This window comes from Canis lupus, chromosome 28, assembly GCF_003254725.2.
Source record: "Canis lupus dingo isolate Sandy chromosome 28, ASM325472v2, whole genome shotgun sequence".
Classification (NCBI taxonomy): Eukaryota; Metazoa; Chordata; class Mammalia; order Carnivora; family Canidae; genus Canis; species Canis lupus.
The window spans coordinates 38,901,791-39,043,358 of NC_064270.1; the positions used below are offsets into that span (position 1 = coordinate 38,901,791).

Sequence of the window (141,568 nt, forward strand, 5' to 3'; positions counted from 1 at the left end):
AAATGCAGTCTTTTTTTTTTAAGATTTTATTTATTTATTCATGAGAGAGACACACACACACACACAGAGAGATAGAGAGAGAGGCAGAGACACAGGCAGAGGGAGAAGCAGGCTCCATGCAGGGAGCTGATGTGGGACTCGATCCTGGGTCTCCAGGATCAGGCCCTGGACTGAAGGCGGCGCTAAACCGCTGAGCCACCTGGGCTGCCCTAAATGCAGTCTTTATAATGATCCAAGAAAACTTCATTGAATAAAAAAACAAAAACAAAAACAAAAACAAAACAAAAAACTTCATTGAGGCAAAAAAAAAAAAAAATTAACCCACTGAATTTCAACTTTCAAAATAATACCTCTACGTGGAGACCTTTGTGATCTAAGCCAATTCCCTAAATTATATCCTGACATTGCAAATGTGCTCTTCAGGGATAACCAGCAACAAATAATTATTTAATATTTAAAGACTTTATGACCAGTGCAAATTAGAGATTTATATGATGCTATATAGTGTATATGCCCTAACCCATCCCATAATGTAAGTGCAGGCACTTGCTACATACAGAAGACAAGCATTTCATGGTCTGTCGTTTTGCATTTTCTTCTCAGGTGCTGTAAATAAATAAAAATAGTAATAAACCACAACTGTGCCTCCTAAAATCAATAATAACTTGCTGTTTGAATGGAAGTATTAATTGTATCTCATCTCAACTTGTCTCTGCTTCTAATCACTTGGTGATGTTTGTCAAGGGCCAGACACCTCTGTACTTTCTGTGCTATGCTATGTTCAACAATAGATTGAAATTTTAGCATGATGTTTTATATTTCATCCTAAATTTTTTTTATTTGCAAGTGTGCGAGCTCACATTGGTTATGTCTGATAATCCATTTTTGGCATGTATTTTCATATAAATTATAGGATGTTTTGGCCTCTCGGCTCTCACGACATAGTGAGGAGAACCCCTGCATGTGGAAATATGACTTTGTGTGGGTTGGAAGTAATAAGGGTTATAAATGACTCACTAGGTATAGAAAATAAAGGAGAAGACTTATCGAGGAGAAGTAAAGAAGCTTGCTCTCTTTATGCACCGCGAAAGAAGGCACCACGAGAGATATATTACTGTCCCCTTCTTGTTATTTCTAAGGAGGTTTTTATTAACCCCTTTTTATCAATCAAAATAAATTGATTGCCAGTGAATGCAATATTTCCTGACTATATACAATTTGAAATTACAAAACAAAAGCAGAGGCATGGAAGCTCATATACTACATCTTCTGGTAAATAAGAGACAGACACCCCCCCCCCAAAAAAAATAAAGATTGCTAAATAGCGTTAAAGGTTTGTACAGCCATCCCTTTGAACATTCCCTTTAAGGACATCATTAGGCCTCGGGATTCTTTTGGAATTCAGCTTCATCCTGCCACGTTAGTGACCAGGTATTCTAGAACAGTGTCATTTCATATTTATGCCCCATCATAAAAGGACCTATTTCTGTAGGGTAAATATGGTTATGGCCAATAATAACTCGGTCCTGTGTAGCAATGATGATTTAAGGGGTGAGAAAACTGGGCGGCCAGAAACCCACTGTGCATCCTGACAAGGGGTCCAGTCACTGCTTGTTGTGATTCAGGGACAAAAAAAAAAAAAAAAAATTGTGTGGAAAACTAGAAAATTGGGATTTCTTCCAAATGGTAGAAAGCATCTCTCCCGGTCTGCACCAGTCCCGAGAGAAGGCCGGAGAGTCGGGGACAATAGGAATGAAACACAGTAGGATAGAGGGTGGGGCTGCCAGGGCTCCCCCCACGGAGGGGCCGAGGATGCCAGCTAGCTCTGTGCCTCTTCCATCTCAGCCCTTAGGGCGGCTGTGGCTCAGCACCCGGCAGAGCTGTCCTTGGAGTCTGCAGAACCGGCCAGATGTGACCTAGCGCCACCATCTCCCTCAGACCTATGGCATGAAGGGCTACTCTTTCTGGGGCCCCACACCTCTTCTTCTTCTCGTGGGAAGGAGACTTTCCCTTCTACCTCTTGTTACACATTTTGTAGTTCAACACAATCGAGCTGAGAAAAGGATGCATGTCTTGGTTGGAAAGTCGAAAGGGGATGTTGGCATTGAAATTTTTAAATGAGATATTTCCTCGAATTAAAATAAAGCATATTTCATATGGATGAGTGAATAATAGATACTAACTTCACTGTAGGCTAATGACGGAGTTACCACCAAAGTTTGCTTTACTCTGATGGAAGGACACACCCCTGGAGCTATAAACTTAGCTGCTCCATCATGAAATACTGACCTGCTTATGTTGTACACATACCGCAGGGCAACAGGGCCCAAGCATCGTGTGAAAATTAGAGGTTTGCTTTTCTTTCCTTTCCTTTTTGCTTGTTTGGTTCTGGAAGAAGAGATTTCAAGTCGGCGGTGATTTCACAGAGAACTGTCCCAGCCATTGAAATCTGACCTGGGCAAGCCAGTTTGGAGACCGTCCAAACTGGGACTCCATTCTAGATTTGAAGCAAATCCAGATTTGTTCTCAGCACCCAGCATCATGTCATTATTTTGCCACCCCCCTGAAGCTGCCCCTGAACTTCCTGGAGAGCAGCTGCTGACAGCAGGTGCGGAGAATCCCGAGTCGGCTGAGTACAGGTGCCTTGAACATCATGCATTTTTGCTCTGCCCGGCCCACTGGACTCTAGTGGGGGGCGTTGTGCTGGGCTAACATTCACACAGCCACTCTGGAAAAGGTTCAAGAATACACATTTCAGATGACTAGAAGCAGAATCCTGGTGTCCCTTTGCCCTGCACCTGGGGATGGGAGGGAATGTCATTGTTCTCTTTCACAGAATAGAGAGAAGGTACAGGAAGCCCTCGTGGTTGTGGCAGATTTTCGAGGAATTTCGGCAAGGGTAAAGACTATTGTGGTCATTGATTTAACCAAAATCAAGCCAATCAGCTTTCCAGGTTGGAATGGCATCTGCTGTGTGTTGAGAAGCAATGAGTCACGGTGAGTTGCGTGTCGCGGAGCTGCGTCTTTAAGGAACGCGTGTGTGTTCCCACAGTCTGCCAGACTGCTGTGCCCTGAGTTCCTTCCACGGGTAGGAAGGGCCAACTCTGCTCACAGTGCCCACAGGACACTCCAGACGTTTGCTCTGTGTGGTGACATCCCTGTGCCAGAGCAGACTGCCAGAGAAGGCCAAGGTCGGCGGGACAGAGAGGCCTGTGTGTTCCACTGAGACAACGCTGGTGGGGAGCCGGTTCTGGAAGGGTGCTTGTCGAGAGGTGAGCTGTCGGAGCCACACAGCCCGTAGGAGCTTGCCTGGCCCAGACTTCTTAGCTTTCTTAAGAATGACTTCTGATTGCCAAGCCATTTTGTTTGTGACACCATATCAAGTTCATCTGTGTCCTTAGTTTTTCAAAATCGAAGCAAGAATCATAAATAGGAGCAGAGAGTTAACAGCAGATGGATGTAAAGGATGCATACACGGACGCACGTGGGTGCGCACGATACGGTTTCCATGTAGAAGGCTGACCCCGGACAATAGGCAGCTGCATAGAAACCTACAGGGTGACTACGAACACTCACTGTCAACCGAGGGTCCCGGACTCTGCACCTGGGGTGATCACAGCAGCACCTGGACCTTCAGGTAAACAAACACGCATGTGGCAGTGTGCGTGCAAGTGACAACGTCGTCCCCACCACCAGCTACCCTCTCCCCCCAGCCTATACTGGCGTGTCCACCCACTACCCTACAGACTTGGTAAACGCTTCAGGATGTCAAGTATGTAGCCCATCAAACTGAGAAGGGCAGCAGAAGCTGCTAAAAGTTGGCAGGTCAGGGAAAAAGCACGTGTTTGGTGGGTGAGCAGAGGGTCTACAGATACAGAATCAGTTTGTGTGAATCCTGAATTGTGGCCTCTCGACGTCGCATAAAGAAACCACTCAACAAAGGATGCTCCTTGCCCTGGCTGAGGAGGCCGCTGATGCCACCTACAGCCTGCGAACTAGCTCTGCAGCCGATCCGCCACCCTGCCGGGTCCTCCGTCCCGGTGGAAGAGAGGAGATTAGAATTTATGCTGGGATGGAGAATGGGCAGTCAACTCTCAGGATGAATTTTTTTTTCCTGATAAAATGTAAGTAATTAAACCTGAGTTTAAAAATTATCCGACTGAAGTGTTTTTGGAGATTTCAGTAATTGGATTACGATTTGTGAGCTACATTTCTCATAAATACGTGAGAGCACCTTATAAGATATGCCTGTGTCTTTTTTTTCTTTTTCGTGTGTAGCAAGCCCAAAACGTTCAACCCAATTCTAGATTAGGTTAGTGGGTACATGCTTATCCACATAGTTGTATCTTAGGAGAAACCAGATTGCTGTGGAACCATCAGATAACACACACTTCTAAAAAGAAATGGAATGTATTTTTATTGGCACAGCCAAGATGAAGTATGTCTTGAAATCTGTTTTACAAATAAACTTGCACATAAATTGTCCATTCACTGCTTCGAAATCTTTTTTCACGTTTGAGGAGCTGTCAGAGGTCCCTAATAAACATGAGTCTTATTTAGTTTACTGGATATATAATTCTTCTTTTCTTTGAAAATAATTATTTTTCAAGCAAGTGCAGCAAAAATACAACCAATAAAAATCTAGCTATGACAGCATAAACAACCTTTATAGCCAGCATATACATAGAGTTCTTCCAATAAAAGCAGTTTCTGGTAAGGAAAGGAATACAGAAAATTGGCCGACGGGTGCTGAGATCAAAGTCTTGACTCCTAAGGGTTGACAGACAAACCCTCACACAGCCTGTTCCCACTTTCCCATCGGGGTAGTCCCTGGCTGTCAGGGACGGTTGGAGCATCCCAACTGCTGGCGTATTCCAACACGGTTGGTGAGGCACCCTCCCCAGAGCCCATTCTGGAAGGGGCCAGCAACGCTGATGGGTGGTGGGATGAAGTTCCTGGGAGGGCTCTGGAGGACAGGGTTCTCTCTATTTTGTGGTCTCCCGAGAGGGCGGTGCCAGGGTGAGTGCAGGGCTGGGGCTTGGGGATTTGGGTGGATTTAGTGGAATCTTCCAGGGATTTTGCTCTGGACTTTGGTCACCTCCAGTCCCCACCCATCAGGGCTCTCTGGAAGGCGCGTTGTTGGGGCCCTTCCCAGCCCTGCGCCCTGCAGTGGGTCACCGTGCCCCTGGTTGGGAGCCCTGGCCACCAGTGCGTGTGGACAGAGTGTGAGGCCGCAGGTGGGGGCTCCGGGGCCTCCCCAGCCGGGTGCCGACTCCTCCTGGGGAGCTCCGTGTTAGCAGGTTCTCAGCAGACAAGCGGGTGCTCATTTATGCTTTTTATAGTAGCTCCAGAAGATGTTATCCCAGCTTGAGAACAGAAATTAAAATATGTATCCTTCAGGTGCAAATCTACTGTACTTACAGTTTTACTGTTTCTCTGCAGGGGGGCTCCATTAATCTTGTAACAGTGAAATTCCTAAGGAAATTAATTCCCTCCAGTTGGGGTTATTCTCAACTGGTCTTTGGGGGCGGAGTAATTGGAATTTAAGAGTCTCTCTTAAAAGAAAGGAAACATTGGCCGTTTTACTTGAATAACAACACTTTTTAATGCCATGCTTTGCCCATTAAAAACGCTGGCTCACTCTCGCCCTCTCAGTGCTCCTGTGTCTCTCAGCTCCGTGGGGTGAGGTTTGCAAAGGTTTAATTCCTCATCCTCCTCTACAGTGACCAGGTACTCCTCTCCACCATGGCTTATTGTTTCCACCTAGCACTCAGCCCTGTGCCTGCCAGGGAGTATCACCTGGCCCTGGGAAGGAATGATGTGTCATTAAAAATGCATGGCTAGGGGCACCTGGGTGGCTCAGTTGGTTAGGCGTCTGCTTTCGGCTCAAGTCATAATCTCAGGGTCCTGAGATCGAACCCTCATCATCAGGGTCCCTGCTCGCCGGGGAGTGTGCTTCTCCCTCTCCCTCCAATGTTCCCCCTGCTTGTGCTCTCTGGCTCTATCTCTCTGTTAAATACATAAATAATAAGATATTTTAAAAAAATGCATGGCTAAAATATTTCCTTACCTACTTAGGAGGTAATGTCATTACCTGGGAAAATAATTACACCTCAATCTCTCTCACACACACTTTTTTTTTTTTAAAGATTTATTTATTCATGAGAGAGAGAGAGAGAGAGAGAGAAAGAGAGAGGCAGAGACATGGGTGGAGGGAGAAGCAGGCTCCCCGCAGGGAGCCTGATGTGAGACTCGATCCCGGGACTCCAGGATCACAACCTGAGCCAAAGGTAGGTGCCCAACCACTGAGCCACCCAGGCATCCCCCACACATACCCTTTAAAACGGGGTCAATTCACAGACGTAGGGTAGAGCTACTTTGCTACCAGGAAGGCCCCTGCAGGTCTGAGCTTTGGCTCTCCCAGGCCAGGACTTCAGCTTCCTGGTCCCCATATTCCAGGCCCCTGACACACGGCATCCTTGGGGAAGCATAACATCCCTTTCAGGGCTGTGCTGCTGTCCTGGGAGAGTTGTTCTTGGTTCCTCACTGAGCAGGGTCTGGGAGCCCAGGAGAGGACCCTGCCCAGGGTACATGTAAGGTAAATTTTAACTGGGTTCCCAAAGGGGACGTCCTCAGGGAACAGGACACCGCTAAATTGATGCTTACATATAGGGTCAGTAGATTAGTGCCTGAAATGAACACACATTGAAAGCATAGGCCAAAATCAGCCCCAAAACCTTGCTTTCCTGAGTTTTTGAGCTTTTGTGCACTAACAGGGTGGGGGGGAGGCTCATGGGAGAGCCAAGTCCAGAGTATTCTGAAACAGGCCAAGCCAGTTTAACATGAGGAGGAGTTTTTTCCTTTGTTAAGTGTTCCCTTAACATGCTTAGAGAGAGGACAGGGTTTTAACAGCCCATAGGTGAGACGGGGTGCAGTGGTGGAGCTCCAAGTGGGCTTGAGGTGATCAGAGAAAGCCTAGGGTGAGCTTTGGTGCTACCCCTTCCCTGCTGTCGGGGTCGGGGTGGGTCGGGGTGTTTCCTTAGCTATAAAGTGTAGGTAGGCGGTGATGTTTTTACATCAGCGGCTGAAGGGAAGCATTGAGTGGCAAATACAGACACGTGCTTGAAGGCCTTGGCAGGCTGAAGAGCACCATGTACATGTACATATACATGCAGACCTGGGAGAGCCAAATGCGACAGCCAAATACTGCTTGGGCTAGGGCCCAGCCCAGAGGTCTCTGTTGCCAAGGTCAGAGCATTTTAAAGCTCAGAGGTCAGCTTCTAACCATTAGGCCTGTTGATGTCAATAGAGAGAGCTGCAGAAAGAGCAGGAGGTAGAAGTGGGAATATGAGGCAGTGTGGGTGGCTCAGCGGTTTAGTGCTGTCTTCAGCCCAGGACCTGATCCTGGAGATCCGGGATCGAGTCCCACATTGGGATCCTTGTGTGCTTCTCTCTGCCTGTCTCTAGTAAATAAATTAAAAAAAAAAAAAAAAGAGTAGAAATGTAATCTTGGAGTTTCCCTGACACGCTTTTTTCTAAAGTGGAGAAGTGCTCTGTAGCTGGTGTGTGCTGCTCTCAGCAAATTCCATTTAAAGGGAAAGTCGGGATTTTTAAAACAGCCACATTAGAGGGGCTGATTACTGCTGCTTTTTGAAAAAGAATCACTATAGCACATTTCCCTAGTGCATTACAATTTCATTATTTTTTAAATTACAAAGCCAGTCCCTGTCTTTGAAAAAATGCAAATGACATTAAGAAGTGTAAGATGTAAAAGGGAAGGTCCTCCCTTTGACTCCCCTCTTTTCTGGGGGCAAGCTCTCCTCACACTTTGGGGCATATCCTTCTGAAGACTTTTTTCTTTTTAAATGCTACTGTTCAGCTATATATAGTTATGCTATTTTATTTACATATAATTCTGTTTAAAACAGCCGTTGGAGTATGCATCCTCTTTTGCAAGGCGCTGTTCCCCCCACTTCCTATTGCATCTTTGCATTGCAATCTCTGGGTTTTATTTTATTTTTTTAAAGATTTATTATTTATTTATTCATGGGAGAGAGAGAGAGGCAGAGACACAGGCAGAGGGAGAAGCAGGCTCCATGCAGGGAGCCCCATTGGGGATCTTGGGATTGGGCCCTTAGTTGAAGGCAGACGCTCAACCGCTGAGCCACCCAGGGCCTCTGGGTTTTATTTATTGAAAAAAAGTTTGTTTCAAATTTTACAGTAGTCCACAGAGAGATCCTGTGTACCTTCTCCCCCCAAAGATGACATCTCGCACAGCCATCCTGCAAAACCCCAGCCAGGACATCCACATTCACACCGTCGGCCCCTCTTCTTCCCGGTGTTAGTTGAATCCGTGTGTCTGCGTGTGTTTTGTCCCGTGCAATGTTATTTATGTTCGGGTTTGCACAGGTACCACCGCAGTTAGGATACAAACGACCTCGTGGCTCTTCCTGCATCATCTCAAATAAATAATGTGATTTCCCGTTTTCGGTAACAAGTCCGCCTTCCACTTAATTTCATTCGAGGTGGAAACGTGCAGACCTGGCGGCTTTCCCCTCCACCCACTCGCACGCGCGCACCGGCTCCCCCGCAGCTGCAGCGGGAGCTCCCGGGAGGGGGCGGAGCGGGGGGCGGAGCCAGGAGCAGCGCGGCCACGCCCCCCGGAAGCCACGCCCCCGTCCCCGCCTCGGGCCTGCGCCAGCCGCGGGGGCGGGGCTTCCGCGCGCAGACCCCGGAGGCCCCGCCCCCCGGCCGCCCGCGCTCGATTGCTCCTGTCTGGCGGCGGCAGCATGGCGGCGGGGGCGGCCGAGGCGGCGGCCGTGGTGGAGGTCGGCTCAGCCCCGCAGTTTGAGGAGCTGCTGCGCCTCCGAGCCAAGTGAGCCGGGCGGCGGGCGGCGGGCGGCGGGCGGCGGGCGGCGGCGGCGGGGCCTGGCGGGGGGCGGCCTCTCGGACGGCGGCGGGCGGCCCGGCTCCTTCGCGTCCGGCCGGCGGGGCCTGGCGGGGCGGCCGGCTCCCGAGCTCGGCCCGTCGGCTTTCCGGGCCCGGGAGGGGAGCGGGGGGCGGGGGGGGCGACCCGACCCATGACCCCATGACCCCATGACCCCTCCGGGCCCGGGAGGGGAGCGGAAGGGGGGCCCGACCCGACCCCATGACCCCATGACCCGCCGGGCCCGGGAGGGGAGCGCAGGTGGGGGGGGCCCGCCCCGCCCTAACCCCATGACCCCATGACCCCCCGGGCCCGGCAGGGGAGCGGAGGGGGGCCGACCCCCGGGAGAGGAGCGGGGCGACCCCGCCCCGACCCCCCGGCCCGGCCCCGCCCCGCCCCGCCCCGCCCCGCCGCCCGGCCTGGCAGCCCCGGTGCCCCGGCGTCGCGCTGACTCAGCCCCGGGCCAGGGAGGACGGGGCGCGCCGACCCCGGCGGCCGGGACGCTGCTCCCGAGGGTCCCCGGTGTGCGGGCCGCTCGGCGGGTCGGCGGTGCCGGGCCGGAAGGGAGCCCCGCGGGCGGCGAGGCCTCGAGCCTGGAGCCCCGCGCGCAGGCTTCCTAACCCCGCCTTCCTAACGCATTAGAGTCGCGGGCGGGGAGGGGGGGTGCGGGGCACCTGCCGTGCCCCCTGCGGTGTGGACGCCGCGGCCCGCGAAGGCCGGTGGTGCCCGATGTACCGGCTACAGGCAGGTAGGAGCAGCAGGAGCAGGTAGGAGCAGGTAGGAGCGTGCCTGGGAGAGCCGGTGAGCGGGGGCGGGGGCGAGCGGGGGTGGAGGCGGAGCAGGGCCGGAGCTACTGCCTTGCTTCTGGGGGTCACGCGTGCTGGCCCTGCCGGAGGTAGACGTGTAACCGGATCAGCCCTTCACACATTTCAGGTTTCCTTGGAAAACTGTTTACAGGAACAAAACAAAACAAAACAAAAAAAAAAAAGAGGGAAATGAGCGGTACTCACGGACGAGAGGTGGGTTGTGACTCATCCCGCACTGACATACCCGACTGTGGACGGCGCCCGAGGTGGGCTCTCGGAAGGGGCAGGACGACTTAGGTGCACCTGCTTTCCTAAATACTTGAGCTCACTCTGCCTCGCGTGTTGCACATTTCGGTTTTCACGTGTCGTTTTTTTTTTTTTTTTCTTTTTTTTTTCATCGTAAATATTCTTAAAAGAACACAGCCCACACACGCCATTTGGGTGTTTTCCTGCCAGTGGTCTGTGCTCCAGGTGATGCAGAAAGCAGCACACCTTTCCCCTAGGGATTAGCTTCAGCAGGCACCTGGGAAATGATGGCTGGCATCGGAGAAGGAATACATCTCTGCCCCCCCCCTTTTTTTTAATTTTTATTTATTTATGATAGTCACACAGAGAGAGAGAGGCAGAGACATAGGCAGAGGGAGAAGCAGGCTCCATGCAGGGAGCCCAATGTGGGACTCGATCCCGGGTCTCCAGGATCACTCCCCAGGCAAAGGCGGTGCTAAACCGCTGAGCCACCCGGGCTGCCCCCAGTTTTAAAATTTGATGTGAATTGAAATTTTTTCTTTGTTTAACTCACCTCGGGTGTTTGTGTATCACTGAAACCTCAGTTGCTCTGTACAGTGGGGATATCCCCAATTGCAGAGGGATCAAGGTTTTACCCATTTGTAAAATACCTAAGTCCAGTATATGATAGTATTTAATACACAGCAGCTGGTATTATCTGCAGATAAATAAGTGCAGGAGCTGAACACCTAATAATAATAGAGAAACAGCAATGCATTGAACACCCATTTTGCTGATGCAGAGCCAATGTTCATTACATTGTCTAAAAATATGCTAGTCAGGATTTGAACCTGGTCTTTAAAGTCCTTCAAGCAGTGCACCATGCATGTAGGGTTATTCCATGCAGACAGAGGGTACTCATATGTAACCCAAGAGAGGGTGGCAGCATTTATATTTGTTTCAGGTTTATAGCCTAATGCTCCTAGGTACTATGTCCTTAATTAGAAAGTTGAGCATCTAGATAGGAGATTATTGTAGATGATGTAAAACAACTATTAATATCATGCTTTTATATTTTTAAAGTGTTTTTATATTTTTGTTTGATCTTTCCAACATCTCAGGGTATTAGTTATTGCTGTTTTACAGTATGGAAGTTAAGATTCACATTTACATTAAGATTGAAATTACTCTTCAAAGTGATGTTAGTAGTCATGGAATTTTAAGTTGTGTGGGTATATCTTTTTTTTTAACTATTAGTGTAATTTATACACAATAGTATATTAGTTTCAGGTATATACATATATATATATTTTGCATAGGTTAGTTCATACATACTGTTATAAAATTTGGGAACATTTAAATTTTTAAAAATAATCATATTTTGGGCATTTTTACATGCCATTAGAATTCTTTGAAATATGATTTTTAACAGCTTGCTAATATTCTGCTATTTAACCATTAACAAAGATATAGTGTTATTGAAAAATTGATTCTTCCAGTTATTTGCTATGTGAGAAAATGGGAAAGTATTATACATAAATATACATAAGTCTTTGTTTCTTTAATTACTTCCTTAGGATAGATACTTGACAGTGTGTAAGAATTTTCTGAAAGGTTCCACTTTAATTTTTACCAGTAAGATACAGAAATGCTTGACTGCTTTTTTTTTTTTAACATGGACTATTTTATTTAAAAAAAATCTTCTTTCAGTTTAGTAAAAAGTGGTATCCCAGCATTTTAAGAAATGAGGTATTACTTATATACCATAATAAAATGCATGGATCTTAGTAGTTAGGTGTGATGAGTTTTGACAGTTGTACATACACGAGTAACCACTATTCAACACAATATAGAGCCCCAGAATGTTCTTTAGCTCCTTCCCATCGTCCCCACCACTGATCCACTGTCTGTCACTATAGGTTAGTTCAGCCGGTTCTTGGTACTTTATGTAAACAGAGTTACCTGGCTCCTGGTCTTTTATGTCTAGGTTGTTTTCCTCTATGTTTTCAAGATGCGTGTTGTTGCAAGGATCTATAGTTGGTTCTTTTTTATTGCCGAGTAGTATTCTATTGTATAAATGGACAACAGTTTCTCCACTTCGTGGACATTTGGGTTATTTCCAGTTTTTGGCTGTCATGTCTGTGGCTGCTGTGAACATTCTTGTGCAGGTCCTTTTGTGGGCCTCATTTTTTTCTCCCCATCCTGTAGGCCTTGGGGCGTCCCTAGCAGCCTCTGCAGAGGCTCATTGGCCAGAGCTCAGCTGCAAGGAAGAGTGAGCATTGTGGTCAGGTTGTGTGCCCAGGAGGAGAGGGGCACCTCATCGTCTCTGCCATAGACCTTGAGGCCCACCTACCCACACACATTGAGCCTTGGAGTTCTGTGGGACACAGATGAGAACCCATTGATTAGGGACCCACAATATATCCTTTCCAGCTTTGGGTGGGTCTTCCTTGAGGACCTCCTACTTTCCTCCTGCATGCCCCTGGGCAGCTCTCCCTTTTTCCTCAGTACTGACTGTAATCCCAGTCCTCGTTTTCCTTTGTTTCAGGAAATGACCTTGCTTCCTGCCTGGGAAAACGGGACTTCCAATAACTTCTTCCCCACTCTCTTACTCTGCCTTCCCTCAACATCTGACATTGATTTGTAGCTTTACACACTCTTGATTCCTTCACCCCTGACCTGGAGGAAGCTGTCCCTTCTCCCAAGGTGAATTCTCTGCTCTGGGATTTCCTCTTTCCTGCTGCCCCCGAGACCTTGCACCCTCAACCTGTCTTGTGTCTTCATCCTTTCCCTCTCCACTTGCACTCCCCCTTATGAAACAAACATGAGAATTTTCTTCTATTAAAAGCAAATCCCTTGATCCTGTCTGCCCCTCTGCCTAGGACTCTCTCTGTTTACAAGCAGGTCTCTTAAAGTGTAGATTTCTAGCACTCTGCAGCCTCCTCTTAGGTTCATTGCCCTTATGCAGCAGTGTGACTTGCGATTTTGCCCTGCAGCCTTGCTGGGGCCCTTCCAGCTGCATTGGAGGATTGTCACTCCTTCCTTCTTGACATCCTTCTCTTCTGTGAGACCCTTTACCCTTGCTGGGCTTTTTGGGCTCCATCTTAGGAAGCAGTGGATCTACTGCCTGGGTTCCATTTCCTCCTAACTAACTGTCGATGAGCCCAGAGGCTCTGACCTTTGTCTTTAATCCTCTAGTGTGGGAGAGCTTGGTGCTAGCTCTGTTTCTTGATTACCGAGTCTATCTGCAGATGAAGCAAAGACTTCTTTCCTGAGCTCCAGACCATCACTAACAGCCCCCCAGACCTCCTTTCCTCTCAGGTTAGCATCTTCTATACCTGATGTGTGGCTTGTGCCACCACTAGTCATCCGTCAGTCACTGAGCCAGAAACTTGGGAGTCTGCTCCAGACTGTTTCCAAAGTCACCAAATTCTACCCCTCCTACCTCTGAAGTCCTGCAGTGCCTCCTCTTGCTTCTGCTAGCTGACACTGGATGGGGAGGCCATACTCCCAGCTGTACTGTTGCCCTGGTTTTATAGTTGGCCACTCCTTTCCTTGCCCACAGGTTAGCTGTCCTTAGTTCCTTTTTCTATGTAACATATTTTTCAGTCTGTTTTCTTCCTGATTTCTCAGATGTTTTTGGTTGGGGATGGTTATAATTTGTACTTAGAATCCTATAGAAGAGTTTTTTAGTTCAATATGAGCATAGACTTAAAAAATATCTTGGGCAAGACCATTTTATATGGAAATAGTTGATAAAAAAAAGGAAATAGTTGATAAATACATACTGACATGCCTGAGAACTTAGTCAATAACTTGTTAATCCACTGTTCTGTTTATACCATCAATTTTCCTCTTGTCTTCTTTCTGTGTGCCTTCCATTTTCAACATGTTATTCCTGTTCCTATGGTCCCAGTTATACCCTGGCATCACAGTACTGTGGCTGCAGAGTGAACACTGGTACCTACGCATCTGTAGCCGTTTGTCACTGATGCTCGCTGTGGCTGCAGAAATCCAGTTCCCACCTTTCCTGAGGTTCTGAAGACATAATTGATTTATAGGACTATTGGTTGAGAGGGATGAATATTTAAAACCACTTCATATGAGCTAAGTCTTCATTCAAGGAATACCATTAACTTGAAAATTCATCCAAAAGATTATCAAGACCTTGCAAGCCTTATATTTCAGTCGATGTTTAATATGATGGAATTCTAGCAGGACAAAAACAGTTCAGGCAGTTCTTGTGAAAGTTGTTTTGGTAATAGAATTTAATCAATGTCAGTATTCCCTTATGTCTAAAGATACTGTGACTTTAAAACATTGCATTTTGTTGATTTCCAGGTCTCTCGTTGTGGTCCACTTTTGGGCGCCATGGGCTCCACAGTGTGTCCAGATGAATGATGTGATGGCAGAATTAGCCAAGGAACACCCTCAAGTTTCGTTTGTGAAGGTAGTACACCTTGGGTGTCACCTCATTTATGAGGCAGACTGTTTTATTGACGTAAGGGAGGATGGATGTGGAATTCCATGTTTATAATTGGTGTTAATGTTTGTTATTTTTGCAGTAGAGTCTTAAAAATCTTACAGTTGTTTTGCATTTCTCAAGTACCAAGCACTGTGGCAGTTGCCACACTTTCCCTAATGTGTGTGGTGGGAGGACAGAATTAGCAAATTGCAGGATGGGCAGTGGGGATATTTGCCAGCAGAAGCGCCTAGATCATTCACTCTGGCTCACCGTGATTTTAATATAGTAAAAATATTAACAAAGCCTGCTTCATTGAAGAGCAAGGTGTGACATGGCAAGTGAGTGAAGGAAGGCTGTGTGAAGGTCGCTGGGAGCCAGGGGCACAGGAGGAAGCTGTTGTCTAGGTTGGGTAAACGAAGACCTACTGGGAAAAACTGAGAGCTTTTCCTGGCCTGTGTGGAAGCAGAGGAGAAGAATCCAGTGTCTCCCTGCCTTGCCTTGTTTCCACCCAGCTTTGCACACTGCACATTCCTAGTTTTCTCTTAGGGGGTGGGTACGAACTAGGAACGTGGTAGTCAAGGCTGTGGATTAGCTTGCTTGGTTTAGCACATTTAATGTTGTCATTCACGACTTAGCCTTGATTGAGGCAACAAAGCCAAAATAGGAGTCAAGAATCTTAGAAATGAATTTTTGGGAAGGGAGGCACACCTGTATTCAAAAGCTTGAATCCTTAGGATTTAAAGAAACAAAAAGGGCCAAATCCTTATTTTTTAAAACCAGAATTAGTTCAGACAAATATACCCATATATGAGGTTAAAAGTAACATCTTCTGTATTTTCCACTTACATAAACTGAAAATAGAATTTTGACAGGCTAATTCATCTGTATAACAGGCAATGTAATTTTCAGGTAATTTGTGTACAGAGAAGTGTGCTTTGAATAGGTACTGCAGTTAGATGTCTCAAAATCAGAACAGCGTAGAAGGTATACAGTGAGAATGCTCTCCCACACCTTCCCTGCCAGCTGTGGTGTCCCACCCTATAAAGAAGGGACTGATTATATTAATTTTGCATGAATCTTTTCAGTGTGTTTTTTTATGAAGATAGAACAAATATAGATGTAATAGTTCGCTTTTTAAAATTTAAGGACTTATTTAAAATTCCAATGAAATGTGTAATGTAACCTTAGAATATAACCCTAAAATGTCTAATATAAATAATAGAAGGGGACATTAAAACTGCATGTATGGTCAGCGATGAAAGATAATGATTACCAGCAAAATGAATGATTAAACATTTCAATCATAAGATTAATCAAGATGATGGTAATTGTTGCAAGTCTGCTTTTATGTGTATAATGTTACTAGTTTAGGTAACACATTGTTCTTAGCTGCCATATGAATGATTTATTTAAAGCAACTGTAGAATTACTTCTCACATTGGTACCACGCTTGGCAGTGAGATTTTAAGTTGTTCAAGTGCTTAAGTGTCTCAGTAAGCCAGGGGTTGGGAAGTCCTTATCTCTCGGGGACACCTGAACCTGAGTGTACCTGCTGCTCATGGGAAGGCTGACAGCACTAGATGGGTGGTTCTCCCAGAGGCGTTACTTTCTGGAAATTCATTCTGTGGAGTAGTTTGTTCTCTTTTCTTCCCTTCCCTTCCCTTCCCTTCCCTTCCCTTCCCTTCCCTTCCCTTCCCTTCCCTTCCCTTCCCTTCCCTTCTCTTCTCTTTTCTTTTCTTTTTTCTTTCTTTTCTTTCCTTTTAGATTTTATTTTTTTATTTTAGTGAGAGTGTGAGTGGAGGGGAGTTGCAGTTGGGGAGAGAGAGGGGGAGAGGGAAAGAATCTCAAAATCTCAAGCAGAATCTGCACTGAGTGCAGAGCCCGATGTGGGGCTCGATCTAACGTCTCTGAGATCATGACCTCAGCTGAAATCAGGAGTCAGATGGTTAAGCGACTGAGTCACCCAGGCGCCCTGGTAGTGTTTCTTTTAAATGGCAAAGATCATTTGCATGGAGTTGGTAAGGTAGGTAATTTAAATGGTGAGCAAATAAGTAAAATATCTGAGAGATCTGTTGGCATTCCCCAGTAGGAGAGGATGCACATCATTTAAAGAGCACTTTATAGTCAGTGAGAGCTTCCCCCTCACCGTCTGCAGTAGGGAACTGGTGCTGTTACCTCTCTGTCTTTTAACTTGATGTCTTTTTTTTTTTTTTTTTTTTTTTTTAAGATTTTATTTACTTGAGAGAGAGAGCTCAAGAGAGAGCATGAACAGGGGAGAGGAGAAGCGGACCCCTGCTGAGCAGGACGCCTGACGTGGGGCTGATCATGGGACCCTGTGATCACAGCCTGAGCCACCCAGGTGCTCCTGATCTGGCATTTTTGACTTGTGAATTACAGAGATCAGTTGATCTCATAACTTAAATTTACAAAATTATTATGTAGGTGATGTTGTAAATGATGTTTTTAAGAATTTGAGTGTAGAGTTTTGTTGCCATAAACAATTGTTTATTTTGTAAATGATGGGAAAGCCATATCTGAGAAAAGCTAGTGTACGTTTTGGCTTAAGTAGTTCATGCTCATCGGAGTAGGTTGCTTAACGTCAGGACTCTTACGTTTTGATTGCATCTGGATGAACACCCTTGTGCCTGTTCTCACCCTGTAGTGACAATGCGCTCATGTGCTCCTGGGCAAACCACGTCTGTGTTTGTGCCTGCGCTGGCCACCTCATCCAGACCAACCGGAGACTCTGGGCCCTGAGCACTGGGCACTGAGGTTTGCATGCCTCCCAGGGATTACAGGAGATACTCGAGTTATTCTTACTACTTAAAGTCTTACTGAAAACTTGATGTTGGTTCAGAATAAAATTAAATGGCTAATTAAAGTGTGACATGCCCTTGCTTTTCAAATTACATACTGTCAGTTTGTTAGCACTTTATCTTTAAAATGGGAATATACATTTATCTTGTTTGGGAGATAGAATCTTTCAAGATCTAGTGTCTGATGACGAGGTAGGAAGGAGGAGGAGAAGCACAAAGCTCCTTGTGATGGGAAGTTGGGTACAACCGGTTCTGTTCGAGGTCCAGATCAAATTCATCTTTTATAGGAGCGGCCATTCATTCTTATTTTACATTTGATTTTATTATGATTTACATTCTTAAAGTTTTATCCAGTTTTTAAATTATTAAATTTATTATTGATTTTTCTTCACATGAAAAAATTGTATATTGTTAAGGTACTCAAATCCAAATCCATTTTATATGAAGTATCCTGTGCACCCCTGTGGCTTTTTTTCCCCCATCTCCAAACTTAGTCTGTGCCATTGGTTCAAATATTAGTTAGAGAATATCTTGTATTTTTGTCTGTTCTGTCATTTAATTCCTGTTTTGATTGGCTTTTTTTTTTTTTTTTTTTTTTTAACACAGAGAGCACTTGGTGGGGAGGGGCAAGGGGGGAGAGAATCTCAAGCAGACTCCATGCCCCAGCAGGTAGCCCAACATGGGGCTAGACCTCATGACCCTGAGATCATGCCCTGAGCCAGAATCAAGAGTGGGACACCCAACCACCTGTTGGTGGTGCCCCATTATTAGCTCCTTGGCTAGGTGGTGGTATACTTAATATAGGGCCCTTTAACCTTGTTTTCCTTTGTGTAAGTGGTTCCCATCTTCTTGGTCACCTCCCCACCCCTCTTCCAGCTTGATAATTCTGATCCAATTAGGCCATGGTATTCACATTTTACCATATGATGCACTTTGGTACATAAACCCTCAAAGGCAAGCTTACTGGCCACCTGGTTGGTGAGGTTTGTACTACTGTGTTTCATTTAGTGGTGACCTTGTTTGTACAGTACCTGCTGCACTTGCATTTTATTATAACTATTGTCACTTCAGGTATGAAACCAAAGGTATAGGAGGAGTTATATACTTAAGTTTGCATTTTTTTGATTCTTAGAAAATAAGAATTGTTTTAATTTGATTTATTCTTGAGTGTGCAAGCTTTTTTAAGCTCACCCTATTTAATTTCTGAGGGTCTATAAAATCAGTATACAAAAATTTCTATATAGTTACAGAAATGTTTAATTCTAAATGTCTGAAAAAAAAATAAATGTCTGTACAATTAGCTTGTGTACACACACAATGCAGGACAATCTCCAGAAGGGCACCAATCAGCTGTATAGCTAGGTACCAGTTAGCTGAATTCCTATATTTCAGTACTAGAGATTACTGACATAATCATTCTCGGTCATCATCATCATGGCTTCTTTGAGAATATATGTAGGATTACATTTTTGGAGAACTTTCAAAATGCTCAGATAATTCAAGGAGAATTACTAAATCTTAAAAGTATTCTAGTTCTTATTTAGGCTGTCTTGGTAATAAAAGATATACTAACAATTGACAATATTTATTAGCTATTCTTGGGCTAAGTTTGGCAAAGTTCTTTTAAAAAGGTACCAAAAACATTAATTTAAATATTTATTTGGACAAAGAATTTGTTTTTGAAAAATTTTCCTTTTATAGCACATCACAGAGTTAGAAGCCTCTTTATGAAGTTTAACAAATGTTTCTGAATGTCAGGTTTAATTGTTCTCTCCTCAGCCTCTGGGTTCAAGGCCACCCTGGCCAGTGGTCACTCCCATCGTAGGCTTAGCAGTATGACCAACATGTGCTTCGTATCATGTCAGATTTTATTTATCTAACACTTATTATATGCCACTATCATGCTGGTCAGTAGGGCCATTGGTTAACATATTATTAAGGTAATTTCAGATAGTGGTAAGTTCTAAGAAGAAATAGGCCGTGAGGGCCTATTTGGGGGTGGGTAGGTACTTTATTGGGGTTGGGAAAGCTGGAAAGAGATAAAAGAGTTTTCATTGGGAGAGCCAGGGATTGGGCTGTGGATCAGCAAATGAACACTGTTGGAAGGCTGGCAGAAGGCTAGTGGATCTAGCCGAAGGAGGAGAGGGTATGGCAAGAGGTTGACACTGGAAGAGTTTGGGTTTTATTTTGAGTGCAGCGGAAGTGACACACAATGGGATTTCTGTTGTTGATTCCTTTGACTGTCCTGTGGGTTTGTGGTTTGAAATGGGGGAAGGATGCAGACTAGAAGCAAGTATACCTATTAGGAGGCTATCTCACAGGCCAGGTAAAAGACTTCATGGACATGAGTGAAGAGAGCATTGAAATGAAGTCATGGTCTGATTTGGCCTATATTTTGGAGGGGGAACCGGGAAGACCTGTTGATGGAGTGGATTTCAGATGAGTGAAATGGATTAATCAAAATTGTTTCCTTTTTGATTTGATCATCTGGATGAATTAAAGAGATGGAGATGCCTTGAGGAGGAACAGGTTAAGTGGGAGATACCTAGTAGAGATCTGAGTGAAGATGTCAGGTGTTTAGCTTGGAGGTGGTGGTGGGGGAGGTCTAGCCTGGATACAACTTGGGCGTTGTTACCGTATTGGTGTTACTTAACCCCAGGGTTGGATGAGACCATTCAGGGAGAATGAGCATAAATGAGAGAAGTACACTCAGAACCAAGTCCCTTGGGATGTGCCAGCCATGTAGAGGTTGGCCAGATATGAAGGAAGAAGGCAGAGAGACTGAGTCTCAGAGTTTGGGAAGAAGAAAAAATGGAAAGTCGAATGAGGCTTAGTGAGAAGATGGTATCTGGAGAGGGTGGGTGTGGTCACACTGATGATATTGAAAGGTCAGATGAGAGGGGTAACCATTGGATTTGGTGAGATGACAGCAAGGCAGTGGAGGGTGGAGCTTGGCCCTTGAGCCACAGTGTTCTGCTCCACCATTCAACAGTGTTGTAATCTTGCTGATTTACCTAACTTCACTAAGTTCTAGTTTCTTCTGGAAGTTAGGTATAATTACAGCATCCATTATCCTGCAGATTAAACAAATCAGTACACAAAATGCACTTAGATCCAGTGACCTGCATTAATCATAGCTGTTAGCCATTACTGTTAAAGTGGTCTTTGGTGGCCCTGTAGAGAGGGAATTCCTATGTCGGATTTACCTTGCTGTGGAAACGCCTCCTCACCCCACTCCACAGACATACAGCACATTTCAGGGGAAGGGTTTGACTTTGAGAGGCATGGTTCCCACCAAAGACGCTTTGACATTACATTCTGGAAATGTTCATGTTTGGTGAATGCTAAGGTCATATATAAATCCTACCTTTGAAATTTAATCTTTTTTTTTTTTTTTTTTTTTTTGATCAGTAGAAAAAGATTACGCAGTATAGCATAGGTTTTATAGTCAAACAAACTTGGTTTTGTTTCTCAGCTCTACTAATTATTAATTGTGTCTTTGGACAAGTTATATCTTCACCTAGCCACCTGTAAGGTTACGTTGATTATGTTACTACACACTTCTCCAGGTTTTAAATAGTTTAGGCAATTGTATGCAAAGGGTCTGATATTGTTTGTGGCGTAGGGTAGGCTTTCCATGAAAGATCACTGCAGATCATATTTCAATATTTTCTATTTTCATTGATAGAACTGTCATGTTGTTTTATATCCACTAAAAATGTTTCCAAAGAATTTCAGTGCTGCAAAGGTTTTAGGACCTCAGATACCCTTGATGCTCTGAGGAATGGGTTTGCCTTTAGTGGCATTCCTGGTCTGTGCTGGGGGTGGGGGGTGGGATTTTTCTGTCACCACTGCCTTGGTCTTACTAAGATCTCTTCCTGGGAGCTGCTTTGTGAGAGGCACATGTGGCGATCCTCCTGGCTTTAGGAATTTCAAAAGGATTATTTTCTTCCTAGAAGAGTTGTCACTAAGGAGACCATTGGAAACTAGTAGGAACGTGAGAAGCGTTCCAACTTTTAGCCACACGGAGGACTGTATTTCTGGGTCCAGATGCTGCCTGGTTTGGTTTGGTTTGGTTTAAAGCTATATTATCTTTTGAGAGTTTTTGCCTAGTATTTTGTCTTTTTAAAATTTGTCTCATTTTGCTGTTAGAATCCAGTAGTACCAAAGATAGGGATCGTAGCTGAGCCTAACCCAGTGCCAACATGTGGTGGTCACTTGAAAGATGTTATTTGAGAGAAAATAATGAACTGCCTCAGTCATTGCCTTTTCTGTTCCTCTTTGGTCTGAGTGTGTAATTGTATGAAAGAAAAACACAAAAGTTTAAAAAAACTTTTAGAAAGTGTGTTCTAAATAGCTGTCTTCAAATGCTTTTTCTCTTTGTTCATTTTTTTCAGTTTTATTGGATAGTTGTTGATTTAAAATGTATGTAATTTTCACCTTAATACGTTTTGAAAAATGAATGTAATTGAAAATATTGTTTCAAAAGGGTGTTTTAAAGAAAAAAGAAGTAGTAAAAGAGCACCCAAGAATATATGAGATGGAAGATACAAACCAAAGACAAATGATGCTGCCTCCTATTTACCGTCAAGGTTCATTTGGATAGATATATACTGGATCGGGGAAAGTGCTGGATAAAAATAGTGCTTCAAGCCCAGTGGAAATCTTTCATTCCTGGAAAAATACAGGATATATATTTTAAAATCTTTTAACAATATAATTTATCAATAAATTTTATTTCCTACAGGTATAATGTGAATACAGATTTTTATTGGTTTTAAAAAGTTTATATTAAATTGACAGTCCTATGAGGGAAGGATATAATATTATGCCTTGGTTTTTCTCAAAGTGTATGGTTTACAGAGTCTTACAGTATAAGTAGCTTACAGGAATTGTGTTCTAATTATTAAGAAATTGAGTCACTAAATACATTTAAAATTTGTATGTTAGCTAGCCATCATATCTTGTTGAGGGGCCTTAAGGAAATGATCAAGCAGAATGCAGTCATCTTATTTAAAATGCATTTAAATGTATGAATAGACCCAGAAGCAAATAACCTAGCAAGATATCTGCTTAGTGTCCAGCAGCCTTGCAGGAGTTAACGGTAAAATTTATCAGACATCAATAGTTTATTGAAGAAATACTCCTTTTTGCTTCATAATTTGCAGAAGGCTACAACTGTCACTCATGATGTACTGCCTCTTGGAATTAGTCAATAGAGCAAACAGCAAGAATTGCTGTGGGCAGAAAATAAGCACTGTAATCATGACATAACTGGGGTCAGTGATTTATGGATTTCAATATAGTAGTAGCTGCATATGATTGAAAATTTACTAGGTCACTAGTGCACCAAAAATTTTATTCACAGCCTCCAGGCATCTTTTGAAATGTGCAACAAAATAAAAACCTCTGAACCTGTTTTGACACTGCAGACTCAGTGGATGACACGCCAGCCCAGTGAGTCTCATTTAAATGTAAATGTGTCATAAACTTTTGTACCATACTCTTTAAAAACATCAGCTACTTGAAGGGATGATGTATGTGAAGCTGATTTACATGTTGAAGTAGTAAAATAGGACCTTTTTATAATCAAGCTTTAAATTCTTTTATTTTAAAGTTGGAAGCTGAAGCCGTTCCTGAAGTATCTGAAAAATATGAAATTAGTTCTGTTCCCACCTTTCTGTTGTTCAAGGTAAGGATAAAGATGGCACAAGAGATCCTGCATCTGTCATGGGCCGTGGGGCTCTGTCTTGGTTCCTTTACCCTCTCCCCTGATCCCTAAACATTTGGCACTTGGTTGTTCCTGGCCTTGCGCCGCCTTCATGTAGTCTCCTTGTTTGCACTGATGCCAAAGGTTGGCCTGGGGATCCTGCAGAAGTGACGTGTGCTCTGGAGGTCCAGCAATCAGAGTTGAAAGTTGTAGAGAACAGTCTAGATATTTGTCTGTAGATCCAAAATGTTCCCTGAGTTGGGTAAAAGTTGGTTGCTTAGGGCCAGTGCCTGGGCATAATGGAACATGTGGCTCGTCCTGCTTTGATTAATGACTCTCTTAGGAAGCAGGTGCAAATCTGTGCTTCAGGGCACCCCAGAGTGTTACCACGGTTCCCCCCCAGTACCGCATTTATACTTAGTAATAGATTCATCCCTGTGAGGGTAGGGAAATCTTTTCTGTTTTAGGTTAGACTTTGATTTGGTTTGAGTTTGAGGTATAGTGATGTTTTCCTTGTATGTTTCTTTCCCAAAAGGGGGGAAAAAGACAATTATGTATTTAAAATTGAGATGCATCTGGCAATTGGTAATCAGGTTTTTAAAAACATATCTAATAATAGCATTGACCCCTTTAAAAATTGGCTTGTGCTATGAGTTCATCTTTGTTATAATTTGGGAGCTTAAAAGAGATGATGAAAAGCTGCTACACATATTATAAATGACTTTTTTAACTTCAGAATTCTCAGAAAATTGACCGATTAGATGGTGCACATGCCCCAGAGTTGACCAAAAAAGTTCAGCGACATGCATCTAGCGGCTCCTTCCCACCCAGTACTAACGAGCATCCTAAGGAAGATCTCCACGTTCGCCTGAAGAAATTAACTCATGCTGCCCCTTGCATGTTGTTTATGAAAGGAACTCCTCAGGAGCCGCGCTGCGGTAAGAAGCTGCTTTCACAAAGACACACAAAATGGGTGCTTCCCCAGCGCAGGGTGCGGCCCAGTGCCCGTCTGTTCCCGCTGTACTGTTCATCTTATGCTTGTGTTGAGATAACTAGAAAATCAGGAAGGTCGTAATTCCCACTGGCATTCTGTAGTGAAGTGATGAGAATTAGTTTGCACCACAGACACAGAGAAGGTTGGAACCCAGAGGCATCATAGAAATACGTGATTGGAGGTTTTTGCTTTATATACATAAGTACCCAAAGATGGGGAGGCTGCTCAGGTCACCTCGAAGCGGAGTTGGGTTTAGATTCCAGCCACCACGTGTTGTCACCCGAATGGGCTTTTGTTTCCTCAGTTCCCTTTGCTATTAACAGTTTCCTGTCTGTCTTGGCAGTCTCTCTTTGTTCATGTAGTCCAGATTCAGCAGTTTAAAAATTGACAGACGTTTGGAGGCATTCCTGTGTCTCCCCTGCACTTTTGCCTTCCATTTTGTTCTATTGTTTATTGGTGCTAATAATTGAAAGATTCAGAATTCTGTGGCTTTATAGTCACTCTTATTTTCTATACATATATGCTTGTAATTTTGTCCTTAAGTGAGTTTTAGAGTTTATTTGACCCCTCTGGTATTGGGTTTATGGTTATTTTCTTTTTACTATGCCTAGTACAACATTATTATGCTTCATAATTGAGCATTTAAATGCCTTTTGATGATGCTGTTGAGAATCTGAGAGTATTTGTTTCAACTGTACAGTAGGGAGTTTATTAAGATAGGTGGCAGTAAAATTCAGTGTGCTATTGATATGATTACTGCATGTCCAGTGTGACTTTATAAAAATAACTTAGCTTCCAATGTAGATTTAATTGTAAATTCTTCTGTGTGTGGTTAGCAAATTACATATTAGTTTGTGAAAGTCTAGTTTTAAAAATAGTTTTGGGTGCCTGGGTGGCTTAGGCAGTTAAGCATCTGCCTTCGGCTCAGGCCATGATCCTAGGGTCCTGGGATGGAGCCCCCTGTTGGTGGGGCTCCTTGCTCCAAGCGTGCTTCTCCCTCTCTCTCTCTCTCCCCCTCCCCCTGCTCATGCACACACACGTGCTCTCTCTCAGTCGAATAAATAAAATCTTTAAAAAATTGTATAATTTCATGTTGAGTCCTATCTTAAAAAGATTAAGAAATGGTTCCTTTTCCCCTTCAGTTCTACTTGAAAAATGTCCTTGCTAGTATTTGTGTATCAGATAATGCCTATTTATATGTCAAAAACCTAACTTAGTCTCTACTAGAGTTGACTCCAGATAGCAACAGTGGTCTCTGTGGTGGTTGTTTTTAATAGGAGTTGCAACTGGTTTACTTTCTCCTATCAGGCAGGAAAATAATTTCTGGTACTTTATGTGGTGACCTGATAACAGGGACTGACGACATGAATCTGATAGGTTTTATTCAGTGTCTTCCTTGACATCTGAAATGCAGCTGACCTACTGTCACGTGGATGAACCTGTATGATGGGTTATACACAGTAAACCTATGGTAAAACCAACAGAATATTCTCTCCTTTGGAATTGAACAGGAGCATTCTCTTACTCCTTCCTGAATGATAACCTAACAATAGACTGGCAGGTGACAAAAGTATAGTTTTGGAAAATGTGCTAAGGCAGAAGGGTAGGCAGCGCACTGGGAAGCAGGGTGGCCAGATGTCACGGCCGGTGAGTCAGATCCTGACACCACCTTATGCTACCTGCCCCAGGGGCTTAGATCCAGGTCAGGAGCCCTCCCTGTACCTGCAGTCCTCCCTTCGGTGGTGGTGTGGTTGGAACCAGTCTTGGAAATCCTTCTCAGATCAGATGTTGTATGATTATTCAAATACGTTAGAATTGCACTTAGAAATAGTCATTTTTCTGCTTACCTTTTATTTCATTAGATTTAATTTGTGGTGTATTTCTAGCAATTTGTATGTTAACTATCTGCCATTTAGAAGACTATAAATAACAAGGTAGAATAAAAAAAAAGCTTTACAATATGTCAGAACAATCTGAAAAACAGTATTATAGACTTTTAGATAATAAAAGACATAATTAGGGAATTCAAAAGAGATTTTTAGATATATATTATTTAAGTTATAGTTTCATTCCAAACAAGTACTTGCTTTATAGTTTTTTTTTTTTTTTAAAGATTTTATCTATTAAAGAGATTGTGGGGGGGGGGCGCAGTGGGCAGGGCTAATATCAAGCAGACTCCCCTACTAAGCACAGAGCCCAACATAGGACCTGATCCCAGGAGCTTCAGATCATGACCAGAGCCGAAATCATAAGTTGGACACTAAACTGAGCCACGCAGGCTGCCCCCATTCTTCATAATTTTTATGACTACATTTTTAACAGGCTTTTCTGTTTCCTGATACCTTGTTTTCTATAACAACAGGTCTTTCTGTCAAATACAGTAAATATGTGACATTTGGTAAATAGATCATTTTAGAATGTAAGTATTCTTTAAAAAAATATCTACTTAAGGATCAAGTAGGAGATATTTTTGTTGTGATTATACCCTGCCACTTCCTTTAGAGCACCCCCGGCTCTGTTTTCCCCCTTCTCTGTGCCCTGCTACACACTCTTTTCATCTCTAAACTGTTCTCTTATATAGGAACATACTTGACTTTCACCCTTGTCCTTTCTGAGCCTGCTTATTGAAAAATAGGTTTTGTTCTTGTGTTGGCACATTAGAGACGAGATGTAGGCAAAGTCTCCTTAATAAAAGAAAGCAGTGACCGTCGGTGCTCATGAACACGGCTGGCCGGTGTTTCCATATTTTGTGCAGAATTCCTTTGGAAGGCCCTTCCGTCAGGAGCACCCAGTACCCCTGCTAGGCTACCGTTGTGGAGTAGGACTATGGTGATTTTTGGTTAGCTGGCCCCACCTTGTTTTCAGTTAATCAAAAACCATGAATGAATGACATTTAAATTTTCCCTTAAGGAAACCTTGAAAGCCATATCAGGATCTGCTGTGGAGCTGGCTGGGTCTCTGCCTGACTCTCGCGTGCCTCACACCCCGTCTTCATTGCTTTTACTTTTGGGTTCTACCAGCAGAAATGTGTCGTGTATTATGAGCCTGACACGTTGATACGGTGTTAGTTGTCAAAGAATTAGATTATTCTTATTCTATGTTCCTCAGGAGGACAGGAAAGAGAGGGCTCTCATGTTTTAGGCAGATTTTCAAGAAGTACCGAAATGTACATCTTTTTAAACAGAATGTTAAATCCTTGAACATGCAGGTTAATTAAGTTATTTGGGAATTCTTGTATCCACTTCAGTTAACAAAGCTTTTAGCAAAGCAAAGGGTATTTGAACCATGGGACAGACCTTTCTTCTGCAGTAAAAGTCATCTGAATGGGGTTTTCTTTTTTAGATCAGACACAAGCATTGTAGGTTCAAAAGTGGGCTTCAGGGTTTTATCGTGACTAGATAGTGATGAAATGGCCCAGTTAGGTGTACTATTCACGCCTCCTGTCATGAATACAGACAACTGCAGACTGAAATACTGGTTCTCTGGCAGCTAAACATGATTTTTCCACTTGTAAATATTTTTATTGCATGCATGCATTTTTCTTTAAAAAAGTGTGTAAATACTGTGTTATTGGAAGGAAGCCTTTTCACTCTTTTATCCTTAAGCATAACATTTCCAGTCTGCCACTTTAACCCTTAAAAACGAAACATTACCCATCAATCTTTCTAGTCTGCATGTAATTGCCTAAAGCTAAGAGAAAGCTTTTCCTCAGCCAGTTACAGTAGAAATGAGTTAATATATTGGCAACAGAATAACCATCAGCAATCAGCCGTTAGCTGTTTACTAATGAACTCCCAGATGAATGAAAAAAATTTCAGAATCAGTGTTTTACTTCAGGCTGTACATGAACTTAACACTTGAGTTGTAGGAAAAGCAACTTATATGCTGTACAGATAAATACCAGTGCTTCATCTCAATAAACTGTGGATCTGAAAAATGTCTGCAGCTCAGTAATACATCCAGGTTTTAATAGTAAAAGTGCTTTTGCATGACATCAAAGTGAAGACTATTCCTGCAATTAATCTTATACTAAATTTTATGATTTGATTTTATTTCAAAATACTTGCTGATGCTGTGAAATCCTACAGGAATTTTGCACCTAAAGAATAGGTAATTTTCCAGTGAATTATTGACTACCTTTAAAAAGAAGGATGGAACGTGAACGAGTGGATTGGTACAAAGTATTGAAAAACAATTGGGAAGAATTAGCTTATGGAAAGAAAAATATCCTCTTTTCAGACAAGACTAATAGATTTATAAAAGACTGATACACTTATTCTTCAGTACTAATGTGATAATAAGAAAATGATGTCAAAAAAGTACAGGACAAAAATGTGTCACAAAAGTATAATAAAATCATGGAACATAAGAGTGTCACTACAGTGCAGTAAAAAAAAAAAATCACATTACATACTTTGGGGAATGTAAATAGTTTTTAAAAAGAGACTGTCAAGTTATGGTACCAGATGAGAAAGAACGCTGGTGGTCTGTTGACAGTGCCTATATAACAACAGACAAGACAGCTTTGAAATTCAATGTACCAGTTTCAACTGCAAGAACACATTCCTTCTTGAGTTTTATTCTATTAAAGATGGTAAAAGACTGGGAAGTACTAAAACAGGCACACAGGACTTAGTAGTACAAGGGCAACAGAAACCAAACAGTCGGGTTTCCAGTGTGTGCAAGGAGTGGTTATTGACAACTGATGTGGTGATGCTTAGAGAGTCACAGTCAGCATAACTGGGGAGGGGCTCTCTGGGGCATCCAGGTCAGTCCCCTGATGGATGGGGAAGTGCAGGGAGGTGAGGTGGTAGTTCAGGGCTCAGCTCTTGGTCTCCCTGGTGGGTGGAGTAGGTGCCAGGGTTTTTGGGCCAACATTATTGATCCTACGATAAAAAGTATGCCTGAATATTAAGAAGTGCATTGACAAATATACATAGACTTTTAAAAACTCACAAGTGTGTTAAACACTAAGCCATACTTGAACACATGGTATAGTTCAAGGTCACATAAGGGGTTCTTGCAATTTTTTCTCTTTACATACTGTGTCGGCGTGCAAATTAACGGGTGAAACAGGCAAACCCTGTGGTCAGCAGCTAGTGTGCGCTGTGTAGGAATTTGAAATCATGGGTATGAGAGAGAGAAGCTAAATTCTTGATTTTCTTTTTCTTACACAGGTTTCAGCAAGCAGATGGTGGAAATCCTTAACAAACATAATATTCAGTTTAGCAGTTTTGATATCTTCTCAGATGAAGAAGTTCGCCAGGGCCTCAAAACCTATTCCAACTGGCCCACCTATCCCCAGCTCTACGTTTCTGGAGAGCTTATAGGAGGACTTGATATAATTAAGGTTAGAACTGAGAAGTCTGTATCTGGTAAAGCATTTTCATTTACAGCACACTTTTCTAAGTGCAGTAATGAATCTAGAGTGTAAATCCCTTAAGAATATTTGTATTTATGAATATGAACCTGGAATAGATCCAATTATTTCTGATGAGGTTGTTGATATTCTGTATTACTGTATGATTCTGGAGATTTCTGTTGTGAATGTTTTCTTAAACTTACACATGTGTTTATTTCAGGAGCTGGAAGCATCCGACGAACTAGATACAATTTGCCCTAAAGCTCCCAAATTAGAGGAAAGGTAAGTGTATTCAAAGTTTCAAATAGTCTGCCATTTATTACTTTAAGTATATCTCATAATTCTTGGTTTTTGCATTGCTTTTTCCATATAGAAGTCGGGGATTTGTTTTTGTATCTCAAGGTCATAAATAGGTTGTTTGCAGTCAGACTAGCCATGAAAACTTGGGAAGGTCTCATTTGCACTGGAGAAATTTTTACACCAAATTAAAGATTAGGTGGAGGATATTCTTCGTTATTTATAGAAATGTCATTGTGTCAGTGGAACAACTCAAGTTTACTTCTTTCTCTGTGTTTCGGAGCTGGGATCCAGTGGTCCTGGTCCTCAGGTTTCAGAAGCAGTCGCTGTTCGTGGCATCATCAGAGTACGGAGTGTGAGGGGTGCCTAGTGTGAGGAGTGCAGGCTATGTGTGTGTTACATGTGTAAACACTTCAGGGTTTCACGCTGTCTTTTTAACCATGATAACTTAGAATTCAAGGAGATTTTGGAGCTGTGAAATTGGTCTTTGTTTTATGAAGGATCTCAATCAGCTTTTAAAGATTTTGTCTTATGGAAATTTTGGACTTTGGCCTGTAGGGAGGCTTAAAGGGATTTTTATTGTAATAAATTTGAATTAATGTAGAGGTTTAAAGAATTTATTTTGAAATACATCAGCATATCAGCCATTCATAGTTGGGGCTTGAGTCTGTGAGGTGAAATTTCCTCTTGTAATTTTATCACCATTCAGCATTTTGAGAATCTCTTGAAGTGTTTAATAATAAATAGCTCATTTATTTATCCTTGATTAGTAAATAGTATCCCATATATGTCATACTGACTTGTAAGTTCCACATTTTCTCAAAAGATTTATATCCTTTCCTGCCTTTTTGATAGGACAGTGATGCTTCTAGTACCTTTGTTGACTCTAGGTCCCCAGTTGTGTTTTTTTAGGGTTGGGGGAGGGGTAGAGGGGAGAGGATCTCAAGCCCACTCCACACCCAGTGCAGAGCCTGATGCGGGGCTTGATTTTGTGACCCTGAGATCATGACCTGAGTGAGACCAAGAGTTGGATGCTCACTGACTGAGCCACCCAGGTGTGCCCCCAGTTGCATTCTTTGCTGTATAACCTGAGTGGCTTGTGGAGGTTGTATAGCCTCAGGAGTTCGCTGGGCTTTGTGTGTACTTACATCTGCTCTCAATCCAGTTTTCTGTCTTGACTACACTTGCTGTTGTTTGTGTCTCTGTCTTCATCAGATCTCTCTTTTCCTAATGTGGTGTGTCTATTTCCTTGTGGCCTCAGACACCAAAGATAACTGGCTAGGGTTACAGAGAGATCTTGTAGAGAGATATATTCATTGTGTTTTGTGTAATCATTTAAAGTGCTGCCAGAGTGCATAGAGCCAGAGCTGGAGTTCCTGGGTCTGGCGATTGTCTCTGTGGGTGGGACAGAGGGACTTGTTTCGGTTTTCTGGGTCCAGATTGTTGGGTTACTTTAGGTGACTGATGACAATTAGCACCATATTCTTTTCTTTTTCTGAGAATCAACCCAGCGTACTCTCTCCAAAGGGGATGTGACATAGCTGTGAGCGTGAGTTGTGGGTTTCATTTGTGATAACTTTGTTCTCTGAGGAGGTGTTGAGCTGTGAGAGTGACCCACAACACCAGTGGGAGGAAGATGGGGTGACTGACCACCATGGGGCTCAGAGGGTCTTGGGTAGCCCGTGTCCCGATGGGGACTGTCCTGAGATGGGTGACTGAACTTCAGGCTATATGCAGATGCTCCTGACAGCAAGTTAGAGCACGGGGTTTGAAGGCTTGTAGAAAATGGGAAGCACAGAGTTAGTATGGGAGCAATTGATTTGAATAGCTGGTGTTGGTTGGTGTTCCAGCACTTGACAGTTCCCCTCCCAGCATGACCTCATGGATATCGGGGAGTGTGGAGCTGTGTGCGACCTCATGGTAAAGAAGGCAGCACACAAGATCTGGTTTTGGAAGTTGTGGGTGGGCTCTGTATACAGGCCCCTTCTTGAACAATTCCTTATTGAGTTGGTTATTATTATTTTTTTAGTGCTGTGAGTTGATGGGCTTGAATTGCAACTCAAAGGAACATTCGTTGCCTTAAAAGCCATATTGTGTTTTATGGTGGCTCAGGGAGAGAATGAAATAAAGGAAAATGTCAATGCATTTGCTTGTTTAATGCCACTCAGAGCTGTGAACTATCATCCTGCTATCCCTCAAATATGCATGTTACTCCTGAAGCGGAGCAAAAGTGGTGTTTAATAATTGAGCTGAGCCATTTTATATCAATTTTCTCTCTTTAGGCTCAAAGTACTGACAAATAAAGCTTCTGTGATGCTCTTTATGAAAGGAAACAAACAGGTAAAGAACTCAAAAATGGTTTTATTTGTAATTTCTTTTGATGTTAACATCTTCAACAAGGGGACACTTAAATCTTTCTTCCTAGCTGTGGCTAATGAAGCTGTGGTGGCATCAGGAAGTTATCCAGGCCTTAATTGGTGCTTATGGAGATCAAACAAAGTAATCTACATTTTGCTTGACTTTATCATCAACATCTCAGTGGGGTGCATTTCTTTCTGCTGCCAAACTTGGTCAACACTGTTCACTCTGTCCTGGTTCTGTTAGTTGCTATCCTGTCCCCATCCGACTGAGGCCGTGGGCTCGTGTAATGGGCAGTTTGGTCCCAATACTTCCCGAGTAGAGGGAGCCCCAGAGCTCTCAGGGTGCACAGCCTTAGATCATCCTTTAAGAAGTCAGCGATGGAGAAATACACCCCATGGCATCGTGTGTGTTCAGCATGAGTTTGATGAATGAGTAAAACAGTTTGGCAGTTCTTATTTATAATGAGATGGTTCCTGTAGCTTTTTGGATGATGGTACATATTGGTTGTGCATCATTTTGAGTAGCAGGTTTGATAAATCACTCCTACCAACAGTTTGAGCAAAACTGATGATCATTTGTATTTGGACTGGAACGGAGATCTCCAGACACCAGGTTCTGTTACCTGCCTTTATTCTCATCCAGCTGTGGAGGCGGGCAAGGTGGGACAGCATGGCCTGTTTTGGAAGAGCAGAGGCTACAGCCCTGAGAGGCGAGGCTGAGGGGGCAGAGAGACTCGCGTTTACATTCCCTGTTGTCCTGGCGCTGTGCAGGCATTTGGGCCCCCTGCGTAACCTCCCCGGGCTTCACTGGCCCATGTATGAATGGATGGGGTGCTTCACAGAGTCACCTTGAGAATGAGGTTGAGAATAAATAACTAGTGTGAGAGTTAATACAAGTGATATGCTGAAACTAACTAGTTAATATAACTGGTCAGTGTAACTGTTACGGTGAAGGTAATGACTAGGAAACTGGTAATAAAGGTATCTGCATACTGGGATCACTAGGTTAGGACCTAAATTCCTTGACTAGTTCACCAGTTTTATTAAAATAGAGGAAATGAATACTTCCCAGTTGTGATATAGTTTCTATTTATATTTTGTTGGTGATTATTTAAAACAGATTTTTATTTTTAAAACACAAATTTTTCTAGGAGCCCAGCCAGTTTATATATGTCTTGGGAGCAGAATCATTCGTGCTGTTAAGTTTGTGTGGTACCTAGTCTTTTCCACTGGATTGCTGGGATTTGGGGCCTGATAGAAACGTCTAACAGTGTCATCGCCTCAAAAAAATTAAAAAAAAGTCTGGTACTCTGTAATGTAAAGATAAATTTTTTAAAATGGGAGTGACCACCTAGTTGGCAACAGGAAGATGATGATCCTAATCACTGCAAAAAGGTTAAGTGAGGTGAGGTCATCTGTAGGAGTGAAATGGAGATCAAGACCCGAACTCGGTAAAGCATCAGGGTTCCACTCAGGGGAACCTTTGACCAGAGACTAAGGTTCCAGGGCTCATGCCCTCTCTGGTGGTTAGAGCCTAAAGTGTGCTGTCCCCGTGACAAACATTCCATGGGACCATGCCAGTAGGCTGAGTGGAAAATATAATACATCTTCACTCATTATTGCATTTTTCCCCCTAAATTTAGGAAGCAAAATGTGGATTCAGCAAACAAATTCTGGAAATACTCAATAGTACCGGGTACGTAAATCTTGTTTTCAAATAGTGTAAGAAATTTGACTTTTCAGTATTGCCATTGATGCCTCTCAGTTGTTACCACTGTATCCATGTTTTTATTTACTTTTGCTACAGGTTTTTTGTGAATGCTTTAACTTTGATGGTAATAGGATTTTCTGGCCAGTGTCAACGGATTGGTAACATAAAGAAGCTCATAACATAAAGGGGTTCATTGAAATAACTATTTGTCTACTTTCCCAGAGGAAAGTCCTTAACACACACAAAGATATTTTAGGGAAAGTATATCACAGGTTTTTAATTTTCCTTAAAAAAATTTTTTGATTCTAAATAGTTTATGAGATGGATAAAGCACATGTGAAGGGCGTTATGTGCATCTGAGAAGCGGGGTGAATTAAATTGCTGTGTTCATGGTTTTAATCTTGTCAGTGATGACGCTGCCAGCTAAGAAAATTGCGTTGATTTTTCTGAGTAAAAACAAAAACTTTTTTTTTTTCCTCAAAACTCCATATTGTATAGAATTTATCAAATGTTTTGGCTTTTTTCCCCTTATTATCTCATGATAGCTTTTTTTTTTTTTTTTTTTAATATTGTAAGTATTTTAGCCATAGTTTGAAATAGATTAACTAAACCTATGAAGTTATGGGAAAGGTAATGTTTTGAAATATTTAGATATTCACAGGCAGGGTTGAAAGTAGTCAGTTGAGTAGTACATGTTAAATATCACTCTAGGGACATAAAAAGCAAAATGATTGATTTCTTCAAAAGAAGCTTGTGACATTTTACAGAGGAGAGAGTCTAGAGAGTCTTTTGTCGTTTGGCCTCTAGGCTGCCCCTTCCTCACTGTGCCTGAGGACATATGGGAGATGGCTGGTTTCTGGCCATCAGTTACTACAGCCCCCTTTCTCCGTCTTCCCTCTGTGACAGCTCCCTGGCATGATACACGTAGTTCACCTATCCCTAATGAAAGTGTGTCCCCTTGGCGTGTCCCTCCGCAAGGTTGTGATGGTACGACAGCATTGGGCCATTTCATTTCAGCTCATGTGTTTGGTGGAATGTCTCTGTAACTTTACCTCTATCCCGTATCTGCCTGATGCTGTTTGGATTTGCAAGTCCTGGTTATCCCAGAGCAGAGAGGCGGCTTTGGGGACAGATGGAGTGCTCCCAGCTGCAGGCTTCCTTCACAGTCGGCTCTGCCATGAGCAGGGCCTCTTTAGCTTGAACAGAACATCATCTTGCTAAGAGCTATCAGTCTGTGGAGAAGAAGCTCCTGGCTTTTTATTCCTGCCCCCTGCACTCTTACACTTACTTTTCCTTCCTGGCCCTGTGACTCGTGCCTGGAGGGGCTGTGTATGGATTGTACATTGAGGTGTTTGAAGAAACCTTTTTTACAAGGAACTCTTAGGAGATGCCTTGGCGATCATGACGACATTCACACATCTATGGACGTGTGGGCCTGGGCCCCCTTTGGAACCCCCTCGGAGGTTGTTCTGTAACTCATTATTTTCATCACACTGTTCAGGTTGGGATCTGCCTCCTTTACTTCAGTCTGAAGGGAGAGTTCCATTGGATCTTTTTGTTTTAATCTTCTTTTGCTCTTTCAGATATTCCTGTTTTGGTACTTGGTGCTGAATTATCCTGTCATTTTTTTTTTTTTTTTTTACTGTTTTCTGTAGCATGGACAGTTTTCTTGGAAACTTGTCTACTAAGTGAAGATTTCCCTACGATAGTGGTTTTGGTTTTATAGAAACCAAAGTTTATTTTTTATATGTGGCATTCTCTTTGGCCAGTTTTTGGGACCGCACATACACCCAGTGTCCCTGTGGGAGTCCTACATTCATACTCCTTCCTTGACCACCTGATAGTGGCATCCTTCCCAGCAGATATGGTTGGGTTTCCGTGCAGCAGTGAATGATTTTGCATTCATTATACAAGTGGTATTGATTATTCAGCATCCAGCCGTACCACTCTTCCTGTGTACACATATTGACAACAGCATGTGTGTTCTGAAATAAGTTTGTTTTCATGTGAGAAAGCACACCTCCATAAGGTAGCATTTGTTGGCAGTGCAGTTGTCCTGGCTGGTGAGCCTCTGGGCCAGCCATGGGTGTCCATGGGCATCAGAGCTGTTCCCTTCTGCTTCCTGAGCAGCTTCCACTAGGTCAGAAGCAGCAGCCCCAGGGATGAGGGCTGGAAATGCTGTGCTGTGTTAAGGATAGACTTGTGTAAACTTTGGGTACAAGTCTAACCTGGGGGTTGGCACACTGCAGCTGCCACCTACTTCTGTCAGTAAAGTTTTACTGGCACATAGCCTCACCCACTGTCTTCCTTGTCAGGCTGCTGCTGTGCTATGTAGCCCAGTAGAGCAGCTGCAGCAGACTGTGGCCTACAGAGTCTACATGTTTACTGTCTTGCCTGTTCAGAAGAAGTTTGCTAGTCCCTGTCTAACCCAGTGTTGTAGAGAAAAATCCAGATATGTTTGTGTCTTGGGCTGAATTGTTCTGTGTGGTACCAGCAGATTGAGAAGTAAAGTCATGTCCATTTTCCACAGTAAATGTCAGTAGCAACCAGTTTGTTTTTCTTGACAATTTTTAAAACACCAAGTAGGTTTTACAATTTTTGTTTAATAAAACCATTTCCTATTAAAATGTTTTCTCCTTTTTATAGTGTCGAATATGAGACATTCGATATATTGGAGGATGAAGAAGTAAGTTCTGTGTTTTATGTTTCTTGACCTTTGTCTTTAGTTTACTCATTAGGGTCCAATAGTAAGGTTTCAGAGTTCCTGTTGTTTCCATAGGTCCGGCAGGGATTAAAAACCTACTCCAATTGGCCCACGTACCCTCAGCTCTATGTGAAAGGGGAGCTTGTTGGAGGTCTGGATATTGTTAAGGTAAGGTTGGAGTTTATCGGGTACCTTAAAGATGGAAAATATTGGTATGTTCAAAAATTATAATTTTAGGGGAACCTGGGGCTCAGTTGGTGAAGTGTCTGCCTTTGGCTTAGGTCATGACCTCAGGGTCCTGGGATGGAGTCCTGTGTCGGGCTCCCTGCTCTGAGGGGATTCTGCTTCTCTCTCTCCCTCTGTACTCCTACCCCCGCTTATGTGCTTTCTCTCTCTGTCAGGTAAATAAAATCTTAAAAAAAAAAAAAAAAAAGAAATTATAATTTTGTATTGAACAGTGACTGTGGGACTTCCTTGATTCTTTTCCTTCCTGGCCTCCTATCACTTCTGACCCCATGTTACCATTTCTGTGTCTGTGGTACTGGTTAGAGAACTTTCTCTGAGGTCAGATGTCTGACGTTATAAGTGGAAAATAAGTAGTAGGTAACTGCTTCTAGTTCTGTTTTAAAAGAAGTTTTAACTCCTGTTTTTGTAATGAGAGAGGACTCCAGCCCAAGGGTGAGTGACATCGGCCCTGTGCGCCAGGACGCTTTGTCAGCACAGGCTGCGCAGCCTGTGGTTGTAACTCCTGCTGCCTGTGTTCCCCACTTGACATCACACTTTGTAACACAGTGAGTGAGGCATTTTTCCTAGTAAACTGGCCTGATTCTTGGAGAAGAAAAAAAGGTTTAACATAGTAGCTCTCGAATAGCCCTGAAGCAACAGAAACACGTCTGCATTTGTTATGTTATATATACTTTTTATTTGTTTAAGACACAGACAGTCTTCAAACCCCAGATACTCCCGAGCCTGTTGTTGTCTGAGTGTTTTATCGCCTGTACCTTAGCCATTGCTAACTCTTGGGAAGATAACGATCAATAAATCTCATTTAATTCTAAAGCTGAGCTTCATGGGCCACTTCTTTAGGTCTGTAACAGGATGTTATAGGACTCTTGCTGTTCACCTGCTAAACACACATGTGGAAATTTGCGATACTGGTAACATCTTCCCCTGAGAGGATAGCTGGGTACAGTTCTTCGGTTTTGCCCCTTTGGGCTGTTTCTTGCAGAACTGAGCTCTTCATCTTTCGTCCCCTGGAAACATCAGTGATGTTCTACTTGAATGAGTTCTGGCTGGCCTTTAGGAGCATTGAGGGTATTTTTTGTCGAACGGTTGAATAAAGGAGTCACCCAGTATTCAACGACTCCGCCAATCTAGTGTCGTGAGAAAAAGCGGCTGATGAATAGTACTCCGTGCCCAGTTCACTGGTGCAGAGTATTTGTGCAGAGTGAGGATGTTTGGATCAGGTGAGCTTTCATTAGCTGCAGTGCCGGTTAGGAGGGTCGCACGGCGTTCCCACCGTGTACCTTCGTGCTTAGGCCATCCGCCCAGCCCTGAGATGAGGGGACCCCGAGCTAGAGAAGTGGTGTCACAGCTGTGGAGTCCAGGTTCTGCCTGCGGGCGGCGGGCCTCTCCTGGCCGCCTGCGCTCCGGGTCATGGGCTCAGAAACACCCTGTCTGCTCCTTTAGTGCAGTAGGATGTCTGCTTGCTAATGGGTGATGGTAGGAGAGCTCTAGACCTCGCCGGGTGTTAATCTGGATTTGTGTGACAGAATCACACCTGTTAGGGTTTAACCAGAGAGGAGCCAAATGGATTTTAGTGGCTTTATTATAAAGATTGATATTCATGCTGCTTACTAATGACCTGAAAATTTGCATCAAATGAAATGTTTATCTCAAGCTAGAAAGTCTCATTTTCCATTTATTGTCACATTTTAAATTGGATAGCTGTGTTCCAAATTCTGAATCTGAAAGATAGCAGAAAATATTTCTGGATTTTTATATCTTTTTAAAGTGGTTTTTGGCCTTTTCACATACACTTTGTACTAGTACTGTAGCCTTTCCAGCTTGGGTTGGCACCGTGATGCCTGTGTGCCACCCTTGGGCCTGTAGGTGTCATGTGTATTGCACTTGAGTGGACTTGAACATCCCATTGCTGCTTTCTTCCACATTTGTGTTTGCACACCACTCACCATTGTCCCCTATTTACTGCTGTTGTTTAAATAGAAGGAGTCATCGGGTTGCTCGGATTGCCTTGTGCGTTAATGCTGAACGATCTGTTGGTTTTTGAGTGCCTTCTACCTTCAATTTTGTAATCTGATGGCATGCTCAGTTTTTATGGTGTGGTATTTGGTTTCCGTGTGTTGGTAGACTGGAGTTTCAATCCAACACACAGGCTCTCGGATTTGGATGCAATCTGAGATGGTTTGGACCCTTCCATTTTTTTGACTTTACCTATACGTGTTATTTTTGCTTTCTGTTTTTGTTGTTAGGAACTGAAAGACAATGGTGAGCTGCTGCCGGTGCTGAAAGGGGAGAACTAGGGACTGTTATGCTCAGTGCCCAACTGTTACAGGAAACACTTCGTCATGGTGGGGACGCTCACGACTCTGTTTTCAGAGACTGCTGCTCACCCAGTTAGAGTCGGTGTATTCCACAAGCTCGTGCTAAATTCATGTATGTTTTGTTTGTTTTTCACCGAACACAATGCAATAAACATCTTCAAATCCGATTAAAAACACTTGTGTAAAAAAGCTGCATTTCTTTACAGTGATGTTAAATATATAGTAATTAATCTACTTTAAATTTCTTTTCATACTATGTGGGAATGAAGCAGCTGAGAAATAGGCAGGCTCAGAAGATGCAGAAGGAGAGTGATGGCGTCTGAAATGCATAATCGTAGTTAGAACAGCTCATAGACCAAACCAGTGGCTCCCCTCAATGGCCAAAGATCTCCTTACAGCTTGGAAAAATTCATCTGAAAATTTGTTTCTGAAAGCATCCCTGCACATGGCCGTGGTGAGATTGCAGAAGCGACATAGGGCTCTGCAGATTCGGAGACTCATTTCAGAAGGTAGCAGGGGCATGGTGGCAAGCGGCAGCTCAGAGGAAGATGGGTTCTCGTGAGTGTTTTCCTACCCTCATGTGCTTCACAACAGGGAGAAGATCTGGAGGCTGGGGCAGAAGGGGGGCTGGGGCAGAGGCATGAGAGGCTGTCAGTTTGGGTTAAGCACCACAATTTATTTTAATCATTATATTGAAAGCACTGATTTAGCCCTTAAATAGGCTGAGAGCATCCTGAGGTCCATGACAATTTCAGTAGGAGTTTTGATCCTGAATCTCACATATTTACAGAATAGTTGCTCATTAGACCTTTGGGCATGAATTAAGGTGGTGGCTGGATTTGCCTCCACGGCTCTTAGACGTTTTTCAGTGCTCATGACACATGTTCCCTTTATTAGATTTCCCCAGTCTGCCGGTTTGGGTGGTTGAGGCTCCACAGAAATTCTGGAGGTGGTAAGGAAAGAGGTGCAAAAGTCAGCGGCTTCCATGAGAAGAAACCAGAGTGAAGTTAGCCTCTCACCGGGGCACGAGCACCTGGGTGTCCCTGTGTTCCATTGGATTGTGTGGAGGAGAGAGCTGACTTCTGTTGTATGTTACAAAGGGGAGGGGATCCCTGGGTGGCGCAGCGGTTTGGCGCCTGCCTTTGGCCCAGGGCGCGATCCTGGAGACCCGGGGTTGAATCCCACGTCGGGCTCCCGGTGCATGGAGCCTGCTTCTCCCTCTGCCTGTGTCTCTGCCTCTCTCTCTCTCTCTCTCTGTGTGACTATCATAAAAAGAAAAAAAAAAAAAAAAAGGTGGTGGGGGAGTCTGCAAAATCCCAAAGGTGGACATGGCCTTCTCACATCCTGTCAGAGGAGGATGCCGTCATGATGGCTTTCCTTGCCAGTGTGTGTAATTAGAGGGGGCTTCTTTGGGCACTGGCCCATGAATTTCTTTTTTCCATTTAAAACAAATCATTGCATAAGTGAAACCTTTAAAATGTAGATGGAAATGGAATTGTAACAAACTATTAAGCCGTTGGTGTTGGGGATGCCATGAACCACGGAAGAACAACAGTGCATAATTTTCTCGTATCTTGTGTCCCATGCTGAAAGCATCGCATAGTGCTTTCGTGACTTTCGTTCTGTCTGCAAGCGCCACCTGCCAACAGGTCAGCTTTTAGCTTCACCTTACCCTAAGCAAGAATATCTTTGTTATCACAGATTTGATAAGCTCATTTTTTTCCCTAATGCATATTTAAATAAATACAATGCATACATTTTAGCAAATGCCCATCTCCAATTTGGGAACCACCGTTCTGGCCTAGGATGGTGGTTCTGATAACATAAATGCTCACACATTGTAGGATGACCTTCCCTTCCTGCAGGTGAATCTTGCATGATGCAAGACTTGAGTGGTGTCATCCTTGGTTGAGCATCACAGTTTGAGTTAGGGTGAGTGTTCAGTATTTGGGGAGTTGTCACTTGGTTAAATTCTGTAAATGGTTGGCTTCATCGGCTCCAGGAATGTTGGAGTGGCAGTGTGCATATTTCTAATAGGTGTTTCCAGCTAGACACTGGGAAGGTCAGGGATCTCGTTCCTACAAACTGGTTTAGGTATTCCTAACCTGATTTTATTAAGGTATACTTTATGAGCAAGGCAAGTGATTCTTGGGCCCCACTGAACTTCCAAGTTCTGTAGGCAGTCCCAGGTCTAATTTTCTAATGAAAATGGAGACTACCCTTATAGTAATGTTATGTCATTTTTAAAAAAGATTTTTATTTATTTATTCATGAGAGACACAGAGTGTAAGAGAGGCAGAGACACAGGCAGAGGGAGTAGCTAGCTCCATGCAGGGAGCCTGATGTGGGACTTGATCCCAGGACTCCAGGATCACGCCCTGGGCCAAAGGCAGTTGCTAAACCACTGAGCTACCCAGGCGTCCCAGTTTTGTCAAAATCGAAATCCTCTCTCCGATCTATAGATCCTAGGGAAGGTTACTCCCAGTGCTTGAGAGATGGTTGAGCCCACAAGGTAAGTGACCGTGTCATTGGGATGTTGCCCTGTCCAGGCTTTGTTGGGAGAGACTCCAGGCAGGTGCTGTGGGAGGGTTTTAGTGAATTTGGATGTTTCAGAGGGAGTAGGGGTATGTGTGTGGGTCGCAGGGCTGAGCTGCACTGCAGTTGGAGGAGCGCTGATAAGCTTTTGGGGAGCAGGGCCCTCTGCAACCCCAGCTCTGCCTGTTAGCTGCCTCCCTGTGCTTTTGTCTCTCTGTAAAATGGAGCTCATCGTGGGGCCCCAAAGGGCTTTGGCAGGCGGTTACATCTGCAAGGTGCAAGGGACAGCTGGCCTTGTGACTGGCCTCTTGAGCCGCATCATCAAGACTGCCCTTCCAGAAAGGCCCAGAGGAAGGCAGTAACTCCTCTTCACTTGTGTGTCCAGGCTAGAGTTAAGTTTCTTCCCAGGGAAGTGTTCTTAGGGATTTGGCATCTACCTAGGGAGATAAGCCTCTAGGAATGGACACCTCCCCTTCTCCCTTTTCAGCTCTGATTTTGTTTCCTAACCAAAAATGGGAAAAACCCCCAAACCAATGAGAGGAGTTGGGAATTCTGTGCAACAAGGAACTCAGGATATGTCAAGACCAGCTCAAGGGTGCAGCTGTAGGATTGGAGCTGGGGTCCCCATCCAGGATTGTGTGTCTCAAGGCCGAGGTCCCCTGCTGCCGTGGGGCTCCCCAGTGAGAGTGCACAATCACACTGCCTTACGTGCGTGGTGAGGAGTGCGGGCTGCTCTCCCTGGGGCTGCCCCTCTGCCGGCGTCAGGACAGGTGACCCTCTCTCACGCTGCACCAGGTGACTCCAGGTCCGAGGGTTGAAGGAGGCCTCGCGAAGAGAACAGGATGGAGGGTTGGCTCTGCCCACGTGACAGCTTAGACGGTTCCATGTCCCGTGGGCCAGCTGAGGCGTGTGGAGCCATGAGGTGCTGGCCTCCGCCAGGAACTGCTGGTCCCATCCGTCTTGACTGATGGCTGACGTGCTCAAAAAGGATGAAAACCATGATTTTCCATTTTCAATCCGCAAAAATCATATTGAGGAGTTGGAAATTGAGATAGATTTTTTAAATGTTTTTTGGTTTTTTGAGATTGATTTTTAAAAAATAGTATGCTTTCATAACTTGAAAATCTCATTTTAATAACTTAAAACTAGTTATACTAGTCATATGAAGCTTAATTGATCAGTAAAACAACTGCAGTCCATTGGAAGCTCCTGACTTAGGTCATCATCCCTCATCTCCTTGGAAAGCGTCATACAGATGGAGAAGGTAAAGGCTTAAAATTGAAATATGAAACAATTTTTGATTTAATTTTTAATTAAAATCTGTTTTCTTAAATTTGACAATTAGTACTTGTTACCAAAACCCAAACTCCTTTTTCCTAAGTAAAAGTAATTTGGTTCTCGGCACCTGGGTGGCTCAGTAGTTGAGCATCTGTCTTTGGCTCAGGGTGTGACCCTGGGGTCCCGGGATCGAGTCCTGCGTTGGGCTCCCTGCATGGAGCCTGCTTCTCCCTCTGCCTGTGTCTCTGCCTCTCTCTCTCATGAATAAATTAAAATCTAAAAAAAAAAAAAAAGTAACTTGGTTCTTTGCAGACAAACTCCTTTATATGTGTGTTTCAGATGTTGGGTTCTGGGAATGGATAGAAGTTGAAATAACTGATGCCTCATTCACTGGACTGGGTAGTTCTAGAGACAGGTTTCCCTTGCTTCCCTCTGTGCACGGAGCGAGTTCTGGTTTGAAGGGAAAACACGGTTGCTCGGGGCCACGTGCTTGCTGCTGCTCGACGGTAGGGTGACCTGCACACCTGGGCTCGCTCCGAGTCCCCCTGGCCTCCCTCCTGGGCATCGGGGCGTCAGGAATGCTGTGGGGGGTGGCGGGGAGCACAGTGGCCCTGCGTGTTACACGTGTCTTCACGCGCACACCCCATTACCCCACTACGCTCCTCCTACGCAACCCAAGTGCAAGGACAGAGTCGGAAAGGATTTCAAGGCGGCAGAGCACGAGGCCAGCGTGGGCGGGAGAGCAGGGCTGGGCGCTGACTGCAGGGCTGTGGACCTGCGGAGTGACAGGCGTGGGGATGGGTCGCTGAGGCCGGTGCCCTTCCCTAGAGCTGCTCTCAGCCGCTTAGCGCAACCACCGCCCTGCCAAGGATCCTCCTCTCCGAACTCCATCCACACTGTCCACTAGAGAAGCGGACGCGTAACCCCCTCTCCATCCTCCGCGTGCATTCCTGTGTCGGTGATTCAGCGCAACACTTACCGCTGCGAGTGTCAGGCACTGCCCGAAATACCGGACACGATAAACCACGAGGTCTCACACCCACGCTGCGTGGTGGGCCCTGTCAACCCTGTGTTACAGACGCGGACGCTGGCCCGGGTCGCACGGTACCAGGCAGCCCTGCATGTGGCCCCGGGGCCTCTGCTTCCACAGTCCAGCCTACCGCCCGCCCGACTCTGAACGGCCCCGTCCTCCCTGAGCTGGGGGCCGGGGGCGCTGGGCAGGGCGGAGGGCGGCCCGTGCGCGGCCGGGTGGGATGCGGGCGGAGCTGGCATCGGAGGTCGGGGCAAGGGCTGGCTGCTGCTCCCACCGCGGGGGAGGGGGGACTGGTTAGCACGGGATTGCCCCCCTCGGAAGGCCGGGCGCTGCGAGGACCCAGGTCCCAGGGAAGCAGGTTGGGAAAGCAGAGTGGGGGAGCCGGGGTTCAGCCGAGGCGCCGTGCCTGCGCCCGCCTGGGGCACAGCGAGTGGTCATCCTCCAGCTAGTGGGCTCAGGGCGGAGATGAGGTCCTGGGCCTCGTGGGGGTGGCTTTGGCACAGGGTTCCCTGGTGTGGTCAGAGGGAGCCCCGCTGCTCAGGGCAAGGCTTTCCTGCCTCCTGCGGGAGCTGCTAGGTCCCGGGATGGGTCACAGGGGTCGTGTCCTGGGGCCGCCCGGGAGCAGCCAGACTCTGCAGTGACCCTCTAATCCTGTGTGCAAGCAAGATAAGAAGCTTCTGCACAGCGAAAGAAACAGTCCACAAAACTACAAGACAACCTGCAGAATGGGGAAGAGATTTGCAAATGACACATCAGATCAAGGGCTAGGATCCAAGATCCATAAAGGACCTATTAAACTCAACAGCCAAGAAACAAACAGTCCAGTCATGAAAGGGGCAGAAGACACGAGCAGACTTTTCACCGAGGAAGACACAGACACGGTCCCCAAGCACATGGGAACGTGCTCCGCATCCCTGGCCACCAGGGAAATACAGATCCAAACCACACTGAGATCCCACCTCACCCCAGTGAGAACGGGGGAAATTAACAAGACGGGAAACCACATGTTGGCGAGGATGTGGGGAAGGGGGAGCCTCCTGCACTGCTGGTGGGAACGTGACCTGGGGCAGCCACGCTGGGAAACTGGGGGGAGGGTCCTCAAAGAGGTAAAAATGGACCTGCCCTACGACCCAGCAATTGCACTGCTGGGGATTTACCCCAAAGATACAGATGCAGTGAAACGCCGGGACCCCTGCACCCCGATGTTCACAGCAGCAACGTCCACCGTAGCCACACTGTGGGAGGAGCCTCGGTGCCCATCGACAGATGATGGATCAAGAAGCTGTGGTCTATGTGGACGGTGGGATATTCCTCGGCCGTTAGACACGACGAATACCCACCATGTGCTTCGACGTGGATGGAACTGGAGGGTGTGACGTTGAGCGAAGTAAGTCAGTCGGAGAAGGACAAACATTATATGGTCTCATTCATGTGGGGAATATAAATAATAGTGAAAGGGAATAAAGGGGAAAGGAGAGAAAATGAGTGAAAATATCAGGGAGACAAACCATGAGCAACCCCTAACTCTGGGAAACAAACAAGGGGCAGTGGAGGGGGAGGTGGGCGGGTGGTGGGGTGACTGGGTGACGGGCACTGAGGATGAGCACTGGGTGATATGCTATATGTCGGCACATTGAACTCCAATTAAAAAAAAAAAAAAGCTCTGAATGAAGTGGGAGAAACGGTGCCATGACGCCGTCCCCTGATCTTGACGGATGCAGCCAGTTGGCCACCTGGGGGACAGCGTTTGAGCTGAGTCCGGTCATTGTGGGGCTGGCCGTGGGGTCTGCCTCCCGCTCTGGCCTCAGGTGCCCCCTGCACAGGTGCCCTCTGCACAGGTGTCCCCCGCATAGGTGCCCCCCTGCAAGGTGTCCCCCACACAGGTGCCTCCTGTAGAGGTGCCCCCCCCCCCGCAGAGGTGCCCTCCGCACAGGTGCACCCCCGCACAGGTGCGCCCCCGCAAGGTGCCCCGCACACAGGTGCCCCCCGCACAGGTGCCCCGTGTACAGGTGCCCCCCTGCAAGGTGTCCCCCGCAAGGTGCCCCGTGCACAGGTGCCTCCCCACACAGGTGCCCCCCGCACCGGTGCCCTCCGCACAGGTGCCCCGCGTACAGGTGTCCCCCCACACAGGTGCCCCCCCCCGCACAGGTGCCCCCCGCACAGGTGTCCCCCTCACAGGTGCCCCGCGTACAGGTGCCCCCGCGCACAGGTGCCCCCCCCCCCGCACAGGTGCCCCCCGCACAGGTGCCCCCCGCGTACAGGTTCCCCCCCGCACAGGTGTCCTCCGCACAGGTGCTCCCCCCCCGCACAGGTGCCCCCCGCAAGGTGCCCCCCGCACAGGTGCGCGCCCCAGGCCCAGGCGCAGCTGGTGCGCAGGCTCGGCCGCGCGGGTAGGGAGTGCGCAGGCTCTGGGCTCCCGCCCCCCGGGCTCGGGCCAGAAGCGCCAACTTTGCGGGGGCCCGGCCCGGTGCGAGCCCCTCCGCGAGGTAAGGCCCGTGCGCCCCCTCCTGGCGGGTCCCGGGTGGGCCCGTCCGCGGCCGCAGGGTCTCGGGGGCGCCGCGGCCTCCAGCCCCGGGCGGGTGACGGCGGGCGCTGCTGCTGAGCTTTCCCGCCCCCGCGGCGGCAGGGCCGGGGGACCTCGGAGGGACCGGGGACGCGGAGAAGGTCCCTCCACGGCCTCTCCCGCCCCCGGCGCCGCCCGTCGGAGCGGTCGGCGCGAGCTCGAGCTCGGACCCCAGGGGCCCGGGCGGGCGGGGCGGCACGTGTCCACGCGGGGGCGCTGCACACCGCGCTCCGGATCGGCCCGCGCCGCCGCAGGGAGGCCGCCGGCACCAGGGGGCGCGCGAGGACCGGGAGCGCACAGGAGCTGGCCCGCCGAGCCCGAGCGCGCAGCCGTGAGCCTAGAGCCGTGAGCGCGCAGAGCCGTGAGCGCGCAGAGCCGTGAGCGGGCAGAGCCGTGAGCGCGCAGCCGTGAGCCTAGAGCCGTGAGCGCGCAGGGCTGTGAACGCGCAGCCGTGACCGCGCAGAGCCGTGACCGCGCGGAGCCGTGAGCGCGCAGAGCCGTGACCGCGCAGTCGTGAGCGCGCAGAGCCGTGAACGCGCAGAGCTGTGAGCGCGCAGTCGTGACCGCGCAGAGCCGTGAACGCGCAGAGCTGTGAGCGCGCAGTCGTGACCGCGCAGAGCCGTGGCCGCGCAGGGCCATGAGCGCGCAGCCGTGAGCCTAGAGCCGTGAGCCTAGAGCCGTGAGCGCGGAGCCGTGAGCGCGCCTGGGGGGTCGGGCCGGCGCCCCCCTAGCGTCCCGAGAGCGCGCCCCGCGCACCTGTGCGGAGGTGTCTGTGGCTCGCGGGGTCCGGCCGGGCCTCCCTGCATTAGGGCTGCGTCCTCACACCCCGGCGGCCTCGTCTTCCCTCCCGGGCCCTGGGGCCTTGGGGGTCAGGGCGGGCGGGCGCAGACCTCGTCCTGCTGCCGGCTGCGTGGCGCCACCGTCCTGGGGGTGGGGGGGGGCGTGCAGGTGCGGCACCTGGGGACCTGGGCTGAGCGCAGGGTCCAGGGTCCTCGGCGTCCCCGCCGGTCCCCGCCCCGGCCCGCTAAGGGCCCCTCTGGAGTCACCTGGTGCAGCGGGAGGGAGGGTCACCTGTCCTGACGCCGGCAGAGGGGCCGCCCCAGGGAGAGCAGCCCGCACTCCCCACCACGCAGTAAGGCCGTGTGATTGTGCACTCTCACTGGGGAGCCCCACGGCAGCAGGGGCCGCGGCCTTGAGACACACAATCCTGGATGGGGACCCCAGCTCCAACCCTACAGCTGCACCCTTGAGCTGGTCTTGACATATCCTGAGTTCCTTGTTGCACAGAATTCCCAACTCCTCTCATTGGTTTGGGGGTTTTTCCCATTTTTGGTTAGGAAACAAAATCAGAGCTGAAAAGGGAGAAGGGGAGGTGTCCACTCCTAGAGGCTTATCTCCCTAGGTAGATGCCAAATCCCTAAGAACACTTCCCTGGGAAGAAACCTGCCCCTCTCTCCCGGCGGTGCAAGGGGATGGTGTGGGTGCTCAGGACACACAGGACAGCGCCTCCCCCAGCCCCGCAGCTGTCTCCGCCCCGGCCACCTTGAGGTGGGCCCAGCAGACCTTCAATGTCAGAGGTGCACCAAGGGGCCCTGGGGAGGTGGACACCGTTTGAGCTTAGATTTTATTATTTTATTTTATTTTATTTTATTTTATTTTATTTTATTTTATTTGTTTTTTAATATTTTTATTTAGTTATTCATGAGAGACACACACACACACAGAGAGACACAGAGAAAGAGGCAGAGACACAGGCAGAGGGAGAAGCAGGCTCCATGCAGGGAGCCCGACATGGGACTTGATCCCAGGTCTCCAGGATCACACCCTGGGCCAAAGACAGGTGCTAAACCACTGAGCCACCCAGGGATCCCCCTGAGCTTAGATTTTAAAATCAAGATTTGTTTCCTAGACTAGGTTCAGATTTAGGGAAACACTGAGCAGGTGGACGGCAGGTGTCCCCTGTTGGAGCATCCGACCTCCCTGGGGTCCGTTTCGAATAACCAATGAGCTCGTGTTGCTACAGCATCATCAGCTGAAGCCCGCACTTTCTCAGAGTCCCTTAGGTCTCACCTTCTGTCCCCTTCTGCCCCCAGATCCCATACAGCGCTTGCTTGTCATGTCCCCGGCGACCTCTCAGGCTGGCCTTGTTCTGATGACCTCGACAGTCTCCAGAGTCTGGCCAGGTATTTCAGAAGATGTCGCTCCAAAATCGGGGTTTGTCTGAGGGCTTGTCGTGATTAGATTGGGGCGGTGGGTTTGGGGGAGGAAGTCCCGGAGGTAAAGTGTGCCCCTCCTCACATCCTAGCAGAGGATCCATACTGTCAACGTGGCTCGCCGCTGCTGACCTTCACCTTGATCACCTGGCTCAGGTCACGTTCGCATCAGGTGTGGAGATGCTGAGTCCAGCCCCCGTGGGTCCCACTGTGGTCTTTGGAAGGGAGTCACCACGCACCCACACTTAAGGGGGCATCTTCAGGGGGAGTATTTAATGCATTGCTTGGAATTCTTCTACGTGGAAATTTTGGGACATTTTCCCCTTCTTTCCATTTGTCTATTTGTCCAGTCACTTGTGTATCGTCAGTGTGGACTTATGGGTATTTAGTTTAGACATAAAGGTAGGAGAGATACGGTTTTAAGGTTGGGTAAGGCTGGTGGTGTAGACATGGCTTTTGTGATATGGGTCTCTGTTCTTGTCTGTTTGGACTATTTCAAATGAAGTGAAAGAAATGGGGTTAGGGCCATCACTGGGGGCCCGGAGCAGGCAGGTGGGCAGTCACTGACCCCATGGCCCTGTGCTGGGGAGGACCAAGCCTGGACGGGTGGCCACCTGGGTGTTTCTACCCCTTCTCTCTGACCTCGCTCCCTGTCTGAGGTTACGTCCAGGGCTCCTGGGGCGCAGGCCCAGCTCCCGCCGGCAGCACAAACCTGCCATATTCAGTGCTCTTGCTCAGCCTGGCCCAGACCAAGAGCAAGTCTCAGACCTGCTGGACCAGGGCCCTGTGTTCCCAGAAGGCCTCCATCGGGCATGCACACAGTCTTCCACTGGCCAGCAGTATGGGGGCCATCCAGGAAAATGTGACTTTGCAAAGTTGTGGGCGGGAGGACACCTGGGCCCTGTGTGTCCCTCAGGGATCTTCAGACACATCCACAGTTTGTGCCCCAAATGGGACTGCCGTCCTTGGTTTGGAGCCACACTCACAGCCAAGGGGAGGCGTGTCCTTGGGGGCCCGGCCCCCTCTCCCGAGCACCCCCACCAGCTCTCATCCCTCACCCCCGCCTGCTTGGACTGCATCCCGCCTGGGCTGTTGGATGTGGGCTCATTATCTTGTCTGTTTTGGGGGATGGTATTAGCTTGGCAGTTAATAAAGGATTTTAATTAAAGAGGGAAGACTCATTTTGGCAAAGTAGACTTGTTCCCAAACTCAAATGACCTATCAAAGTTAAAAGTTTGGTGTATTTCTGTACAAGATTCTGCTGCTTTGGGGGCAATCCACCCTGGCACCCGGCGCAGACGCTGGGCATCCTCCCTCTTCCCTGCTGCCAAAGCCCAACCGCCCTCCGGATCCTCGCTTCTTCAGGCTGCCCACCTCCTGCCGTCCCCAGAGGCCCCCGTGGGTCCACACGTGCCCTCTGACTCTTCTGGCCTCTGTGTCCCCAGGGTTTGGCCTCCCGCAGGAGCTTCCCCGGGCTCCGCGTGCCGTTGGGGCTGCTCCAGCCTGTTGTGCACATGCTGGCCAGTGGGGCTTCGACACAACTTGGTCGTAGGTTCCCACGCAGCTGTAAGAAACAACATAGAAGAATGCTGGTGCCCTCAGCTTGTTCCCCGTGAGAGGCATCGTGCAGTTTGGGGACAGCGTGTCAGTGCCAATGTGACCCACCAACCTTGATCCCATCTCACCGGTTCCGTTTCAAGGCTGCGCCCCGACAGGTGCACTTACCTGGTGATCACAGCAGGATTCCGGTTTCCAGCGTGGGGGAGCCAGGCCCACGCCACCCTGTGCAGCCTGGCGATTTAATAGGACTCACTTCTTTCTGGGAGTGCTCTGTGTTAGTTATGCTTTCATGTAAATAGGACAAGTTTCTTTCTTTCTTTTTTTTTTAAAGATTTTCTTTATTTATTCATGAGCAAAGAGAGAGGCAGAGACCCAGGCAGAGGGAGAAGCAGGCTCCATGCAGGGAGCCCGACATGGGACTCGATCCCGGGTCTCCAGGATCACACCCCGGGCTGCAGGCGGCACTAAACCGCTGAGCCACCTGGGCTGCCCTATAGGACAAGTTTCTTGTCACCCCCTGTATCAACTGTCTGTGGCCACAATAACAGCACCCTGTCCCTTGACTCCCTCTGTCTGGCTGTCTGTGCCCTCGTGTGTCTGCTACCCACGGGGGTTCGGGAGGGGTCTCACATACATGGGGTGCGTGGGCTGGGCTGGGGGCTGGCTGACCCGGCTGGGCTCTGTGGGGCCTCTCATCCTCCCCCTGGCCAGCCTGGGCTTGCTCTCGCCATGTCGCAGCGTCCAAGAGAGGAAGTAGGCGCCTCTGGAGCCCAGGCGGAGGCTGGTAGCCTGACCTTTACTCCGCAAAGCCGCCCCAGTTCCAGGGGTAGAGACAGACTGTGTCCCTTAGGGGGCTGCAAAGGTGCATTGACATGGGCCAGGTTGCAGGGGGGAGAGGTGGGACCTGCCCTCCCGACCTAGGGCAGCAGCTGAGCGACAGAGACAGAGCAGGCGCTGGTGTCCCCATCAGTGTCTGGGAGGACAGGCATGTGCGTGCGAGTGCGTGCAGATACAAGCCCGTTTCCAACGTGTCTCGTTTGTGTTCCTGTCAACACCCCCGGGATGCCTTGCGAAGGCCAGCACCTGAGCGCGCATGAGAGTTGGGGCAGGAGCTCCCGCCGGAGTCTGCAGCCGCCAGCAGAGTGTGGTCCAGGAGAGACCCCGAGATGCTGGCGCATGACCTTGCAGAATGCTGCGTCCGTCCCCTGCTCTGGAGTGACTGTTCTCTGTGACAGGATCCTATGAGGACCCGCGGGCATGTGGGCCACGATGGGGCACCCGCTCCCCACTCCGTGGACGAGGCCAAGCTCCGTGAGTAGCTGGCCCCACCCACCCCCCCGGAGGCTCCAGACTGAGGGAGGCCTTTGGGGCGTCTGGGCCTGCCCTCCTGGGGGCAACGGCTCCCGCTGATGCTCACCAGGCTGCCCCTCCCCAGGCCGGGGGGCCTCATGGGCCCTGAAGTGGAGAAGAAGCTCCCCAGCCCCCCACATTCCCTGTCTGCTCCAAACTCCCTCTGTGGGCGGGACCCGGTCACATTCGATGGAGCTTTCTTCTCTAGGGACCAAGAGTCTTTTATTAGGAGGTAAAAACTGATTTCTTTTTTAGGGTTTATGGCTGAGACCCTCGACCCAGAAGACAATTCTGTAGGGAAAGAGATGGTGACGCCTCCAGGTCCTCCATGAACACCGATGACCTGACGGTTGCGTCTGTCGCGCCGAGCGGACGCCGCGGGGAAGGTGCAGGTGCTCGGCCGCCCTCGGAGCCCGGGCGCGGGACGTCCTTCTCGGAAGCACCAGCGGCCACACACAGATCGACGCCAGCTGCTCACTGACAGGTTCCCGGGGAGCACGTTTGGCTTCCTGTGCAAACACGGGAATACCTGATTCCAAACGTGGATCAAGACCTATTGTAAGAAGGACAGCAGTTGGGTGACCGGTCGAGACTGTGCCTCTTGCGGCCGTGGGTCCCCCGGAGAAGCGTGTCCCGTTTTGTCCTCGGGCTGCACGTGGGGCGGGGGAGTCTCGCCTGCAGGTTTCCTGGGACACCTGGACGGTCCTAGCAACGTCTCTCCTCCCTCCCGGGCGCGCTGCAGCTCTCGGTCTGTCTGGGTCGCAGGACACGGAGAGAGCGACTGGGTGTCCTGACGTCCAGGTACGTGGTGTGACACACGCGGCGGAGCTAAGAGGCATCGGGCCGTGAGCGGCTGCGCCCACTGGGTAGGGACACACCTCCCTGGACCTGGCGTGAACGTTCACGTGGTCACCCGGTCGCTGCTCAACACACCCTCTAACTTTTACTCCGTGTTTCCGGCAGCCCCGGTGACGGGAGGCGTCCCGGCTGTGGGACCCGCGTCCGGGTTGGGTCCTGGCCTCCGTGCCCAGCTCCGGGGGCTTCGTCCAGAGCAAGGGGGGCCGCGTTCTCGAAGCTGGCTCCCTGCAGTGCCCTTGCCTTTCCCCGGACTCAGACTGTAGAGCTGTTAGAAGTCAGAGGCCGGGCTGGGAGGATTTACAGGGACAACGGAGGGTGGAATCAGCCACACTTTGCTTTAATCAGGCTTTAGTTGCTGTGGCCTCGAGGCCTGTCAGCTTCCGAGGTATTTGCATATCAGCACGAGGCTGTCCTGGGTGTTAATCCTGTTTACCTCTCCCAGCATCTCCTCCCGCCTTCCAGCAGGTGTCTGACTTCAGTGGCTGCCTCTGGGGGACTCCTGTGCTGGGGACACCGGCCTCCTCTGCTCCCTGGGCGGAGCCCTCCAGCCCGAGGGTAGATGGGGTTGGGGTCAGAACAAAGCCTGGTTTGGGGGACGGGGGGGGGGGGGGGGGGGGGGAGGGGGGGAGGGGGGAAGGTGGGTGGGGAGGTGGAAGGCGGACTGGGAGAGGGAGATGAGACCACTGCTCCCCAATGGGTTCCTCCCCGGCTGGGGGGGTGCAGAGAGCCCCACGGTCTCCCCAGGTGGTGGTGGGACTGCAGGAGGGGCCAGCACGGGGATGGGGGTAGAGGGAGGTTGCCCCCTGGACCCCGGGTATGAGGCTCCCCAGGGGCAGGGTGGGGATGCCCTGCTCCCTGCCTCTGGCGGGAAGGGTGTGGAGGAGGCCCCCTTCCCTCCTTCCCTGCCCCCCGCCCCAGTCCCCGGCCCAGGCTTTGGAGTCACCCACAGGGAGGCAGTGTGCTGGCAGAGAGTCAGGGCCGCGGGAGGGGAGCTGTGCGCTGGAGCGAAGGGGGTGCAGGCTGAGCAGGAGCAAGGGGGGCAGACCAGGGCTTGGGGCGGGGTGGGGGTGGTCCCAGGCAGAGACAAGCGCGGCGGGGACAGAATGGGGCTCTGGGCCCAGGGTGGAGGGGCAGTGGTGCGGTGCCCAGGTCCCTGAGGGCAGCGGGCAGAGGGTGGTGTTGGGTGTGGGTCCTGGTGAGGGGGCGAGGGAGCCAGGGGCTCGGCCGCTGGGCAGGGGTTGCCGGATAAGGTCAGCCTCGCTCTTCAGTGGCCCCTGCACATACTGAGCCCAGAGGGGCTGCTCGGGCCTGCGCAGTGCGTTGCGGGCAGCCCGTGTGGGGGGACCCCTGAAAATGAGTTAGGGGGATGGGCCAAAAGCACGTAATGCGCTGAGCAACTGACGCACAGGCGGGATGTTCGGGGCCGCAAGGAGCAGGTGTCCTGGGGTTGAGGCCCCTCACAGCTCTCGTGTCCCTGGGGACAGGGCCCTCCCCTTCCCCGCGCCGCGGCCTCAGGGTCCCAGGATGCTCCCAGGGCCACGGTGGAGCTGGGTGCCAGCGGGCGGGGGGGCGCGGGGGCTTCTTCCCCTTGAGAGGAAGAGCGTTTGCAGCCCCCTGCAGCCGGGCAGCTGGTCCCCTGCGGGAGGGACCCTGGCAGGGGGCAGGAGGGGCGTGGGAGCCCAGCCCGGCCGGAGCCATGCCTTCCCCTGGAAGGGATGAGCACAGATTAGCGCCGTATTTCAGAATTAACTCTTCCTTCAAGCGAGCATCACAAGTCCCATAATTTCATTAGGAGCAATCTAAAACTCCCTTTGCTTTTATTAGTTTGGAAGCTGCTGGCAGAGTGGCCTGGAGGACACGGTGGCTCGCAAGACGGGAGGAGGAGACCCCTCCCCGGAGGCCGTGACCCGCAGACCGGCCGAGGCCCGGCTTCTGTTTTTGAGGCCCCCGCGCCCACGTGCAGTGCAGGATTGTCTAGTGTCGGGAGGGACGGGGGACGCGGGCCCCACCACGGGGGACACGAGGCGGAAATCAGCCGGTCCCAGAGCAAGTGCGGCAGGACTCCATCGTCGCCATGTAGACGGGGAGTGGATGGTGGCGTCGGGGTGACGGGTGCTCGTGGTTAACGGGGACAGAGCTTCGGTTGGGAAGGTGAGCCCGTCCTGCGGGTGGACGGTGCTGACGGCTGCACAGCAGTGGACGTATTTGGTGCCACTGAACTGTGTCCTGCAAAATTGCCTAAAACGGTACCTTTTATGTTATGCATATTTTACCACAATTTAAAAAATAGAATTATTTTTTGAGGAGACCCTGGTCAGCTTTGCACGTGAGCCCTCAGTGAACTTGCTCATCAGCCCCAGGTGGGAGGCGAGGCTGCCTGCCCAGTGCCGGGGACGGGGACGTGCAGGGTTGGGGGGCGGGGGCGCTGGGGCAAAGGCATCCTGGCTGCTGGTGTCACCTCTGGGCGTGACCTCTGCCCCTGTTTCTCGGAGTGAGGCTGCGAGACTGGGAGGCTGGGAGGTGAAGACAGACACTGAGGAAGGGCTCTGGGCACTGAGTGCGGTTGCTCTGACCAAGCCCCGGGGTGAGGTCACTGTGACGGGGTGGCCACGCGTCCCCTGGCTCATCTCACGTCACCCCCCTGCACCATTACTAAGGTGCTCCCCAAGGTGGCTCGTTGTGTGGGTGACATGTCCTAGGGCCACCCCTCCTAGGAGGTGCGTGGTGAGCCCAGCTCCTGCTGGGGGAGGAGGGCTTCAGCCATGGGAGGGCTGGGCTGACAGCAGCCCCTCAGCAGCCAACCAGGGAGTTGCCCTCCGCACGCCCCAGGTCATGCCCCTCCCTGGGGGTCAGGCGGGAGTGTGTCAGAGCATCCCAGTGTCAGAGCTCCCCAGGGGGGCCTCGCCTTGCCCCCCACCCCTGTCCTGCTCCCCTCCCCCGGGGGGTCCTGCTCAGAGGGTCCCTAGGAAAACTCCTACACACTGGTGTCCGGGTCAGGACGGACTCTCCACGTCCCCGGGGGTGGCCTCTGAAGTGAGATGTGGGGGTGGGCCGTGAGGACCCGCCTCTGGTCGGTGGGGTGGGGGGAGCCCGGCCTGACCCAGGTCATGCTGCCCTGGTGGATGGAGGAGGCGGCAGCAGGTGGCGCTGGGGGAATGTGGGGATGTGACGACTCAAAGGCAGTGGTCCCCGGGGATGACCTTGGCAGCAGCTGGAGCCCCTGGCTGGCGGCAGGGACAGAGGACCTGAGATTCGGGATGGGGTCCCTGAGGATGTGGGGCCTCTGATTCTGTGGCAGAGAATCCGGCTTCTTCCCCGCAGGCCGCGCCTCCCCTCTGGGCCGTAGGTCATGGACGCGGCCGTGCAGTGAGGGCCGGGACAGGATGCGTGGGGCTGGACGTGGTGCCGGGAGTAGTGTTGCTGGTGGGGCCTGGGGCTGGCCGTGGGGAAGAGTTCTGGAGTCTTCTCAGTGCACAAGGTGGTTTTTGTAAAGCAGGAGGCGGGACCCCTGGGATTGGGAGGAGCGACCGGTCAGGGTCACAGCCTTGGGGTGGGCGGTGTCCCGGCAGGACGTCCCTGAGCTGCAGGAGGCCCACGGGACCCGGGCCGGCCGTTGTCCAGCCAAGGCAGTGCGTCCGCCCAGCGAGGCACCTGCGTTAGGACGCTGGGAGCTTCCCAGGATCCCCCCTCCGCCTTCTGGTGCCCGCCCGGGCTGCGTGTCTAAGGACGTGGAGTTGCAGCTCCGTGTCCCTCTGCCTCGTTTCCCACGTGGGGCAGAACAGGGCACGTGTGACGTGGGAGCTCTTCCTCGGGTTGTGACCTTGAGGAGTGGGGGCCCTGCAAGCTCTGGGGCAGCTGACGGAGGGGGATGTGCTGGAAGCCCCCCTGTGTCCCCGGGGAGGGCCTGGAGGTACTGGGCACACCGTGTGGGGCCCCAGCACCCGGGGAGGGGACCCCACGCAGAGGGAGGCTGGTGTGAGCAGCCCCGGAGTACCGAGCAGAGCAGGTGTCGGTTCGGGGATGTGGAGAGCTAGGTCGGCCCTGGGCTGTTTGGGGGCAGCCAGGGGGCCCAGAGGCTGGGGGCTGCCTGGGACAGGGCCCTCTTCCCACCCGGAGCCCTGAGCGAGGGCGGCCTGGTGTCCTGGAGGAAGGACCGGGTGGGGGCTGCTGGCAGGTCCCGGCGGGGGGTGGGGGGAGGCAAGGCTGGTCTCCCGAGCCTCCTTGCTGAGCTGTGAGTTTGGGTCCTGTCACCGTGGCACCTGCTCCGTTTGGCTGCAGGCCGGGTGGGGTCCCCGGGGAGAAGAGAGGAGCACGGGGCCTGGGGGCCACCTTTGCCTCTTAGTGGGAGACGCCAGAGTCCCTGAGAGAGAAGACGTGGAGGTGAGGGCCCGACCTGCGGGAGCAACAGCGGGAAGATCCCGTGAGAGGCAGGAGGAGTGAGCGACACCCCCCCCCTCCCGCGCTCACTCCTAAAGCTTTCAAAGACCTATTTATCTACGTTCTTACGGCAAAATAAACACCTCTTGAGATTTACCATCTTCCCCTCCTAAGTGTGCAGTCGGCTGCTGCTTGGGGTCCGTGTGGCTGGGGAGGGGGCGCCCCAGGGCCTGAGCGGGCCCCGCCCCCAAAGCTAACACAGGATCCCCTTCTGCTGGTGGCTAATGATCCAGGGACCCCGGCCTCCTGGCTTCTGCCAGTGCGGCCTTCCCTTGAGAACCCACAGACCTGCTTTCTCGTCTTCCCCAGATTTTAACATAAGAAAGGATCTTACCCTCCCGAGAGAGGAAGTAGCCTTTTAAGAGAGCTTCTTGAAAGTCAGAATAATTCCCACAGGTTATTTTTAATGCTCTTGTTCTAAGAATTGCACAAGGAATAGTTTCTCTCTGTAAGCCCCAGTGCCCGAAGACCCGGCCTGCCCGCCCTCCCTCCCCCTTCCTCCCCCTCCCTCCCTCTTTTCTCCTCCCTTGCTCTCTCCCTCCCACCTCTGACCTCTCACCCCCTCCCACCCTCCACTCTCCCTTCTCTTTCCCCCTCCCCCTGCCCTCCCCACTCTACCTCCTCCCTTCCCTGTAGGTGGTGGTGGTGGTGGTGGACTTGCAGGTGTCAGGCTGATAACACAGTAACTCTTGCAGGTGTGGCCCTGTGTCTCATGCCTGGTGCTCTGAGGGGCTGGGGGGTCACTAAGTGCCCACTGTGACCCTTGAGTTCGCTGGTGGGTGCTATGCCCTCTTGTGTCCCCCACGAGGCCCAGGGGCACCCCTGTGCTTGGGCAGCAGCTCTCTCTGCGTCAAGCTGTCTCGGAGATGGTGGCTGGCAAAGGATCTCTGTCCGGCTGCAGGGGCCAGAAAGCCCAGCATTGTTGGTTCGGCCCACAGTTCTGGTGGACGATGGCCTCCTTCGTGGTCAGGGAGGCAGTGTCCTCCATCCTCTGGCCACGGTGGGCAATGCACAGGCGGGAGGCGTCCTCTCTTTGAAGCTGGGTGGTCATGGGCACAGCCTGTTGGGCAGCCTGGGGCTCCTGGCTGGTGTCCGGTGCCCTCCGACCCCTCCCCACCCACAGGACTGCGGCCGGCCCAGTGCCGTGTTCTCCGCTGCCTGTCTTCTGACCTTGGCAGCCAAGCCTATGAAAACCCATTGAGAATCTGATATTATGGATTCCTTAAATGCTGTTATTTCGTGTCAAAAATACTGCCCAGAATACTTCACCACATTCTTGAAGGTCACAAAGGGTGTATGAAGCCGATTTACAAGGGTGCTTGTTGTGAACCCAAACTTATGGACGTTTTTCCGTTTCTTGTGGGTTTTCACTATTCAGTGGGCAGTGAGATTTATCTCATGCGTTTGTTTTCATTTTCCTCCAAAGATAATTATACGTGATACACTCTGGCATGCTGAGTTCCCCTTTCTGTGTTCCTTGACTTTGAAAATGTGAAGATATTATAAATTGTGCAATAAAAAGCTGATTCTGTATCGAAGGAGACAAAAAGGCTCTCTTTTCTAATTGCGTGTGTTAATCTTGTGCACATCTTCATTAGGGGCGTTAGTATATTGGAAAGATGCATCACAGTTGGCAAGTAAGAAAGCATCCTCATCAAACACAGGTTAATCCATTTTTCTCTGTTGACGGCCCAGGGTAAGGACGCATCCAGGATGGGGCTCAGGTCTGCACACGGGACCCTTCTCGTCTGCCTCCTCGGGCGGCACGCAGCCTCGGAAAAGGGCTGCATCAGGCCTGGAGCACTCAGGGCGCCGAGCCAAGCTCTTTCCCTGCACCAGAGCCTCACAGCAAAGCTGACTAGCGACTGAGACCCCATTTTGCAGGCAGGACACGGGTTCAGAGAGGTAAGGATGGGTACAGGATGTGTGGGATGATTTGAGCCCAGGTCTGTGGGTCTGAGCCCAAGGCCCCAACTTTTCCCCTCAACCATGGGCTTCCCTCAGTCTGTGGGGCCCATGGGTGGGAGTGGGGTGTGGTGAGGCAGCCTGTGCATTGACAAGAAGGGGGTCCCTTTGGGCGAAATGTGTTTGTCCCATCTTCCCAGTGGGACTCCTGTTCCAGGGCTGTCCCTGGCCACCCGCTGGTCAGAGGAGGAGCGTGGCCTCACCCCAGGTCGGGTCCACCCCCTGTCCATGGTGCTGGACAAGGACCGGGTGAGGAGGCGGCTGGATGGAGGCCAAGGGAAAGGACAGAGGACCAAGGAATTAAGACCCTCGTCCCTGCCTAGTTAAGCTTCTAACTCTAGGTGTTTGGTTTCAGAGCTGAGAGTGCGGAGGGATTGGGAAAACTTTTTAGCAACAAGCAAACAAAAAAACACTAAAGTAGTAGCTTATTGGTCTAATCAGGGAAAGAATTACGGGAATTTATTTTCCAAAGGAACAGGGTATTTAATGAGACACGGATAAATAGGTCTGCTCGTGTCTTAGAATTTTGAAGGGCTTTGTTTTCCTCTGGCTGCTGCCGTGGAGAGTGGCGTGAGCTCGTTTTGTTTCCACCGTTACTTTCATTCTGTTCATTAACTCAGCTCGCCGGCATTTGTAAGGGTCATCAGGCGTGTTCTGCGCAGACCCGCTCACCTGAGGAGGAGCCTCGTGGATGCTGCGTGGCTCTGCAGGACCCCACACGGCCGCTCCCTGCGCCTCGCCTCCGCAAGGACGGGGCCGGGGCTCCGGTGTCCCGCAGGGTTGATCTTCCCTGGGCAGGTGTTTACCGGCAGGTGGAAGCTTCTCGATGGAACATTCAGAGCCAATGGAGGCCATGGGGCAGGCGGGGGCTGCTCTCGGGGCTGGGGGTGTCAGGTCCCGGTGTGTCGCTCAGCAGCGGCCCCGTCCTTGAGGCATAGACACCTGCACCCCCAGCCAGGCAGTCGAGGCGCAACTATGATAGAGCGTGAACACCTAAGCTGAGGCCTTAAGCGCTTACGTGTGGCCAACGCTGCTACATCTTCCCGTCCTTGTGATTCTCACTTAATCCTCACAGCATCCCGTGAGGTATTTTTGTCTGAAAGTTGAGGAAACGGACACAGAGAATTTAAGGATCTTGATCCAAGCCACGGAACTTACACATCCCAGACTCAGGAACAGCAAGGATTCCCGATACTGGGCTTTAACCCATAAGGTATATGACTGTGTATATGGAATGCTTTTTAGAACATTCTAGAACGTGAGTTTATTGAGTCTTTTCTGCCGATTTCATGAGCAAAGGTGAGTGAGAGCTCGTCACCTTGGCCTTCATGGCTCACCAGCCAGGGTGTTGGGGCCACCCCATGAAGGAGGGGGCAGCTGCTGGACACTGCCTCCTGTGCTCAAGTTCAGGCTGAAGAAGCCCTTGGCAGGGCAGGGGGTGGGTGCGCGGGCTCTGGGTCGGACCCCGGGGTGATCATCCTGGCTGGCGCTGTCCTTGCTGGGAAAATTACTTGACCTCTCCCTGCGTCTGCCTTTTCTTCGGTTAAAGGAGGTGGTGACAGGCTTACTTTGAGGCGCGGTGAGCACGGGCCCGTGGTGCTCTTAGCGTGGGTCTGCAGACAGCAAATACTCACGCGGGCGGGGAGAACTATTTTTCATTTGCACCTGGCCTTGGAAAATAGGTTTTCCTTTTTCTTTGTAAATAACGCAAGTTGTGTATGTTCGCGGGACAAGTTCAAACAATCTAGAAGTATTTAGTTATAAGACAGAAAACCTGCTTCGTGCTCTGCCCTGTGCCTTTCTAGTCTCCTCCCGACGCGGAGCCACTGGCAGCTGCTGGCAGCAACCATCCGGGTGTTTTCGCCTACATATTTACATATATGGACGCACGTATACGCTTTTATTTATCTACGTGTTAAAGCCAGTTAATGCTCATGACCCTGCCCCCCCCCCCCAGCCCCACCACAGCAGTGTGTCCTGGACAGTCTGTGCCACTAGACACACACAGTCAGCATTTACAGGTTTCGTCTCTAATCCCTCCCTGACGTCGTGGGTGTTCGGGTGTCTGGCCTGCCCCCGTTCTCAGCCTTGCCGCTGCCGTCCTTGTACATTCATCTTTTTTGAAGGGAGATTTGGACTCAGTGAAAGAACCAACACGTCCAGTGTCTGCCCAGCGGTCTGAGAACTGGCTGGTGACTCTGTGTTCTCCGTGTCTAGAATATTCCGGGAAGGGCAGGCTGGCCATCTATCAGGGATGTCCTGGGGGGGATTGCTGGGCTGTGGGTGCGTAACTCTTTGAGCACAGAAGGATTCTGGCGTGAAATTAGGAATCTAAGTAGACTCGTCAATGGCGAAATAAAATGGTGAGAACTATATTAAGAAAATTTTATTAAGAGAATTAAATATTAATTGGCACATGGGAGTGCATCCAGGGAAGGATTTCTAGGGAGTAAAAGTTTCCAGAACTGTGTTTTGGGCAGCACAGGGATGTTCAGGCTGAAAAAGCACGGGAACCACCATCAGTGACCACCTATTGGTAAGATATCAGAAGAAAGGCACCTTTTCTAGGTGGCTTCAGAGGGCGGACATAAACTAATAAAGACAATGTAGAGAAGGCAGATTTATTTTATTTTTTTTTTCAGATTTATTTTATTTATTTATTTTTCAAACCTAAAATTTGGTTTATTTTTCTTTCTTTTTTTTTATAAATTTATTTTTCATTGGTGTTCAATTTGCCAACATATAGAATAACACCCAGTGCTCATCCCATCAAGTGCCCCCTCAGTGCCTGTCACCCAGTCACCCCCACCCCCTGCCCACCTCCCCTTCTACCACCCCTAGTTCGTTTCCCAGAGTTAGGAGTCTCTCATGTTCTGTCTCCCTTTCTGATATTTCCCACTCATTGTTCCTCCTTTCTCCTTTATTCCCTTTCACTATTTTTTGTATTCCCCAAATGAATGAGACCATATAATGTTTGTCCTTCTCCGATTGACTTATTTCACTCAGCATAATACCCTGATAAGCAAACTGCAAATGCATAAATACATGAACAGAAGAAGCCACGTTCAAGAGGAAAGCTCCCAGGCCCAGGACTGGAGGAAAGGCCAGGGGGAGGGGGTGAGGAGACTGGAGGGAGGTCCAGGAAAGGTGGGGACCAGATGCAGTGGTGAGAACAAGGCTTTTCCAGCCCCAAATCCTTATTGCAACATCTGCTTTAACCCCACAGCATGTAGGGCCAGGCTGAGGCAATTGCAAAATCTGATAATGTCCATGGGAAAAGTTGCAAACAAAAATGACAAATCACCGTAAGAAACCCATAGCCCAGGGCGCCTGGCTGGCTCAGCAGGTAGAGCGTGTGACTCTTGATCTCGGGTTGTGAGAGCGAGCCCCACGTTGGGTGTAGAAATTAGCTTTAAAAAAAATCTTAAAAAAAACCAAAACTCATAACCCTGAGAAAGTCAGGAGAACCCACATGGGAAAAGGCACACCCAAGGAAGTAGAAGTAGCACAGTCTGAAAATAAGATGGGAGAGTTCAGATTTCTCGAGGAGACTGAAGAGGAAATGGAATTCTTGAAATGGGGACAGAAGGGTGTTAAGCCAGGACCGGGCCAGTTCCCAGGAAGCAGACTCTGAGACAAAGGCTTTTGCGCAGGGGATTTTTGTCTGTGGCTCTTGGAAGGACGTCCGTAGTGCCGGAGGGCGGGCCAGGGCTCAGGGAGGCGCCGGGCAGAGATGCAGCCACACCAGAGGCCTCAGAGCATCCCGTCCCTCAGAACTATGTGCGGGAGGCAGGGGGCATCCGTACCCCTGGGCGCAGCCGTGTTCAGCCGGGCTTGGGGCCACGGGCCTGGTTCTGGCACACTGCGGCCACCGCCTCGTTTTGTGCACACGACTGTAACTTCAGGTAGGCGTCCAGGAATACGGCGTCTCATTTGTTGACTAATACATTGCTTTCCCTGGTCCAGACGTGGTTATCGGATTTGTGCTTTCTGCAAATGTTGTTTCTCCCGTGTTAACCTAATCAAATGGCTCCCAGCTATACAACCCTTTGAAGCAGTTATTCTAACTATGAGGAAATTTTTCTAGCTAAAAAGCCATGCATGGTAACGTTCATGTATATTTCATCGTTGCTTTTGTTTGAAATCATTCACATTAAAAAAAAACAAAAACAAACACTGCTCCAGAAACTGTGTTGCTGTGAAAAGGCAAAAGAGCCCAACACCAACCAGAGTCCCCGAGGACTGTGTGTGTCCCAGAGGGGAGTGTTCAGGTCAAGGCGCCGGCCCTGGTCTCTGGCCAGCGGAGGCCACTCCAGGGAACAGAGCCACTGCGCCCTGGGGCCCCTGCCTCTCCTCCCCAGCCCCTCCTGGATTCCCCAAGACATGCCTGTGCACCCTGGGTGATTTGGGGCCGTCTGCCCAGTGCTGGCTGGTCGGCAAAGCTGTACTAAAACCCCGTCCCAGGGCTCTGGAAGCCCTTCCTCGGAACGAGCAATTCTGAATACTCCGCGCCAGCCTCTCCGGGGGAGGCTCTGGTCCTTTACTCCATAGCGGTTGAGATTTCAAATCCCTTTGCTTTTATGCCCCCCCCCCCCCTTCCCTGACTTGCGCCACGGTTGCTCCCGGAACTGCTAACACTTCCCCTCGTGGCTCAGTACAGTTTCCCCTCCTCTCTCGTGTGTATTTCTTTCCCCGGACGTGCTCGTCAGGGCAGGAGTAGGAGCAGCTCTTTGCAGCCCACGAGTCACGCTGCGTGGTGGTTGCCAGCTGTGTCAGCTGCCCGGGGCAGCCGCCACGAGGGACCACAAACTGCTCAACCCGGATAGATCCTCTCGCATTCTGGAGGCCAGACGTCGGAAGTCAAGGTGAGGCAGGGCCGTGCTCCCTCTAGAAGCTCCCGGGGATCCTTCCTGCCTCTTCCAGCTTCAGGGGTTGGGGAAGACTGTGGCCCCTGAGCTCCTTGGCAGTGTCACGTGCCTCCATCTACACGTGGACATCCTTTCTATGTCTGTAAAGGACGCTTGTCTTTGGATTCAAGGACCACCCAGATAACCCAGGATGATGTCCTTACCTTACATCTGCAAAGAGCCTATTTCCAAATGAGGTCACATTCCCAGGTCCTGGGCCCTGGGCTGGACACCCCTTTTGAGGGCAGCACACAACCCACCACGTCACCCAAGATGCATGTGGAATCGTGGGCTCTGAGTGGACACCCGGCGTGTGGGGTGGGGGCCGGCGGCGGCTTCATGGTTGAAACGTAGAAAGGAGACGGGCTTCAGCAGAGTCTGGAAGGTCACTGGGGCTATGCATGCGAGTGCAGGGGCGGGAGAGGCCTGACTCTGGGGGCCACTGTTTGAGGGCGTCCATCAGCAGTGAGGACCCCAGATGCCCACAGAGGCAGGTCCATGCCTGTGCCCTGCTTCCTGTCACTGGGGCAGGTTTGACCTTGGGTGTGGCAGGGTCGGGCCCCCCCCCAGAGGTATTTGCCCCATCTGGCTGCGAGGGGCTGAGCTGAGGGGGCTTTTCTGCGGAGACATCTCCCTGGGAGGTGGCTGCTGAGGCAGCGTGGGGCCTGGCGGGGCTTGGGAGGTGGGGACAGGGTGGGGGCTCTCGGGGAGATGGCCCTGGTGGCAGTACAGAGCTGGCTAGCCGGTGTGTGTGAGTAAATCAGTCGTGGGGCCGATGTGAGGGCAAGGTCGGTGGGTTTGCTGCACGGGGTCCCTGGGGACCCTAGGTGAGGTGGGAGGAGGGTGGAGCTCACCCCCCACCCCACGTTGGTGGGCTGCTCTGACCGTTCCCTGCCTGCCTGGCGCTGGCGCTTCTGCCCCTGGGGGCTCGTTTCCCCCTCGCCCTGTGCCTCCCATGCCGGGTGCCACCTGCCACCCGAGGAGGCGTCTGGTCCAGGGGCCTACCCAGTCTGTGCCGAGCCCCTGCCCCTGCTCGTCCTGGCTGTGGCCTCTCCCTCTGCCCAAGGCCCCTCCCTGCCCCTACTCTGCCTTTTGCCCCAGGTCCTCTGGCCCTTCTGGGGGGCAGGTTATGACCTCCCCCGTCCAGGGCGTTTCGGCCTTCATGGGCCTTCCTCCATAAAAACATATTAAAGATAGTATTTTATGACTGCGTGGTGTACAGATGAGCAGAACGCAGAAGTCCTGAACCTTGCTTATGGTGAGAAATGAAAGGTTTGCTCGGGCCCTGGCCCTGGGCCTGCTGTGCCCGCTCCCCACCTGGGGACCCACGCCTCCCGCAGCCCCTCCGGCCCCCGTGGTTTCCTCACGGTCACGTCACTTTCCTACCCGCAGAGAAGAGCCCGGCCGGCCTTCAGGGATGGGGCACTCAGGGGTGTGGCAGCCGCAGCCACCCTGCCCCCCAGCTCCAGCTGGGCCGCGGGAGCCCCTCACTGGTGAACAGGGCAATGGCCCGGTGCCCCTGACCTGAGGGTCCGGCCTCGCTGTCGGGGCTCACGGCTGCCCCGGGCCTCTGCCCCCCACCTCGTGGCTGGGAACCTAGCTGCCCAAGTCGCAGACACATACTTAAGGACTCGGAGTGAATATTCACCAGCGGAGTAAATGAGCCAGTCCTGCCAGGGCTTCTGGAACAGTCGATCTTTCTGTCTGAAAATTTGCCCCAAAGCCGGGGAGGCTGCAGTGGGAGCCCGTTTCCCTGGATGCACCTCCTCGGGTGTGCCAGGGGGTGACATCCTCCGGGGTCAGGGAGTCGGCGTCCGGAGTGGTTCCCACAGACTCAAACGGGGCGCAGGTGGAACAGGGGCCCCCAGGAGCAGCGGGCACGGGCGGCTTCCTGCGTGTGCCCCGTGGGACGTGGGAGGGGACCCCTGGCAGCAGCTGGGGGAGGAGGGGTGCTGTCACCTGCTCACCCCCAGCTGGGCTTGGGTCCGTGGGGGAGGGGGGCGCCCGGGGATGGCACGCGGCTCCGGCTCTGTGGCGGGCCTGCAGTGGGTCCTCGGACACAGCAGGATGTGCACGGAGCCGGGGCCTGCAGCAGGTGGCAGCCGCGTTCCCGGCATGTCCCCAGTGCTGGGCGGTGGCTGCCACGTCCCTGTGGGGTACGGCTGTCGCCTCCCGCCGCTCCTGTCCTCGTGTCCTTCCCCGGCTGTGCTCACGCCAGGAGGGCCACGGAGGTTAGGCCCACGCGCAGCGGGCAGAGGGCGGCTGGCCCGAGCAAGTCAGCCGCAGGGCAATCCCGAGGCCCCCGAGGATGACGGTTTGGCGGGAGCCGTGGCGCTGGGAGCCCCGCTCTCCTGCTGCCCCGAGGTGCTCACAGCCCCGCGAGGACCGTGAGTGGACGCTGCAGACGAAGCTCCTTAATGATGCGTTCCCGGGGTCAGCTAACTTCTGACACAAAATCAGTGCCATCCACACCAGCAGGGGCAGGCCAGGGGTGGGGCCTTGTGTCCCCGAGGGCCGGGCCCCGGGCTTGCCCCACTCGCAGCTGCTCCCTGCAAACCAGCTGCGGTCCTCAGTGGGCGGAGGGGGCCGGGGAGGCAGACGGCACCCTGTGTCCTCCCGGGCCTGGCCTGGGTGCGGCCGTGGGGCGTGTTTGCAGGTGCAGAGGCACCTCCCCAGGGGCGTTTGTACTAAACATGGGCTCCACGTTTGTAGCAAAATCATACCATTCGTTTAGCAAATTTAATCAAGTCAAAGTTGATTTCCTGGTAGGGGTTGTCGCTGGACCCCTGTAGAGTGTAAACCGGAGCACCCTTTAGCCACGGGCGCCGAGGAGCTTGTGCAACCCCTGGGCCTAGGGATTGGCCAGGTGGGAAGGTGCTGAGCATGCGCCTTGCCCAGCCCCGGGCGCCCACGGCCTGCAGCGTCCACAGCGCCGCCGGACGAATCAGTCCAAATGAAACGCACTTGAGCCACACAAGGGCCTCTTCTCCACTCGCCACGATACATCATTCAAAAGAAGACTGAGTCATACGGGAGACGCTGCTAACGGGTGAGGTTTTTAAAGGCATGGAAAGAGCAGACACGGTAACTTTAATTTTTTGACTTTTTTTTTTTTTTATTAAGGATTCTATTTACCTGTTAGAGGGAACGCAAGCAGGAGTCGGGGCAGAGGCAGAGGGAGAAGCAGGTGCCTCGCGGAGGACTCGATCCCGGGACCCCGGACCAGACGGCGTAACCGACTGAGCCACCCAGGCGCCCGAGAGATTTTTATTTTTGTTAAAGATGAGAAGTGCAACACACCTGTGTAGGTGGACAGGTGCATGTGTGTGTGTGTCCGCGCACACATGTGGATGCTTCTCCGGACGCGTGTGTGTCTGAGGTGGAGGAGGAACCCTTCTCTAGCCTTTGAGTCTCGGGCTGAGCCCGACATAAAGTGAGACGGGCAGATGCACGGGAGAAGCACGGACGGGACCGCCGCGTGGACGTGGGAGGCTCCCCAGGAGAGCGAGCCCCCAGAGGGACCAGACGGGAAGCTTTCATGCCTTTTAGATAAGCCGCGAGTGGGTGACGAGTGGGCCGCACAGAGGGGTCTGTGCTGGGCTGGGGGGGCGAAGGGCGTCGCGACGAGGGACGGGTTCGTTTGTACGGATTTCCTACCCGCGTTTCCTGTCTCTGTGGTAAGAGCAGCTTCATTCCTGCTCCAGGGAGGGCACCGTCCACGGGTGGGAGCGTCACCTCCTGCCTTCAGGGAGCAGCCCGGAGGGTCAGCGTCCTTCTTGCACAGGGGCCTGTGCCGGGGTGGGGGGGCCTGCTCTGGTCTCCTTCAGTCTGGAAGCGTATGTTAGGCGCCAGGATGTGTGGGAGCGGTCGTTTCTGGGTGTCGAGGCTGCTAATAACTTCCATTCTCCTGCGTGCTTCACGATTTTCCGTAATGAAGCTGCAAGTTTTAAAACTTGTGCAAACAGAGCCACAGTAGGGGCTGTTTTCTGGCGCGTTGCGGAGAGCTGTGGGGTGCAGGGTGCTGGGAACCAGGTGAGGACTCTCGCCGTCGAGGTGCTTTCTGCAGGTGGCAGGGAGGCGGACAGAGACCCCTTGCTCCCGGAGTGACCGTCTGGCTCCAGCCCCTTGCTGGTGGCCGCTCCGAGCCCGTCACCTCGGGACTGATGCGGTTGTGCCTGGCCTTGAGCTGTTGTCCAGCACCAGCGCTACCCTCGGGGGGCTCCTGTGGTTCCCTCGGGGCGCCCGTTGCCCAGATCTCCCCTTGGCTGCCTGGGGACCCCTGTGGGAACCTGGTGCTTCTCTGTGGTCTGCACGTTCCCCGACGTCGCCTGCTTTTCCTCCTCCCACTGGCCTGCCTTCTGTGTTTTGTGGTTCTTTCTTTTATTTTTATTTTTTTCTTTTAAGATTTATTTATTTATTTATGATAGACACAGAGAGGGAGAGAGGCAGAGACACAGGAGGAGGGAGAAGCAGGCTCCATGCACCGGGAGCCCGCCGTGGGACTTGATCCCAGGTCTCCAGGATCACGCCCTGGGCCAAAGGCAGGCGCTAAACCGCTGAGCCACCTGGGGATCCCTGGTTCTTTCTTTTAAAGTAAAATTTGTTAAAACACGTATGATGTAAAATTTAACCACTAACAAACAAATTCAACTGTTTCGTGGCGTGCCATTCAGTGGCCTGCGATGCATTCACAGCGTGTGCACCTGCCACCACCGTCCGTCTCCAGAACGGTGTCACCTGCCCCACGAGACCCTAACCCCTCGTCCCCTCCCCCTGCGCCCCACCCCGCATCCTCCTGCATTTCGACGACTCTACATCGTTTTGCAGCAGGTGTCAGACTTTGCTTCCTGGTTAAGGCTGAACAGAATTGCCCGTGCAGATGGACCACGGTTCATCTCCGCGTCTGTCCGCCGACACCGGGGTTGCTTCCACCTTTTGACTCCCGTGAATAACGCTGCTCTGAACCTGGGTGTGCACGCATCCCTTTGAGTCCCTGCTTTCTGTCCTTTGGGGCAGATACCGAGGGGTGGAATTGCGGAGTCCTGGGGTCATTCTGGGTTTCTGAGGAGCCATGTTTGCCTTCGGTTTGCACTGAGGGACACAGAGCAGACCTTTGTGTGGGGCTGAGTTAGACGTGGCGCCAGGGATAGGCGGGACCTGGTTATGTTCTTTCTCGATGTAGGATCTCTGACCTCAAGGACCAGAAACCAAGCAGAAACCTGCAGGGACTTTGGATGCCCTCCCCCGGGACCCCGGGGCACCGCCCGCCCTGCCACCCTGATCCCTGCCCACCAGGCGGTACCGTTATTAAGTCAGGACTGGTTCTGTAATTTGTGGGGCCCAGTGCAAGGTGACGGTGTGAAACAAGTTCAAGACAGAGCATTAAACCCAGTGTTGGGGTCGTCTCCACGGCCCGCAGAGCCTCGTCTCTCGTGTCGGGGCCTCAGAGGAAGTGGCCAGAATGGGTCAGGTGGCCAGGCCGTCCTTTCGTTCCTCCTGAGTTGTGTCCTTTATCGTAATAAACCAGTAATCTAGTAGGTACAGTGTTTTCCTGAGGTGGTGACCGGCTCCAACAAATCGTGGGAGCTGAGGAGGGGGTCGTGGGAAGCTGTGGCCTGCAGGCGCCGGGAGAAGCCCAGGGCGCCTGGGCGGGGAGGGCCGGCCCCGTGGGACCGAGCCCTTGACCTGCGGGCGTCCCCAGGGAGACGGGGTCGGGTCAGAGCAGAGTTAAACCGCAGCGCACCCAGCTGGTACCTGGGAAGGACTGGGCGTGGGACGGCCCGGGCCACCTGGGTCGGAGTGTGGAGTGTGAGCCATGCTCCCGTGGCCCTGGCGGGCTCCCCGTGCAGAGGTGCAGGCTCTGTCCCCCCGAGTGGGGGCGTCTGCCGACTGCTCAGGCCTCAGAGGCTGTCCCCTCCGGTCACCTGCCACCGGACGTGACCGTTACTGCGGAGGCCGCTCACGCTGCCAGGGCGCTCGGCCCCCGGGAAGGGGTTTCTGCTGTATATCATGGTGTGGAGCCACTGCGGACGGTCATGACGCCCCACAGTCCCCAGGGCCCCGGGAGCCCACACACCTCGCCGTGCTTGTCCGGAGCCGGCAAGCAGACAACGAGTCCGGCGGCCAGGTGCGTGGCCCTTCAGCGCTGCTGCTCTCAGCTCACCTGGGGCCACGGCAGTCTTCGCTGGCTCCTCTGGTGGCTCCCTGGGACCCGACAGGACACTGCTGCGCAGTGGCCCCTGCCCTGTGCTCCTGTCTCCTTGAACACCCGGCCAGGTTCCAGTGGCCTGACCGTCTCGGACTTCTTTGCTCTGAGAGCCTTCTTGGAGGGTCCTTCCCTGGGTGAGCGTCCTGGTGGAGGTTTGTAGGGAAGTGGCCAGAACCACAGTCACTCGCAAAGGCTTGTGCCTTCCCTGCACCAGGACTTCCGTGTGACCCTCGGGCCCCTCATGGGTGGGGAAGCAGTGGCCAGCCCTGGTGTGCTGGGGTCTCCTTCTGACCCCGAGCCCATGACATCGCCTGCAGAAGAGTTGTGGCATCTGGATTTCACCCTTCTTTCCAGAAAAGTTTTATTTTTCCTAAATAAGGTTGATTTGGAGGGAAAAACAGAAGACCCGCTCTATTTGACTCATCAAAATGTGGAAGCTGAAGGGAACCTCAGAAATAATTGGATCCAAATGCCCAATTTGGGGGAGGTGAGGGAACAGAGGCCCATATGGGGTAGGTGGCTTGTCCCAGGTCACCAGGCAGTGTCAATAGAGTTGGGGCAGCTCCCGTGACAGTCTCGGGCCTCTAGGCACCTGCCTGCCTTGTGGGGGGCTTGGGCCGTGTCCGAGCCTGAGGCCAGAAGGAGCAGCAGTGAGAGCTGGCGGTTCCCAGGCCTCCCCGGGCGCAGGGCGCCGGGCTCAGCCTCACGACTGCCCACGGAGGGGCCCTGGCAGGAGCTGCTCTCCACAGGTGAGGACACTGAGGCAGGGGGAAGTGCCGTTACTTGCTAGAGGTCACACAGCTGGGACGTGATGAGTCCATCCCGGCCAACGGGACAAAATACAGTTGATTGCTTGAAGCGTGACCCACAGGTCACTCTTGGGGCCTCATGTCGGTTTGCATCCTTAACAAGAGTCCCGGAGAGCAAGATGTGCCGCAGCGGAGTCTGGAGCGAGATAGGAAACGAACGCCGTATGATGCAGACAGCCCAACCGAGAAGGGACGGGTGTCCGTTGCACACGCGCGTGGCTGCTGCTGACCTGTCGGCCTGGGGCCCTGGGGGGTCATCTGTGGTCGGTTGGGACTTTGGCACCTGGTGCGAGGGCTGGGAGCTAGGGCTGTGTGTGGTTGGTGAAGAGCTGTCCATGCGAACGAGGGCAGAGTGTTTCCCCCCGGCTGGGATTGGTGGCCGTCACCGCTCAGCGGGAGCATTTATAGGTCTTCGAGAGCCTTCCTGATGGAACGGGGCCAGGGAGGAGCGTGTGGGCAGGCCGAGTTGAGGGCTTTGATTTAGGACGCATTCCCTGTGGCGAGCCCGATGGGGACCTTGGTCATCTATCACCTCTGTAGGGAACTTTCTGAAGCAAATATCTATCTTCAAGCGGAGCGACTGTGCACTCCCTGACAACGTGTAACCGGGGAGACATTTGTTCAGGGCTCAGAGAGTGTTCGTGTCATAAACTTCCGCCAAAATTATGGGGATGTTATAAACTTACCGTCACGATGTATATCTTTTTAATAATGTGATGGTTCCAGTGACTCTGTGACTCCTGGCTGGCCCTCCGCAGCTGTGACTGTGCCGGTGGGCCCGGGGCACGGGAGGCGGGCTCCGCTCGTGGCTGCCCTTCCCACCCGCACCAGCGAGCCGTGGTCCTCGCTCGTGTTAACCAGGTAAGCGTTGGAGGAAAACGCCGTCCTCCGGCCAGTGATCACGGCGGAAGGAAAACACATTTCCGCAATTGAGGAGGATGGTATTTTTGCTCAGATTTTATTTCATGAATCATCTCAGATGTGAAAAGTGGAAGAAGGTCATGAGCCAGGCCAGTCACATGCAGTTCAAGCTTTGCGATGGACCCGTCGGTGCTAATGTTTGCGGGGAGGCCAAGCATCTGAGTTAGAGCACAGCCCCCCAGGCCGCAGGCCCCGGTGGGCGATCGCGGTCTCCTCGCCTTGGTTGTCCGGCGCTTGGGAGGCGTGCGTGTCCATGTGGGTGTGGGTGTGGGCGTGTGGATGTGTCAGTTGAATGGACATTCAGCCATGTTGAATTTCATGGGGTTCTATCAAAGTCTCTGTAAATGTGTCTTTTCTATTGCATCTGAGGTTCTCTATTTCCTCTGGCTGTACAATACGATAAACGTATGAGAGGTTGGAAAGTAGAGAAACATTTGAAGAAGCAAATAAAGTTTCTCCTGAGACCGCAGCACGTTGCAAGGAGCCCTCTTGTCTTCTGACGTGTGCATTGTACCCATTTGCTCTGATAACATCACAGGGGGGCCTCCACTGGCCACGGCTCGTGAACCCCTGGCAGCCTGCGGTCCTCCTCCTTTCTCTGCCCTCGCGGGCCACAGGCCGGCCCCTGCAGAGGGCATCTCCTGGGCCCCCTTCCCTCACTGGCTGCTTTCCAGTTGGGTTCCACCAAGGACAGGCTAGCAGGAGACTGGGGTTGGGTGGAGAGTGGTTGGGGTGTCTTTTCCTGCTCCCACTTGGCTTTGGTGTCAGTTCTCTGGAAGAATCCGCCCCAGCACCGTCCAGGGACTGTGTCTTCCTTCCCCTTGGCTCTTGGCCTGGCCCTCGGGGTGATTGTTCACGCGGACGGGTGGCAGTGGCCCATCTCTGGGTGTCTCCACACCCTCTGTGTGGTTGTTTGGCTCTCCAGGCAGTAGTTCCATCAAAGACTCTCCATCTGAACCTTCTCAGGAGAAATCTCTTCCCTCGATTGCTGCAGTGCTGGTACAGACACTCACCCGTTCGGGCATCACGGCCCGGTGACGCAGGGTCCTGCTGCTGTGTTGTGTTCACCTGCTGTTACAAGACAAGGGACTTGCACAGCCAAGTTCAAGAGTCGGCAAGTGGTCTGGAAGCCAGAACTGCAGCATCAGGTACAGAGATCTGGAAGGGTTTGTATGGATTTTTGCCCTTACGAGGTGCCTGGGGGCTCAGGCAGTTGTGTTTGACTCTTGATTTCAGCTCAGGTCATGACGTCAGGGTGGTGAGAGTGAGCCCCGTGTCGGGTACGGAGTCCGCGTAAGCTTCCCTTCCTCTGCCTCTGCCCCTCCCCACCTAAGGAAAGAAAGACCATGATTCTTAGGTGGCTGACCTCTGTATGTCGAACAAAGGGGTGTATGTCTGCAGTGAGTTCTTGGAATCCTCTTGCCCATGGAGGACAGCCCTGGCCTTTCTCTATAAACCCAGACCCATTGGTCTGACCTGGGTATATGCTTTCAGCAGGTGTTTGATGCTCTCATTTCACAAACAAGGTAATGGATGCTCGACTTCAAGTGACTTGCTCAAAGTCACACATTTTAGAAATAGCCCAAGTGTGATTTGCAATCAGGTGGTATATATTTTATGTTATCTATCTATCTATCTATCTATCTATCTATCTATCTATCTATCATCTATCTATTTTTAAAGATTTTATTTATTTATTCATGGGAGATACACAGAGAGAGGCAAAGACACAGGCAGAGGGAGAAGCAGGCTCCCTGCAGGGAGCCTGACGCGGGACTTGATCCCAGGACCCCCGGATCACGCCCTGAGCCAAAGGCAGACACTCAACCACTGAGCCCCCAGGCATCCCTAGAAATAGCCCAAGTGTGATTTGCAATCAGGCAGTTTACATTTTATGTCTTTTATTATGATTTTTTTTTCATTTTTGTTTTCATTTTATGTCTTTCAAAAAATATTCTACGATGCCAGTTATATAATTGTCTTCATTTGTCCCCTGGGTCTCGCATCCAGCAAAATCAAAATTCTCGCATCCATCAAAATTTTGATGTGCCAGCAAAATCGCCACAGAGATCTCACAGTGTGACAGTGAAACATCACGAGGGGACTGGCCCCCAGTGCCGTGGTCTCAATGTGTGCGCCCCTACCCCTACCCTGAATTCGTGTGTTGAAACCTAACCCCCAAGGGGACGTATTAGGAGGTAGGCCTTCGGGAGGTGATTAGGTTGTGGGCTCTGGGAATGCGGTTAGTGCCCTTACAGAAGAGACACAGAGAGCTAGCACGCCCCTCCCATCATGTGAGAACGCAGCAAGAAGAGGCCCTCACCAGGACATGACTCTGCTGGCACCCTCATTCTGGACTTCCAGCCTCCAGAACCGTGTGAAATAAATGTTTGTTGCTAAAATAAATAAATAGATAGATAGATAGATGAATGAATGAATGAATGTTGCTTATGAGCCACCCAGCCTGTGATATTTTCTTACCACAGCCTGAACAGAGTTAGGCAACTATCTTCCCAGAAACCACCTTGGCCATCCATTTACAAAGATCTAGAGGAATGGTCTAGTCCAATGTGCTGTCACAACCTACTGATTTTTAACAGTTGATTTAATTATTAGAATCTTAAAAAATAAAAGAGGTTTACTGGTTGCATAATTGGATTATGGCAGAACTAGTGTCTTGTGTGAAGACTGCTTAGTAAGTGACAACAAACCTAGAAGAGGAGACCGGAAGAGGCCAGGAGGGGCTTGGTGGGGAATCTGCTAATTATATTTTGATTAGGGAAAGAAATAGGAATGGTTCTCATCAAAACTAGCCTTGGAAGGAGTCCCAGGTATGCCCACACTCTTGTGTTTGCTTGCTTGCTTGCTTGCTTCATTCATTCATTCATTCATTCATTTATAATATCTTTAGTTGTTTTGTTTTTTTTTCCATTTTCTAAAGTAAGCTCTATGCCCAATGTGGGGCTTGAGCTCACAACGCCGAGATCAAGAGATGCATGCTGCACTGGCCGAAGCAGCTAGGCGCCCCTGTGCTTTTAAAAAACAATAAACTTCATTTTGGAGTAATTTTAGTTTACAGAAAAGTTGCAAAGATAGTGCAGAGAGTTTCCTTGCACCCTTCACCCAATCTCCCTTGATGTCAACCTCTTACATCGCTACAGTATAGACACTTGTCAACTCTAAGAGATGAGCGCCGGCACGCCACCATTCCCTCAGCTCCAACTTTATCTAGATTCTCTAGTTTTTTGCACTGGTCCCTCTTCTCCTCTGGAAGCCAGTTCAGGAAATAACAGTGATATTGCATTTGGTTGTCACACCTCCTTCACTCTGGTCTGTCGCAGTTTCTCAGATTTTCCTCGTTTTTCAATGCCCTTAGCAATTTCGAGGATATTTGGTGTTTTCTAGAATCTCCCTTGGTTTTTCATGAGCAGGAAACACCATGCAGGTGAAACGCCCGTCTCATCCCGTCGGAGCAGAGGGTACATGCTTTCAACCTGGCTTCCCACTGGTGATGTTAATGTTGACACTTCCGGGTACTGTGTGCCAGGTTTCTCCACTGTCAGGTCACTGTCCCCCTGTCCAGACTCTGTTCTTTGGAAGCAAGTGACTAAGTCCAACTTTAGTCAGGAGGAGAATTAAGCTTCATTTCCTGGGGGGGCAAATTGCTACCTAAATTATTTGAAATTTTTCTGTAAGGAGGACTTACCTCTTCTCCCCATTTGTTTATTCAAGAATTTACATCAGTAGAGGCTCCTGCATATTTATTTTATACTTTTGGTTGTAATTCCATCCTATGTTTTTTTTGTTGTTGTTGTTCACATTGTTCCTATTTGGCCGTTGGGACTGCTTGGACATGTTCTTATCGTTTTGCTTCTTGAGCACTTCCTTACTTCCTGGCACTGTAAGACGCTCCGTGCTCCTTTTATGTTTGTCCTGCCCTAACCCTAGAATCAGACATTTCTTCAGGTAGTGCTAGCTGCTGCTTCTGGGGGATGGCATTTAGAAGCCAAGATCTGAGCCCTGAGTGTGCTCATCGCTACTGGGTGGTGTTGCTTCTGCGGCCCTCAGATGACAGTGCTAGGGGATATGTGTGTCTGTCCTACCCCATGCATATCCAAATACCTATAATTAGTTCTTATCCGTTTGTGTCTGTATCATCCTAGACACGAGTTCATACTGATGTTTCAGACTCCAGTCCAGGAGCGCATGGTCCATTCTGGTCTTTCTCCTTGCTTATCTCTCACTTTCCTCTCTTCCCTGGAGGGCCCCGGTTGCTTCTGTCTACACCACTGTCCCATGTGTTCCACTCCAGGGTACATGAAAAGCCATTTCAGAATTCAAAATTCCTGAGAGGAACAACTTTGCAGAGCAGAGTGTGTATGGTTCCTTTTGTCCTGAGCCTGATAGTTTCCAGTCAAAACACTGCTTTCCAGAGCTGCTTAGGTCATCCCTGCTTTCCCTTTGGAGATCATGGCAGGTACAGTCACACCTCGGAGATATGTAGGGTCAGTTCCAGAACACCACAGTAAAGCAAGTTTCACAATAAGGCGAGTCAAATAAGTTTTTAGATTTCCCCAGTGCATATATAAATTTACGTTATACTGTGGTCTATAAAGTTGTGGTAATATTATGTCTAAAAAAACAATGCACATGCCTTAATTAAAAGTACTTAATTGGGGATCCCTGGGTGGCTCAGCAGTTTAGCACCTGCCTTTGGCCGAGGGCGTGATCCTGGAGTCCCAGGATTGATTCCCGCATCAGGCTCCCTCCCTTGAGCCTGCTTCTCCTCCCTCTGCCTGTGCCTCTGCCCCCCTCTCTCTCTGTGTCTCTCATGAATGAATAAATAAAATCTTAAAAGAAAAAAAAGTACTTAATTGCTAAACAATGCTAACCATCATCTGAACTTTCAGTGAGTCAGAATCTTTCTACTGATGGATCATCTTTCTGCCTCAATGTTGATGGCTCCTGACTGATCAAGGCGGTGACTGCTAAAGGTTGGGGTGGCAACTTCTTAAAAATAAGACAGCAATGAAATTTGCTGCACTGATTATTAATCTCTTCCTTTCACAAACGAGTTCTCTATAGCAGGCGATGCTGCTTGATAGCATTTTACTCACAGTAGAACTTCTTTCAAAATTGGAGTCAATGCTCTCAAACCCTGCTACTCTGCTTTACCAACTAAGTTTACGTAATAGTGTAAACGCTTTGTTGTCATTTGGACAATTTTCACAACGTCTTCATCAGGAGAAGTTTCCATCTCAAGAAACCACTTTCTTTGCTCACCCTTAAGAAGCTACTCTTCATCCACTCAAGTTTTATCACGACATTGTAGCAATTCAGTCCCATCTTCAGGCTGCACTTCTGATTCTAGTTCTTTGGCTATTTCCACCACTTCTGCAGTGGCTTCCTTCACTGTAGTCTTAATCCCTCAGAGGCATCCGGGAGGGTTGGAATCAACTCCTTCCAAACTCCCACTGATGTTGATATTTTGACCTCTTCCCATGAATCACAAATGTTCTTAATGTCCTCTGGAATGGTGAATCCTTCAACTTCCAATGCCCATCCATCCATCAGAGCACTCACCATCTTATGGCAGCTGTAGCCTTATGAAATATATTTTTTAAGCAATAAGACTTGAAAGTCAAAATGACTCCTTGATCCACGGGCTGCAGGACACACGTTGTGTTAGCAGGCATGAGCACATAAATCTCGTACATCTCCCTCAGAGTGTTGGGTGTGACCAGGTACACTGTCGACGAGCAGTAATGTTTTGAAAGAGATCTTTTTTCTGTGCAGTAGAACTCAACAGTGGGCTTAAAATATTCAGTAAGCCATGTTGTAAACAGATGTGATGTCACCCAGGCTTTGTTGTTCCACTGATAGAAACAGGCAGGGTAGATTTAAGCATAATTCTTAAGGACTCTAGGATTTTCAGAATGCTCGATGAGCATTGGCTTCAACTTCAAGTCACCAGCTGTGTTAGCTCCTAACAAGAGAGTCAGCCTATTCTTCGAAGCTTTGAAGCCTGGCATGGACCTCTTTCTGGCTGTTGGCATCTACTTCCAGTAGAAGGCTGTTGCATCTACACTGAACATTTGTGGCTTAGTGTAGCCGCCTTCATGAATCATCTTGCTAGACCTTCTGGAGAACTTGCTGCAGCTTCTACATCACCTTGCACTTTGATGTTAGGGAGATGGCTTCTCTCCTCAAGCCTCATGAACCCACCTCTGCTAGCTTCAGACTCTTCTCCTGCAGCTTCCTCACCTGTCTTAGCCTCCACAGACGTGAAGAGGGCCAAGACCTTGCTCTGGATTAGGCTTTGGCTCAAGGGAAGGTTGTGGGTGTCTGATCTTCTATACCGACCATTAAAACTTTCTCCACATCAGCAATGAGGCTGATGCACTTTCTTATCATTAGTGTGCTTACTGGAATAGCACGTTTAATTTCCTTCAAGAACTTTTCCTTTGTGCTCACCACTTGGCTCATGGTTTGGTGCAAGAAGCGTGGCTTTCAGTCTGTCTTCGCTCTCAGCGTGCCTTCCTCACTAAGCTCAATCATGTCTAGCTTTAGATTTAAATTGAGGGATGTGTGACTCTTCCTTTCACCTGAACACTTTGAGGCCATTGTAAGGTTATTAAAACTGGCCTAATGTCAGTGTTATCAGGGATTAGGGAAGCCCAAGGACAGGGAGCGATGGGGAGCAGCCAGCTGCCTGAGTAGTCAGAACATACACGATGCTTATTTCGTTCAAGGGCTTACATGGGTACAGTCAGAGATGCCCCAACAAGGACCACGGTCGCATCAAAGATCACGGATCCCGGGTCACCAAAACAAACGTAGTAGCAATGATAAAGTTTGAAATAGTGGGAGAATCACCACAAGGTGACGCAGAGATGCCAAGTGAGCAAATGCTGCTGGGAAAAATGGTGCTGATAGACTCGGCCAGACGCAGGGGCGCCACAAACCTCCGATTTGTACAAGACACAGTGTCTGTGAGTCGCAGTGACGTGCAGGAACCCGAGGTGTGCCTGCATTTATAGTAGCTCTATTCGTTCATTACCGGTGGCATTCCACCCTGGAATCCTCTATCCTTTCGGCTGATTTTTTAAAAAAAGTTGCATACATCAAAGTTCACTCTCCATCTAGAATAGTTCCATCACCCTCACAGTTTGACCATGTAATCCCTTCATAGTGACCACTTCCCAGTGCCTGACAACGCTGGTGTGCTTGCCGTCCCTGTGCGTTACCCGTTCCCGAGCCGTACCCATAGAACCATAGCGTACGTAGCCTGTTCGGCCTGGCTTCTCTCACTTGGGTCCATGGTGTTGCTCGAAATAATAGCTCATTCTTTTACCCTGGGCTAGTTTTCCGAGCCATGGATGGACCACTGTTGGTTGATCCATCACGTGTGGAAGGACATCCTGGTGCTGCCAGGTTTTGGCGATTATGATGGAGCTACTAGAAGCACTCTCTACAAGTTTCTGGGTAAAAACAGGCCTTCAGCTCTTTGGGATAAAGGCCCAGAAGTCCAGTTCTGGGCTGTGGCTCTTGGGGACCGAGGGACCCTGATGGCACTGGGGGATGTTCCGAGGCAGAATGAAAGGCACCATAGGGGGCCCCCTGCCCCTTGCTGTTCCCCCTCAGACGCCGGGGAGTGTGAGGTGAGCGCAGGCTTGTGACGGGCTGTAGGGCTCAGTCCTCAGGGGCCCACCCTGGGAGGAGGAGGGGGCACCGGGCAGTGGGGCCCGTGTTAGCCACTCGCCGAGGGCCCGCTGCTATCCCGTGATGGGGCTGGGACTGAGCAGGTGACTTGGTGCCAGCGGTCACCACCGTCCCTCAGTGGCATCCTACTGCCTCCTGGCCTCCGGCCCGGCCTTGGGAGACTGGGGGTTTCCCAAGGTGGTGGGGTGAAGTGTGAATCAGAGGGGGGCACGGCCACCTTGTCTTTCAGAAGGGCCACACTGGTGCTGGCGGGAAGGAGGTGGTGGGCCAGGGCCCGGCACAGGGGCTGCGCCACGGTCCAGTGTCAGAGCTGTGGCCGCAGGCCTGCGTAGGGCACACTGTGGGCAGAGTATCGCGGGGGCGGGTGCTAACTGGCGTGGGGCCGAGGAGGCGTCCCCTGGATGACCGCCGCTTTCTAGGGTTGCAGTGTGGGCGGTCAGGTCTGTGGTGGGAATTTGCTCGGGCGCCAGGACAAACAGCACAGACCAGAGAGATGGTTTGAGGAGCAGAAGTTCATTGTGTCCTAGCCCTGGAGGCTGCACATCTGAGATCAAGGTGTCCCCAGGGCTGGCTTCTTTTGGGATTTCACCCTGGGTGTGTGGACGCTGTCTTCTCTCTGTGTCCTCACATGGTCACCCTGTGTGTGTGTCTGTGTCCAAATCTCCTCTTAGAAGGTACCTTCTGAGGTGTCTACCGGCCGTATTGGATCAGGGTCCGCCCTATGACCACCTTCTACCCTCATCACCTCTTTAAAGGCCCCGTCTCCAAAGGCAGGCAGCCTCTGAGGCCTGGGGGTCAGGATGTCAACAGGTGAGTTTGGGGGGCATGGCTCAGCTGCTGGCACCAGGAATGGGTTTTGGGCAGCCGGTGGGACACGCGAGCAGACACGGACAGTGGCTGGACAGGTCCGAGGTTGAGGGCACAGGTGCTGGCCGGCACTTGGGCGCGGGCAGTTTATGGCGAGAAGGGGACGGAGCTTTGGGGCAGCTTGTGTTTCCCGGCGTGGCCACAGCACGCTCCCCACCCGGCACGCTGTCCGTGGAGCGCAGGTGTTCCCATCGGGAGGCGGAGCCTGGGTCGTCTCCCTGCCACCCTGGGGGGGCGTGCAGTGGGAGCGGTGACCCTCTGCGAGGCCGGGCCGCGTCATCAAGAGCAGCACAGCTTCCCGGGTTCTCTTGGGCCACTCGTGCTGCGTGGTCACGGGGAGGCCGCGTGTGGGTGAGCGACAGCCAGGACCTGGGGGCCCACCGTCAGCTGCGCCCCGCCGGCCTCCAGACCTCGGGGGTAATCGTAAGACCTTCTCGTTGTCTTGAACCCTTACATGTCGGGGGTGATTTGTTATCACTAGAACCGCTGCTTTCCCTCCAGCTTCAAGGGATGGGATCGCAGGGATCGGGGGTGCTTTCCAGGGTAGGCCGAGGCGCGGCGGGTGCTGCGTGGCCTTCACGCTCTGTCCCTTTTCGGTCCGCGCGGAGCCAACACCAGCCCCACCTGCAACCCGCAGACCAACAGTCCTGCTCCTCAACCAAACCCGAGGGTCGCTGATGTTTCTATGTGACTCTCAGAATTCGGTTTTGCTCGTTGTCTTCTTTTCAAGTTGTGATTCTCCTCTGGACGGTCGTCAGATGGTCTCACCGCCTGTGATTGAAATGAGACCCTCAGTGTATAGATTCTTAAGTGTAATTTTTTTTTTTTAATTTTTTTAGAGAAAAAGCTCACGGAGGGAAGTTTGATTAAATAGACTTTTATAGCTTTGGTTTTCTAAACAACGAAAGTTAATTACAGCGGGATGTTTGCTCTTGCACAGAACTCTTCATCCACGGAATTCTGAGCAGTTTACTAAAACTTGAAATGTTAGTCTTGCATCTATTTGATATGCAAATAAAGCATAGAAAATATTCCATCAAGCACTTTAAATAGTCGGCCAGACGTATCTTTTTTTATTATTAGCTTAGAAAACTCAAATAGTTACTCTTTATTGGTTTAATTAACATACTGAAAATACAATTTGGTGTAAACCTATTCTTTTCTCATCAAAGCTGGAGACACAAGCAACTGTTTTTGCGGGATTTGGAATTCTATTCTTTTAGGTAAATAGCTGTGTTTTCTGTTAACGCCCTCATTATTTATTTAGACCCAGACAGGAAGGCAGCCATGAGAGGAGAGCCTCATTTGAAGGCTGCTGGTGATTTTCCGTTTGTTTGGAGCTGAACTGGTGTTGCCTCACTAAGGAGCTCATTTCGTTCTTTCTGTTTTGAAAGAAACCTCCAAAGCAAATTACTGTCGGACGTTTCTGTTCTTGAAGGCTGCGGTGGTGCTCTCAGGTCCTGGTTATGGGGACCCCGTGTGGGGCTGACTTGGCCGGTGCGCTAGGCCACACTGGGGGAGGGCCAGGCATGGAGGGCCCTGTCGAGGGCATTTGGGTCCTCCAGGGGAAGTGGGGGCATTCTAGAAACAGGGAGGGAGGTGGTATGTGAGCAGAGGGTAAATTGAGGCAGAGGAGGCCCTCCTGGCCCAAAGTCCTCCCTCAGACCAGCACCTGACCTTCTGCTGTGGGAGATTCCTTCTTGGGGCTTGGCCAACATCTTCCTGGGGGTGTGTGTGTGTGTTGGGGGGGGGGGTCTTTAAAATGCAAATTTTCCTCTCTCACCAAAGAAGAGTAGGTGCCTTTGTCCTAACATTCTGGGGCCTGGAGTGGGGAGAGTAGAAGTGCTGCTGGCTGGGAGGCAGCCTAGGGGTCTGAGGTCCTGGAGGGAGGGTGGGAGGCAGAGCATGCCATGCTCACCCAGGGACAGATGCCCACGGCTGTGCCTGACTCACCTGTCCCAGGTAGGGTGGGGGGAGGCCCTGGCTGGGGTCCCATGATGCCCTGTTCTGACCCACCACCCCAGACCCTTCCCGCTCACTGTCCCTGAAACCCCCGGTCAGAAAGTTTCAGAGTCACTTTTGGGAGCATGGCTCTGGGCATTGAAGCCCTACCCCCGTGTCCTGCCTTGCTGAATTCTCTTAATTGGAAAGGACATCAGTCAAGCTTAGAAGGGAGCACATGACATGGTCTCCAAGGCTGGAGCGGGGACTCAGATGAAGGTACCTCAGAGCATGGAAGGAGGCTTTGCACCCCCCCACACCCGCAGTGGCCTGGGGGAGGCTGGGGGAGGCCCAGGCCAGAAGCCCCTCCTGCCACCTTGAACCCGTGTGTCCTGAGCCACTGTGGGCACATCTCCAGGGAAGCTGCGTCCCCATGGGGATGCCAGGGCCCAGAGATCTGCCCTGCTCCAGCTGGGGAGCAACCCCCTGGCCCTTCCCCGATGCCCAGCAGCTGAGCCCCCGGTATGTGAGCATCACCGGGGTCCTCCTGTGCCTTCCCACCCCGGCCCTGTCCTGTGTCCTGCCCCTGCTGCACAGGCTGGCACCCAGGCCCTGGAGAGGTGCCTCGGCTCCTGGGGCAGGGGAGGAGTCACGGGTAGGTCGGGGTGGGGGGGGGCAGGCCTGCCCCATCCTCACCGCCCGCAGACCTCCCCACTCTGCTCCGTATGCTGACACATCTGCCCTCCAGCTGGAGCTCACAGCTGTGGGCGACTTCCCATTGATCTTCCTCTGGAAACTTTCCTTTAAAGGGAGCTTTGCTTGGAAGCACAAACAAGGCGGAGACCAGCAAAACTGCTTTATCCTGGGGGTGGTGATGCTCGGGGCATGGGGGAGCCAGGTGCCTGCTAGCCCCCCGCCCCCCTCTCCACGGTGGAAACTGAGGAAGTTTCCAGAAACTGGGAGGAGTTTGAAATTGTGAACAAGTTGTAATTTTCTGGGTATTCGGCACGTGCGTGATGGTGAGGCTTTCCCAGGACCCCTGCAGCTGCGACAGGTCACTTTCTCTAAATGAATCATATTTGCTTTAGCTCCTAATCACCTGGCTGCTGGTGCCGTCCGGGGTCCCGGAGGCCCCTCCTGCCTCCTCTGGGGTCCTGCAGTGGCCTGGCTGTGGGCAGGGCCCTCCCCTCCTTAGACTCCTCCGGGATCCCCACCTGCTCCCTCCTGGTAACCTGAAGCCAAGGTGACCCTGAGCGAGGGGGCCATCCCCTGCTCCCGCCCCGTCAGCCCCATGTCCTCCTGGGAGGCTCCGGCTCTGGGCCTCTGGATGGGGTGGGTATGGAGGATGCCGGGCCAGCGTCCCTCGTCCCTCGGAGGAGCCCGCTGTGTGTTCCCTGCCCACTGAGCAAAGCCAGCCGGGGCGCTGATTAGTCATTTCAGCTTCCTGTGGCCGTGGTGACAAATTACCATAAACTGAGCTCTGAAAAACAACACAAATTATTCTGTTTGGGCTCCCACATGGGTCTGCGGGGCTGCCTTCCCTCCTGGGGCTCTGGGAAGGGTCCGTTCCCTGCTGTTACCAGCTTCCGGGGACGCCTGCCCTCCCTGGCCCACGGCCCCACACCTCCTCTGAGTCGGACCCCCGCTAATCCAGGGCCGTCCCGTCTCAGCATCATTCACTTAGTCACATCTGCCAAGTCCCTGTGCCAGACGGGGTCACACATACACAGGCCACAGGCGTCCTGGTGGGGCCACTGTTCTGCACACCCCCTAGCTGGTGCGAGCCCCTGACTCCCCGCCGGGCTCGCTGGACCCCACCCTTGGCTTCCCCTGGGCTCAGTCTGCACCTGTGGCCTCTCCCTGGCCCCCTCCCCACCCTTTAGCCCTGATTCCAGGGAGAGGCAGCGAGAGGATCTCAAAACAGGCTCCACGCTGAGCACAGAGCCCAACGCGGGGCTCGATCTCAGGACCCGGGGATCGTGACCTGAGCCGAAATTAGGAGTCGGCCACTTAACCGACCGAGCCACCCCGGGCTCCCTTGCTGTGTGGGCTCCGTGGCGGGGCCCTGGCCCGGCCCCCGGGGCTGTGTGGTGACCTGGCCCGCTGTCCAACCACTGCCCGCTGGCCTGTGAGCAGCCCCCAACTGGCTGCCTCTCCTAATTGGATTTCAGGGGCTTGGTTTGGGCAGAAGTGTGGCTGGAGAAGCTGAAATTCTTAAAAAGAGATGTGCTGATGCTCAGAAGCTTCCAGCCTTCACCTGCCTTTTGGGGAGAGGAGAGTCGGTGCTCCGGGCAGCTGGCCAGTTGCAGGGTCCCTCTGGGACGTGGGGTCCAGGTGGGGCCAGCCGTGTCCTCCCTGCCCGGGCTCGTGGCCCTGGGGTCCCGTCCTCGTGAGCTCTCAGCTGCCTGCGGTGGCAGCCCCAGCCCCAGCGGCGTGCGCTCTGGCAGGTGGCAGGGCTTGATTAAAGAGGACGGGACGCACTCAGGAACCCTGTTCTCTTTCCACCAGAACATGATGGTCCGACGTTCTCGTGTTGGTTTTGTGTCAGTGAAGCGCTGCATTATTTATCTATCAGTGTTTGATTCTTAATCATCAAAGATGGATTAACCTGAAATTTTCACCAGGAGTAATTCATTCTGGTTTTCAAATTAAATACACTTGTCAGCCTCATCCAGAAGCCAGGGCTTTGGATGGTCTCACCCTTAGCATGAGCTCGGGGTCTCAGGAACCTTGGGTTAGGGCTGAGGGCAGGAGGAAGGGGTGGGGCTCCCCTTCCCCGGGCCCCTGAGGCCTGCGGTGTGATGTTGGCAGGGCGTGTGCCCCAGACGCCCTGATCCCCTTGCGTCCTGGCTGCCTGGTTTTTGTAAGTTGACACCATCAGACCCGGTGAGTGAGGGACGGCGAGATATGTCTGCTCATGAAGTTCTTCCTTTCAATTAATCTGAAATTGATTTTTGGTGCACGGGCTGCCAATCAGAATGCGCACATGTTACTTTTATTTGGGGCTGAACTCACTGTCATTGGGATGGACACAGGCCGAGAGTCCTCGGCAGGTCCTGGCAGGTGCCCCGGTATCAGGGGAGGACCCCCCTCCAGCCCCCAGGTGCAAAGGGGTTTGGGAAAGCAGGGGACGTGGGAGGTTCCCTTGCTCCCCCAACAGCCGTTCCTTTGGCTGCCTTACGGGCTCCCCTGGTTCCCTAGCAGCTGGGACACTGTCGGGCCAGTGACACGTGGGATGTCCGTGGGGCTTCTGGGAGGGGTCGTAATTTTCCCGGAGATGGGGAGGCACTGGGCTTTCCTTCTTGCTGCTTCTCCCTCCTTCCCGTCGACCTCCAGGGTGACGTGACAGCCGGAGGGACCCACAGGGAAGCCGTCCGGCCCCGTGTCCAGCCCTGGCTCTTGTTAGGTTTAAGCACCTGTGATTGCATTTCTGTTGGGGCTTCTGCTACTTGGGGCCCTGAGCGTCCCTGGGGCAGCGGCTCCCAAATCAGCTGCCGTCGCCACTGCTCAGTGGCCGTCCTGGGGGCATCGGTGGCTGTGGCTGGGGAGGGGGACCGAGCTCCCAGGAAGTCGGTGGGCGCACCCCTGGGGTCGGGACCGGCCATCCGCCCTCCCCCGGCAGCATCACCCCGTTGTTACCACGACCATCCCGCCCTGGCTTGCTGTCTAGACTTCTCGTCTAAAAGTCTGGAAGAGTTGGTTTTCTCAGCCACGGAAGACCTCGAGCCTCTGATTTCACTGCTTAGGGCTAATCCACCACCGTTAAGCATGTTTGCAGAAGTGGCCACTGACTAGGCCTGAGACAGGAGGGCAGGACAGGCGAGGGGGCCCTGGGCGTGCCGGGCAGGGGCCGTGGGCCCAGAGCACGAGGGTGACCGTGAGCGGGGCTGCAGGCCCTGCCCTCCCCATCCTCGAGGGGCCTGGCTGGGCTTCCGTGCTTGCTGGGGTCTGATGGAGCCGCAGCTGGAAGAGCGGGGCCCAGTGGTCGCCGGCCCCACTGGGGGTGAGCCGCCAGCCAGCCTGTGCCAGTGTGGGACTCCCCGCAGCTCTGCAGGGAAGGGAGGCCTGTGGGCAGGGCCGGGGGTCTGTGCCCCACCCACAGGACCTGCTCCCCGCCAGCCGAGGAACTGACCGCCCACCCCAGGGGCTGCCCGAAGATGGGCGACATGGGCAGGACGAGGTCTGAGGGGGTGGGGGTGGGGGGGCTTTGTTCCCCAGAGAGGCGGCGGGAGGGCCAGGCGGAGCTGGGACCACGCTCACTGCCCCGGGAAGGTGAGCTTGTGCTGCAGCTTCCCCGGAACTTGTTGCCTGTGTGCAGGAAAGGAGCCGGGGCCCTTGCCACTCTGTGGGCAGAAGGCAGGGTGGCCGCCGTGGGGTGCTCCCCACAAGGCAGGGTGCAGAGCCGTTTGGATTGTTGAGATTTTAGGGGTAGTTTTGGAAGACACGGAGGGAGGCCCTGGTCCTTACCCTTAGAAGACGCCTTGCCATGGGGGTGGAACCGAGGGGCCCCGCCCCACTCCACCGTCCCTGCCATCCTGGGGGCCAGAGTCCCTGCACCCGGGCCTAGCGGCTTCCTGGCCGACCCCTCTGGGGACTGTCCGGGGTGGGGGCGTGGGGGCGGGCGGAGCGGGGTCTGCAGGCTGACGCTGGAGCGCCCGCCGTGGCCCCTGGGGTTTGCTCTGCCGACGCAGACCATCTCATTAACATCTGGCGTCCCCGCTTTCTGATTTGTCCCGCGGGGCAGTGGTCCCACCGGGCAGGGTTGTTGAGGCTTACGAGGTTTCGGTCCCCACTGAGTGCCCCCACCCCTAAAGCTTATACCCTGAAAGTGGAAACAAGTGACATAAAAGATGCACGGAAACCCTGAGTCCCCGAGTCCCGGCCCACAGGCTGTCCCCTGGCGCCGGCGCGGGCAAGCCGGCAGGTGTGCCGTGGGGGTGGCGGCTGCGTTCACTCTGCGGGATCCCGCCCGATCGGAGCGCTCGTAAATATACGGTCGGGGTGAGTCAGTTTTCCCGCATACGCTACTTATTTACTCTCTCCGTGCTGGTGCCGCATTTGAAATGTCAGCACATCTTCTCTTGGCGTTTGTACGGTTTGTTTTCCTCGTGGCCCCAAACCACGCTTTCTTCCGTCATTTGTAATACGCTGCTCATGCTGGAGCAGGAACCGCTTCCCGCGCTGGCAAGTCTTCGTAATACAAACAGAAGAGCTTTTAAAATTAACAGGACATCAGAGACTTAGGTTTGTTGTACAATTTCTCCAGGAACACGGTCTGTGCATATCAATGCCCGGGCTCCGGGTTTGGTGAGTGTCTTTGAAGCGCTTCGGCGGCGGCGGGCACGGCCCCGGCGGGTACCCACTCTCGCTCGCGGGGTCCGGTGGGAGTTCAGAGCGGTCGGTGCCAGGGTTCATCTTCCGGGGGACAGGGGAGAAGCCTCGCAGGGAAGGGCAGGCTCGGAGCCAGGCTGGCAAGAGGCCGAGCATCCTTGGTGAGTGGCGCGGGAGCCACGGCGAGGACAGCCGGGTGCTGGCAGCGTCTGCAGCAGTGACGGTGACAACCGGGGTTTCACCGAGGGTTTGTTGTGCGCTCATCTCTGGACTCTCTGATGGCACAGGTCCTGCCCGACGTGCCTGGGCAAGGATGATGGTGCCACGTATCACCACCTGCAGGTAGGGTGGCTCCAGCAGGTAGGGACAATGTCGGTGCAGAAGGCACATGGGTGCTGGAGACTGCGGTCACATCAGCAGGCAGACGCGGCCGGTGGAGGGACGCTGGGCCTTTGTGAACCTGACCTGGGGCTCTGCAGACCACACCATCTGTGGGTCCTGGGGGCTGTCAGGTGCGGCCACGTCACAGATTCAGGGAGAACGTTTCTGGCACCACTGGATGCTGTGTTCTTTCCCTGACACCCCCGCAGGCGCTCTTGTGTGTCACTTACATTTTATGGGCACTTGTACGGAGCACTGGCTCTAGGTTTCAGGTAATGAGGTCTGCAGATATTTGGAGCCGCCCCAGACACCGCAGGGTGAGCTATGCGGGGACTTCACAGTGCACATTTCCACTTTATTGTAGGCCATTCCAGACAAGTGGAAATCAGGGTTGAAGAAGGCATTGTATAGTAACGCGTGCATACTGAGCCGCGGTCAGCCTGTAAGACGTGCGCGTCCCACGGAGTCGAGCAGGGCAGGGCTCAGGGTGGCCCCGCTCAGAACAGGAGCTTCTCAGCCGCTGTCTCCAGAGGATAGTGCACTTGACCCCACGGTGCAGCTCGTGTGGGGACCTTGGTGCCTGCCTCCTTCTGGGGATGACATGCTTGCCCCGTCCCATGCCCCGCCCACGGGTGGAACCTGCCCATCTCCAGCACGGACCCTGCAGGTTCCCAGACGCCACTGGGCAGCCTGGGTGTCCTGTAGGACTTTTTTTGAAAATGAATGAGTTGTATTTCTCTGCAGGTTTAGACTTCCTGTGGGGCAGAGTGTTTACAGAGGCAAGATCTGGTATCTTCCCTATAAGTAAAGCTTGGGAAAATGGGATCTAGACTGCACAAGGACCCAGGCAGTTGGAGCTCCTGGAGAGTCCAGATGGGAAAGGGTATGTATTCAATGCAGGGAAAGAGGCTCATAATCAGTAAATGCTCAGTAGACATGCGGTCAATAGGATCCAACTCGTATGCTGTAAATCGATATGAAATTTTGAAATTCTGGAAGGTTCTCCAGCACAATAGGGACTGTGGCTGTCTCTGGGTGACAGGTCGAGTTACAAGTGATTGTGTTGCTGCAGTTTATCTGAATTCTTAGGAAGTTCTGAAATCGGCCTGCATTTAGGGGGTGAAGGGAAGGCCTGTGAGAGTGAGGACGGCCTGGGGAGAGCCATGGGGCTCCGCTTGCTGAGCTGGGAGGACGGTGAGCGGTGTTGGCTGCCCTGAGTACGGCGTCAGGGCGACCTGGTTTGTCCAGGCTGGCCACTGGGTGACCCAGCCACTCAGGGAGGGGGCCCCCACCTGACCTCATCTGACCCCTGGCAGCTGGACTTCACCTGACATGTAACTAGGAGCCTGTGCATTGCCTATCCAGGAGCTCCGATGTGTCCCCAGGTGCCAGCGGAGGAAGGACGAGTTCGCTGAGTAAGGACAGCTGGGCACTACTCTTGCCAGAGCAGCCACCTCACCGGCGGCAGAAACCCACATGCAGGGGAGCTCGCGTGCGTGGCCTCCTCTGGCCTGTCCCTTCACGGCTGGTCCTGACGTCCTGGGTCCCACGCACCACACAGCCCGGCTCCAGGGGGAGTCTAGCTGCATCGCCCTCCGGGGATCACCTGTGCTGGGCCAGGTGCGCTCCTTCCCTTCTGGAGACCCAGCACTGCCTCTAGCCCCACCGTGACCCTGACCTGACCTAGCCGCCTCCTTGCTCGGGGACGCCTGCAGCTGGGTTTCCCTGCGGCTGGGCCTGGCTTCCCGGCCAACCCGTGACCCCCGCGGCTTAGAGGTGGAGCAGGTGCCAGACCAGCTCTGCCCCGGGGAGAGACAGGCTGCACTTCACTCGTCCTGCTGCACTGGGGCTGTCCTTGCCGGCTGCAGTCACCTGGACACTGGGGGGGGGGGGGGCGGCGGCAAGTGGCAGTCCCTGGGGATGGTCCTTCCAACCAGCAGGAAAGGAGGGGACCAGGTCCTGAAAACCCCTGCACGTCATCTCCCTCCTCCCCTACCCCCTGTACATCGTCTCTCCCCCTGCCTCACTACACGGCTGTTCTCTCCTTCCCCTGCCGACCTTGTCTTCTGCTGGAGGCCACAACCTCTAGTAAGGAGACCAGACCTCTGCATTAGTGTTTAGGGGTCAGTATATTCACCCAGAAGTAGGCGTTGGGCCTTGTTCTGGTAGCCGTGGCCCCGCACTCCCAGGGTGCACTTGCTTGGACAGAAGATGCAGTGTTGGCAGCGGCTTGGTTGGGGTCCAGGTGGAGGAGGGGGGAGCAGACCCACCAGGAGGAGGAAGTGGAGGTGGTGGTGGGGCTGGACTTCCCTCTCCGGAGTTGGGTGTCCCCTTGGTTGGCCGGAGCTCACCTCTTCCTGGCACCCAGCCCCGCAGGGCCCTGTGCCTGCTGCTGTGTTCTGTGACACCGCGTCCTTCTGAGGAATGCCCTGTCCTTCTGGTTGACTTTGCCTTAGCTGTAGTGCTCGGGGTTGTGTCACTCTCCGCCAGGAGCCCTCATGGGCATGCTTCTCGGTGGAGGTCCTTTGTCCAGTTTGCTCCCAGGCTGCCCCAGATTTTAACCACTTTGAGGACAACCTCTAGAAGAGACTTGCAATCCCCAAAGGAAGATGTAGCCCAGTGGTGGGATTTGGGTGGGGGTGGGAATAGCATCTTGGCTACGACGAGGTACCTTGTGCTCTGGGAACCACAACATGAAGGGGTCCGATCCACCCTGTTCTGAGCGATGCCTCTTTGAACTCACCAAGTGAGGAGTGGCAGGCTCGATGGAAGTTCCCCGAAGGTGCTGCCCAGCTCACTGGATGGAGAGAAAGGGGGAGGAACGTTCTGAACCCCATCCCAGTGTCAGCGCCAGGCAGCACTCCCCTCCCGCACCCCATTCCTTTGCCCACCCTCCCTAGCTTTTCTCCTGGAGTAATTTATTTCTTTAATTTTTATTTATTTTTTTATAAATTTATTTTTTATTGGAGTTCAATTTGGCAACATATAGCATAACACCCAGTGCTCATCCCGTCAAGTGCCCCCCTCAGTGCCCGTCACTCAGTCACCCCCACCCCCCGCCTTCCTCCCCTTCCACCACCCCCAGTTCGTTTCCCAGAGTTAGGATCCTCTCATGTTCTGTCTCCCTTTCTGATATTTCCCACTCATTTTTTCTCCTTTCCCCTTTATTCCCTTTCACTATTTTTTATATTCCCCAAATGAATGAGACCATATAATGTTTGTCCTTCTCGGATTGACTTATTTCACTCAGCATAATACCCTCCAGTTCCATCCACGTCCAAGCAAATGGTGGGTATTTGTCCTGGAGTATTTTAGAGCACATGCCAGGCATCATATGACTACCTAATTCTAACAGATAAGGACGTGAGAAAACCATAAGCACAATTCCATGATCACGTTCAACAGGATTAACAAAGATTTCTTAATATAGTATGTACCCAGACTATGTCCAATTTCCCCAAATTCCCTAAGAAAATGTCGTTTTACAGTTGGTTTGTTTTTAATCAGGAGCCAAACGTGGTCCCCACGTTGCAGTCACCTGACAGGTCTGCTGAGTGACTTGGTCCGTGAAGGTCCCTCGCCCCCCCCCCAAACGTTGTCCCCCACCCCAGCCACTGGCTTGTTGGAGGCCCCAGGTTGCACGTGTCCAGGAGCAGTTCTCACGCTCCCCATTTGCGGATTGTGTTCTGTGGTTTTGTTACAACAGCTTTTTTCCTGTAAATTGGAAGGGAGACCCAGAGCCTACCTGGATTCAGCTTCATCTTTTGTTCTTTATGAAAAGGAGCCGTCCTGGGGGCGGTGTGTAGAGGAGCTTCAGTCCGCACCTTCCTTCTCGTCCGCCTTCTCCATCTCGTCTGTCTTCGCTTCCCTCAGTCTTCCAGCCCCTCCTTGAGCCGCTCACACCTCCTCACCGGCCCTGGAGGGCCGCCCGCCGCTGCCTGTCGCTGCCTGCGTGCTGTGTGCACGCCTGTGTGACGTCTCCCTTGTAACTCCTCTAAATCAGTAATTAGATCTCGAGCTTCGTGCACATTCAGGGTTGTGGGTTCGTTGTTGTGATTGTGGCCATAGGGTGGATGTTGTGCTCCTCCACCTCTGATTCTCCTTTTAGGTGTCCTAGCCCAGTGGTGACCATTGCCCAAAGTCATTACTTTATTAGGGATTGGCTACAAACTGGTGATATTATAATTCTTCCTTTATTAGATGCGCTACTTCTACAAAAAAGGAGTGTTCGTTATCGTAAGATGAGGTCCTTACAGGAAAGACAGGATAAATGCTCGAGTTACATGTTTTATTTACCAACTTCCAAATAATGACGCGGCCTCTGGCGGCTCCAGCGGTGACCAGTGAGTCTCAGATTATCATTAGGAACTCATGACTTTGAGCAGTTTGATGGGTTTAAATGGTTGCTGTCCTTCCCTTGATTGATTCTGAAATTGTCCCATCTTGGGCTTATGGGAGCATCTTCATGTTGGATTCTGTGTCCTTGTGATGTGACCTCAATCTTTGGTTGCTTCTTTGCTTTCTGCCGAGACGGAATGTTCCAGGCACATCTTGTACGTTTTTTCTCCTGCTGAATCAGACGGTTTTCTAAGAAGGGTTGTTTAGTTTTAGTGGGACACAGCATCATAGGAAATAGGGTGGGTGGGAATGCTTGTTTCCACTGGATTGGTCATTGTTTTTAGACCTTTTCAATTGCCAGGTTAGGAAACACACCTATGATTTTAGTAATGAAGAAATTATAGATTCATACTAGCAGTTTCCATTAAAATTAAAGAGCGTAGAATTTTTGCTTAACCTCTTTGGTCTTATAGTTGTATCTCTCTTTCTCTAAGGTTAAGAATTCCATTTCCTAATTATACCAACAAATTATGGACTTGCTTCACCTCACACCATGCGGGCACGCACAGCAGCCTCAGAGTAATGCACCGCGTTCACTCTTCCCCGCCAACACCGCTGCCGCGGCAGACAGCAGGCCTCCCGAATTCAGTGAAGACTTCCTTGCAGTTCTTTCTGTTTTGGACCATATCCCATTAGGGACGCAGAGTTATCTTGCTGTGATTTAAAATTACTTGAAATAATTCCTAAGAGGTTATGCCATTAACTCAAAACACAGTTATGTTCATATGCTTCAACTTACTTTGGATTCTGGGGATTGATTTTTAATACGATTTTGTTTCACAGACATATAAAATATTTACCAGTTTCTGAAGTCGAATCCATAAAACAAGGTGTATTAATAAAAATTAAGCTTCTCTCCTTTTTGCCTCTGTTCTGTCCCCCTTGGAAAGTAACCATCACAAGTTCGTTTAATATTAACTTGATACATTTATTTGCCAGGTAAATTAATTTATTATTTGCTTTACTTTTATATGTATATTCAAATCTATTTTCCATGTCTTTAAAATGTCTCCATCTTTCTTAAAAGAACATACCATCTGTTCTTGTTTACCTCGCTTTTTTTCGACAAATATTATCCTGGAGATCATTCTATATACATGTATAGGGAAATTCCTCTTTTCTACTTTACAGCCGTGTGGTATCCCACTTTGTGAATATACTATCGCGTCCATTTGGGTTAAGTCTAATCTTTTCCTGTTACTAATTATACTTCACTAAATAGCTTGGCACATATGTCTAATATGCACCAGCATAGATTTCTACAGATGCAGTTGTTGGATCAGAGGAAAATCCCATCAGTAACTTTTCTAGATGTTACCATATTTCCATACCCTCTATGATGGTTATCATAACAGCATGGTAATTTGAAAATTCTATCATTTCCTTTGTACTTACTAACTGTGGGCTGCCAATAAAGATAGGCTTGCCCTCATTAACTATTTGATTCACCTGGAATACACTCTCTACCAAAAAGGCAAGATAAATGTTTTATTCTTTCCCTTTATTTGTTAAAATCCATACAGATGAGTTGGTTTCCCTAGCAATCTTCAGAGGCAGACAGTGAGTTTTTTCAGTGTCATCATGAACCCACAGATTTATATCTATTGTAATTAAATCCATCATAGTCATTTATATTTTTAAAAATAATTTTTTAAAATTTTGGAATAATTTTAGGCTTCCAGGTAAGTTGCCAAGATAGTACAAAGAGAATCCCTATATACTCTTCACACAGTTTCCCTTACACTACTATGGTGTATTTGTCAAACTTAAGAAAACAACATTGGAACATAAGTATATTAACTAACTCCAGATTTTATTGGAGTTTCTACAGCATTTCCACCATCATACTTTTTCTGTAGAATCTGAAGATACCACATTGCAACTAGCAGTAATCTTCTTGATGTTCATTTTTTCCCCTCCTTCTTGGCCTAATGAGAGCCCCATCAGTTGGCTTCTGTCCTTTAGATTAAATCCCAGTGACCTGTGTGTGTGTGTGTCCAGGCCAATAAAATGTTCTCAGACTCATTTGGAACATTTCTTGCTCCAGACCTGGAATGAGGTATTTTTCCAAAGAACCTTGGTTCTTTTCCATGAGAAATGGTATTTAGAATCATAACCTGAGTACCAGTGGTGCTCATTGCTACTGGATTGTCATTGATCTTAGGTCTTTTCAATGAGCAGAGTTAAGAAATATATGCTTTTTAGATAAGGAAAAAACTATAAGTTCACACTAATCTGCAATTCAAATGAGACATTACAAGGTTTTTAACTCAATTACTCAAAGCTAATTATATATATTTTTCGCTTCTGCACTGGAAATCTTGGTTCCTAATAGCACAGTTACTATGTTCCTTGTTGTGTAGAATTATGCTACTTATTACCTAGGCAATATAAGTGGAGGGAATCTGGGTCACACTGTGAAGCACCCCCAGATCTCGGTGGTTTGCCACGACAGAGGTTTACCGCATGTCCACGTGGTTGGCTGTGGTTCCGTTCCTGTGTCTTCACTCAGGGGCCCAGGCCGAGGCGGCTGCTTTCTGGAGCTTGGTCAGTCGTCATGATGGAGAGACCCAGACGTTGTGGACACAACAGCATTCCCACCCACAGTCTTTGTGCTGCATCAAGTGATGCGGCCTGTGCTGAGTTCAGCAGGTGTCACCCTGCAAATCACATGGCCAGGCCTGAAGTCAGGGAGGCGGGAGGGTGAAACTTGGCTGCAGGAAGAGGGTAATCCACCATGAATACCATCGCTAAAACATGATTACTGAATGCAGTGTAAGATTCCTTTATGTCCATACCCTACATATCTAACCAAAGACTGAACAGCCAAAATAATATGCTTCAGATTCATTCAAAGTGATTTTTCCTCTGCGTGGTCATGCCACCAACTTGATTTGCTGGGGAGTTTATTTGTTTCAGTTTATTTGATTCTTAGTGACTGCTGTTTTAAATTTTCATCCTGTTATGTATTCATGTTTTTTTTTTTTTTTAGAAAATATGTATGTGGTTCCCAATTCAAATATAAAATGGGGTGTATTGAGAAAACAAACCCACCTTGCCTCCCTGTCCCCGCCTCTGTCTTCCTATCTCTACCCTAGAGCTAATGTTTTTTATTAGTAGTAAAATTATTCATAATTTAAAATTTATATGTATTTATAATTTATAATGCAGTTATTAAGATGATTTGATTTAGCATTCCTATGCTATTGTTTTAAAAATATACATGTAAGGGCAGCCCCTGTGGTGCAGCGGTTTGGCGCCACCTGAAGTCCGGGGTGTGATCCTGGGGACCCCGAATCGAGTCCCACGTCGGGCTCCCTGCATGGAGCCTGTTTCTCCCTCTGCTTGTGTCTCTGCCTTTCTCTCTCAATCTGTGTGTGTCTCATGAATAAATAAATAAAATCTTTAAAAAATATATACATGTAAATATGCACCTATATTTTATACAATAAGGTGGGAACGCCAGCTTGGAGGAGGTGCCCTGGCCCCCACCAGTCATTACTTTCAGACAGTGAAATTTCTGAATTTCTCTGAGATGTGTGGCCTCTTTCTATTCCTGCAATGATTGGAGTCTGACTGCCTTCCAACCAGGTCTGGGAAGCACCTTGTCACCAGTCTCCTGGTGACCTTCTCTCTCTCTTGCATCTGCTTTGGGGCAGCATTTGGTTTGAGGGGAAGGAGATGATGTAGGTAGGGCCAGTAATCAGAAATAGAGCCTCCTGAACGTGCGGCCCTGAGGTCCTACCTGGAACACGATGGGTACAGGGCACAGGCTGCTCTCTCACTCCAGTTGTGTTAGGGCTCAGGCTTGTGTTTCCTTGCCCTTCCCAGTGTGTTCCTCTAGGACTGTAGGGCAGGTACACATTCACTCTGTAAGTGGCCACTGTCCTCTTACTGCCAGGGCTGGAGGATCCCCAAGAGCTCTGATTCTCTGAGACCAAATCACATGTGTTTACAGCACTCCAGAGTGGGTTTGGAGCTTGGAGCACCCCCAGCTCCGAGAGAGCACCGATGTTGGCAAAATAGTTCATCATGTTCAGACCTTGTCCTAATAAAGTGCTTGTTACAGGAGTTGGTTTCAGGGGCCACCCCTCCCCTTCTGTCCCTTCTGGGACTCATCCAGGAGCTGCCTGGGTAATTGAGCGTTTGTTCTCCCTGAAGGAAATGTCTGTGTAGAAGGAAGACCTCGACAGTCAGGATGTGTTGAAAGGCAGCGTATGTGGCGTCTTTCCGTGTGAGTTCATGGGTCTCAACATGGGCATTCCAACAAACAGAGCTGACTTTCTTATTAAAACTCAGGGCGAAGTATTACCTGATATTATCTCGTTTGTGTCATGCTCTTTCCTGAAACCAAGGCAGTAATTTATTTTAACCTCCAATGAAAGGGCTTCCTGGAAATGGCAGGACATTGGAGGTGGAAGGGTTTGCAGGCTTACGGGGTGCTCCGAGATAAGAGCCTCATGGCTCTGTTGGAAGATTTAATATGGTTCTTATCTCTTTCATTGGCGCTGTCCTAAAGAGGCTTAGGTGTTTGCAATGAGAGAATTAGCTACTTTGGACACTAAACCATTTTGTACTAAAACGTTGCTGTCCATGGAAATACTGTTTTGTATTTGGAGACTCAGACTCCCCTCTGGCAAGGATGGATTCTGATCAGAATTTGGAATTGGTTGGTCACTGACTGGCAGCCTCTTCTGGGTCCCAGTGGCCCATGCACTTGCCTCTGTAGAATGATCCTAGCTGTGCCTTTGCAGGATACTGTGTGACTTACTCAGATGATCGCTGTTTCTTCCTCGTCTGTAAATTCTTCAATGACAGAAGTCACATGTGGTTTTCACTCAGAATCCTGCACCGAGTGTCCACCCTACTGCCCGGCCATGGAAGATGCTGAAGAACTTCTGTGAATAAATAAAAAAAGTTTGCCCACAGTTCTGTAGTCCAGAGAGAGCTCCTGGGGCTGACCATTTGTTGGTTTTCCAAAAGCTCCATGAAGGACTAATTCTAGCAAATGACCAAGTGACCTGCCAAGCTGCTTGGTGCATGTGAGCATCAGAGAAAAACTGTTAAAGCAGGCTCTGTCAGACTCTAAGGAAATTATGGGGAAAATTATTGTAGCTTTTATTCTCCCAAAAGCTTATTTTCTCTTCTTAACATGAGCTTTTTCTCCTCCTTTTTTTTTAAAGAAAAAAACAAAAAACAAAAAATACAACCCCAACCGACTAAATGTAGCTATGTAAAAATTGCTTGTTCAGAACTTTACAGGCTACAAAATGTATTATTGCAATCTGTAGTTATACAATAAACAGGCATGGAACTATGTAACAATTCCCAGTATGAAATAATCATAAAATCCAATATTACTTTTTCCCCGGTACAGCCCATATTTTTTAATAAACTGTCACTTCTTCTGCTCTCAGCAAACACCAAGTTTCCTTTGCAGCCCGAATTTTGTGCTTTGTCTCATCCTGAACATAACAGGCACGTGCTGCATCTTATCTTCCCTTGTGACTTGTTGGGGACTTGCAGTGGTAAACAAGGTGGCGGGGAAGTCCCCCTGCGGCTCTGGGAGCTGTCCACGTGCTGACGCCTCTGGGGCCGAGGCTGCAGGTCCGGGCTGCTCAGGTAGAGGCGGCTCTCTTTGAAGGGGTCACGTGCTGCCTTTTGAAAGAGAACCCTCCCGTCAGTGGCTGGGGTTACGTCCATGGTCTGGGACACCCCCCTGGCTGGAGCCCCCCGGTATGTCCAGCACCGTCACCCTGGGGTCCTCCAGCGTGCCGCGGTGCAGCCCGATGGGACCGCCTTTCCAGCTTCTCATTTTTCTGCACCAATTTAGAAAAATAGTTAGGGGTTGAAAAGGGATATTAAAAGGATTTTTTTTTTTCCTTCCTGAGAGCCCTAAGGCAGGAGTGGGTTTGTCATTTGAGGAGGATGAACTCATCCTGACCGTGAACCCTCCCCCTTGGCTCCTCTCCCAGCCCCGTTTGTCCTCCGACAGTTGGAACAGCAACGATTTCCCCACCTGGGGGCAGCAGGAGTTTAGGATGGAAGCTGGCTCCATCTTTCAGGTTTCAGTTTTCAATCGACCCCCCCCAACCCCAACCCCAACCCCAGTCTAAATGTTTGCTTCGCTCCCCCGCGGAGGGATGTTTTCTTGCCCAGAACCTCCCAATTTGTGTCAAGTGCAATTTCTGGTGAGACTGGTCAGCCTCAGGCTGGTTATTGATGGGAGGTGATGGCGATGTTAATAATAATAGAAATAAAAGTAATAGCTTGAGGCCTGCCCTCAGCGGAGGCTGTGGTTGACCAGGCAGCTTGGCCTGGGTGGGAGGCGCCGGCTTGTGGTGCGTGGGGTCAGCCAGCTGGTGGTGCAGACACCTGAGCCACATTCTCCAAGAGGGATGAGGTAGACATTTGATCTCCCTCCTTTTTTGCCTCCAGCGGCTCAGGACTGTAATGGGGCAAATGAATGAAGGTGAGCCCCTCAACCCCTGCGTCGAGGGACCATCTGGTGATGGTCTCTGGGTCCTCATTCAAAAGAAGTCAGGGGCACGGTTTCCATGAGGGAGGGGGCGAGATGGAGAGGCCTGGGTGGCTGGCGGGGGTCCTGGGGCTTCGTGGGAAGGGCAGCGCGGAAGGATCCTGCAGGACTGGTGGGACCAGAGGCAGAGAGCACACCAGGTGGACTTACCCACCCCTTCCAGTGGGAGAAAAGTCAAACTCTTGAAAGCTCAAGGCAACAAAACTACAGAGTTGCCATGAGATAATTGTCGCGAGCTGTGCACGTCTTCTTACACATCATAACATCCCATGAATGGCAGATTTAAACTTTTTTCTCTGAATATGCATTACTTCACAAAGCCACATGCACTTTTTTCCCCCTTGCTAGTGAGAGAAGAATGGAATTGTCTGGAATTTGTATTTATTCATTTTCGGGACTGGATCTGTGCCTCTCAGCTGGCTGTGCCTCCAGCACGTGGGGCTGTCTGGGGAGGGGGCTGTGTTGGTGGGGGCCTCGTTCCCACTAACCACATAGCAGTGAGCTTCTTAGAACTTTGGAAATGGGGAATAACATCACAGATGAAACGCGGGGTTCTGGTTCTGAAAGACTGGCCACCGCTGTGTCCCCTGCGAGGGGATGGGCGGCTCCAAGGCCTGATGTCTTTAGTACACGCGCTGTTTGAAGCACAAAATTTGGTAGAATTTGGTAGAGGCCTGTAGGGTGACCTTTCCTGGGTGGTGAGTCTCCTGACCACTCCCTGCATCCCAGCACAGCAATCCCCACGAGAAGTGAGCATCACCAACTACCACAAAATAGCGACTTCCCAGACCCTTTCTGTGGACAAGGGGTTAGGGGTTACATGCCATTGGATCTCACACCAGGTCCCCGACTTTAGCTCCCGACTCTAGTTCACATTTTGTGCATCATAAGCACTCAGTACTGCCTGTTAAAACAAATTAATGGCTTTTTTATGTATTTTCTCCAGATTGGTAAACAATCCCACAGCCGTCCATTTAGGAGTAGAACATAAAGTGCACTTCCCTCCCTCCCTCCCATCGCAGACCCCGAGTGCCCTGCCCAGAGGCAAGCGCAGCCTTGGGTTGAAGGGAGCCAGCGGGTAAATGCACACCCACGTGCACGTGTGCAGAGCTCACGGAAAACAGGGGCATGTGTGTCCTGTGCTGCCACTTGGACCGTTTCCCCAGTGTGTCTTGGAAATTGTTGCACATTAGTGCTTGGAGATCCACCCCGTTCTATTAACAGGCTGCCTGGAATCGCAGTAGACGGAAGGCCTGTAATTTGTTTAATGAGTCCCGCGGCGGTGATTTCTAGTTGCTTGCTGTTTTAAACCATCTCAAAGTCAACACGATGGGACATACATCGTGGTGCCCATACGCCAGCATTTCTGTGACATTCGGTCCTAGAATAGAAGTTTCTGAGTCAAGGGGCAGATGCGCTTAAACTATTGAACGGTGCGGCCAGAGTGCCAGGCGCAGAGAGCGGCGCGGGGTGTGGGTGCCGGTGTTCACTCCTCTGGACACTCCTGCCCCCACCAACTCCGCCACCTTCCCCAGGCCTGCTGCCCGCTTCTGGCAAGTTCACCGTGGCCTCACTGCAGGACTTGGTAATTAGTTAGTGCTTTTCATGATGTTTTGAAAAGCGAGTTTTAAAAGCAGGTTGTCTCTGGAAATTCAAATTACCTCCAACGGCTGTTGTTTTGCGTGTGTTATGTGACATTTCAAATGAACTAGCAGGTAAATCCCACGGCTCTGCTGACTAGTACATAATAAGTATTCAGGAAGTGTTGCTTCTTGTCCCCTTGAAGGATAATTGTCTGTGGCTGTTTTCCAGAAAAAAGGAAAAATTTGACTGAGCGGGTGTTGGGAAGAGGGATAGGGTGTAGCTCTAGCTGAGCCCTACTTGGTGGGGGCGTCACGTCCCGGGTCCAGGTCGACTTTTCCAGCAACATGTTGAGGGGGGTGATGTTACCTGTATTTACAGATGCTCAGCAGGGGTCCAGAGAGGTCAAAGTACTTTCTCAAGGTCACACGGTCCTTGAGCAGCACAAGGAGCTTAGGCTGCTAAGCCTAAGTGGTGGCGGCTTTATCCTACTCCATCAACTGTCAAAATCAACTCAGGAGCAGCGCCCTTTTATTTGAAGTGAGGGTGTGTAGCAGAGTGTTTGGAAGCCTCTTTTTTTACATGTGCACGCATGTGTGTCTGTACACGTGTGTGTACGTGTATCTATATGGTGCTTGTACATGTACAACTGCCGAGTTCAAAATCCGCCCCGTGGGGACCCTGGGAGATGTGTGCATGGCTTTGCTGTAAGCCTCTACTTACACATCACTTTTGGAGTGTCCAGCCAAAAGGTCCCGGTGTTATTTCCAAATTATTCAAGTTAGGAAATAAAACCGGAAGGGAAGTCATGTGCTTGCCTGATGCATTATTAATAAAGCCGAGGGAAGCCAGAAATGTAGTGAGATCTTTGGAAAAGTAATTCTAACCTTGATGTGGCCACATAGATTTTAGAGGGGAAGTAGGGTCATCTTACACCAAGTTCCCTGAGCCTTCAAATGAAGCAGAGAAATATATAATGAAGCCCAAAGGAAATAATTTTGACAGGCACCAACCTGTAGTTTCCCATTATTAAGTGGACGTCTTCCTGAAGAATAAAGTATTTGGTAAAGTATTTTTCTTGCGAGCGTTCCCAGCAGCATGGGGAGCACTTGAGTGACAGCTTCGGCCGTGCCCTGTGTGCCACGCAGGACAGACGGAGGGCTGGTGTTGGGCGGCAGGTTGGTCCGCATCCTCCGGAGGACGAAGGCCGGATCACAGTCGCCTTCACACCTGCTGTCCCAAGCACAGGTGAGGGACGTGCCGGCTGTCTGTTCCGAAAGATGGTTGTGCTAGTAGAAAGCAGTTCATGGTCTGCTTGCTTAACATAGATCATGTGGCGAGTTTATAGAAGCCCGATTCTTCCCTTTTATGTTTTCATGAAATACATATACATCTTCTCTTTCTGGGGATGCTGTAAAAAAGCACCACAAATGAGGGGGATGCTTAAAACACCAACTTTATCCTGTCACAGTCTGGAGGCCAGAAGTCCAAAGTCAAGTGTCAGCAGGGCTGCACTCCCTCCAGAAGCTCCAAGGGAGGAGCCTTCCTGACCCTTCCAGCTTCTGGTAGCTTCTGATGTTTCTTGACTTGTGGCCACATCACCCCTTCCCTGCCTCTGTTGTCACATGGCCATCTTCCCTGTGTGTGTGTCCTCTTCTCTTCGTATAATCCGGTCTGGCCTCATCTTAACTAAATACCTACAAAGACCCTATTTCCAGATAATATCACATTCTGTGGGTCTGGGGGACATAGATTTTTTTTTTTTGAGGAGTGACATTTTTCAATCTACTACACTCAGAAAATAGAATATTTAACCTAAAGATGGATTAGCTAGGAAAATATATGAAAAACTCCTTGAAATAAAGAAGTTCAATATGTTGAATGGGGACCTACCGCCTAACTGGGGTATTGCCACCCAACTCCAGCAAATACATGCAAATGAGGAGGGGGGTTGTAAGCGTGGAGTCCTATAAATTCCCAAATTCTCTGGTCCTTAGATGCTGCCAGGACTTTATGCCAATGGACATAATATTTAGGCCATGGGCCTTGGCCCCATATTGACCTTTTCCTTACCTTATGTTTTTGATTGTTTTTTGTAAGTTTCAAGTATGACCCATTTGAGTCCGTTGCGACTGTTGAGTCCCTAACAGGGAACGGAGTTTCTAACAGCCTGGGGTCTGGTGGTGGAGTCAGGTGGGTGCAGACCTTCAGCTCCTGGGCTCAGCTCTCATGGAGCCCCCAGCCCCGCTCCTACAGGTGACCTGCTCTTAACCCCTGAATGACAGCTCCCCGTGCATTTGGGGTGTGTGAACGGAAGTGTGTCGTAGGGATACAGGCTATTATTATCCGTATTTAATCCTCGAAATCCAGAGTCGAGGATTCTTTTTTTCTGTTTCTCTTTCATTGTGGCTCTCAATATTATTTTATTTGTTTGTCTTTATCACCAGCTGGGCCTTTCTTCAACCAGAGTTTAATACAGAATTATGATGGTGTGAATAATATGAAATAGCACATGCCCCAAAGACTATAAAAATAAAAGCCATGTTTATGAAGACAGGTGGGCAGGAAGCTGGCTTGGGTTTAAAGCTTTGTCATCAGAGCAGGGAGAGCACAGAAGGGATGGATTCGGTGAGTGTGGCCCTGAAAGCGATGGCCTGCAGGAGTCCTCAAAGCTCCTCCTCTGGACTCACACTCTCTTCCCTCCTGGAGGCAGGGCTGTGTCGGTGAGTTGTCCCCAGTCTGTGGCTGGGCCGCTCTCACTTCCAGCTGTCATGCGAAGCTCCCAAAGAACCCAAGTGTCTGGGGAGGCTTTGCTTCAGGGGTCCACGAGTGAGGACGATCCAGTATCGTGGAGCTCCACTGGAAATTAAAAAATGAGGGGTTCCTGGGTGGCTCAGTGGTTGAGTGTCCGCCTTTGGCTCAGGTCATGATACCGGGGTCCTGGGATCGAGTCCCACACCGGGCTCCCCCCAGGGAGCCTGCTTCTCCCTCTGCCTGTGTCTCTGCCTCTCTCTGTGTCTCTCATGAATTAATTTTTTCAAAAAAGGAAGTTAAGGGCAGCCTGGGGTGGCTCAGCAGTTTAGCGCCACCTTCAACCCGGGGCCTGATCCTGGAGACTTGGAATTGAGTCCCACATCAGGCTCCCTGCATGGCGCCTGCTTCTCCCTCTGCCTGTGTCTCTGCCTCTTTCTCTCTGTGTGTCTCTCATGAATAAATAAATAAAATCTTTAAAATAAATACATAAAAATTAAAAAAGGAAGTTAAATTGATGCATCAATTGTGTACAAGTTAAATAAAAATAATAACAGATGGTTTCTGTAGGTGCTCATGTAAAAGCATGAAACCAGAAAAAGACTTTTCTTAGGAAAGGAACTTTAGATTGATTTGTAATGTTTCATTTTTTCAATAATTTTTGACTTTTTAGCCGAGATAGTGAATATATGCAGTGTGAAAGTCAATAGTACTACTGCTTCTCTCTCCTTAGATTCTTGTCCCTACAGAAAAGCGTCACCTTTTAGCTTTCTTCTGAAATTTAAGCCGATGTATCTAAACAATGGCATATATGACTACTTACATTTTTGGGTTGTTTTTGACTTTCCATTGACTTATGCTATTTGATAATTTCTTCTTGTTTTTTTTTTTTTTTTTTTTTTTCCTGTCCTCTCTTTCAGGAATTCCTATCATTCAAATATTGGGCCTCTTGGATGAGTCATCTGATTTCTTAACTCCCATTTTCTATCACTGTGTTTTGTTGTTGTACACCTTCTGGGAATACATCCTTAATTTTATCTTTCAAAACTTTAGGGATTTTCCCTTAATTCTGCTCTTATGCTTATGAGTTGTTAGAGTGCTCTCTCATGACCTAAATGTTCTTGTTTTATGCATGCCTGTTCTTCTTTTGTGGATGCACCATCTCCCTCTCCCTTCTGAAGATACAGATCATCGGTTTTACTCCACAGTATGTCTCTTTGGATCCCTGCATTGTGCCTGCTGCCTCTGAGTTTACTTTTCTTTCATTGGGCTGGTTTCATGCCCGTAGCCTTTTCTCGTTGGCCTGGTGGTTCGTGACTGCCCACTGGTTTTGAAGAGAGAGGCCCCAAGCAGCTGGTTGGAGCTTTGTGCAGGTGGCACTCTCGGACTGGTGGTTCCCTGTGGACCGTTGCTGAATCTGCTCACTTTATTGGGAATCTGCAGTTCTCACTGTTTGTGAATTTTTCCTCCTGAGCAGGTGTTTCCTAGAAAGGAACCCTTCATCTCCTGCTCACGGGGTGTATGAGTTTGCTAGAGCTGGTACAACAAAACATTGCAGATGGGGTAGCGTAACAACAGATGCTTATTTCCTTGTCATCCTAGAGGCTGGAAGTCCAAGATCAAGGTACCAGCAGGTTGGTTTCTCCCAGGGGCTCCCTCCTCGGCTCATGGACAGCCACCTTGTGCTGTGTCCTCATGTGGTCTTTTCTCTCTGGGCCCACATCACTGGTGTCTCTTCCTCCTGTTATGAGGTCACGAGTCCTGTGGTGTCAGAGCTCCACTCTCAGGAGCACATTTACCCATAACCACCTCTGTCACAGTCCCTCTCCAAATATCAAATAGGGAAAAAAAATAAAACAAAAACAAAAACAAACAAATATCAAATAGGGGGTCAAGCCTTCTGCGTATGGATTTTGGGGGACACAGTTTCGTCTATAACGTGGGGTATGAGTTGGCTCTCCGCGCTCTGTGAGCCCAGGGTGGGGGTGCCAGAGGCCTCAGGCTGAACATTGGCTTTTACTTAATGCTCTTGTTTTTGTGCCTTATTTTGCCCCTATTTCCAGGTGGGCCACAAATCCTGGAATCTAAAGCCTCTGTGATTCTTCTCCTCAGAAGGCATCTCTTGTGTTCTCCTGGGGTGGGGGGGTTGTTAGACCTGGGCCAGGAGGGTCCGGAGCTGCTCCTCGAGAGAACTTTCACGACACCTCCCATCTTCAGGCCCATCTGTGCTCCTCAGAATAGTGGGGCTTCCCGGTCCCATACTTTGGGATTCCTGACTGCACCCCCGCATCTCCCCAGAAAGGCTTTGACTTCAGCCTCCTCCCCTCTGCAAAGTCAGTAGCTCCCGCCAGCCTGCCTTCTGGCCCCTCAGTGCTGCCGGCCTCCCCGTCTATCTTGTCTTTGTCCTCGTGGGGGCTGTTCCTTTTTATTCTTTCACTGTCATCTTCATGGGCTTGGGGCAGGAACAGAGGAAGCAGCGAGTGTTTGATCTGCTGTGTCCAGGCAGAAGTCCTGTGTACCCGAGAAGTGACTCTGTATGCGTGGGGCTCGTGGCAAGCTCGCCCAAAGGCAGGCCTGTGGACACGGAGCACGTCTCTGTTTTAATCTCTACGCCCTGAGAGGGTGGAATGGCCTTAGTGTGACTTCATCACAGCACAAAGTTCAGAGGGTGCAACTGTGTACGCCTTTCTTCTTGCAGAAAACCCTGAACGTTGGGCTCTTAGGACAAGAGGTGATGTTCCAGCAGCGTCGGCGGCTGACTTCATCAGAGCGGAGCCCGGGGAAGACCGTGGAAATGAGCGCAGCCGGGAGGTAGGGAGCCTCAGGGGGACCGCGTGCCTTCCACCCTGTTTCTGAGCGAGTGCACCCTGGACACATCGCTCGGCGCTCGCATCACCATCTGCTGTCGTTTTGAGTCTCAAGGCAAAATATTTTCCCCTCCTCATAAGTATTTCTAAGTGTGTGTCATTATCTGATAGGAAATTCATCATTGCTTTGAGTCGATATTCTGTTCTGCCTAAAATTCCACGGTACCCCTCCTCTTCCTGTTCCTGTCTGTTGTTTAAACTGATATTTTGACCTTAGTACCTTGTCTTATCAATTTTTAAATAATAAAGCGACCCAAGTGGGAATCTTCCTAATTACTTCCTTAAACTTTTATGGGCAACGTACATGAATTTAAGGAAGCCCCATGGGTGAGGAACCTTCGCCGTTTCAGTGTGCTCTGTCCTATGATGAGCATAATTAATGCCAGAGTCCATAAAAGAGCCGTGTTGTGTGCCTCATAAAACTTGGAAGAGGCATAAAATCCCTCTCGTGCTGTTGGTTGTCATGGTTACTGTTTGGGGAACGCTTTATTATCAATTCCCAGCCCCTTCCTTTTCTTACCAGGATAATAATCCGTAGATTTGTGACTCTCCACTTGCCCCTGGTGTGTGTCTCACTCTCACCCTGTTAAATGCTTAGCCTCTGCCTGGAAGCCAGACACAGGGATGCTAGGGGGTGACTCGCCACGTGGCCGTGGGGACGTGGCGGGGACCAGGCCAGACGGGTGAATGACCATGCTTGGGGGAACCAGTGTTAGACCACAGGGTAGGGATTACTCAGAACTGAGTAAAAGAGGGAAAGGAGGATCATGCATTGTCTGGGGCAAAAGGTGGCAGATGTGGCGCCAGGGGAGGGTGGAGAAGCGTGCTTTGTGCCCCGAGAGGCCGAGGGCTCTGGTGGACCCCGATGTCACCCCACCCCAGGAGCCTGTTTCTGGCTGTATGAGCTTCCCTGTGAGGGAGCAGCCCCCAGGCAGGGCTGAGTGACCATCTGGGGATGACAGGGAGGCGTCCTCGGGGAGACGCCGATCCCTCTGATTCCCACCCTGGGCACCATGAGTGCCTCCCAGGCTGTGCATGCACCTCCTCTGTGCCTTCACCCCCTGCCTCCCTCTCTTCTCTGCGGGCCCCGCCTTCTCCCTGGCCTGCCTCTTCCCAGCATCCCTCCGGGGCCTCCGCTCCCACTGGGCTCCAGAGCAGAGCCCTGCTTCATGACCAGCCCCCAACTTGGTCGTCCTCCTGGGCCCCAGACTCAGAGTCACAGCAGGGCTGCTGTCATCCTGGGAGCTCCCTCCCCTCCAGCACCAGCGCTGCGTTTCCTGGTTGGCGTCCTGGCCCAGGTCAGTGGCCTTGGGCCCGAAGGCAGGCAGAGCCGGGGGCTGCTGCTCGGCCACAGCCGCGTGGGGAGGAAGGCACAGGCCAGGTGAAGCACAGGTCGGGTGCGTTCACTGATGGCGGTTTGAGGCCTGGCTCCCATCCTTAGCAGCACCGAGAGCTTGGGCCAGTCCCTCTGCCTCCCTGAGCCTCAGGTCACCTGTCGGGTGGAGGTCGTGGTGATATTTGCCCCCTGCGCTGTGGTCACAGTCAAACAGGGTGACACATGGCACATGCCTGACACGTGCCAGCTCCCAGTAGTTATTTGCTGCCCTGATTATTGTTGGTTTTAACATTGGGATTGGCCGTAACTGTGAACTTGACTTTGCTCTGTGAGTTTGGGCGACGTTGACACTGATACGTCTTCAGGTTTCCGGGACCTGAGAGGAGACTAAAGAGGCATCATCGCCATCCTCTCCCAAGCTGTCGGGGAAGGTTAAAGAGAAAGGGTTTGGAAAGAGCTTTGAGGTCTCCGATGTAACACATCCCCGTGGAAGGCAAACGCTGCCATAGTTACTGATTCTGGGCGGGGAAGGTGGTGGGCACAGCCCGGAATCTTCTCTGTGGTGACAGCCAGGGCCGTGCTGTGGACACATCTGTGCAGGAGTCAGTGACAGGTGAGTCAGCAGCCACAGGTGAACACACCCTCTGTACCCAGCTCTTGGATGCATAGCAGGTGCCCGTGGTCCCACCTCCAGGGCAGAGACCTAGAGGGACTCTCCGTCGAGGGTGCCTCAGCCAGAGTGCTTTGGGAGGAGAAATGCTGAGAAGAGGAAGCTGCAGCCAGGCCTTGGGCTTCGGGGCCCCAGCTGGGGACTGCAGAGGCAGCTCAGCCACCCCTGCAGCCCCCGGTTTGTGTCAGACACGGGCCACGCCTCCTGAGCATCAGGCACCGGCCCTTTATCCTGAGCCGTGTGGTCACCGTGGCGTGGTAGCCATTCCCTGCCCTCGTGACCCGGTCTGGGCCTGAGTGGTCCTGTGCCCCCACAGTAGGGCGGGCTGAGGCAGAGCAAAGGCCACGCACAGCAAAGCTGGCTTGCCCAGGTTTTGTTTTGTTTTGTTTTGTTTTGTTTTCTTTTCTCTTCTTTTCTTCTTTCTTTTCTTTTCTTTCTTTTCTTTTCTTTTTTCTTTTCTTTTTTTTCTTTCTTTTCTTTTCTTCTTTCTTTTCTTTACTTTTCTTATCTCTTTCCTTTCCTTTCCTTTTCTTTCTTTTCTTTTTTTTTAAAGATTTTATTTATTTATTTATGAGACACACAGAGAGAGGCAGAGACACAGGCAGAGGGAGAAGCAGGCTCCCTGCAGGGAGCCCGATGCGGGGACTCGATCCTGGAACCCCAGGATCATGCCCTGAGCTGAAGGCAGATGCTCAATCTTTGAGCCGCCCATGCACCCTTGCCCAGGTTTTTAAGACAGATTCTTGAGTCTCTGGGCATTTGCAGCCTAGCGCGGTGCTGATAGGTGCATTCGACTGGATACTGTTACTTGGGGGCCTTGCAAGTCCGACGGTGCTCCCCTCACCTTCTTGTGTGGAAATCCTAACTCGCGATGTGACACTGTTAGGAGGTGGGGCCTTTGGGAGGCGATTAGGTCCTGAGGGTGCAGCCCTCGTGAGTGGGGTCCGTGCCCTTGTGAGAGAGAGCTCCCTCAGCTTCCCTCCGCCATTCGAGGCTACAGCAGGGAGACAACGGTCATCAGCAACCCAGGAAAGGCTCCTCAGAGCCTGACCGTGCTGGCTCCTGGATCTTGGATTTCCAGCCTCCAGAAACCTGAGACATGAATGTCTGTTGCTTACAAACCCCCCCCCCCCAAGTCTGGGGTAGTTTGTTGTAGTTGCCTGAACTGAGGTAGTGACTTTTGAATCATGGAAAGGAGAGTTGGTTCTACTCAGGGTAGCTTCCATGTTTGGTTGTATTGGATTTTTAAGCGCCATGCTTAGAATCTTATGCAGATTATCTGTAATCCTCACGGCGATCTTGAGGAAGATCATGTTGGTCCCAGTGGGTGAGGAGACCGAGAGCCCTCATTCGTGATGGCTCCACCTGCAGTAAAGGGCAGAGCCGCCGTACGCCGCTCATCTGCTCCACCTCGACAGCTCACCGGGACCGCACCACACAGACAGACGTCCCCCGGTTCTGTGAGCCTGAACTTCTGCACCGACTAACCCGTCCTGCCCGTCGTGGAGGCTGCCAGGCCCATGCGGCCACGTCTTTCTGCAAGAGTTCTCCAGAAACAGTCCCAGTCTCGCTGTCTCTTTCTGCCGTCTGCAGGACGGAGCCCTAGGAAAGCTGGTGGTGGGACTCGGTCGGAGTTGGAAGGTCGGGAACCAGGAGCACCGACGTCCGAGGGCAGAAGATGGATGTCCAGCTCAAGAAGAGAGTGCGAATTCATCCTTCCTCTGCCTTCCTGTTCTGTGGGGGCCCTCGCCAGATGGGACGAGGCAGCCCACATTGATGAGGTCCGGTCGCTCTGCTAGGTGACCGAATTCAATGCTAATCTCAGGCAGAGAAGCCCTTGCAGACACAACCAGAAGGGATGTTTGACCAGCAGTCGGGGTGTCCCAGAGCCCAGTCGAGTTGACGCAAGATTAACCATCACACCGTTCAGATGTAAATGAATAAAATTGAGTAAAATATAAAAATCCAGTTCCTTAGTCATGGTAGCCACTTCTCATGTGATTAAAAGCCACGTGTGGCCAGCAGCTGCCATTTGGGACGGTGCAGAAAGTTGTACCAGGAGGCACTAGACTAACTGATGCCATTATCTTAAATGAGTCTGTGGGTTTCTAAAGACTCTTTCATTCTTAGAGAGGGCGGTTTTTAAAAAGAAGTTGGCCGGGGATGTCTGAGCGGCATGAACTGGGTCAACTCTCAGTGCCAGAAGCTTCCTGAGGCCTCTGCCCTGCGCTGGCCGTGTCTTTTACCCCCATGTCCTTCCCATGGGTCGACGAGCACCAGCTGCATACCGTCTGTTTACCTCCTGTGCTCATCTTAGCCTCCAGGCCTTGGGGTCAGTCCCTTGTAGACTGGAGAGTGATTAAACTTTGTTTTCATGAAATGGAGTCCAACACCAATAAGAGTGGAGTTAGTATTTCCGTTTTCCTAAAATGGATGTGTGTGTGAGTTTCCTCTGGCTGCTGCTGTAACATGACCGCAGACTTGGTGGCTCAAAGCAGCACGTATTTATGGTCTTGTCGTTCTGGGGGCCAGAAGTCTGAAATCGGCTTTACTGGATGGAAACAAGGTATTGGCAAGGCCTCACTGTCCCCAGAGACTCTAGGGGAGGAGGCTTTCCAGCTCATAGAACTGTGCTCCTTACAAGGCCTTGGAGCATGGCCCTTCCTTCCTCTTCCAAACCAGCAGCATACTGTTTGGCTTCACGTGACACGTGTCAGGTCTCCTCAGCTACCTGCTTGTAAGGACCGTTGTGATTGTATTTATGGCCCACCTGGATGATCACTCCATGTCAAGGTCTGTAACTTAATCATGTCTGCAGAGTCTCTTTTGCTGGATGAAGAAACATTCATGGGCTCTGGAGAATAAGACCTGAACATCTTCAGGGACCATTATTCAGCTGACCACAGGTCCCCAAAAGAGCTCCCTAGTGGGCAGTTCAGAGTGGTGGGTAGGAGCTCTATTGCTGTCTAACAAACCACCCCAAACATGGCAGCTGAAAAAAACCATTTTTTTCTTTCTCATGGGTCTATAGGTCAGCCAGGTGGTTTTGCGTGTGCTGGGCCAGGTTTAGCTGGTCTTGGCTGGGCTTGCTTGTGTGTCCGTGGTCAGCTGAAGGGTTGGTAGGACGAGCACAGCCTTGACTGGGACAGCCCACCCCTGTGATTATAGCTTGCATCCCTCCAGATCGCTGGCCCACACATCCTCAGGCTGACGTGGCCTTGGGTCTCACGGTGATTGTAGGGAAGCAAGAGACAGGGCAGAGTCCCATGTGCTATCTGTGACCTCCTTCCTGATGTCAAGTTCGTTACCGTCCCAGTGGTTCAAGCAAGTCACTTGGCCCAGAATCAGAATGGACGAGACTACAAAGTTATGGGGCAGTGGGGAGGGTACAGGGAGTCCCTTAATTAGAACCATTAATTCAATCAACCTGCTACTTTGGACATTGGGACTAAGGGGTGTAGCTTCCAGTTCCTTGGTGTGTGATCGCGGGCAGCTACCTGTCCTCTCTGAGGCTCCATGTCATCATTAAACGGGGTATTCGACGTGTACAGTAGAGGTGTTGTGAGGATTGTGTGAGACGGTGTGTTCAGGATGCACAGCCAGATTCTAGGAGCGTGGTTGGCTGTTATCTCCTAGGTAATTGTTGTGATACGATTAGCAGTTATTATTTTATCTGTGGTCACCATGGGGGCTGTTTTTTGTCACATGTTGCACAGCTCTCTGTCCCATCTCCTTGTGATGGGCGAGGGCACACCAGACTCTGAACTCAGGCAGCCTTCAACCTGAGATCTTCCTGCAATCCAGCCGCAAGCAGAAGCGAAGGGAGATTCGTGCACAGAGCAGTTTACGTGAGTTTGTGCAGCTCTATAAAGGTGTGAGCGTACTTTGTCTTTAAAATGAAATCTAATTGTGTTTTCTTTGTGCTTCAGAGTAGAATTAGAGTGATTTTAACAGCAAATTTGTAAGTGGCTTTAACTATTATTTATTAAAAGTGATTACTTTTCATGTTGACATGTAAAATGGAAATGCATAAAGTCAGGCTTAGTTAAAGAGTTAGAGGACTTGACTTTTTTATTCTTGTGTAAGCGGCTGCCAGGTAAAAACAGGAGGGGAGGTGTTACAAAGTTGGAAGCTGCCCAGAGTTTAAATGAGAATAAAATCCTTGTGAATCATGAAGGTTTATGAACTTTAATTTAGCATTAAATTACTCAGATGAAATATCCAAAATAAAGAGAGCTTTTTTGGGGGGAGGTGGGGGTAGGAAGTAGAATCCTATTATCTTGAAACTCAGGGAAAAGTAGATAAAAACACATGAAACTGATGTGAGAGCAACAGTACGGCTTTAATTTCCCAACCACTAAGTGTTTTCAAAATAGTATTTCTGAAGCTGATTTTAATTTAATGGTTTTGTAGCTGGTAAAGCTGCTGTTGCAGAAACACCCCATATTTTGGAATTGCCCATGGATTCAGTTTGCTCCAGACCCCGATGTATTGCTGAGCAGAAACATCTCCCTTCTCTTGACATCTCTCTCCTGACCCTCAAGGGCTTCCTCGAGAAAGGCTGAAAGTACTTCTTGACAACCTTAAATCACTTTTATTTCTGTGACATCTGGGCTCAATGGTTTCCAAGAGAAATACTTGGAAATACAAATGCTTTCCCCAAATCCCCCAAATCCGTGGTTTTGCCATGTCTTTACAAAGAGTGACAGGCAATGCACTTGTGCTCGTGGCCTCAGATATCAGGGTGCTTGACCCTCGGGGTCATCCCTGGAAAAATAGGAATCCCAATGTCAAGACGGTTTATTTTTAGAAAAGACCAGTGTTGGCTATTTTTAATGCAGTTACTTTGAATGTTTGAGTCTGGAAGGGTGAGCGACTGCCACTTCATATTGAACATGACACCTGTTCATGCCCAGCTTTATTGGGATATAATTGACATGCAACACTGTAAATTTAAGGTGTGCAATGAGTGTATTCATTGACACACACATCACAAAACAATCGCTGCTTAGCTGTAGCTGACGCCCATGTCAGATCCCGTAGGTACCATTTTCTTTCGTTGTGAGAACACTTCACATCTACTCTCTTAGCAACTTCAAGCGTATCATACAAGATTTTAAATTATAATCACGATACTGTACATGAGATCCCCAGCGCTTTTGCATCTTACAGCTGGAAGTTGTACCAACATCCCCCCACCGCCAACCCCTGATAAGCACCACTCTACTCACTCTTTCTATGATCCCAGCTTTTTAAGATTCTGCATAGAAGTGACATCGAACAGTGTAGCTTCCTCTGTCTGATTCCGCTGGGCTGGCTCCTCAACCTCTGAGCCTTGGTCTCCTCGGCTGTAAGGTGGTGGGGAGCATGGTGCCGGCTCCGTAGGTGTGTCCGGGCGGGCTGCAGAGGGGTCTGAGGGCACTCTGAGGGGGAAGCAGGACCACGGCACAGGGGTTCTTCTCTGTACTTGCCTCGTATCACCCGACACCTCGTCCGACAGTGCCTGGCCAGGTAAGCGCTTAGGAAATGCTTGGAACGCGTTCTGTTTTGAAAGCCAATTGCTTGATAGTCTGTGTTCATTAACAAAACACGCAAATTCGGACTTTCATTTAACATTAACTCCACTTTAGGTGAAAGCAGAAGATGTCTGTTTTCCTAAACGCTGAATACACTAAATCTCATTCTATAATAGATGTGGTGTTCTGAACCTATTTGACGCTGTTACACATTTTATACTTTTATATTAATTAGAGAGGTGATGGCTGTGTTAATTTAAAGCAAATTTAATAGGAGCCCACTGCACAGTTTGATGGAGGACTGCCACCTCCCCAGCCCTGCTTGAGTCCCCAAGGTTACCTGCTGCGTGTCGGCGGGGCCCAGTCTTGGATGCTGTGTCTGGCCCAGTGTCTGTCACCTAGAAATTGCTGAATATGTGTTTGCTGGCCGGCTCAAGAAGAAGCTGTGAATCGAATCCTTCAGTGATGGGAACGAACCCTGTGTGAGGGTGCACTTTGAGTGGGGCGCGCGATCCGTGAGGGGCCATGTGGAGGGTCGTGGGTTCCTGACCAAGACAGTGTGTTCCTGTGCCAAGACAGTGGAACGTGCACACAGGGGAAGCAGGTTCTACCCCTTGAGTGCGTCCGGCACGCTTCTCCACAGGTCTCGGGGAGCGGCTACCCGGGGACTCCAGGGAGCCTTTTTTCTTGAGAGGAAACTTGGAAGAGGGAGGTGGGTGGGATAAGCGACAGTGTCCACATTGCCCTTGGTCTCAGGGCCGTGACAAGCTGTCGTCTCTCTTGTTGAGCTCCCATTCTGGAGTGTCCCAGCCCTCAGCTGGCATGTGTGCTTGCTTCCAGGCCTGCGTGGTGCACGGCCAGACCTCAGTCCCCAGGTCTGCACCCTGGTCACCATGCCCTCCTGGGGACACGGGAGCTGCATTTGTCCATTTACTGGGACAGTCCTTCTCCATCATGGTAGAGATGGCAAGTGCTGAGTGTCCTCCAGGGGTCGGCACGAGGGGACACATGTTGAACTTATCAGTGGCGACATTTGGTGTCAAGACCCCCCCCCCCATGTCCTAAAGCTGTGACGTCACTGCTCTTTCCCCACAACCTGCCAGACCCAAACCAGTTCTACCGTTGGCAACAACACTGTTCCTTCCGTTTGTTCCCCCTACTGGCTCATCACCTCCTGCCACGAATGATGATACCTGTTCCCCACCTTCCAGGTCATCCTGCAGATTTGAAGAGTTTTCCATCAGTTTAGAATGATTTGCCATCTCGAAAGCAGCTGGCAAAGAGATTTTTTTCCAATAATGAAATAAAAACAGGTCCTTTTTTGGATGTGCAGATTTGACCCGTTTGGTGAAATACCAGTCACAAGGTCTAAAATTATGCGTCATATGTGACCTTTGTCTTCCAAAGGCGACTTCTGGGAATCACATTGAGTTTTCATAAGAAATAGGATTTTTTTTTTCTTCACAAGAGCTTGTCTTTTGTATGTAGAAAAAAAAATCCACCTGTCCTCGTGGAGGAAAGAAAAAGCCACAGAACTTCTGGAGAAAGCACTGAACTCATGAAATCAGAATTCCAGGAAAAACATTCTCCACACATGGATCTGCAAGAGTGCGTTGAACTTTTAAATGCAAATGTGGTGAAATCAATATTTTTCTGAAAATGTATACTATGGCGAGTGAGTGCTGTCAATGCAGCATAATTACCCGTGTCCTGTGGGAGCAGAAATCCCTTTGATGAGAACTGACTTGGCCTGAATGAAAGGGAGCCTCCCTGTGAACACGCCAAGGAGGAACACTTGCACATCCTTGCACATCCTTGCCTGGCTCTTCGTGATGTCTGCGACCCTTTAACCAAAAGTCCCAGACATGTTCTCCCTTCCAGCCACAGAGAGTGTGACCACGTGCCAACCCCCAAGAAGCACTTCAAGTTTGATTATTTTGACTTTGATTTTTACTCGGAAAGAGTGGTTTGGGCTCAAGTATATTTCTTTGTGATTATTTGATTTTATGGATAATTTGGACTATCATCTGAAAGATACGTGTTCATGGGGGGATATAGTGTTATTTTTAGATCATTCAAATTCAGCAAAACGTGACTTTTATAAAGAGATGCTGGCGAACTTGAGCCTTTGGGAACTCATGTTCAAAGTGCTTTATTTATCTGTTTTCCATTCCCTTGAAGGGTTCAAGGAAGTCCTGGGTCTTTGTAGATGCGCTGGCCAGCAGAGACCAAAGTTTGGACTCTTAAGAATGGTTTTCCCAGTGTGGCATCTGGTACCCATAGGAGCCCCGGCCTCCAGATGGGCCATGCTGCCCCTGGCTTCGCGATCATGGGACTGGTTGTGACTCTGTTGTGTGCCTGCCATCCTTACTTGGCGTGCCTGTAGGTCCACTTGTGGGTTCCACGTGCCATCACCATGTCCTCTTTCCCTGGAACAAAAATATATTCCTTTGCACAGAAGAACACATCCCTCACGCCCTCTTGTTCTTCAAGAGGGTGGCTTCACATTTTCAAATGATCTCCATGCCAGGAGTTGGGTTAGAGGCATCTCAAAGATTGATTCCCACTGCCACGGGATCCCTGGGCCCAGCTATTTTCTGAAATCAAAACTCTCTGCCCCTTGAGCCTTCAAGGTCTTTAGCTGATAGGGAAAGGATTTTGCCAAACATGCTTTTTTTTTTTTTCTCTTTAAATCCTGGGGCTTTCAATTTAATAGCTCCTTGTTTATAACTTTGTCAGCTCCTGAAGAAAGAGGTCAATCACTGAGCCATGCAACTCCATCTTTTAGTCAATAACAAAATCCATATATATCGGGTTTTCCAGAGTCCCAAAGGGAATCATTATTGGAATAATCATTTAAAGGCATTCCTTTGCAGCATTTTCCCAGAAATTGAATGTTGGGGCTATACTACCTGTATTGGTTTCCAAGGGCTGCTGTAACAAATAACTATGTACTGGGTGGCTGAAGCCACAGGAATGTGTTCTCTTACAATTCTGGAGGCCAGAGTCCAATATCAAGGTGTCTGCATGGCTGTACCCCTTCCAGAGGCTCTAATGGGAAACGCTTCATTGCCTCTTCTACTTCTGGTAGTTCCGGGCAATCCTCGGCATCTCTTGGCTTGTAGACATGTCACTCCAACCTTGGCCTCTGTCTTTACGTGACCTTCCTCTCCGTGTCTGTGTCTTCTCCTCTTCTGTCTCTTGTAGGGACATTTGTCATTGGCCTCAGGGCCCCCTCTAAATCCAGGATGATCTCATCTTGAGATCTTTAATTGTTTATATCTGCAAAGATCCTTTTTCTAAATAAGGTCACATTCACGGGTTCTGAGGTTAGGACATGGGCATGTCTTCTTGGGGCCACCATTCAGCCTTGTAGATGTCCATTGTGTTTTGTCATCAGAAGGTACGACCCTGGAGCTTCCTTTGTCTGTAGCTGCTGTTCCTGCCTTTCCAGGTCCTCACGTTGCCTGGGTTTCCAGGGCTATCATGCCCTCTGCTCAAGTTCTTGCTTCCATTTCATCAAGAGACTTTAAATCTCCCGTCGTTTAATGGGCCTATTTCCTTTCTAAAATAGACCTTCTCCAAACTAGAAAGTAACAGCCACATGAATGCATGGCTGCTAGTGAGCACGCTGCATCTCCCTGACAGGTGCTAGCTGACCTTGCCAATATTGGAGCAGAGAAACAAAAACAGCTAGAAAGCATCTGGATGAGAACTGGAAACATGGGTTTGGATATTGAGCTAAAGCTCCTTTCACAGATATTAGGCTAATATTTACCTTAAATTATAAGGATGGGATAACCATGTAATATGTTTGCTCATGCTTGAAGAGAGGTTGGGGATCAGCCTTCTCCTTTTGGGGCATGTTTATTCAACGGCACTAATTTCGTGATCCAAACAGAGGCTGCTTTCTTCTACAGTAACTCACCACTGCTTGAGAGGCAACCCCCTGACCCGGTCGGGCCAGTCCTGGCAGACCTCCAGCCAGTGTCTAAGAGATGCACCCATTTCCAGTCACCATGCCCTCCACCTTCTGGTGAGCGGCGTCCTCCAAGGTGGAGAGCTCTGGGCAGAGATGAAGGGTGTGAGGCTGTGTCTGTGCTCCCTGGTCTTGCACACGCCGTGGTCAGCTCTGCCTCCCTGAATCAGCTGGGAGCAGTGACTCACTCCTCCCAGGAGCTTCCCTTTAGAACAACCCGCACGTAGCTCTGGGACGCTCTCGTATTTTACTGCGTTTAAGGGGGATTTTTAAGGCAATAATCCTACTCCCAGGAATTCATCCTAAGGAATATTTATATTTAGAGAAAGCATATAGACGTATGTACAAAGTTATTCATTTGCAGGAATCTGGATGTCCCTCAGCAGGACGGTGGTCATGTAAGTCAGCGCGCATGCGTACGGAGAAGAGGCGCACAGCCCTTGGGAGGGTGGAGCTGGATTTTGAAAGACTGTCTCTATCACTCCCAGCTGAGTTCTGTCACTTAGGCCTGTGGCCTTGGGTGAATCGCCAAGTGCTCTGGGCTCTGCTTTCTCCTCTGTGAAGTGGGACGATGACACAGCTTGCCTCCTAGGGTTACGTGAGGATTCCATGAGTTCACGAAAGCAGGGTGCTCAGAACAGGGAGCTTGGGCAGGGCAGGACTCTGGAGGATCAGCCATCATGTAGGACGTGCCCTGAAGTGACTCAGACGTGGCGTGGAACAGTGTGCAGATGAGGATCCTAATTTTTCGTTTTAGGCCCGCTGCGATGTGTGCCAGTGTTAACACATTTGTTGGAAGAGCTTGGGATTTCAGGTGATCTTATGAATCATTTGTTCAATCAAGGGCTTGATTTTACTGTCCCACTTCGCATCCTTTCACTCCTTCGCTGATTGAACAAATATCCACTGGGCAGGCCGTGGCAGCGGGGAGCGAGCCGGTCAGTGAAGTCACAGACATGGTCCCTCCTGGAAGAAGGAGCTGGAATCGCACAAGGCACATAATTTAATCACTTGGTCACAAGTGTGGTGAGACCAGAGAGGGTGGTACGGCCGCCCCGTGGGGCCTGGCCTGGCGTCGGGCCCGGAAGATGTCCTGTTGGGGCTGATTTCTGAAGGACGAGCAGGGATTCCCAGAGGAAAGGGGGTTATTCTGTCCGAGGGGCAGCAGATAGGAAGGCCTGGGAGCTGGGAGGGAAGCCGGTGGCCGGGGAAATCCTTTACGGAAGCAGAGAGCCATGTAGGGAGCAACCGGCGGGATTCGGATTCGGGTTTAGGCAGCGGGGCGGTGTGCTTGGAGGCACGGCTTACCCCCCACCCCCAGCTGCCCAGTGGCGTGGGCTGTTGCACCCCCTGCCTGGAGACATCCCGGGAAGAGGAGAGGGTGGCCAAGATCGGGATCTGGATGAGGGCTTGGATTGATTGCCTTGAAAGACAATCTAATTTAAATTCAGAGAATCTCCCAGTTTAACCTCATTAAAAAGGAATGCAATTCAACGGCAGGAGAGCTTGGTAAATTAACACGTGAATTGCTGGGAACACAAGCCGCCTGGATTAAAACCTTTTAAAAGCAAATAAATATCCAGCGGGACGCACTGCCTGGCTCATTTAGCACAGGCTGTACCTGGGGGCCGGGAGGGGGGCGCCCTGCTCGGCCGGCGGGCTGTGCACCCCTCGGGGCGGGCTGTGCACCCCTCGGAGCTCGGTTCCCTGGGACTCAGGGTGGCTCGGATGCCCGCGCCGTGACAAAGGCTGGCCGCCTTCCCAATCTGTCCCCAGATTTCCTGCGGCGCTGCCAGTTGAAAGGAACAGTGACAGAGACAGAGGGAACCTGGCGGGCTCTTCCGAAGGCCGTGCCTCCCGGGCCCGCCTGAGGTCTGGGGCTCTCTCCTGGTGACAGGCCAGGCCACCGGCCCCCATCGCCCGCCCGCGGGGTACGGCTGCTGGAGCGAGGCCCTGGCAGGGCCACCTGGCGGGGACGCCCGCAGTGACCACGGAGTAGTGATGGGAGGCAGGAGCCCTGGGGTCCCTTCCTGGGCTGCTCAGCCTGCTCAGAAGGGAGGCCCGGGCGCCTCGGCAAAGCTTCCTGCATGACCGTGTCCACGGGGGCTGTGGGGAGGCCCGGGGGACACGTCCGCCGTCGAGTGCGGTGCAGCCCTGGCCTTGGGCCCTGGGACAGCCGGGCAGCGGGGGCCGAGGGGGCCTGCGGGCTCCTGGCCAGTCCCCGAGCCTAGGACAGGGCGGCCGCCGCTCCGGGAGCCTGGAAGGCTCTGGGTCTGAGGGTAACGGGGTGGGGGAAGAGGGGGCGCCGAAGCCCACGTCTGGTTTGGACTCGAGGGTTCTGTGTGGAAACCGCCACCGCCCAGGACGAGCGTGGGGACTGCGATCCAGGCGGGGCCGTGGCCCGGCGTCACCCTGACCAAGTTTGGGGACATAGGTGGGGTCCGGAGCCGACGCCCAAGAAAGAGCTCTTGAGACATTTGGGCTCGAGGCCAAAGTGGTGGTTCCCCGGCCGCATCCCGGCGTCGCGCTCAGCAGCCCTGCGCCCCGTCCGCCCCGTCCGCCCCGTCCGCCCTGTCCCCCGTGTAGCGATCGGCCACGCCCCACTCCCCGGCCTCAATTTGAACGTCCTCTGTCTCAGGTGCCAGATGGCCTGAGGCCAGCCAGCCCGGCGGCAAACAGACACACAAGCTCGTGAGTCGGGATAGTCCCGGGGCCAGGTTGCAGTGACAGTCCCAGGGGCCAGTCTGCGGTGACAGTCCCAGGCCCGCGGTCCCCCTCCACCAGGGCAGAAGGGCCGCATCGCGCTGCCAGCTTTACCCTCTGTCGTCATTTCCCCGGAGAGACCACGGACCTGCGTCTCCTTGGCCGCGTCACCCTGTGCGGTGACCGGGGCTGGCTGAGCCCTCGTGCGAGCACCAGGCCAAAGCCGCGGGCTCTGCGGTGGTTCCAAGCCAGAGCTGGGGTCCGTTGCGCGTGCGTGGGTGGGAGCGGGGATGGGGGGGACTCTGCGTGCTCACCGTCCCCACCATGTCACCTGCACGTGGGTGGCTTAAAGCCATCCTTCTAGGGACCTCGGCTTTTTCCTCAAATCAGTACCTTTTCATTTCTGAAATTTGTAAATATAGTCATTTACAGCCCAGCGGCTTAGGATTGTAATTGCCGCAAAAGCCCGGGGAATAGGGGGGATTTGATGGCTCGTGCACACGGACACGCAGGACGAGACTGTTGTGTTCCCGTTTGCTGTCCTGCTGTAGCGACCGGTGGCCCCGTGGCTGCAGAAGTCTCTTCCACCTGCACGGTCCTCACTCGCGGTGATGCCTCCCGGGGCTCTTTTCCTCCGGAGCTGGAGCTGGGACAGGGGCCGGTGGCAGGGCTCACCGGGCGTGGAGAGGACCGGCCTCCAGCGGGTGGGGGTGGGGGGGTCTGAGTGTGACCACTGTCGCAGCAGCCGCCGAGAGTGGGCCACCCCCTTCCCCGCGACCCCGTGCCAGGGCCTTCTCTGGTTGCGGCCACTGAAAGCGTCGAGCCACAGTCTCGCTGCTGCAGTTTTTATGGTATCGGTTTCTTTTAAAGATGCCGTTAGTGCCGACAACCGTGCTGACACTTTCTGGACAAAACCCTTCATTCCGGTGACCGTCTTTCCACAGCCGAGTCCAGCGCCTGACGTGGCTGCGTCTTGCATGCAGGGCCCTGGGGCTTCATTGCTGTGCAGACATGCAGTTGTGCCAACATAGTTTCTTTCTTTTTTTTTTTTTTTTTAAGATTTTATTTATTCATGAATGAGAGACACACAGAGAGAGAGAGGCAGAGACAGGCACAGGGAGAAGCAGGCCCCATGCAGGGAGCCTGATGCAGGACTCGAACCCAGGACCCCGGGGTCACGCCCTGGGCCGGCGGTGCTAAACCGCTGAGCCCCCGGGGCTGCCCCCAACACGGTTTCTCGCCGAGACCCCTTCTCATGGGGGCCTGCCTCCGTGCCTCTGTTGAATCTGTTTTGCTCTGTGTGTTCTGTTGCCCTGACAGGTCTGCTGGTACTTCATGCGGGCGTCACGCCGCCGTGGTTACCGCAGCTTTGTAGTACGGCTTGCAGTCAGCTACTGTAGTCTTCCGCGTTATTCTTCTTTTCTAAAATTGTTTTGGCAGTTTTAGGTAGTTTGCATTTCCATACAAATTTTAGAACCAGCTTGTGAATTTCCACATAAAAGCCAGCTGTGCTTTTGATTGGGATTATGTTAAATTTATAGAGAAATTTTGGGGGGAATTGACATCTTAACAATATCGAGTCTTCAAAGCCAGGAGCGAGGGATGTCTCTTCATTTATTTAGGGCTGATTTAGCGTCTCTCAGTAATATTTTATGGCTTCCAGTGAACAGGTATTGCATGTGTTTATTGCATTTTGACTAAGTATTTTGTTTTTTTTTTTTTGATTCTACCGCGAGAGGAATTCTAAAAATTTCATTTTCCCGTTGTCTGTTGCTGGGATATAAAATTTCAATCTACGGTTGTATTCCAAACATGTGTCCTGTGACCTTACTAGTTCTAATAGCTGTTTCATAAATTCCTTAGGATTTTCTATGTAAACTGTGGGATTATCTGCACAGGATAATATTACTGCTCCTTTTCTAATCTCTGTTCTGTTTGTTTGCTTTTCCTTGCCGTGTTACAATGGTGAGGACTTCCAGTACGACACGAAGTACAAGTGAGGAGAACAGACATCAGCACATCAGGCTTAACAGGAAAGGGGAGACGGGCAATCTTTTTCCACGTTCAGGAAACGTAACTTTAGCGTAGGCTTTTGCGTGGATTCCTTTAGCAGATTGAAGACGTTTCTTCCTAATCCTGGTTTGCCAAAATTTTAAACGTCATGATTGATTGTTGAAATCGTGTCAAATGGTCGAGTGCTTTTTTGGTGACTGTCGACACAATCATATTGTTATTGTATTGGTTTTCTTGTATTCTGTTAATAGCTCAACTTACATTTGCTGCGTTTTGAATGTTAAACCCTCCCGGTGTTCCTGGGATAATTCTCACATGCTCATGTTATATTATCCTCTTTCATTTATTTTTTTTATTTTTTTATTTTTTTATTTTTTTATTATTCTCTTTCAATGTGACCGGATATTTGCTCAGGTTGGCTAAGGAAACTTGCATCTGTGTCCATGAGGTGTATTTGTCTGTAATTTTCAGGTTATTGTGTAAGAATTATGCTGGACTCATGCTGGACGGGCAAGGGTTCCCTCCTCCCTTATTTTCTGAAAGAGTTTGTATAGGAGGGGTGTTGTCTTCTTCTTTAAGGGATGCAGGGCTCTTCAGAGTTTCTGTTTCATTTTGTGTCAAATTTGGTAAGCTGTGTATTTTTCATGAAATATGTCCATTTCTCTTTTTTTTAAGGTTTTATTTATTTATTTATTTATTTATTTATTTATTTATTTGGCACACGGAGAGAGAGAGAGCACAAACAGGGGGGAGGTGCAGAGGGAGAGGGAGAAGCAAGCTCCCCACTGAGCAGGGAGCCGGCACGGGCTCCATCCCTGAACCCTGAGATCATGACCTGAGCCGAAGGCAGACACTTCACCGAATGAGCCCCCCCCAGGTGCCCCAAAATTTGTCCATTTCACATAAGTTGCTATATTTGTTGGTAAGTAGTTATTTAAATACTCCTTTATTTTCCTTTTAAATAGTCTGTAGGTCCTGTAGTGATCTCCCTCCTTCATTTCTGATACCGATAATTATCTTCTTTCTCTTTTTTTTTCTTTACTAAAACAACTAGGGGCTTATATATTTTGTGCCTATTTTTTCCCCCATTTCATTAATTTACGTCTGATCTTCATCATTTCCTTCCTTTGTTTAATTTAGGTTTACTTTGCTCTTTTACTGGGTTTTTGAGTTACACACTAGCTCATTAATTTTTGAACTGCTTTTTTTCTAATATAAATATTTAAAGTCGTAAATTTCACTCGAAGCAAATCCCAAAGTGATATTAGTTGTATTTTCATTATCATTCAATTAGAATATTTTCTAAATTTCCCTTGTGTTTTCTTTTATGAGACATGGATTATTTACAAGTAGGTGGTTTAATTTTCACACATTAACAGTGTTTCGATATATTGTATTGTTAATTTCTAATTTAATTCCACTTTGGTTGGAGAATATACTTTGTATGGTTTTAATGTTTTATATTTAATAAGTCTTATTTTATTGGCCTGTATATGGCATATCTTGGTGAACATGCATTGTGGACTTGACAGGAATATGCATTATGCAGCTTTGGGGTGGAGTAAAAGCAAATCTATAGCTTTTCACTTTAAATCTGTTTGTTCTGTTAATTTTTGAGGGATGGAAATTGAAATCTTTAACAGTGCTTGTAGGATGGGCTATCCTTTTATTTTTATTTATTTATTTCTTTAAAAATTGTATTTATTTGAGGGAGAGAGAGAGCGCACAAACAGGGGGAGCAGCAGGCAGAGGGAGAGGGAGAAGCAGGCTCCTCGCTGAGCAGGGAGCCCGAATCCCTGACCTGAGCCAAAGGCAGGTACTTCATTGGCTGAGTCACCCAGGTGCCCTTGTCTATCCTTTTAATTCAATTTTGCTTTATAGAGGTTGAAGTTCTATTAAGTGTATGCACATATAGGATTGTTTAGTTTTGCTGTTTGTTCATCTGTCATGCACAGGTGCCCCTCGAACAACGTGGGTTGAATTACATGGTCGGCTTATGAGGATTATTTTTTTAGATAAATACAGCACAGTGCTGTAAATGTATTTTCTTTACGATTTCCTTCCTAGTATTTTCTTTACGATGTCCTTACTAGCATTTTCTTTTCTCTAACTTACTTTAAGAATACAATATGTAATACATATACAAAATATGCATTAATCGACTATTTATGTTATCAGTAGGGCTTCTGGTCAACAGTAGGCTTTTTGTAGTTAGTGTTTTTGGGAAGTCACATTATACATGGAATTTTGACTGCACTGGAAGCCGGTGCCCCAGCCCCTGCCTTGTTCTGGGTCAACTGTAATTTCTTCATGTGTTCTGTACTGTATGAGTGACATGTTGTAGAGACTCTGGATTCTGTTCCATGTCTCCAAAGACTACTTATTTTCTTTTTAAGCAGGGCAGTATTTGTGGGTTTGAATTCAAACTTGAGATCCCCTCTCTTGCAGTGAATATTTTATGTCTAATTCAGTTCTTTCAGCCTCCGGGCTGCGTGGAGCCTGCCCTGCATACATGTTATTCAGTGGCTGGCCAGATACTTGGTTTGAATTCGCACGCAGAATCCCTCCTCCTGTGCTGGCTGTCTCCTCCCCAGTGTCCCCCGGCTAGTCTCCAGTGGTTGTACTTTCCCCGAGCTCTCTCCTCTGGTTTTGGAAACCAGAGGGGCTGAGGGTTTGCTTCTGAAGCTTAGCTGATCTGGGTGACTCAGGTGCTCTTAAACTTGAAGATGGGACAATGGGAGAACCACCCCACGCTCTTCCCTTTCTCCGAATGTCCACCCCCCTCCAGCACCTGTCTGCTGTGGATCACTCTCCAGCACTTTTAGCCTTAAAAACAACAACAACAACAACAACAAAACAGCCTTAAGATTGTAGTTGTTACCTGTAGGAGGGTTGGCCCAACAGCAGCTATTTGTCTATCACCAGAACTGAAATGGTCCATCTGCTTTTTATTTTCCAAGATGTCGTTGCTGTTGACATATATACTTTGATTCTGTCCTCCTGAACCTATGTTATTTTATCCTTTTGCTTTTATTCCATTGGGGCCTTTGTGGGTAGGGGCAGGTACGCACAAGGATTCAAGCTACCATGTTTAATCCAAATCCAGAGTGTTTTCTCTATTTTGAATTATTTCCAAAAAAATTCTGGGTTGAAGGGCATAAACACTTTCAAAGCTTATGATAAGTTGACATGTCTTAAGTTGTGGCTTTTATCCATTTGCTCCTCATCCAGCAGGAATGGACCTGGTCCGCAGGGAACCTCCCACTTCTCTTTGTTTTTTCTGATGGTGGGAGAGACCCAGGGCTACTCCCAGAGCTGCAGCCAGGACCAGGGGGTCGCTGGAGGGAACACCCAGAGGGAAGCTTTTTCCAACCCAAGAAACAAATCCCTAACTTTCTTGACTGATCTAAGGCTCTAAACCCTTGGGAATAGTTAAATTCTCACTGGGGTTGGGTTTACATTTTTACCATCTCTACTTCTGCTCATCTAATCATCTTGCCCCAAGTTAGGATTGCTGGTTTATCATGAAATTACTCCCAGCCAGTTAGAGAATCAGGGTAGCAGCGAGCCATAGAGGAAACTGTTAGAAGGTCTTATGTGAGGTGGTGTTTGACTCGACCCTGGAGACTCTGTAGTAGTTAGGTCGGTTCTTAGAGGCAGACATAAACCAGCAGCTTCATGGTTGACCAGGGGAGAAGCCGGCAGCTTGATGATGCTATCTACCTGGCCCCGTCCCAGCACCCCGGGTCGCCTCTTCTGTAACCGCGGTCGGAATCCCAGGGGCTCAACCACAGCTGCCTTGTCTTATCTTCTCTTCGGCTGCTTTATGACGCTCCCTGCACACAGGGAGTCTCAGTTCTGCTCCGAACTATCGAACTGCCAGAGACAGGACAGAGGAGCTGTGGAGAGAGAATGTCGATGTCAGCCCTGGTTTCAGGAGGGCTCCCCTGGCTGGCTGATGGTTCAGAAAGTCCTAGGTGAACTGTTATTGCTGGAATGCACCTGGGCTTTGAACTGTGGTTGGGGGGCGGGGGGAAGGGAGGCAGCGGGTGGGGAAATACCTACCTAAAGTGTGATCCGTGGCCCAGGAGCATCAGGATCACTTGGGGACTTGCTGGTCCCACCCCAGAGCTACAGAGCTGCATTTTAACAAGGTCCCCACCCCCACGTGATTTCATCGAGGGAGGTACTGATCTCGGAAGGCACATTATATGAGAAGACACTCACCTGAGAAATGCACTCAGGCTTTCCGAAAGGAACACTCCAGGGTAGAGGCCGACCTGGTGAAGCAAAGATGAAGAGCTTTTCCCAGCCAGAAAACTTGCACTTGGAACGGCTCTGCATTTGCTTCATAATATTGGGGAGCACTAACATCACACTACTTGATTTTTCTTTTCTTTTCTTTTCTTTTCTTTTCTTTTCTTTTCTTTTCTTTTCTTTTCTTTTTATTTTTTTTTTAAAGATTTATTTATTTATTCACGAGAGAGGGAGAGAGGCAGAGACACAGAGGGAGAAGCAGGCTCCACTCAGGGAGCCTGATGTGGGACTCGATCCCTGGACCAAGGATCACACTCTGAGCCACCCAGGTGTCCCAGACTACTTGATTTTTCTAGGTTAAGTTAATCTAAAGCCCACCTATAAGCCCCTGTTCACCAACCTTGGCAGACTGTCCGGCATGGACACCCAGCAGCGCACCCCTCCCATGTCCAGGGTCTGCGTCCCTTGGAGGCCCTCCTGCCTGCACCACGGCTAGGAATAATCAGGAGGTAGATGAATCTGAGCTTCACAAGCGAACCCCACATTTGCTGGCATTACTTTTCTTCATGGGAGGGGGAAGGAATTCCTTGCTCAGATAAAGCATTTTTGCAAATCATCTATGCTGCATTAGGAAGTGTTTTTAGAATCCCCTTCTGAGTTTCATTTTGATCTCCCCAAGAATAGTCTGTCTGACGACATGGACTTGCAGGATGGGCCTGCCCTCTCCGGGCATCATTGCCCATGTCGTGGAGCAGATGGGGTGGGATGCCCTGCGGGCCTGCCTCTCCAGGCTGGAGATACCGGTGCTGACAGCCGACGACGTGAGAGTTTGTGATCAGTTTGGAGCCGAGAACCTCCGAGGCCCTCGTAATTCTCCTGACTTGTATGCTGGTGTGATAAAGACTCGGCTCCTTTCTGGGGAAGTCGGGAGATGGCGGAGTGCTTAGGTGCAGTTAGAAGCACTTGACAATTTTCAGAGACCTTTCAGCCCAGGCTGGCCTCCAGGAGGGCTGCACCCCGAGCTGGTTTTCTAGGGGCCTCCCCTGTGTTTGACCACCTTTCCCTGCCAGAGCCTGGACTAGGATGATCCGGTTGGGGCACGGGCTTTTTTTATGTTTAAATCAGGTGAGGCTTGGGTGCTGGGGCTGCAGCAGAAGCTTCCTCCCGGGCACGTGGAAAAACAGGATTCTGATGACAAGGCTTACCACAGTGGGACGATGAGCATCCCCAAAAGATATGTCCAGGTCCTGAGGCCTGCTACCCGTGAATGTGACCTTATTTGGAAACAAGGTCTTTCATCTGTAGATGAAATTAAGGTAAGGATCTTGAGATGAGATCGTCCTGGATTAGGGTGACCGATGCCCAATGACAGATGTCAGAGGGACAGGAGCGGAGGGGACACACGGGGACACAGGAAGAGGCCACGTGAAGACAGACACAGAGATCGGGGTGATGTGGTCACAAGCCAGGGGATGCCTGGGGCCATCAGAAGCAGGACGAGGCAAAGAAGGATTCGCGGCGGGCCCTGGACACCTTGAGTCCTGACTTCTGGCCTCCGGGACCATGAGAGAATGAGTCCCCATTGTTTAGAGTCACCCAGTTTGTGGTCAGTGGTTTCCGCAGCTCCAGGGCACCCCTCCCTTCTCCAGACACCAGCAGCCAGCCGGGTCCTGGCAGCCGCCTGCCCTTGGCGGTGAGCCCTCCTCCTGCCAGCCTCCCTCCCCTGGCCACCTGGACCAGTCGTGTCCCCCTGGCTGCTCTTTTTGCCTGTAGCCCAGTTATTTTGCTGTTTCCTTTATGTCCACAAGTGGGGAGGACGTTGCTGCTGCCAGGGCTTCCAGGCTTTGCCAGGCGTCCGACCGTCGGTCGCTTCTTGTGCAGCCTTTGCTCCTAAGGAGCTGGGGACAGATCTTTCTCTGCAGTTTGGGCCAGAAAGAGGTGGGCGTCCACGGTGAAAGGTCTGGCTGTCCCCTGCAGGTTCGCGAATGTCAGAGTGGGCTCAGTCCCGGGCTCTTTTCTCCACCTTTGCTGAGTTCCTGGCTGGGGCGGACACTTGTCGCTTTTGCTGCCCTGCATCCTGTGCACGGTTTTTCTGTGGGAGGAGGGGCCTTTCCCAGCCCCCAGGCCACTTAGCAGGTCCCCAGCCTCTGGGTGAGGTTGTGGCAGTCAGCTGACGAGCACACACGTTCCGACGTTTCTGTGAGGGCTGTTCCCGAAGGACCGAGTCCGGGAGTACAGAGGCCGCAGCAGTGCAGCCGATCTGTCACCATGAGGGGAAAGCCTGCCTGAGAATGGAGGCAACACTGGGGCACGGAGAGACCGGTGGGGCAGATGGGACACAGAATTCTTTTTTTAAAGATTTTATTTACTTATTTGAGGCGGGGACGGGCAGAGGGAGAGCGTCTTCGCGGGGAGGCTGGCCAGGGCTTGATCCCACGGCCCATGAGACTCATGAAATCATCGCTACAGCTGAAATCAAGAGCCAGATGCTCAACCGACTGAGCCAGGCGTGCAGAATTAAAGGAGCTGTCACTCCGGGTGGTGAAGCACAGATTGGCCCTGGACACACCATTGAGAGCGGAGCTGAGACAGGGATTTCAAGAATTCCCCGTGACACCGTCGGGACTCCTGGATCCAGCTGTGCCTGAAGCCACTGACCCCTGAGTTATTCAGGGTGTGGGGACTGTATGTTTTCTTTTGCTCAAGCCATTTGGAGCTGCATTTCCTATCTCTAGCAACCAAGTCCTTATCATGTACTTTCTCCCTGTGTTTCTCCCCAGAAACAGAGCTGCAAGGGGGCTCTGGATCATTGCCCCGGCTTTGCCTGGGAATCCACTATGGATGCTCCAGCACCAGACCACACAGCTCCATGCTCTCGCTCTGGTTCTCCAAGAGGCTTATTACATCTCTGTGCAAACAGACCTTCTTTCACTCTTGTTTGAGAGAGTCCCACCCCGACAGGTGCTGGATTGTCCTATGAGCCGGGCTTGTCCCCGGACCCTCATCCTCCATGAACAGCCAGCAGAAAGAACTGGAAGATCTTACAAAAGACGCATCAGGTTGGGGAGTGCTGCTTTTTGCCTTTTTTTTTTTTTTTAAGATTTTATTTATTTATTCATGAGAGACAAAGAGAGAGTCAGAGACACAGGCAGAGGGAGAAGCAGGCTCCCTGCAGGGAGCCCGATGGAGACTCCATCCCGGGACTCCAGGATCATGTCCTGAGCCAAAGGCAGACACTCAACTGCTGAGCCACCCAGGCGTCCCTTGCTTTTGTTTTAAAAGGTTTTATTGGGACACCTGCGTGGCTCAGCAGTTGAGCATCTGCCTTCGGGTCAGGGGTCCTGGGATCAAGTCCTGCATTGGGCACCCTGCAGGGAGCCTGCTTCTCCCTCTGCCTGTGTCTCTGCCTCTCTGTGTGTGTGTCTCTCATGAATAAATAAATAAATAAAATGTGTTTTAAAAGATTTTATTTATTTATTTGAGCTAGCGAGCGAGGGAGAGAACACAAGCTTCAAGGAGGCCCAGAGGTAAAGGGAGAAGCAGATTCCCCGCCAAGCAGGGAGCCCGATGCAGGACTTGATCCCAGGACCCTGAGATCATGACCTGAGCTGAAGGCGGATGCTTAACCATCTGAGCCACCCAGGCGCCCCGAGGAGTGAGTGTGGTTTTAATTTCAGAGAAACATGACACAGTGAATGATGACAGGTGGTTTTTAGGAAAATGGGTCTCATGGTCTCAAGCCTTGGATGGGTGGAAGATCCATGGCTGTAAAAGGAAATTAAGTTTTAAGAGAGCTGAGGTGGCTCTTGGGGGCCCAGACTCATAAATATTAGTGGGATCTCTGGATGTGGCTATCAGGGCCTGGGGCCACGCTCTCTGCCCGGTGTTGCCGCCTGTCCTGCTGTGAGCCTCCTCACCTCAGGGCCCCTGCTACCAGGTGACACCGAGCCTGGAGTGGCCTCAGTAGAGGACTCTGTCCGTAGGTCGCCCTTTCCCTATTCCCTCTTGAGCCAAGAAAGGTTACTTTGTGCTCACAGCCGAAACATTTAAAATAAAAGGTTGTGACTTGATAAACACGCAAGAGCGTTCATAAACCATCCTGTATTGTGGAATTATAGAGAAAACCAGAGTTTTGTGTTAGACCTGATAATGGCCCCTGAAGATGCCCGAGTCCCGGTCCCCAAAGCTGTAAATGTGTGACCTGGGACAGCAAAGGGAACTTTGCAGATGCGATTAAATTAAGGACCTGGAGATGGGGGACGGCCCTGGGTTGCCTGTGGGATCCGGTGCCATCGCAAGGGTCCTTGTAGGAGGGAGGCAGGAGGGTCAGAGCTGGTGACACGCGGAGGTTAGGGCGCTGTCAGGACCGGCCCAGCAGCCACGGGGGCAGGCGGCCAAGAAATGGATTTGTCCCTGAACGCTCCAGGGGGAGCACAGCCCTGCGAGTCGTTGGGCTCGCATGGACGACTTCTGACCCCCGGAGCTGTAGGAGAATAAACGTGTGTTGCTTTGAGCCGCTAGGTTTGAGGTATTTCGTGATCACAGCCGTGGGAGGCTCATGTGTCTGCCGGGCCTGGGGAATACGGAGGCTGGACTTGCAGGGGGGCACTGGGGGGCCTCCGGGAGGGGGGCCTGGACCCCGGCGGAGGAGCTACGGGGTTCGGAGGGAGAAAGGCTCGAGGCCCCTAATGGCTCTGAATCTGGGTTTGAGGCGGCCCACCGGCGCTCCCTCTTCGGACGCAGCGGCCTCTGATGCTTCGGGAGGCCGCTGGTTAGGGTGTCACATTCGAGACGCAGAAGACCTCCGAGGCCCATTCCGGGTGACAGCGGTTGGAAACGCGGGGAGCAGCGTCGGCACCTCCAGGACCTAAATTTCCACTTGGCCGCCCCCCCCACCACGCCCGCGCCCGCCGCGCAGACTCGAACCGGCAGGACTGACCCCTTGCTCGAGGCTCCCAAGGAGGAACCCACGGCTGCTGCTCGCTGCCGTCCCACAGGCGCGGGAATCACCATAACCAGGTCGTGCAATCTCTTTATGCAGAACCCTCAGTTTATTGCTCAGGGAGGTTGAGAGGTGCAGCGAGCCCTCGCCGCGCCGGGCTCTGAGCGCGCGTGGGCTGATCGCGCACTTAATGATACAGTGTAAAGGGGCAGCTCGGCTCTTAGGATAATTTTGTGATGGTCAGTCTAAGCCTAATACCCTCGTTCACGGCGTTTGCTGCCGTCCTGAATCTCTCCTCTGAAAAGCAGTAATAGGAAGGCCCGCAGCAGAGCTTATGGGAAAATCACTGCGCTCAGACAACCCGGCCGCCGGCCGCCGCCTCGGATGACCCCCGTCTGCTGCCGGGAGGGACCCGTCACCCCGTGCGAGGCCGGCGGCACCCCCGGCCGCCCTCCCGGCACCCCTGGCCTCCTGCCCTGACCCAGGGGTGAGGAGTGTCCCACAGGCCAAGGGGGGCTCCCCGGCAGCGGACAGCGGCTTGGCGGCCAGGCTGAGCTCCCGAGAGGGCGGCGGGCCCCTCCCAGAGGCCTTGGCTCGAGGTCTGCTGTGGCCGGGTGGGGGGTGAGCTCCCGTCCGCGGGCCCCTGCCATGCGGCCTCGACAAAACACCTGGCACTTGTCTGTTCACCCTGTGAGGTTTCCAGAGCGGCAACGGAGGCCTGGACTTGCGTTCCCTAGCGTGGCTGGACTCCGCGGCCTGCCCTTCCAGAACCTTCCAGCAGCTGAACAAGCCAGGGGCTCCGCCTTGTGCCACGTGCAGGCTGATGGGGTTGCCCTTGGCTGGGGGCAGCCGGGGGTCTCGGGACCCTGCCCTTGGAGGAGCGCTCACGCGATGGCACAGGGAAAGCAAGAGGGACGTCCCCCTGTAAAGCCGCCGGTCCCAGGCGGCGGTCAGTGCTTCTGTTTGCCGAGAGACAGATAAACCTCCTTCTGCGGAAGCAAACGCACGGGAGGAAACAGCCAGAAGGGGGCCGCGGCTGTGTGGGCACAGCTAGAGGTAACGGAGCAAAGCCGGCCTGCACACTCCCTGTTTCCCCGGAGCCCTCAAGGCCGTGGGCCGTGGACAAGGGCATCCTGTGACTGTCTCGTGGCCACTGATCAGTGATGCCCCCGAGACGAGACCGAGGGACCCAAGGGCATTGGCCACCCCAGCACGCACAGGCCCGCAGACCGCCTCCCTCGGGGCGCCGCGTCCTTCCCTCCTGCCCCGGGGGCGCCCCTGGGCCCAGGCTCCCTCTGATCTCCGATGCCGGGTGCATGTTCCTCTCTGTGACGCTGAGACTCATGACCCCTGGGATCGAGGCCCCGTGCCACTGGGGCAGCAGGGCGGTGAGGCCCGTCACAGCCCGTGGGCCACAGCCAGGCCCAGACGTCCGGGAGCCTTGGGGGCGTAGGCCGACAGCACAGGGCACCGCCTGTCCCCCACCTCCCCAGGGCGTGTGCATCCCCAGCCCGGGTGCAGGAGCCTCCGCCCGGTGCCTTCCCGTGTGGGGGCTGCAGCTGCGAGCTGCCTCACAGATGCCTGGGGCCGCGGAGGTGACAAAGGAAGAAGGTGACAGGAGCCTCCGTGCAGATCACCGCCGGCCGGGCCTTCACCCCCAGTGTCTGTGCTCTCAGGGCCCAGAGGCCCGGAGCCGGCCATACACCATCCATGAACCGTGCGTGTGCTTGTGCGCTTGTGTGCATGCGTGTGTGTGTGTGTGTGTGTGGTTCTCCTGAGGCCTCCCCCCTCGGCTTGCCGACGGCACCTTCTTGCTGTGTCCTCATTCCCTCTTGTAGGGACATGGGTCCCGTTGCATCGGGGCCCACCCTAACAGCCTCACTGTACCATAATCACCTGAGTGCCCTAAGTACAGCCACATCGAGGTCTGGCTCCGGTCTGCCCCACGTATGTCATCACTTCGGGATCAGTGGCCACCAATTCTTCTTTCCTCCTGTCGTGGTGGGAGCCCAGACTGTGCCAGGCTGGCTGGGTCATATCCACCAGTCCCTGCTGGCCAAGGCCAGTCTCACGCCAAGATTGTAGAATTTTATAGCTAAATATATTTATATTCATATATTTACTTTTAAAAAACCCTACAACTTTTTCATTTCTATCACACGATACTTGTTTTTGTTAGGCTTCTCTTAAACCACAGCTCATCACGGAGTCTTTCGTCTTATTTTCCAATTGGCCTGTCACATTCCCCATCGAAACTGCCCCCCTGTTCTGGTTCCCGCTGCGGGTCTCAGGGCTCTGTTGTCTGGAGCCACCCCGCAGAGCCACCGAGCACGTGGGTCTCGTGTGTGTGATGCTCCAGGTGTGTCTCTCTCCTGCCCCGTAGGGTTCTGCAGGTGGGACAGAGAACGGGGGAAACGTGGGAACCGATGATGTCATACACACACCCTGGCTTCTCGATCGCCGCCGTGACGTTCAACAAAACACAACGTGGTGCTTCTTTGAGTTTTGTTAGCATTATGGAATCCACACACTGAGTTCAAGATTTGGCTTGTAAGTAGGTGCTTGATTAGCATTTTTATTGTCAGTAAAAATGAATCTAGTATATCTTATAGGAATGCGCACTTTCTCCTTGAGCCTCCTCTAGATTTAAAAGTAAGTCTTGGGCACCTGGGTGGCTTAGTGCTTGAGCATCTGCCTCCGGCTCAGATCATGATCCCTGGGTCCTGGGATCCCATATTGCATAGGGCTATTGCATAGGGCTCCCTGCAGGGAGCCTGCTGTGTCTCTGCCTCTCTTTCTGTGTGTCTCTCATGAATGGATGGGTAAAATCTTAAAAAAAAAAGAAAAAAAAGTAAACCTTACATCACATGGCTTGTTACATGTTTCAAAACCAGATGTATTTTTTCTTCCTAAGCCATCCTGGGTACCCAGAATTTTTTGGCTCCCCAGCTGGTGTGTCCTGCTGGCGTTTTAGAGACACTTGAGTCTGGAGTTGGTCTCACTTCACTAGTCCTGGGATCTAAGATTCAAGGGAGTCATCTTTTTATTTGTGTGTGTGTGTGGGTGCACGTGTTTTTCTTGGCAACGTATATGTAACACAAAATTTTACCATTTTAATCATTTTTAACTGTCTATTCAGGCATTAAATATACTCCCAGTGTTGTGCTCATCTCTAAAGCTTCTCATCTTTCCAGGCAGAAACGCTGTACCCTCTGTGGAAAGAGAAACTGAGGCGTATGAAACATTTTGAGTCTATTTGAACAAAGATCGGTTCAGTTCGGGCAGCATCCCGTCTAGCAGATAGAGAGGAGCTGGGGAGCTGGACAAAATGAATGGCTTTCCGGGGCTAGAGGGAGTGGTCAGAAGGTGGGTCGGCTCCTGCAAGGTCCCTTTCCTTCAGGGGCTGGACGGAGGACCACGTGAGACGCCATCACGTGATTATGATTCTGTTTCTGGGAGAGCAGAAACTGGAGCCAAGTTAAGTCTTGGTTTGGAGGTGTGGGGCTTAGCGTTTGCGGCTCAGCTTTGGACCTGCCATCCTGTTTTTAATATCATCGAACAATAATAATAATAATAATAATAATAATAATAATAATTCACCTAAATTGTCTTTTTAGGCTAAAAGGCCAAAACTGATTTGCCTGCCACAGGTCCTTTGCACGGTCGATAGCGTGTGAGCCCATCCTTTCACGGGCAGCAGGCCTGGTAATGGTGGGTGACCGTCCCGGGGTGAGACGCCGCCGCTGGCTGGGCTGCGAGGCTGGGCAAGGCTCGGGAGCAGACCACGTCCCCCCGTGGTGCCCGGCTCCTCTGCACTCTGGGCGGTGGAGACGCGGATTGAATCTTCCAGGGAGCGTGGAGACCAAGCTGTCTCCCCAGATGGGGAGACATACAGTAGGAGCTCAGTACTGACTTAGGGAGTGTATGCAAGAGGCAGAGCTGTGCAGATTAGAGGGTGTGGTCTTCACCGGCACATCAGGGCCAGGTCCCGAGCCCGCTCTCCCTCCCAGCTCAGGATTGCGGGGCCTGAGCCCTTGGGGCAGTGACTGTCCCCAAGACGACTCCTGGGCACAGTCCTTCAGGCACGGGGGCACCGAGGCGGCCACTGCTCCCTCAGTCCCAGGGCCTTCCATGCTCCTCCCATCAGCAGACCATGGCCCCCTGCCCGCGAGGGCCCCCGGGGGTGAGGCCCGCTCCTTCCCATGCTGCTCCCTGCTGACCCAGGTCCCAGGGGACCAATGGGGGAGGCCGGTCCTGAGCAGGGCAGGTGGCGGGCAAGCCCCCCCCCCCGCCCCCCCGCCAGCTTTGCTGCATTTGGAACAAATGGATCTTTAAATGGAGGTTTTTAAAAAACTTGCAATCAGGTGATTTGACCTTTGGTTCTAGAATTTGCTGCCATAGCCTTTATTACCCTCCAAGGCAGCAGTGCTCCGGGCTGGCCGTCTGACGGGTGCGGGGGAGGGAATGAGAGATTGGTTCCCACTGAGGCACACGACGTGCAGGGAAAGCGGGTCTGACCCCGGGCATTAAACATTCTGTCCTGAGACAGCGAGCGGGGCGGGTGGAGGCCGCTCGAGGGGCTGCAGAGAGCAACTCTGGATTCCAGTGAAGTGGATGAAGAGGTCCTGATACGAAGACCTTTTCACAGAGAATTGCCGTGTGGACTTCAGGCCCCCGACTGCCAAATGCGGGGTGTCTGACCTTTCCACGAGGAAGCGCCCTGCTTGTTACCCATTCCACATGGTTCACGTTCCAGGCGGTTTTTCTGGCCACCTGCCCTGCCCGCACACGCACACCACCTGCAGGTGGTAGTGGCCCCGTCCCTCTACCCCTCGGGGACCCCTCTGACTTCCCGCCCCAGCCCCCATTGCCATCGGCCACAACCAGCACGCTGGTCACTGGCATTTAGTCAGAGGAGTTTGGGGGTGTCTGTGCCCACAGGACTGCCGTGGGCTTTCCACACACCTGAAAGGGTCACGTAGGCAGGCCCTGTTCTTTTGTTCAGGAGCTGGGGACCCCAGGCAGACACCCTGGGTCATGTGGTTTCCGTGCTCGAGGGACAGATTTAGTGGATAAAAATTGAAGAGTCCATTTTTGCAAGGGGCACACTCATACTAAAAATTATTTGTTGCTTATCTAAAATTCAGATTCAGGTGGGTGTCCTGCATTTTATCTGGTGACCCTACGTGGAGCCGCGTCTACGGGTCAGCCTGGGACACCTCAGTCTGCGCAGAAGCTCAGGGAAGAGGCTGAGGACGCTGTGAGTGATGAAGATGTGAAGGCCCAAGCTGGGGGGCTGGGAATGGGAATCCCCTCTGTTGAAACCTGGACGGACGTGGCTGCAGAGGACTGGGGGCCGACAGCCCTTCCCTGCAGGTGCTGGGGCTCCCCTGTTTGTGGGATCCGCGGGCCCCATCAGAAGACCCAGGAAGAGGGTGGCAGTGGGGCACGAGCAGGACCACGCAGGAGGCAGGAGGCCAGGCCCCATGAGAAGGCGTTGGGGTGGGAGGAGCCCCCGCGAGTCCCACCCCCACACATGCTCCCACCCAGCATCTTGCATTGAGCCGTGGCCGGGTCAGGCGATTGCTCTGACCCCACTTGTTCATGCCTCATCCCCTGTTCTCGGGAGCTTCTGGGCCCTGGGTGAACTCTCTAGAGAAAAGTCACCACCCTGAGAGCCAGGGGAGCCAGGTCCTTCCAATTGGCTGCACCTCGAAGCAGGTCACGTTGACCTTATGGGCCCCAGTGTGCCCGTCTGTGAAACGGCAATCACAGACTTACTCTGCCTTTCATTTGTCCACAAAGATAAAAAGCAAACAGTAAAGAGATACCACTGCGCACCTCTGAGAACGGCCAAAATCTAGAACACTGGCAACACCGAATGCTGGCGAGGATGTGGAGCAGAAGGGGTGCCCGTCCACTGCTGGTGGGGACGCAAAACAGTGCAGCCGCTTTGGAAGACAGTTGGGTGGTGACTTGTGATGTTGTGGTGTATGACGGATAAATGTTTGGTCTTGGCCCCACTTCTGGCGCACAGCTTCCAAGTGCTGAGCACCACAGAAGTGTCTTTTGTTATGTTAATAAGGTGACTTTTGGAAGGCTGGGGCAGATGGCCAAGAGAATCAGCCTTGGGACTGTCATTCCCACCTCCTGACCTGTGGGGACCCGAGAGGGCTGGAAGTGGGTTCAGTGAATGCTAATGATTGTATCAACCGCCTCTATGGAATGAAGCCCCCCTAAACCCCAGGAGGATGGGATTCGGAGAGCCTCTGGGTTAGTGAACAGGGACCCTGGTGGAAAGGGGCCCCCGGGAGAGGGTGTGGAAGCTCCTCGCCCACTCCCCACGCCTCACGCCCTGCGTCTCTCCTGTCTGGTGTTCCTGAGTTATATCCTTTCATTACAAACCAGTGATCTAGTAAATGCAACGTTGTCCAGGGTTCTGTGAGCTGCGTCAGCAAAGTAATCAAACCAGAGGAAGGGGGAGGTCGTGAGAACCTCTGATCTATAGCTGGTGGGACAGAAGCCCAGGGGACAGCCCGGGCTTGCCCTCGGCATCTAAAGTGGAGGAGGGGCAGTCTCGGGGTCTGATGGCTCCTCCAGGTAGATAGTGTCACAACAGAGTTAAATTGTAGGACACCCAGCTGGTGTCAGAGAATTGCTGGTGCTGTGGGAACCCGCTGTGGCCCCACACACTGTGGAATTGAGCATCCAGGGCACATTTACTTGGAAAAATGGACTTACTCTTAGCTTATGATCCACACTCTTTGGTATTTACCCAAAGGAATTGAAAACTTGCATCCATATACAATCCGGATGTGTTTTTATTCTTTTTAAAGATTTGATTGATTGATTGATTGATTCAGTGACAGAGCATGAGCAGGGGTGGGGGGGTGGAGAGGGAGAGAGAATCCCAAGCAGACTCCCCTGCTAAGCATGGAGCCCAATGTGAGTCTCGATCTCATGACCCTGAGCTCATGACCTGAACCGAAACGGGAGTTGGATGCTTAACCGACTGAGCCACCCAGGCGCCTCCCACAACCCAGATGGTAAAAACATGGATGTTTGTAGCAGTTTTACTCAAAATTGTCAAAACTTAGATGCATCCAAGATGTCCTTCAGTGGGTGAAAGGATAAATATAGCATGATCCATCCAGACAATGGAGTGTGACTCATTCTGAAAAGAAATGAGCTCTTGAGCTATGAAGAGACGAGTAGGGAGGCTTAAATGCATTATTGTAAAGTGAAAGGAACCAATCTGAGAGGCTGCATGATGGTACGATTCCAACTATGTGGCCTTCTGGAAAAGGCAAAACCATGTAGACAGTAAAAAGACCAGCAGTTGCCAGGGATTGAGGGGGAAGGAGAGGAAGCACACGGGCTGTTGGGGCACATCTGTCCAAACCCACAGATCGCCCAGCGCCGGGAGTGAGCCTCCCGTAAGCTCTGTGCTTTGGCTGACCGTGGTGTGTTCGTGTGGGTTCGTCGGTGTGACAGGTGCACACTGTGGTGGGGATGTGCCTGGCCGGGGAGGCTGTGCGGTGTGGGGGCCGGGGGCCTCTCTGGACCTTCCATTCAGCTTTGCTGTGACACTAAAACTGCCCTAAAAAAGTCTCTTTCAGGAAAGAATTCAAAGCAGTTGCATGAGGGAGACTCCTGCGAGACACAGAACCAAGAGGGTGAAAACATGAAGGAAGAGAGAGAGATTTATTCTCGGGACCTGTGTCACACGACTGTGGGGGCGGGACTGGCCGCGGGCTGAGACCCCGGAGGGGCTGCTGCTGGCCGACTCCCTCTGCTCCAGGCACCTCGTCGTCTTCTCTTAAGGCCCGGTTGGATGAGGCCGGGTGTGGACGGCCATTTGCTTTATTCGAAGGCCACTGCTTTAAAATGTGACTCTCATCTAGAAAATACCTTCACAGCGACCTCGACTGGCATTCGTCCAAATGTCTGGGTACCGTGGCCTCGCCAGGTTGACACAGAAAGTGAACCATTACAGCAGGTTACAAATGTGCTGTCATCTCCAAGTTATGGCTTGAGTTCCAAAAAGTGAGGAAGTTACCTTTGTGATTATTTCAACAAAAACTTCTTTTTTTATGATCATCAAGATAATGGACCCTCATGTCTTGAACCGTGAAGTACAGTAAAGAATAGAGGGCAGAGAAGCAAGAAGCCACGCCTGTATTTTTGCCTCCAGGGGAGCAGCTATTCACATCTGTCCTAAGCAACTGCGTGCATGCCCACCCACACGTTCACATATGCACACGTGTCCACACGCACACATGTACAGTCACACACTCACAGGTGCATACATGTGCAAATGCATGCAACATGTGCCCACAAGCACACATATGCACACACTCACATGTGTACACATGTGCAAACACATACCCACATGCTCACATATACATACATGCATGGTGCACACACATGCACAGCAATGTGCACACATGAATGCACACACATGCACAACACGTGCACACAAATGCACATGCACCTACATACGTGCACATACATGGGTACACATGCACAGCTTTATAGAAACAAGACGCTGTTGCACACATTATAAGCTCCTGTTTCACTCAGCAGCTCCATGAACCTCCATGAAGGAATGTGGGTGTAGGTTATTCCCGTTAACTGTTGCATTAGTTTCCCTTGAATCAATGTCAACACTATGTAACCAGCAGCATGATCATGGGTGTTGGGTTGTTCACTGTGATTCGAATATACATACATTTTGCACTGTTGTATAATGATCTGCTTGGGACAGATTCCCAGGACAGGAATGTCCGTGCTGAAGGGAACACAGTTAGATTCGGATTCCTATTATTCCCCTGGCCTGTGGTGCACTTGTCAAACTCCTGGTCCTGCTAGTCGCACGCTCTTAAATATTTGCCCAACTCATAGGTGAGAAGCGATCTCGCTCGTTTTTACACTTGAGTCCTTGAAACATATGTTATTCTCTGCATGATTTTAAACCTATCTCCTCTGTCCTGCTGGCTGTCACAGGTAGAACAGAGGATATTCCTTTATCAGAAGAAAGGAAAGGCATTCATTGCAAACTCACGGCTCTCCATTCAGAAACGTAGGCCTCGCCGATGGTGACTCAGGCACCCAGCGGGAAGGTGTAGAGAGAACCGCAATGATGAGATCTTTAATTGTCAACACCAAGATGTTGGAAATCATTGCAGAAATGAAAATGGGGTGATTAACAGTCCCTCTTCAATCAAGAGCGTGTCTGCAATATGGTGCAAAGAAATATGAAGAATGGCCAGCAGTGGATCGTGATGATAAATGGGCGGAAAAGATTTATGATCTCTCAGTCCCGAGGAGAGCAAGGAGGCCATGAATAAGAGAATGAAGGGCATTTAATTTAAAAAGAACTTTCCTTGCCGGTAGTGAGTTCCCTGTGTGCTGAGAAGTCCCTGGTCCCACAGAGTGACAGCTCCTGTGCCAGCCTCAATCTTGGGTGGTGGGTTTGCTTCCTTTGGATCCTCTTCTTCCAAGTGTCCTAACATCAGTGGAGATGGAGGGACTCTGCAGAGGGCCGCAGTCGGGTCTGGACACCCCCCGGGAGGGTGGGTGTCTGGCCAGGGCTGCCAACCACATGTAGGGACGTGGGTCACACTGGCACAGCTGCAGCCCTGATGGGTGCAGAGGGACCTGCACAACCCCAAGGCCTGCTCACTCCCGTTGCCTCTCTGCTGTTTGTCTCTTTTCTCTGGCCAGCTGTGTCCTGCCGTAGGTCCGGGCAAGCAGAGGTCTGTCCTGCTGGAGACTGGCCCTCAAGAGTTTGCCGAGCGTGCTCTCCCTCTGAGGGGATCTGCACGGGGTCCCCATTCAGACCACACACGAGCAAGCACCTGAGCCCTGGTGGGTGCTGGGTACAACGGAAGGTGCTACCGTGTTCTAGATTTCCAGGGGAGGTGCATGGGCGGGACTCAAGGGGGCTGAGGCTCCACTCCGCCCTCTCAGGAAGTCAGCAGATGGACGGCAGTCTCCCCACAACCAAGATTTTAACCCCCCCGAGACTCTGAAGGGTGAACCCCACCAGGACACCCCTGGAACAGGCCTGGCCCCCTAGTCCTTGGCACCCCCGAGGCAAATCCAGGGGACCCTCTGCCCTCTCCCTTCTCATGCGTGACCCCTGGGGAACTGAGCTGTCTTCTGCTTGGCGGCAGCAGAGCAGATGAGGAGGGGG

The 141,568-nt window shown here is 51.0% G+C and overlaps 1 protein-coding gene and 1 long non-coding RNA gene across 9 annotated transcripts; both read left to right on the forward strand.

The window, feature by feature from the left end:
* Positions 1-8,717: 8,717 nt before the first annotated feature.
* GLRX3 (glutaredoxin 3) lies at positions 8,718-39,114 on the forward strand. Of its 5 annotated transcripts, none has more exons than XM_025467663.3 (11): positions 8,718-8,875; positions 14,299-14,407; positions 22,856-22,930; positions 23,685-23,886; positions 29,120-29,292; positions 29,525-29,586; positions 31,884-31,941; positions 33,605-33,657; positions 36,319-36,358; positions 36,452-36,544; positions 38,869-39,114. In XM_025467663.3, the coding sequence occupies exons 1-11, from the start codon at positions 8,790-8,792 to the stop codon at positions 38,917-38,919; spliced, it is 1,002 nt and encodes a 333-aa protein (XP_025323448.1). In that variant the 5' UTR covers positions 8,718-8,789; the 3' UTR covers positions 38,920-39,114. The 5 variants fall into 5 exon arrangements, with proteins under 5 accessions (XP_025323448.1, XP_025323450.1, XP_025323452.1 ...); XM_025467667.3 differs by lacking the exon at positions 8,718-8,875 and adding an exon at positions 9,534-9,674; XM_025467664.3 differs by lacking the exon at positions 8,718-8,875 and adding an exon at positions 9,551-9,693.
* Positions 39,115-46,178: 7,064 nt separating this feature from the next.
* LOC112672518 (uncharacterized) lies at positions 46,179-106,202 on the forward strand. 4 transcript variants are annotated; one of them, XR_007406794.1, is made up of 6 exons: positions 46,179-46,272; positions 48,443-48,532; positions 51,198-51,433; positions 51,728-52,273; positions 58,463-58,672; positions 105,786-106,202. It is a non-coding gene; the product is annotated as an uncharacterized LOC112672518 (long non-coding RNA). The 4 variants fall into 4 exon arrangements; XR_003144336.2 differs by lacking the exons at positions 58,463-58,672; positions 105,786-106,202 and adding an exon at positions 48,655-48,734 and having other exon boundaries at positions 51,728-52,918; XR_007406793.1 differs by lacking the exons at positions 58,463-58,672; positions 105,786-106,202 and adding an exon at positions 48,658-48,734 and having other exon boundaries at positions 51,728-52,918.
* The last annotated feature ends 35,366 nt before the right edge of the window (positions 106,203-141,568 follow it).

Coding starts and splice junctions, on each gene's coding strand:
- GLRX3 (XM_025467663.3), top strand. CDS start 8,790: ATGGCGGCGGGGGCGGCCGAGGCGGCGGCCGTGGTGGAGGTCGGCTCA. Junction 29,293..29,524: donor GAGGACTTGATATAATTAAG/GTTAGAACTGAG, acceptor TGTTTATTTCAG/GAGCTGGAAGCATCCGACGA. Junction 33,658..36,318: donor GAAATACTCAATAGTACCGG/GTACGTAAATCT, acceptor TCCTTTTTATAG/TGTCGAATATGAGACATTCG.